This window comes from Cydia fagiglandana, chromosome 9 (genome assembly GCF_963556715.1).
Source record: "Cydia fagiglandana chromosome 9, ilCydFagi1.1, whole genome shotgun sequence".
In the NCBI taxonomy this organism is placed as follows: Eukaryota; Metazoa; Arthropoda; class Insecta; order Lepidoptera; family Tortricidae; genus Cydia; species Cydia fagiglandana.
The window spans coordinates 6,715,950-6,851,930 of NC_085940.1; the positions used below are offsets into that span (position 1 = coordinate 6,715,950).

A 135,981-nucleotide genomic window follows, 5' to 3' on the forward strand; every position below is an offset into this window, starting at 1 on the left:
GGCTTATGGCAAACCTCAAAATTGGGGCTGAACGGATGCACTTTTAGCTACCTGTAGCAAAGCGACGAAATCGCGGAGTGAGACACGCCTGGATGAGGTCACCGAGAGTATAATTGCATTTTCACGTCACCTATTCGAAAAATGGCTTTTTCTTCCCAGCTAAGAGGGATCAAAGTGGTACTTTTCTTCCCTGCTAGGAGGGATCAAAGTGACACTTTTCTGTTCTAGGACACAATTTTCTTTTCTTTTTTGCTTACAATTTTTTTAAGTTATATATATGTAATATTTTGGAACATACTCGTAACAATTTCTTAAAGCCCCCTCCAGACTATGCGCGTGAATCGCGGGCGAAGCCGCGAACGCGAGTGTGGAGTCGATTTCGCAGGTCTGCGTTCAGGACTCCACACTCTCGTTCGCGGCTTCGCCCGCGATTCACGTGCATAGTCTGGAGGGGGCTTTAATGAGTGATGTGAAAAGCAGTGTATCACACACGGTATCAAAATTCTTTCGTCTTGGGCGTTAACTTCAATCCCTCATTACACTCAAGATTAAATTTACGCCCTTGACGGTAATATATCATTTTGATCCCTTGTAACACAAACTACTATTACCTTTTTTCAGGACACTTTGTGGGGAGGATTGAGACACATGAGGAGTATGTGAACATTGTGGTATCGTTAACAGATGTCTCTGCTTTACAAAATTAAAACCTTCAACCGAATTTGTACCTTTTTAATATCGATGGAAGTCGGTTATTTTATTAAAGTCCCAAAGTATCTTCAAATCTCTGCACAAATTCCGTTTATACACTAGGGCCCAAAAATAAGTGCATTCCCGTTGCCAGGGAGGTTTTGTGATTATACTGACTGAGCAACTTTTACTACCGAGCAACCCAGAAATCGCAAAAAAAAAATTAAAATTTGCTCTCCCATAGAAAATGGACCAGGCAAAATGTATTGAAACAGACATTTTTTTTCGCGATTTCGGGGTTGGTCCTATAGGTAGGTATAGATTAGATTGGTCTAGGTCAAATCAGTAGAAAAAGGCGCGAAATTCAAATTTTTTATGATATGATATCCCTTCGCGGTGTACCCTTGTTTTGCCGACAAACTTTTCATCGAATATTATTTCATCGACAACGATTCATCGAAAGGTTAGTACTAGTAATATTGTTTCGCGTTATTTTGTTTCATATACTATTTATTTCAATTTTTCTTACTGCGTAGAAATACTATTCAACGAATATTACTTGATCGCTGATTCGTTTCAAATTATTTTAATTGGCACAACTACTAAACATTGCAATTCATTTGTTCGACGTATTGCTTTAATATATTTTTATATGTCGTACTACTCATTTATACATTTTTCTGGTGTAACAATTTTAGGTTTAGGTTAGGTTAGAACTGCGACCCCACACAGAAACGAACGGCTATCTAAGTCGGTTTAGGTTAGGTTAGAACTGCAACCCCACACAGAAACGAACGGCTTTAAAAGTAGGTTTAGGTTAGGTTAGAACTGCGACTCCACACAGAAACGAACGGCTTTCAAAGTGGGTTTAGGTTAGGTTAGAACTGCGACCCCACACAGAAACGAACGGCTTCAAAGTGGGTTTAGGTTAGGTTAGAACTGCGAGCCCACACAAAAACGAACGGCTTTCAAAGTAGGTTTATGTTAGGTTAGAACTGCGACCCCACACAAAAACGAACGGCTTTCAAAGTAGGTTTATGTTAGGTTAGAACTGCGACCCCACACAAAAACGAACGGCTTTTAAAGTAGGTTTAGGTTAGGTTAAAACTGCGACTCCACACAGACACGAACGGCTATCAAAGTAGGTTTAGGTTAGGTTAGAACTGCGACCCCACACAGAAACGAACGTCTTTCAAAGTAGGTTTAGGTTAGGTTAGAACTGCGACCCCACACACAAACGCACGGCTATCAAAGTCAAATATTACATTTTGAAATAATTTTATGTGTAATAAATTGTATTAAATGCAATCCAAAATGAAATAAGAAAACTCGTAAAGAAATACCACGATATAAACTATATACGAAATAACTCGAGTGCCAATTAAAAGTCCTAGATTTAAATTTACTAGTATCAATTCTTCGACGCAATGACTTGTCGATGAAATGAAAATACTTGAAACGTTGTCTTCGAAATAACATTCGATGAAATGTCTGTCGGCAATTCAAGGGTAAACCATCCCTTCGCGCCTACATTTTTCAAATTTGCCGCCTTTTTCGACTGACAACTTGACAAGGTCTGCTTGCTGCTTGACCAACTTTTTGGTAAAAGTTTCTCAGTATAATCCCAAAACCTCACTGGCAACGGGAATGCCGTTATTTTTTGGCACCCCGTGTTATAATATCAGATAATATTCATATTCAAAAGAACGGATGCCATTGTCAGATCTAAATTCAATTAGAAATTATGCGGATTTATATGCACGTGCCGTGCCGTGCGTGCGATGTCGTATAAAACGCCAAACTTCTTGTCATAAAGGATTTTAACTGTATTTATAAAATACTACGAAGTATTATTTATATTTACCTACGTACATTTCTGCACAATATTAACGTACAGATGTAGTTATTCATCGTATTTTCTCACGTTCTTATTTGTTATGCTACTTCAGTCAACCTCAGTACTTTTTGTACCGAGAATAACTGAAATAGCAAGACTCGTTTGTGCATTTCTCTGAAAATACTCTTTACTGATTACTAACCTACTTAGCCCCCCCCCCCCCCCCCACATCTGGCGTCTTTCGAGCGTCGTCTACAATTCTATGGCCGCTGCTCGACACAACGAAGACGCAGCGTCGACGCAACTGCGCAGCGACGTCATTTTCCATAGCGCTGACCAGACGCCGACAGACGCCGACGCTCGAAAGACGCTAGATGTGGGGGGGGCCTTATACCTAAGATGGACTAATTACCTACCTAACCCTTATACTATACCTACCTAAGAACTGATGTAAAAAAGTTATGATATAAACGCATTTGTAATTGTATTTGAAAATACGATGGAAATTAATTAGGTAGATATGGACTACATCTGTACTTACGCGATTATCACACTCGGAATGGACTCGCACACTCCGGTGTGTGAGCGAGACAGTGCTATATACATTGTAAGTAGCGATGTCCCCTCACATGCCGAAGTGGACTGCGGATCCGCATCCGATGCATTATAAAAACCTATTCATGCAGTAAATATCGGAATAAATTACCTACATTAGAGTAAATACTAACTATACTCTCTAAACGTGTATATTCTACTCTTATTAAATCTTTTCACCACACCAGCACGGAAAGGCTTACTTTGCACTTCAATAACTGATAGCAAAGTTGCATTTTATTGACATGTGAGGCAAAGTAATCAAATACAAATTTTGAGTTGTTTTCTTATGTTTGCTGGTTGAAATTTTACATTTAATATTTGCTTCGGGTTGGTGTGGTGAAAAATTTTGTGTTTCACTCGGGGGCAAATTTTGTTCAACCCTCGTGCTTTGAAACCCTTGCAACGCTCAAGATTCCATTTTTCGAACCACTCGCTACGCTCGTGGTTCAATTTTGGAATATTTAGCTTGCTCGGGTATCAATATCAGCACGAGTTACACACAATGTTTTTCATCACACTTGCGATACAAAAATTAAGTACCTATAAAGACAAAAAACTGTTAATTATGGCACTAGAAACTTCATAACTCCCTAGGGAGAACGCTTTTTCTATAACTCCCGCTAAGCCTGCGTGCAATTCCACATTTACTAAGCGAGTGTGATGAAAATAGCTATTGATTAAATCCGTAAAGTATTATTCTCCTTAACAAATTTATCAAGCCGCGGCTTATGTTTATAGCCCCCACTTGATCTCTGATAACACAGAGCTGTGTAAACACCCGCCGACAATATCCTCGTAAGACCCAAGGTCCTACCTAGTTATAGTACTTTCTGCATTTCTAATTCCATTAAGCCTCCTCCACACTCGTGCGCGAATCGCGGCGCGTAGCCGCGAACGTGAGTGTGGCGTCGATTTTCGCAGACAGCGAAATCGACTCCACACTCGCGTTCGCGGCTTTGCCCGCGATTCACGCGCATAGTCTGGAGGGGGCTTTAGAACAGAGGGGCTACCGCGAAAACCGAAATTCGCAAATTGCTCGGATTTTTCTCTGTCACTCTAATTACGCCGTCATTGGAGTAAAAGAGAAAGATCCCCGCAATTTACCTAGAGCTTAGCCTAGAGTCGTTTTTGCTTTGTTTCGTTCAATTTTGAAACAACGCAAAATCAACTCTCTTACACTTTAGGTTCAAATTTCAGTGGCAAATTTTCTATTTACACTCTGGCTATCTACACTTCGTTAACTGTTATGAGACCGTGGTCATAGGTCAATGAGCTAGAGATATTTTATTTACTCGCTTCTAGTACAAATCGACCTTTAGACCATGTGTACCTATTTATTTTTTCCGGGTTTAAACTGTATTTATGTGCCTAATTTCATCAAAATCCGCTCAGCCGTTTTTACATGATATTGTGTATGATATTAAGCAGTGCACGTAGGGTTGCCAGATCGAAAGGCGCTATTATCGGGAAACAATATCAATTTTTCGGGATTTTGGGCCTTAAGTCGGGAATGTATTTTTACATTCAAATTATAGTAATTGTATTAGAAACAACGATATTTTACATTATTGGCACTATATCAGCTCGCTCGTTCGACGACAGTTCGGAGCTTGAAATTATTGTATTATAACGTGAAGCTGTTTTTCGGGACAGTTTACACTTTGTCGGGAATCGGGAACACATGCTAAAAATCGAGAGAATCCCGCCAAATCCCGACCATCTGGCAACCGTAAGTGCACGGGACAATTTTTCGCACAACATAACTAAATTATCAATTTATAAATTGTTGTTTTTTTATAACGTGAAGCTGTTTTTCGGGACAGTTTTCACTTTGTCGGGAATCGGTAACACAAGCTAAAAATCGGGAGAACCCCGCCAATTCCCGAGCATCTGGCAACCCTAGTGGCACCGCGCCCGCTGCATGCCCGCTGTGTTCGGTCACAGAAGAAATAATAGTACTACCATACGGACAGGACACTTCCTACAAAACCGAAGTTTTGACAGCGGTTCACGGTCGAATCATGCTATCCCTTTCTAATATATGGCACTATCCCTTTAGGCTATTTAGGGTTGTCAAAATTCAAGTGATTATCTTATCTGTGGTCGTGCACGCAAAAGGAAGTCAAGTGGTGCCATTGGTGCCAACCCTAATAATTGCTCGGAGCAATGCTGAGCGGAACGGTGCCGAGTTCGACCGAAGTCAGGAGTGTCTCCCCACTGGTCCGGTCTAGGCGGATTACCTACAGTCCTACAGAATGATACAAAATTTCAACCCGTTGACAACGGGCCGTTGCACCTCTTGCTGCCAGGGGGCGGTGCCACACCGCTACGTGTGGTCTTGGCCTTATAGATTATGACCAAAAAATATAATACTCATTATGACCTACGAGGGGTGTTTAGTGCCATGCCTTATGGGAAACGGTCGCAGAGATAGTTCAGAGCCGGAAACCGCTACCAACTTTTAGTATGTTGTTAGGCATGGCATTGGGTCTCCAAAACTGCCGGGAGACGGCGGCGCCGGCCACCTACTTCAGCGGAATGACGTCATCAAAATGACTCCCGCTTCGTTGCGAATATTGCATACTGCACCCAAATTATGCATAGCACATACACGTGTGGGGTATTAAATGAAAGCCAATTAAATAAACTATATTTTATTCATACAAAGTGTATCAAAATATGCAACAGTTTAAGAGAAATTTACAAAATAATAAAAATTACGTAAAAAAATATTCGATTATTTGGGTTTTACAACCAAACCAAAAGTCGGACGATAAAGCAATGTACTACAACATTAAAGATGACGTCTCAAGCCATACACTGATATCAATAAAATCAAAATTGGACCAAATATGTGGAAATTATGCATCAAAATGTAGATATTCGCCCATACAAATGCATAAAAGTTAAAAAAATCAAAATTGGTCATTTTCAGGATAATCCACATAAGCTTCTAGTATGTTATTAGCAATATGACCTGGAGTCTAAAACTGCCGGGAGACCATCGCTGTTGTTCCTCAGTTACAAATAATGACGTCATATAAATAATCACTGCCGAATTTCGTAAAATGTAAATTATAGCTATACATGTAAGTTACATGTAACGAAAGGTTATTAAATGTATTATGATTCACCTAAACATTGTTTGTAAAAAAAATGTACGGTTTCAGAGCTAGAAACAACGAAATACCACTTTTTATGGAAAAAGTAGATATGTATCAATTTTATAGCTAAACTAAAACCGTCAAAAAAATTTTGCGTATAACATTTGAAAAACTTGTTATTCAACTATATATCACAATTTAAATTTTACATTTCCGACAAAAACTGTGGAAGTTGTGGAAAAAAAACTAAAGCGCCCCAACAATTCTACCTTAATGCGCTCATATTATGCAAAGAATAGTTCTATTTATCGAGTAATAAATGAATGAACATTACCTACATAAAATACATGAAAACGACATTTTCGAATGGAACCATAATTAAAAAAACAATAATTTACTTGATAAGTAAGCAAAATATTGTTTCTTTAAGTACCTAATCTCCTCCTTTCAAAGTCGGTTAAAATGTAGCTTTTGTGACCTGGGCTACAAAGACAAATAAATTGACACCTCATTTATCAAAATCAGTTCAGTAGTTTCATGCAAACGGTACCTACACATGCACGCATAGATAGCAAATTCTGCCGTAGTCGGACAAAAAATAAAAATTCAATAATTAGACCTTTACTATTATGGCCTGGCGTGGCTTGGCATCTAACGTTGAAACTCTCAGGCCGTAGATGTTAGCAGGCCTAGCGGGCGTCGCCTCGATGAGTTAGCAAGATGCCTTATGGAGGCTTCGAATGATCAGAGGGAGGATCAGAGGGAAAATTCTGCCAGCCTTCTCAGCTCAGCCTTGAAACCCTTGCACCACTCAATATTCCACTTTTATAAGAATACCCAACTGGCGCGAAGTGGCGCAGAATAGGGCAGAGTGACGCTCTTTTGTGCCAGAGGCCAAGATCCTCTTTGCTTTGGGTCACTGAGCCAGTGATGTATGTATGTACAAGGCTAATCGAGGCTTAAATATATAATAATGTATCGCATTAAGTGAACTGATAGGGCATTTACCTCGATAAGGCATTTTGTATTAGGCATGTGCCTACTTACTGGCATGTAACTTTACATTTCTCTAATAATGTAGCGTTAAGCCATGACAATAAGAGTCTATTTCATATTAATATTTACCGCAACTACAGCAGGAACTGCTATCTACGTATGTAATTATGTATTTTTTACATGAAACAACTGAACTGATTTTGATAAATGAGGTGTCAATTTATTTGTCTTTGTAGCCCAGGTCACAAAAGCCACTTTTAACCGATTTTGAAAGGAGGAGATTAGGTACTTAAAGAAACAGTATTTTGCTTACTTATCAACTAAATTATTATTTTTTTAATTAAGGTTCCATTTAAAAATGTCGTTTTCATGTATTTTATGTAATGTTCATTCATTTAATACTCGATAAATAGAACTATTCTTTGCATAATATGAGCGCATTAAGGTAGAATTGTTGGGGCGCTTTAGTTTTTTTTCCACAACTTCCACAGTTTTTGTCGGAAATGTAAAATTTAAATTGTGATATATAGTTGAATAACAAGTTTTTCAAATGTTATACGCAAAATTTTTTTGAAGGTTTTAGTTTAGCTATAAAATTGATACATATCTACTTTTTCCATAAAAAGTGGTATTTCGTTGCTTCTAGTTCTGAAACCGTACATTTTTTTTACAAACAATGTTTAGGTGAATCATAATACATTTAATAACCTTTCGTTACATGTAACTCACGTGTATGTGAGACTCGTGGTATAGCTATAATTTACATTTTACGAAATTCGGCAGTGATTATTTATATGACGTCATTATTTGTAACTGAGGAACAACAGAGATGGTCTCCCGGCAGTTTTAGACTCCAGGTCATATTGTTAATAACATACTAGAAGCTTATGCGGATTATCCTGAAAATGACCAATTTTGATTTTGTTAACTTTTATGCCTTTGTATGGGCGAATATCTACATTTTAATGCATAATTTCCACATATTTGGTCCAATTTTGATTTTATTGATATCAGTGTATGGCTTGAGACGTCATCTTTAATGTTGTAGTACATTGCTTTATCGTCCGACTTTTGGTTTGGTTGTAAAACCCAAATAATCGAATACTTTTTTACGTGATTTTTATTATTTTGTAAATTTCTCTTAAACTGTTGCATATTTTGATACACTTTGTATGAATAAAATATAGTTTATTTAATTAGCTTTCATTTAATACCCCACACGTGTATGTGCTATGCATAATTTGGGTGCAGTATGCAATATTCGCAACGAAGCGGGAGTCATTTTGATGACGTCATTCCGCTGAAGTAGATGGCCGGCTCCGCCGTCTCCCGGCAGTTTTGGAGACCCAATGCCATGCCCAACAACATACTAAAAGTTGGTAGCAGTTTCCGGCTCTGAACTATATTCCCATAAGGCATATGACTAGTTCAAAATATTCTCGGTATGAGAATGAAAACAAACAAGTACGAAAAGTTTGATATTTTTATTTTTCAATATACTCCCCCCCCTATGTTCATCCACTTAAAAGATCGATCAATATTTTTTTTTAATCCCTCATAAAAATATTTTTATTCTTTGGTGTAAAAATGCTCCTCCACTCCCGCCCTCAATGCTTCATCGTCAGAAAAAAAATTCCACGCAGATGCTTTTTAAGATTGGGGAACAAAAAGAAGTCGCTGGGGGCTAAGTCCGGACTATACCGTGGGTGAGTAGCAGTTTCAAACCCACATTCAACAATAGCTGCCTTGGCAATATGAGCAGTATGGACGGGGGCGTTGTCACGCAGAAGCAGAACACCTTTGGTTAACTTTCCTCGCCTCTTTTCTTTGATTGCATCCTTTAATTGACGTAGAATGTTAGTGTAGTACTGTCCTGTGATATTTACACCTTTTTCTTTATAATCGATTAATAATATTCCTTCACAATCCCAAAATATCGTGGCCATGACCTTGCCAGCTGAAGGGACGACCTTGAACTTCTTGGGATGAGCTAAACCCTTAATGTGCCACTGCATGGACTCTTGTTTACTCTCTGGATCATAATGATGAACCCAGGTTTCATCTCCAGTAACTATTCTTTGCAGCACCGCATCATCATTTTCACCGCACAGGTCAATAACATCGGAACAACACGCTACACGCATGTCTTTTTGAAGCTGAGTCAGCATTCGCGGAACCCATCTTGCACTTACTTTTGACATATTAAGATGGTCATGGATAATATCATGTACGATACCAATAGAAAGATTGGTTACTTGAGCGATAGATTTTACCTTCACTCGACCATCTTCCAATATAAGTTTTTCCACTTTATCAATATTTTCTTGTGAAGTAGCTACTACAGGCCGACCAGGTCTAGGGTCATCTTCAATACTCTCCCTTCCACGTTTAAATTCGCTTGACCACTTTTGAATGGTAGATAAAGAAGGAGCAGACTCACGGTAAACACAATCCATTTCCACTTTTATGGTTTTTTTAATTTTTACCCTGTTTTGTCGAGAATCTTATGACGCATTGATGTTCTAATTTAGTTAACATTGTCAATTCGCACGTGCTGTTCATGTTTGTTCAGCAATTGTAGAAAAACAAAAGCAGCCCATCGACACCCCATACTTTGATAAATTAGGAAAGCCCTTGTTACCAACATTGAGGCATAGAAATAATCTTATCGAATTAAAATGACTGCTGTTGCATTTTGGTGGCACATACCATACTTGCTTTTAACATAGACGTATTATACTTACTTTTCTTTAGGTTGGTATGATTGGTAGTAAAACGTCAAACGTCATTTGAATTGTCGTGAACGTCAAAATACGTGGTTATTTTTTATTGTAATTGGTAAAATAACTTTAGCTGTTATTTAAATGGGGGCCAAATCTTTAAGGAAATGTGAAGTTTGTAGTGGGTGTGTAAGAAGACTAACTACTGACGCATTTTTGGCCAAATTTCCAACTTGATCCGAACAGGTCGGTAAACTGATGTTTGTATGCAATATTTTCATTTTTTACTTTGAGTCGTTAACAGTTACTAATTTAATTAGTTTTAGTCGTGTACAATCCATGATTAAAACGAAAATATTTTGTGAATAAAGTATTTTTAAGTAAAAAACTAAGTAACCTATGACACGAATAGTGTACGACCAATTTTATCGATAATCTCTTTATTTCAGATGTCGATTATGGGCAAAGCTGAGGAAAAGGAAATGAGGATTTGGCGTATTTATTTACCTATTCAAAAGCTGAATGGAAACAAGTTCATTTGTGGAAATCATTCTCCATCCAGTGCCTTCAATAAAAAGGGACCAGATTAAAAAAGAATGCGCGCGAATTCAGCATATTGTAATATGCCTACTTGAATAATAAACTATGTTATTTTTATCATGTAAAATAAAATTGTTTATATATATATATAATGTTCTTTTATTTTATTAACAGGTAGTACAGTAGGTAAATACAGCAGCACGTATCGCACATTTATCGATATCGATAAACAGTAGGTACTGGAAGTGTCGAGCCCTAGCGTTGTTTTTTTTGTGTTGGTAGTATTGTGTGGTTTTTCTTTTTTTAACAATTATGGCCTGGATGCGAGATCTTTAAGCCTGTATTTGGTGTGTTGGGATATGTACGTTCATAATTCGGTTCGAGGATTGTTCGAGAGTGCCGACTCTTAAAACGTAGTGATTATATGCTCTTTGAACAAAAGAACGTCTCGGTTCGAATTATACTTTTTTTTAATGTCAATGAATAAACCTTAGCGGCCAGTAACGAAAGAAATTTAAGAAGAGGTTGTAAGATATCAATACCGAGAATATTTTGAACGCCCCTCGTATCAAATCAGGAGGTGCGGACCAATTGCGGACGCAAAAAAATTTTTTAACGCCTATTTAACCTATTTTTCACGCTAAAGCGTCCGCGTTAGGGGGATTTTTTTAATTTCAAGTACTCTGCTGTATCATAAACTTGATGATTAAATTTTGTACGCGACGCGTGGACGCTTAGGTATAGATGAATTATTGACGCTAATTTAATTTCTGATCAAATGGTTAATTTGATTGTCCCGTCTGGACGCCCAGTTTGTAGGTTACATTGAGGTTATGCGCCCTCCAGACTATGCGCGTGAATCGCGGGCGAAGCCGCGAACGCGAGTGTGGAGTCTAGTTCGCTGATATGCGAAATCGACTCCAGACTCGCGTTCGCGGCTTCGCGCCGCGATTCGCGCGCGAGTGTGGAGCGGGCTTTAGAGGGATCACGATGTCGCTGTAGGCCTAGCACATGATTGGCACGACAGTATACCGCGGCGAGATAGACTACCCGTCTTTTTCTCTGTTAATTATTCGCACATCATATGCGATTGGTTTGTTATTGAGTTGCTAATATGGTTGCTAGCCTACGTCACTTTCGTTTGATATATAGAGAAAAGAGATAGAAAAAGCGCATCGCGCTATCAAACCATATATCTAATGCCAAAATCCTCTAAGTGAATTGCGGCCAGCCTTACACACTATCGATACGTGCGCTGCACCGCACCAAGGTTGCGGTGTGATGCGGTAATCTGTTACGGGTTCACACTCAGAGCGTTTGGGTGTCATGTAAAAACGCACGACAGTAACGTTGTATTATGTCAAACTCCAACTCACGTCATTGTCAAACAGGTCAAACTTGTCATTGTCAAAGTTGTTATTAGTCAGTCGGAGGCGTACAAAAAAATAAATTACAGATATTTGTTTTTTGACTAAAAATAATGTCTTTTAACACAAAAGACATCGTGCTATCAGAGTCCCGGCCACGGACGCTGCTTCTACAAAAACATTCCGACTACTTGGCGGGGTACGGACTTAATAAAGATGACTTCGAATATTGCATGACTGAGTATCTTCGCATGTCGGGGATATATTGGACTGTAACAGCAATGGACCTGATGGGGCAGTCTTTCAGGTACTATTTTGTATAGTTTTAGATCTTCACCTACCACGAAGTTAGAAAAAATAGTCCGAAAATTCTTACTATGGTTGCCTTTGGAATGATAAGCAATGATGAAATAATCTATTATCCTGACCAACTAGCACTAGTTTTTTGCACATATTGTTGCATGGTAATCCCTTAACTAATGTAAAATAGAATAAAGTGCCTCTCTTTGGAAGCAGTGCACAAAACATCAAACAACAGACAGCGCTATTTCTTCTAGACTATAATTATATATTTTACGAGAAATATACAGAAATTCTGGCATTAGAGAGTTGTTCTAGTTATTTAGTTTCCATTAGTGCAGCGGTCGGCAGCCTTTTAACAACCAAGGGTCACATAGCAGTAAACGAAGTGGATGCGGGGCGCACTTTGTTAATATTTATGACTTTATAGGACATTGTCATATATCAATATTACATACAAAATAGGCCCGCGGGCCACTGGTTGTTGACAACTGCATTAGTGCAACAAGTTATACATGCTTAGAATTAAATTTCTCATGCTTTAGTAAGTCAAATGACATCAAGAAGCATGCGGGACCAAATTGAATAGGGACGGCAAGGGATAGAGAGCTGTGGAGAGAGCTGGGGGAGGCCTATGCCAAGAACGCAGACTGAAATAATTAAAAAAGCAATGATGTTAAAATTATTTATTAAACTTAATAAGGAAAAATATTTAAACTAATTGATATAATTGAAATGTGAATTTATTTCAATGTAATAGGTAATGAAATGTAATTTTTTGGTCAATAAAGGCTATTCTATTCTATGTAAGTGAAATTACTCACGTGAATCAATTGTTCCCTCAAAACATCAGTCTTAAGATCTGTCCAAAGATTTGCATTAATTTGTTGATTTGATGTGCATCTTTTTGTATACAAGCCCCTCCTTCTCAACAATGCAGTTAGAAAGAGACATAGTCCAACTTATGCCAAGATACTGTTGTAGAGAACTTGTGCTAAAGCCACTGTACCTTGAAATTTGTTGCTACACAGATACCAATACATTTTCTGTCAACTAACAAATGTATCTATTCTACCCTCAGCAAATATCTACCCTATTACCTTTTTTTAATACCGAAATTGCATAACCTGACAGATGGATTAACCAGAGTTTGGAGTTAAGTGACTCATTTCTGATATGTGATTCCAGGATGCCCAGAGAAGAGATAATTGAATTCATCACATCATGCCAGGACAGTGAAAGCGGGGGCATCTCTGCCAGCATAGGACATGACCCACACTTGTTGTACACATTGAGTGCAGTACAGGTAAAATACATAGAGGAATAATATATAGGATCAACTACGATTGAACACAATGCATCTTGTATTTAGTCAGATGAGACATAATGTATTTTGTTGTGTAAAGTTTACGTCAGCATCTTTTTGACCAGAAGTGTGGTCAATCCTTTAATCATGACAATTGTTCACTTGTCATTAATATGTAAGTAAAAAATATTCACCATTGTAACTAATGGAGGCTGTTTGGAAAGAGAAGAGTCATGGACTGTATTGAGCCCCATACATTCCTCAACTCTTCTCTTTCCGCACAGACTAGTTAATGTGTATTTGTGACTCTATGAAGATGGCATTTGCAAATGTGCTGAAATAATAGGCATTAGAATTCAGAATGAATATACTGCATATTACCCAAGTATCTCTTTTTTATACATTTTTTTTCTCAACTTTAATCTGCAATCGGCTGTTCTAGCCATAATCAGATGGGTTTTTCTTTTTTTTTTGAAGTTGCTCTTTAGGGTGGTGTTCCACTGAGCACCATCACCAGTTTACGTGGGGACTTATTGTCTCTGGTCTATTTTTATACATATAAATCACAATGTTAAATAGCTTACGAGTATATCATATCATATGATTCACTGTTTGGTTTTGCTGAGTTTAGTATTTTTTTTTTTATATTACTTTATAAATACATATAATATGTGTTTTTTTTATCTTACAGATACTTGCGTTATATGACAGAGTAGATGCAATTGATGTGGAAGGAGTAGTTAGATACATCAAGTCTATGCAGCAAGAGGATGGCAGCTTCTTTGGTAAGTTGGTTACTGCTGACATTTGCTTTGTTTTTAATACAACCAAGTAACCTTCCCACTTGTCAATTTCAAAACATCATCATCTTCCTCGCGATTTCCCCGCACTGTGCCACAGCTCATGGGAGCCTGGGCTCCGCTTGGCAACTAATCCCAAGAATTGGCGTATCTAGTTTTTACGAAAGCGACAGCCATCTGACCTTCCAACCCAGAGGGTAAACTAGGCTAAGGATGTTTTCCTTCACCGAAAAGCGACTGGTAAATATCAAATGATATTTCGTACATAAGTTCCGAAAAACTCATTGGTACGTGCCAGAGTTCGGAACTGGCGTCCTCCAGATTGAAAGTCGCACGCTCTTACCCCTAGGCCACCAGAGCTCCTAATTAAATTTCAAAACATACCTTTTTAAATATGATTTTTCTGTTAATTTTATGTCATATCTACTCAATATCTCTGCTTTGTTGTTCCCTTATTACTGAAGATTGTGACCACTTGGTTTTGCAGCTCATGTTGATTTGTCTCCATCGGTCTTGATCTCCCGTAGCCCTCGACACTTGATAGAGTTTGCCTGAGGTAACCTTTTAACTTGATCAGAATATCAAATATGTGATACTGAGTAAGAATTGTATGCCTGTGTCACAGAATAAATAATAGTACTAGGTACAGAAGACTCGCTCTCTAACAAAACGCTTCTGTTACGACCAGGACAGATATGACCGCTATACGCTATACGTACTTGTAGCTACTTGTTGCGACGCGACGAAATCGCGGAGTGAGCCACGTCTGCCTGTGTATGATTTTAGGAATTGTAGAAGAGCCCTCTCTCATGATGTAGATGATTAGCTCTTAAGCGTAGACTCGTCGACATGTTCATTTTGCCAATCCTCACTTACGGTGCTCAAACGTGGTCTCTTACCGAGTTACAAAAGACCAAACTGAAGGTTTGCTAAAGAGCGATGGAGCGCAACATGCTTGGGGTGAGAAGGATTGACCGGATCCGGATAAGAGGAGATGGCGGGACGACCTGGACACATTTCTCAGCAACTGGACAGATGCTGCACTTAAACGTGGATTGGAGGTCTAGGGGGGAGGCCTTTGCCCAGCAGTGGGACACCTTATAGGCTTTATAAAAAAAAAAATGAGCCCTGCATGCCGAGGTTGATATTTTTATGTATTTTTAGGAGACAAATGGGGCGAGGTGGACACGCGGTTCACGTTCTGCGCGGTGATGTGCCTGTCCCTCCTTAAGCGATTAGACGCCGTCGACGTGGACCGAGCAGTCGAGTTCGTGCTGAGCTGCATGAACTTTGATGGGGGCTTCGGTTCCAAGCCTGGCTCTGAAAGTCACGCAGGTAACTGTACCTACATACTCGTACTCTGGCATAGGGTAAATCGTCAACTACTCGGTGGCCACTGTTTAATAAATGGCCACCTTAAATTAAAAATGATTTTTATTCACCTATAAACAGAATTCACTCGGGGTGGTCGGTTATTGACACCTTATACTCAAATTAATTCTCTTTATAGGTGAATAGAATTCTATTTTAGTATAAGGTGGTCAGTTATTATTTAATAGTGGCCAGTAATTGACGATTTACCCTATATACTTATTTTTGGATTGAAAACGATTCACTATGCAAAGGCTTTGCAATCCTATTGGATTGATTGCAATGTAATATTGACGTATATATCTAAAGACTGACCTTACGGGCACTGAAAATGGTACTAGTTCACGGTGTCACTCACAGTGTAACGCAACTAGTTTCGACCAATCGCGCGCGAAATGCGAACTCATCAATCAATCACGTTGTAGCGGTTTCACACCGTTGTACTGGTCCCTGTCATGCCTCATTATAATTGCCAGTAAAGCCAGTCCCTTTCTATGTCAATGCAATATAATTTCTCTTTCAGCAGTTTACGATTATTTTAAATGTCCCAGGTCTAATCTACTGCTGCGTGGGCACCCTATCCATCTGCCGGCGGCTGGACGCGCTGCGCGCCGACGAGCTCGCGTGGTGGCTGTGCGAGCGCCAGCTGCCCAGCGGGGGGCTCAACGGCCGGCCCGAGAAGCTCCCGGACCTCTGTTACTCGTGGTAACTGCATCTCTCTCTATTATGCGTGGTTATGTAAAAGGAAACATTCGCTGGGGTCCTTAGCGGCTCAGACCCGAGAAGCTTTCCGAGCTATGCTCTCTTATACATAGGTAAAAAATGTAAACAGTGGCTTAAAAATTTATATATATAAATAATTGTGTTACAATCAGCATCAAATCATGGTCAAGCAATTCTTGTCAGTAGAAAAAGGCGCGAATTCCAATTTTTCTATGAGACGATATCGTATACGTTTTTCAAATTTGCCGCCTTTTTCTACTGACAAGATCTGCTTGACCAACTTTATATGAAAAATTTTGGTAGAGTCAGCATTAAATAGTAGATAGTGGCCAAAGTGGCCAAATGTATCGGTACACGTCCGTATTACAAGGGTGTTATTTATTTCAGGTGGGTAATGTCATCCCTAACAATGCTAAACCGGATACACTGGGTCGACAAGAAAGCCCTAGAAGAATTCATCCTCGCCTGCCAGGACGCCGAGACTGGTGGCTTTAGTGACAGGCCTGGGGACATCACGGACCCGTTCCACACCCTCTTTGGTCTAACAGGACTGTCGCTGCTTGGCAACCCTGGCATCAAAGCTGTCAACCCTACGTACTGCCTACCTCAAGAAATCATAGATAGGTTAAGATTAGAACCGCAAGTTTTACATATTTAGTGTAAAAGTATTAATAAAATATTTATTGTTTATGCATGGATTTGTATATTGGACGAAGAGTAATAAATGATTTTTATATCATGCCGTTTTTGCAAGAAATTTCTATATTGTGCTTTTCTTATAATAAGGCAAGTTACATGAACTAGTCGCACTTTTACTTTGCTCCCATCGCGCGAACAACATACCTTCGCTGGCACATGTTATTTTACAGTCTGTCTTTATACCGTTGTTTCTACGACAAATCTGCATAAGAGTGGCTCAATACACACGCTACAGCAGCCCACGCAGTGCAAGTGTTATTTTAAACTTCATACTTCTATGAAATCATGACGTATAAATAACACTTGCACAGCATGGGCTATCGAAATCGCTGCAGACTTTTCTTTGTCTAACTCGCTCCGTGTGCAAGCGTTTTCACTTACCTTTTTTTTTTAGTGGTTACACAGTTTGGTCGACACAGTGACCAGCGACTACTTATCAAAGAATATAATACTCACTAGGAGCTACTTATGGTGTGAAGAGATTGGTGTCGTGGCCGAAAGGGCCGCGGCTCCATATTTTCACTTATCATCTTCAGCTTAGCAAAAAAAAGAGTAGAAATTAATAAAGTGGCAACACTGTAGTGTCGTCCCGTTTCCATATATTGGTTTGAAAAGCAGCTTAGCAAAAAAAAGAGTAGAAATTAATAAAGTGGCAACACTGTAGTGTCGTCCCGTTTCCATATATTGGTTTGAAAAGGACGACACTACAGTGTTACCACTTATTAATTTCTACTCTTTTTCCAAGCTGTAATAAAATGAACGCTGCTATAAAGTGACAACTTACCTCCTGACATTGACAAGTTTGACAGCTCAAGTTAAGGTTATAAAATGTATTTGAAAGTTTGTAAACATTACATAAAAGTATATTATAATATTGATTCAGTAGTTTTAAGCATATGAGATTCAAGCTAAAATGAATAACTTCCTGTTTTTGATAATCAGTGTGTGCGTTAACTCATTTACGCTGTTTATTTTCATTGTATATTATGGAAATTTGCTCGGTTCCTATAATGACAAAATTAATCAAGAATACGACTATATTATTGGTAAGATGACTCTAGATTTCATAAAAAAATATCATTCAGTCAATTATATACCATCAACATTCATATTGAAGCTGACATTATATGTTATACTTTAATATAACCCTATGCAAATTTACAGTTTTTTTATATATATTTTAGTTGGATCGGGCACAGCCGGTTCCTTGATAGCACACAGATTGGCCACGGAAACCAATTTCACGTTCATTGTGTTGGAGGCAGGAGGCCAAGGCAACCTACTGTTTGAGATACCGGTGTTGGGCCCTTTGATACATGGCTCACCATATGATTGGCAGTATGAGACAGTGCCACAAGATAATGCTTGTCTGGCTATGACAAATAGGGTATGTAATTATTACAAATAAAGAACTATTTAGAATTTTTTTTTTAACAATAAGTAGGACTGCCAAATTTTATGGAATTTCAAATCACGTTATGATAAAAGATTTTTAAGTTCCAAGGTTAAGAAAAAAACATTATAGCGTTATGCTTTAGTGCTACTAATTTTATATGATAAAGTTGTTGCCTGATAATGTTGGGATGTTTTTAGAAATGCAAGCTCATTCAAGGAAAAATAGTTGGAGGCTCTTCAAAGCTCAACAACATGGTGCATGTGAGGGGAAACGTGTCACATTATGTCAATTGGTTTCATCAGGAACACAGTGAAGAGTATATAAAGGAACAGTTTGAATATGTTGAGAAACAGTTCCTTCACATAGACAATGTGTTATACAAGAGTGAACTAGCTGATGCCGTAATAAATGCTGCCATAGAATTAGGATATGAAACAAATAATGGAAAATTTACAAATAGTAGACTAAGTCAATACAAAGGTAAGAGATGGGCCATGTCTGATAATGTAGACAGTAAACATATAGTCACAAATGCTTTAGTTAGTAAAATTTTGATTAAACAAAATGTAGCTCATGGTGTGAAAGTATTGAAGTTTGGAAAAGAGATTGAATGTTATGCCAGAAAAGGAGTCATTGTTTCAGCTGGTACTTATAACAGTCCCAAACTCTTGCAATTATCTGGGATTGGACCCAAAAGTTTATTAAACTTGTTAGATATACCAATAGTACAAGAATTGCCAGTGGGTGAAAACTTACAAGAGCATGTAGCTACAGGTCTTGATTTACTCTTATTCAATAATTCTTTAAGAGTTAATGCTTTAAATGTTATGAACCTTATGAATGTTTATGAGTACTTTATTAATGGCCAGGGGCCCTTTACGTCCCCTGGTTGTGAAGCTGTAGGTTTCTTGTCAACTAAAGGCGAAAAAGAATCTGACTTGCAATTTATGGTCTTGCCAGTAGGAATAGCGTCAGACGGAGGCAGTCATTTGATGAAATTATTAGGGTTAAAGGATGAAGTATGGGATAGTTATTTTACAAAGTTATTTGACAAACATACAGCAACTATTTTACCTTTAGTTTTACATCCAAAGAGCAAAGGCAAGGTTTACATTAACAGTAGAGATCCTAATACACCTCCGCTTATTGATCCAAAGTATTTTGAGGAAAATGACGATCTAAATGTTTTGAAGAATGGTGTGAAGAAAGTGTTACAGTTTATAAAAACACAGGCAATTCAGGATATAGGTGGATTTGTCAATACTTTACCTTTCCCAGGGTGTGAGACATATATTTTATTTTCTGATGACTATTTGGATTGTTATATAAGGCATTTAACTTTGACTAGCTACCACCCTGTAGGTACATGTTCCATGGGTCTTTCTAGCTCGAATTCTGTAATTGATACTTCATTTAGAGTGCATGGTGTAAGAAGGCTGTATGTGGTAGATGGTTCAGTGTTACCAACATTACCCAGTGGCAATATTAATGCTGCTATTGCTATGATGGCAAGCTTGTTTTTTGATAAAAATATAAAAAGTAAAAACAATTATCTATGTTACAGAGGTGATATAATTGATGAATATATCTATGCTATTTGTTTACATGCAAATCTGTGATAGTAAATAATAATGCAAATACGTTTTGAAACTTTATTTTGAAGTATTAAGGACACTTCTAACATGAAATATTTGATATTACATGACCTTTTGAGCCAAAATTTCAAAACAACCATTTCAAATCTCAGGTAAGACATCCAACTACAAAAGTATTACAATATCTAAGACCAGTGATCGCCAATTTATCTGAAACATCAGTTAAAAACTTGAGACCAATTGTGAGAAACCCCCAGACCCCAGAGGCCCGTTTCTCAAAAGCTTGTAACTTACAAGCGGAAGTCAGTTTTTGACAGCTTTTGTTAGAAAGGGACTTCCACTTGTATTACAAGTTACAAACTTTTGAGAAACGGGCGCCAGGTCTTGATGACATGCCATGTCAGCTATATAAAATATTTTTATTGTTTGACAATTCACTAAGACATCTAAGAATTATTACTATACTAAAACACATACTTAGTAAAACAAATTATTCATATCCCAATGACTAGATACAAATTATCTCTACGTATAAAATTCTGCTTTTTATCCAGTTAATCCAGTTATGCAAGATTAGCCAACAGCAAAACAATCTACTCAAAAATATGATCTATTTCAATGGCAATAGAGTCTTGTGTCAAGATATTTTTGTTACTATCTGTAAAGTACATATTTTTGCATATAACTGCACCTACAAACCTATTTTGTTACATATGTAGGTATTTAAAATAAAGTTGGTTTAAGCCCATTAATCCACAAGTTTTAGAGCTTATTTTTAAAGTATAAATGTGGAGTATGAATTTCTCAAATAAAAAGTTTTTACCTTCTTTTTTAAAAGATTTATCATGAGATTTATAATTTATAAACATTGACTTAAATATTACATCGTAAAGACGGGCCTTACGGGCACTACAAAGTGAGCCAGTTAGTTGGTGCGCGAATCTCATTTGTGCACATATTCAGTGCACATGCGCGCTCGGAATTATATGAACAGGCAAATGTCTACTTTTGAAATCATTGTTTATAAAGAGCAGTCACAAGCAAGCTAAGTTTTCGATCTTGTAAATACTTTTTTTTTATCTTAAATAATAGGTAGCAATCATAATACTGAATAGACCAAATCTTTAGTACCTAATTCACAATATCCTGTCATTCCTTACTCATCTCTTACTAAACTATTAACATGCAAAACTTACATTCAAGTATGTAATACATAATAACTAGGTATAGGCACAAAAATCTACATTATAAGTGCAAGAACACACATATGGACGGAAAGGTGTAGGTACCTAAGTTAAATATGTAGGTATATTTTATTATTGATTTACAATGTTTAAAATAGATGTAATAAAAACTGGCATCTAATTACAGCTACAAAATTAACTGCACATTGGTATTGGTACCTAGACTATCTCGCAGGTACATAAATTAAGTGTACAAAGAATCTGGCTTGTGTAGTGTGTGGCTGTATTTCCTATGTTATATTTTGCCGCCATTTTTTTTAACCAGACTACAAAGGCAGCTGTCCAACTTGCGCCGATCAGCTATTAGCACGAGCGACTTTTGTTGACTGTTTTCTGTCACAAAAGCGACCAATTCACGTGGATCCTGGACGTCTACCTACACGTGCCACAAAATATCTGAATTAGTCGATTACACGCCGCCGGTCGGACAGCTACCTAAAGCGGAAACCAACTACAGCACTCTTGGCACGCACGTATATACAAAGAATACTCTTCCCCCCCCCCCCCCGCATTACCGTAGGTCCGTAGGTACATACGTGACCTTACACCACTGCGGCGCATAATATGTCGGCGCTAAATAGTTCATAATTTCCACGGACATCAGATCTGTAACGTGTGCTGCAGTAGGGTTTTCACATTGACGTATAATATGTAAGGACTGACCTTACAGGCAATAAGAATGGGGCATGGGGCAAGTAGGTACAGCGGTGTGACACCGCTACAACGCAATTGGTTGATGAGTTCGCTTCACGCGCGCGATTGGTCGCAACGCAACTAAATGCGTTAGACTGCACGATTGGTTCGAATTCGTGAGTGTCACCGCTGATTTAGTACCATTTTTAGTGCCCGTAAGGCCCGTCCTAATTCGATATTACTTATACGTCAATGGTTTTTCACATTTGATGTCTTGTGTACCTACAATAAATCTTAACCAAAAATGTAAGAAATATAACGTGTCATATTTTATTAGGGACATCATCCACCAAAAGTACTAAAACCAAACGTGCTCTTAGCGCTCTTATTACTCGATTCACTCGTCTCATCTCTGGTGGATGCTCGCCCTAAATTTTCTTAGATCCCTTTGGAACCTTTTTTTCTTTTGTCTGTGTTTCTTTCATGAATTCACGACAATAGCAATATACATCAATTGAAATTTTATTTGAGCACAACAACTCTTACTAAATAAAATAAACATACAATCATAATTTTCTTTGAAATATTATCATTTTATTATCTTAAGATCCTAAAATCATATTGCAAATTGAAGACAAAATCTAATTAAAATATTGCTGCTTATACTTATTTTAAAATACATTTGTAAATAAATTTAATATGTGAGACTGTATACATAGTGCTGAGCAAGCTATATACGCATATTGCGTCTTATAATACTGGACGGATTCCTGATAGGCGTAATTACCCCGTTCCCTCCACTTATCTCTTAAATATGGCCGATGTGTTATTCATGCTAATGATATGATAATCGTAGCTGAATTGGTAACGATGTCGCAATAAGCCACATGTGACCGGACCGGGCGAGCCGCGTTCGACGTATTGCCTTTCTGTCGCACTTGTAAATTCGTGATGTAAGTGTGACAGGGAGGCAACATCCGCCGTCGTCGAAAACGATGAGGAGGACTATGTAATTTCCATTTTCGAGAACTCACGGCCAATTAAGAGTAAGTGTAGAGACATTACCTTTTACCTTTTTAATACTAATTATTACATCTTATATCTAATATCTAGTTTAAATTGTACATCATAATACTGAGCGGTAAATTGTCGCAAATATTGCCATAATTTTTAACTCAAAAATCAAAACCTACGAATGCTCATAGCTTCTTATAAAACGATTGACAAATGGGCTATTTTGCGAACAAACATTTCTTAAAATAAGACCCCGCCTGTAATTTATAAAATACGTAAACATAACCAGATTTATTTTGTCTTTAACACTACTAAATTTTCAGAGTACAATAAGGTAGGTAAGTAATTGTTATATTTTCAGAAAATAGCAATTCACATTCTACCTTTATTTTTAACAGAAACTGTTATAATATAGGTAATACCAAAATAAGCGATTGGTGGCTACAGTTGTTTTATTCTTGATTTTTCCGTTTGTCAGGTTAAAGATACTAAATACGTATGACACTTGGCAACCCTTCTTCCTAAGGGCTTAAAGCGTACCGAAAGGGGATCATAATAACGAATAGATGACGTAGGAAGTCGGAGGCTGTAGTAAACAGATTTAATGAGTTTACTCAATAAAACCCGTAGCATCCCACTCCTTCTACGCCGTAGGCTCTACGACGTAGCGAGTGAGCAATGTGAGATAAACGAGGCATTAGGTACCAAAATTGAGGATGCTGGTGCTAGTAATTTTGGCCTTAATTAAAATGCCGCGTAATCAATTTGACAATATGATACCGATATAATATTACTTGTCCACTACTAAACTGAGATGGTTATTAAGTAAAATACAAAGAAAAATTGTATACTAAAAAAAATGAATCCCAAAACTAACCAATTTTTAGGTACTAGAAAAGCACCCAGTTACTGTTTTGCTGTGCTGTTAAGTGGTTCTGGTTGGTACCTAGGTATGGGTACAGTGGAGCTGCGAAATTGCATTGAGAAATTATAAATGGATTTATTGATAAAATCACCATGCACTTTGCACACTGGTACCTACCGATATATAATGTTGGTATCATATTTTTTATAATCTGTTTAACACGGAAGTTCCTACGAAAATTTTACACGGATGTGTTCAACAGTTGACTATCTATACCCTAAACACCTGAAATAACTCGCATCTGTGTCTGATAATGGTTAATTTAATGCCGATTGTTCAAATCTCAGACATGGTACGGTCAGCCTAGAAAGTGATCTACCACTTTACGACTCTATCAATCAGATGAGAGAGTCGAAAAGTGGTAGACCACTTTCTTGGCTGACTGTACATATTAGTTCTTCAGAGAACTGTGCCTATTCATTTTGTTTACAAAATTATTGAGGCATGTATAGCAAAAAGTTTAAAACGTTGTTCTAATAAGTATATTCATAACCTAGTTTCGTAACATAATTAATGAAAATATTATACCCATGTTTGAAAATACTGAGCGTTTCGTTACAGACCTTTGAGCATACTAATACTTTGTATTGCAATAGTCACAATTAAATAACTGTTATACTTTATTATTATTGGACGGCATTATGCATCATTTGAGCTTAAAAGTTACACCTATTTCTAAAAGTTTGCGTAAAACTATTTTTTGTGCTTTATTGCATTTTTACAAGCGTAAACAACCTTTTTTACATTAACAGAAAATTTAATTATTACATTAACACACATTTTAAGGACAATAAAAAACAGAAGAGAGTATGATATCTCATTATATCGCCTAAATACAAACGTCTCTCTCTACCCTATGATTATACATCTACTACTATTTCGCTTTATTTCTTTGTCTCTGACTAGAAGACCTTAATCTACTTCGATACCATGTAAAGTACTAGTATAAATTGGGACATATGTATTCACATTTACTGCCTCGTTAAAGCATAAAAACCAACACCCTTTACCACTACCACCAGTTTTAACTTTGACGTATTCCCTAACGTCTAAGTAACTTACTTTCTATGCATCTCGCTCGTACTCGCATAGCAAGCGAGATGTATAGAAAGTAATTTACGTAGACGCGAGCTAATATGTCAATGTCAAAACTGATGGCAGCCATACTATAAAACTGTGGGTCACCTATTTCGATGGGTGGCTAACTATTTCAGTGAAACTTAAAAAGATGGTTCACCTCCCATCTGGTAAAGCCTCCGCGACTTGACAAGTTAACACTGAAGATCTACATAAGCAACTCGAAGGCACAAACATCAAATCCCACAGAAATCACATTAATTGTTTTTTTCCTATTATTACTACCTATATATCATAGTAGTTAATCGCGAAAACGTTGTTTAAGAAATGGTTTCGTTGATTCTATAACCATAATTTAAATAATACTGTTGTTCCATCTGTCATCCAAAAGAGAGCTGGTTTTCTTTGTAATTTCTTAGCTCCGTTTTGCGTAATTACCACCATGGAGCGCAGACTAAGTGAAATCTCGAAAGACCCTTGTTTTCCCATCAGTATTACCTTACCTTTACTTGAAGCAAGAGTCGAGATAGTTGTCCAGCATGTCCAATTGCAAATCGTTCCAATCCATCGGATTGAGGAGCAGAGAGCTCAAATCGTCTTCCTGTATCAACGGTGGAGGCGCCACTGGTTCCACGATCACATTCGCTCCGACATGACTGTCCAACGTTATTTCAGGCAACGGTAGACTAATAAACTCAGGCAAATGTAAGCTCACAGCATTTCCCATATCGGTCGCTATCCCTTGAACTACTTGTGGTATGTTCGCGACAGCTGTCCGGTCTTCATTTGTTTCTGTATTGATACTGTCCGCCTTCTTCTTCTTATGTGACCTGTTGGAGATACGCTGGGTCCCCTTGAGGTGTCCCAGGTCTAGTTTCCAAAAGCCGCCTTTCCCGGGCTCCTGTTTCGAACGGGCGACTTTGACGAATACTTTGTTTAGTGACAGGTTGTGCCTTATTGAGTTCTGTAAGTAAGAGAAACAATGCTTAAAAATATGTAATAAAATAAAAAGACCGAAAGTCTAACATTCTCATTACTTAAGTTATATAAGGGGTCATCCATTAACTACATCACACAAAATTTAGATTTTGTCAAAATTTAGACCGTGACGTAATATGTGGACGAACCCTAATAAGGACAATGGTAATTTATGACCTGAACTGAACATAAATACTGGGTATTATATAATTTACAATTGCCATTTGTTTGGAACTGGGCATAAATTATGAACGCAATAAATTATAACATATTAATAATATCATTTGGGAATGAATCCCATATCACATCAGTAAGCCACTCGAAAAAAATCCGCGGCTGACATATACCTACCTTGATATTACCAATTATGCGTAATCTAATCGCATGCCGATTTAACGTTTATTAAATAGGGGGCTCCCGGCCCGATAACACCGGGATAGTTACACAACTTCTTATCTAACTTTGAGCCTAGAAAATTCGCTAATTAAAAGAATATATCGTCGGGTGACAAGCAAAAGTCACAAACTAAAACCATTGAAATTATTGGACAATAAACCGTGTTACAAGTGTAGTGCATTGTTACTTTAATTTTTTGATAGTACTTAGTGACTTTTGCTTGTCACCCGACGATATGTACATAGTACTTATGACTCAAATACTTAGAAACACTTCGAAACTTTTGTTGATTGATGCTATAATTGTTATTTATTTAACGAAGGAACAACGTGGTTGTTTACCCCTCGTTATAGCGGCAACAGAAATACATCATCTGTGAAAATCTCAACTGTCTATAGCTATCACGGTTCATGTGATATAGCCTGGTGACAGACAGACAGATGGACGGGCGACGGATAGACAGACGGATAGCGGAGTCTTAGTAATAGTGTCCCGTTTTTACCCTTTGGGTACGGAACCCTAATAATTGTACCTACACCAATATCAACCGAGTAATATTAAAGTCAACCGAGCAGATGCATCTACATATAGGCTAAATTAAGTTTTCAGTAGTTAGAAATAAGTACGACTAACAGGTAAGGATAGAAGCAGATTAATTATTATAGGCTATAGCGCATTTTCGGCTGTCGATGTCGGTCGGACAAACGGCTCTTAATATGCATCCCCTGTTCTTAACTTGTTTGATCTATTCATGCTTTCGTCTCTGAAGTTAATTCACTCACCTGCCAAGTGGGATCAGCATTCCTATAATATTTAAAATTCTCCTTTATCCACGAGTATATGGCAGACAGCGTCATCTTATCATCATTGTACCGCATGGCCATGCAAATGAGCGTACTGTACGAATACGGCGGTTTCTTCTCGCTATTGCTCTGATATTCCTCCCTGTTTTCCATAAAATCTCTTTGACACTTTGCTATAGTCTGGTTAAACTTCTGTAGTCTCGTGGTCTGAGGTGTCTTAATTGGAGGACTCGGAGACACAGGCGGTATTGGGAACTGTGGAATCGCCATGATATTCGTAATATTCTGCAGCCATGTCAGATTAGTCAAATCTGTTTCCTGTTCATCATCAACTACTATTTTCTCCGGTTTCCTCGCATTCTTTGTTTGTACTTCTTCTTTTACTGGTTCTAAATCCACATTTTGCGCGTAGGTTTCTGGTTGTTCGTAAACGTATTCTATCTCCACGGTGTGCGAGGACTCGGGGACGGAGTGGTCGACGGAGAAGTAGCCGCATTGGTCCCCGGCCTCCCCGTACAGTTGCAGGACAGAAGTGTCCAGCATCTCGCCCGACGCCGGCGACAGACCCGAGGTTATGTGCATGGTCGCTTCACATCACTGGAACAGCAAAAACCGATGAGTCATTGTCGATGAATCATTGACGACATTAATAAGTAATTCTTTTCAATGTTAGCTTTTATGACGGCGCGTAATATTAGGAAATACAAAAACAACTGCTGCGGCACCAAATTCATTAATGTGTCTTAATAAAATTGGATTCTAAAGTGCTTGCGTTGAAATTAAAAACTATTTTTGGAAATTAAACCGCGTGAACTGGTTGCACTTCGTAAATACCGGTGGAAAAATCACTTCTGACGCATCGCAACGTTTTTGAAATCAGAACAAACCGTTAGAACTTTTGAATTTAGAACAGATTTGCTGGGCAGCGGTAATGGTGGTATAACCTGCCAGTGCGTGGTGGTCAGCGGATCGATACGTGACGTGGAGGCGGTCAGCGCACGTTCGCGCGGCCGGCGGCGCGGTGGATTGTGGTGGTAGTATGGGCAGGTGCGCTCCCCCATTGTACCGCGAACAGGTGTTCGTACGATCGATATTTTTCCGCTTTGAAGAACGAGGGTGTAAGGGTGATTCTATGGACTCGGAAGCCTCCACTATTAGACGGATGTATCACAATGCAAGCATTTTTGTTTAAAATGAGTGGGTTGGATTGTCTCTAACTTGCAGTTTTTTCCGGATAGTAGGATAGGTATCCTACTTACTTATAGCCAAGTGTATTTTTATTCCATTCTTGTGGTACAAAATTTTAGGGCTAGGTACCTACATAGATTTCTTATCTTCTGAGTAATTTTTGTTAACATTTTTTATTATAAAACACCACACAACGAAAGACAAGAGATAAAGTAGTACCTACCAACCTATTAGGTAGGTACACAAAATGGCATTAATAACTTGGTTTACTTAATAGTCTGTAGACATACCCCGGCGCCCGCATAAGGCGCAATTTGTCACCACTCACGGCTATCGTCTTATCACCGAGACCGTGCGGGCTTCCTCCAACTTTTAATGGTTCAACTACGCATAATGCGAGCCTTTAAGTGCAGACGTTGTTTGATAATGCCGTATCAGGACCGTTTTTGCGCCGGTAGCGTTGTTCGCATTTTCAGTGGTGAGATGGAGAAGACTAATAAGATGGAAGTCGTGTAGGGATTTCTAGAAGTTTCTATTACCTTCCAATTCAAACGAAATTTGAGGGTAGGTAGCTCATCACCTTACTATAAATGGATTTAGTTCTAGTCTGGTAATCAGCATCAACTCGTTAGGCATGCGTGATGTGACAATTTTTTAGGAGATCAGCCGGTCTAGCCAAGGTTACAATCGCTATCGCTTCGACAACGAAAAGCTTTATGTCTCTCTATCACTCTTCCATATTAGTGCGACAGTGACAGTTGCATTTCGATCGCTACGGAGCGTAAGCGATTGGCATCTTGGCTACGTGGCCAGTTTCGTATAACAACTTCGCCTCAGTGAATGCAATTTTGTGAATATGAATAGAGTATCAATCTAGGTCCCACTCTAATAAAGTGCTAAAGCACTCAACATGGTAAGCGATCAGCAAGGGTACCCCAAAGTAAACAAGGTCTTGACGTCAAGGGTTGAATGCACTCGTTAGGGAAAGTAGGCAGTGGTTATAACGGGGTCGTCGCCTCGTCCTGCGTCCGCGAACTGAAATGGCCCTAATTTATATGTAATTCGGCAGCCTTGGCAGTTTTCTTTGTCCGTGTGAAAGAAAAAGGTTTCTTTGACGACGAGCCGACACATGGCAGGAAATCATTTAAATCCATTTACATATTTTTTCACACTAAAAAATCAAATACAATCTATTGTCCAAGTTGTGGGTACATTTTTATGTTGCACCCTTTTCAGGGTCCATGTATAAATGTAAGTTCCTATTTATAATATACCTGGTATTCAAATAAAGATATCTATATCTACAAACATGCCTTAGTAGGTAGGTACACTAGGTACAGTCACCTGCAATAATATATTAATCTTCGAAGGCGCAAAAATGTGACACGCTCTTATGGCTCTACAAATAAGATCGTGTCAGATATTTTTTCGGCCTTCGTTGTGTAACATATTATTGCAGGTGACTGTACCATTTCGTATCATTGAAGGAGACGTGCATAAGTGCAATTCACGGGGAGCATATTGTCAATATTCGGGACTGGCGCGGGCGGCACCGTTCCGCTCGCCGCGCAAGGGTGGAACGAGCGGGAACTGTGTGACAGGTGATATTCTAATCGCTAGGGCGAGACGAGACGGACGGTCAAGTACGAACCACTTGACACCGCCCATGACGTCATCGAGACGTTAGTCTTTATATTTTTATTATTCGGATACTTTCAAATAATTTCCGAATATCCTACTTTTGCACAAACTTGGCAGTAAGAATGCATACATAATTTGATTCCTATCCCTATCCGTATAGGATCCATAGGTACTTGACATAAAGCGTAGTTAGACTCTAGTTCAAGTATTGCGCAACCACAAACTGTCACTACTAAAAATCTAAGGACGAATTATTATGTACTTACGTACCTTTTGTTCAATATGTGTTGGACCGCGACAGACTGGTTAACTTTAAAAATGGCGCCAGCAGCTGTCACCCCATAACCGGATGTCAAATTTTCCGATGAAACTTCTAAGACCGACCTCTTCGGTTCTAATCACAATAATTAATTAAGCTCCGAGTCAGCTCTTTAATTGATTGTCAATTAATTACGGAAGTCTTGCGTGCCATGTGACATATTGACGTGTTTGACAGTTTATGCCAATGTCATAAATAATTCCAGCCAGCATTAAGTATATTCGAAGAGGTTGGATATTAAGTAAAAAAAAGAATTTTCTGTTACATAGGGCGTCACTTAGGGCGAAACTTGACATCTTAGTCTGTTCGAGATCCTGAAAACGGTGAAAAATAGAGATAATAGGAGCATTCCACGGGCTGTCCCGTACAAACGAATTTTATTTCCTGTGTTACGACTTTTTTTCGGCATTTAAAGTAGCCAATTATTTTTCTGTGCATAATTTTGACCATTTGTCATAGAAAAGGAAACTCTTGTACCTGCAAATCTTCAGAAAATCGCGTTTGTACGGGACAAATGGTAGACAATTTCATGGAATGCTCCAATACTCCTACAAATACGCGTCCTAGAAAAATGTATTCGAAGTGTGTACTAGCACACAAAAAATATCAAGTTATAAACAAAAAAGGGGGGAAAAAGTAGTAAATTTTTATTTCCCCAATATCTCAAAAAGTATTAATATTTAAGGAACCAAAATTAATGTTATAAAAGTAGAGGATATTTTTAATAAATCATTCCATACTTATCTCCATTATTTATACTTTTTATTCAACACTGAACACAGTTCTCCGCGCCTCATTTTCGGGAAAAGCACATGGAGTGAAAAAGCGATTACGTAACATTAAATATAATTTTAAAGGTATTAAATATTCATTGAAAATTAAATAAATATATGGTGTAATAAGTATTTAAAAAATGTACTAGGTACTTGTAGAAATTTATCTTAAAGTTACTTTTTCAACAAGTTTGGCAATTATTAATTAACAATTTTTTTCTTTATTGAAAACGAAAATAGTACATTATTGCAGAGGCCGGGAAAGGGCAATTCGTGGATGAGTTTCGATTTTGTCGGACGACGCGAAGCGGAGTCCGACAAAGAAGACGAATCCACGAATTGCTATTCCTGCCGAGGCATATATAGTGCTTTTCTCCAAACATGCGAGGAAATAAGCTAAAATAATTATTATTTAAGCATCAAGCATCACTCAAATCAAACCTTCACATCCAAAATGTCAAAAACAATTTCCCTCTTTAATAAATTTTTAAAAGTTAAGGCACAAACTTATTCTGCCATTCAGTACCATTCAATATTCGTTCATTCAATATAATTGCGCAATATAGTTTGTCAAACCAACTTTTCAGTCAGTAAGAACCAGGAAAACTACACCCATCCTTTTCTTTTGGGTGCTAGTACTAGTGTAAGACAAAGATAGTATGATTCTCTTTGTCTATGTTTGAAATGAGAAAGTCCTTTGACAAACTATGTAAGCTTTATGAACACGGATGAGATTTAAAAAAAATATAAAAATAATCTTTGATTTTATTAAGCAGTATTCGCACGATCATACACGTGAAATGATAGCTGATCGGGTCGTGTAGAAGCGGCTTGCGGCAATAATAATTGGCTGTTTGCGTTTTTTATTATTAAAAAGTAAAAAACACTACAGTAATAAGTTATTACTGTAGTGTTTTTACCCGACTGCGCGACGCAAAGGAGGGTAATGTGTTTATCAGCCTATATATGTATGTATGTATGTATGTATGTATGTATGTATGTATGTATGTTTGTTCCTATGTGGCACTCCAGAGCCCAAACGCGTGAACCGATTTTGATAATTCTTACGTCAATCGAACCGTCTTACTCTTGCGTGTGTCACTAAACACGTGACAGTAATCAAAATTCAATATGGCGACAACCAGACGCCAAAATTGAAAAAAAAAAAAGTTTACGAAATATGTCGAGTGGGGTATCACTGAATAGGTGTTTAAAAATCAGTTATAGGTTTCTTTCACAGTTTTTCATTTAGAGTGACCATTTAAAATCTATAACGTTATAAAGTTATAGTAATTCTGTTCAGTATTAATACTGCACTGCGCGACGCAAAGGAGGCCAATGTGACTATGTGACTACTGACTATCCTATAATAAAAATAAAAATATTATAATCAAGCCTATATGTACGTACGTATTTATTTAAGTATAAGTACTAGCTGTGCCCGCGGCTCCGCCCGCGTGGAATTCGGTCTGTGTCAGTAAGCGACTTATTTCTAATAGCCTAATTTCTCTCCCTCTCCCCTGAAGGCGGAACTTGAAGTAAAGTTGACAGATGGATATGCTAGAGGACTGTAGTCCAGATAAAATATTTTACAATTAGGTACCACTAAATAAAACTACACTCCAAAATCAATAGTTTTTTTCACCCTTATTCAAATTTTACACGTGATTTAAACGACAGAGTAGTAGATGTACCTATATCGGAGGATACAGTAAGGTATACGCGCGCGAGCGAAAGCAAAGCGGCCTGCCTGGCTAGAGCGCCACCCACTCACCGTGGTCTTCTTCAGGATCTTCCTGAGGAAGATCACGTGCCCCTTGTAACCTCAATGCGTTGCGAGACTTTTGCGAATGATTCGATTTTTTTCGGGAAGGCATGGTAATGCGTATAAAATGCGAGTCCCAAATCCTTTCACTCCGCAAACGACCAGTGCCAGATTAAGATATTTGATGCCCTAAGCATTTCTAGACCATGATGCCCCCTCTCCCTAGGGTCATCGAGATTACATTGAATTTTTTTAGTAATTTGAGTGACGTTCATTGCCGCATTACAGCTGAGAATGGAAATCAGTCACATAATTTTATCACGAAAATTGACAGTGCTGCAGCAGTAACGTTACAACAGAGTAAAGCTGCTGCAGTCGCCACCCGAATGTCACCTTTATTATATGTTATAATGTAATTTTTCTATATATAAAACGCAATTTGATAGACAGTTGTACATTTTTACTTTTAGTCCCAACCAGGCGCGAATCCAGGATTTCATACAGAGAAGGGATGGGACAGTTTTCTATCAGCCTAGCTTCGCATGGGGCTCGATATTTAAGGGTCTCAGCGAGGTTGTTTTCATATAGAAAAGATGCAAGAAAGCAGAGCTTGGAATTGACCAAGTGAATGTGAAGTGTGAGCAAGGCAGAAGGCCCAGCTGCGAAAGAGGAAAGCTTGGATTTGGATCCATGCCCAAGTGTAATTAAGGCAGAGCGTGTTGATATGTGTGTTTATTTTACCACTACGTAACTATGTAAACTCATTTTTAGTTTTCTTGATTACTTAATTTTTACTCAGTTTCCCAAAAGATGGCACTGTGCAATGAGGGGCAATTAATTTACTGTCGTTTAATTTTGTTGTATTATTAATTTATTAAATCAACAGGGGGGCACCAAAATGCCAGGTTGAAAAAGGTGAACAAATTTTAAAATTAGGGACAGACACATCGTCTTTACCACACGATTTTTTTAGCTGTCCAAAAGCTAATTTGCAAAAATAATGGCGCGTAATTCTTTAAGAAACAATCGGTAGCAGTAGAAGAGTCGTGATTACATGCATAGATTCGATTTCAACCCACTCTTTTGCGGTTCGGCGTTAGGTTTTATGCGAGGCCTTCTGCCTTACGGCAAAGTTGATCTTCTGCCTTAATTACATTTGGGCGTGGATCCAAATCCAAGCTTTCCTCTTTCGCAGCCGGGCCTACTGCCTTTCTCACACTTCGTCAATTCAATTCCAAGCTCTGCTTTCTTGCATATTTTATGCATGAAAACAACCTCGCTGAGACCCTTAAATATCGAGCCCTATGCGAAGCTAGGCTGATAGAAAACTGTCCCATCCCTTCTCTGTATGAAATCCTGGATTCGCGCCTGGTTGGGACTAAAAGTAAAATTGCGTTTTTATATCGAAAAATTTTCGCGCTCGCTTCGCTCGCGTTTTCAATAACTATATAAGGTATGATAAAGGTGACATTCGGGTGGCGACTGCAGCAACATTACTCTGTTGCAACGTTACTGCTGCAGTACTGTCAACTTCCGTGATAAAATGATGTGACTGATTTCCATACTAAAAGTAAAAATGTACAACTGTCTATCATATTGCGTTTTTATATCGAAAAATTTCCGCGCTCGCTTCGCTCGCGTTTCTATTACTTTCTAAGCTATGATAAAGGTGACATTCGGGTGGCGACTGCAACAGCATTAGGTACTCTGTTGCAACATTACTGCTGCGGCACTGTCAATTTTCGTGATAAAATGATGTTCGACTGATTTCCATTCTCAGCTGTAATGCGGCAATGAACTTCTGTCAATTTACCAAAAAATCAATGTAATCTTGATGACCCTAGGGAGAGGGGGCACCTAGAAATGCTTAGGGCATCAAAATATCTTAACCCCTGGAACGCCAGTGTCAAAAATTTGCTACTGAATTAATAACCAAATTACTAATTTTATTACAGTCCAAATTGTCTGGGACGGATACGGGACAAGGCAGTTGAGGGGTTAATCCGGCACTGATTGTTAAAAATTGTGTAATATACGGAACCCTTGGAACGCGAGTCCGACTCGCACTTGGCCGGTTTTTACATTTATAATATACTAACTAAAAAGTGTTAAATAAAAAAAAGATAATTTAGAAAATAAAAAAACCCGACTGCAAAAAAGCTATCTTTAGAAAAAAATAAAAAAAAAAACTGAAAAGCAAAAAACAAGTTCAGTAGTCGAGAACATTGAATCAGTTTCATGATTAACATTTCGTATGTCAATTTTGGACCTTGGAGTTTAAAAATAATGTCCAAATCGCTTGTGACGGATCCGGAACGAGGCATACGAATCGTTATGACACAGATAAAACAAACTATACATTCTTATACGAAACAGCAACTTCAACAGTCGGGACCCATTAAAAGTCTAGGCTGCGGCACTAATGTTGACGAAAATAATGGGTCCCGACTGTTGAAGTTGCTGTTTCGTATAAGAATGTATAGTTTGTTTTATCTGTGTCATAACGATTCGTATGCCTCGTTCCGGATCCGTCACAAGCGATTTGGACATTATTTTTAAACTCCAAGGTCCAAAATTGACATACGAAATGTTAATCATGAAACTGATTCAATGTTCTCGACTACTGAACTTGTTTTTTGCTTTTCAGTTTTTTTTTTTATTTTTTTCTAAAGATAGCTTTTTTGCAGTCGGGTTTTTTTATTTTCTAATTACTTCCCGTCCGCTAGAACAGGACAGCGATAGTTTGATGTTTTTTAGTTAGAGTTTGACATTAACGAAGAACTTCCCGTACTATTTTTGCTACAGTAAGGTGTACATTTCCGAGCATATTGGAGAAAAAAATTATAAATAAGTATCGTAAAATTATGTCCCTCTTAAGAGCTTAAGAGTCGATATTGGCGGAACCCCTATCTAAACATGCGAAGTTCGTGTACCATTTCTTTGATATCTAGCAACACTGTAATGTAGAGTAATGTAATGTAGAGGCCCAACGGAGCCGACATGTCCCATAGATAAAGGCTCCTTCTAAATACGTAGATAAAAAAAAAAAGAAAAGAGCCCTTCTCATATAGATGCCAAACAGACGACGCCACGGGCACAGTTAGTTTATCCATAGTTGTGATCCAAATCTCGAAATCACTAATTCGCCAAGCATTTGACTCGCAAATAGTGAATACTTATAGTCGATAGTCAGCCCAAGAAAAGTCTGCAGCGGATTTGATGCACGCGGTGCAAATGTTATTTATACCTACGTCATAATTTCATACAGTTTGACATATAAACAACACTTGCACTGCGTGGGCTATTAAATCCGCTGCAGACTTTTCTTGGTCTGACTCTACCTATTACGCAGTGAGGCCGGAGGAGGGTGTAAAGAGCGGGAAAAATGTGAAGAACCGCAACCGGGCTGCGCAATTGGAGGGATGTTTACGAAATCAACAATTGACTATAGGCAAAGGTAGATATAGGTAAGTATTGATTATAGGGGGAGATTTTGATATTTCTAAGTGTCTGCATGTACCGATGTTTAATTTGTTTACATTTCCTCGCTGAATGCCATCAACGATCCTCCGAAATGAATTGTCCTACAGCGCGGTTTCATAAAGTAGATTCATTTATTACTCAGGTATATATGTATAGGTATACCTAGTTACCTATATTAGACCTAGGTCTAGTCTATCTAAAGGCTACCTAGCTTTTGTTATCGGGGGCCTAGCCAAGATGATAATCGTTTCGCCGTAGCGAGTGAAACACCTTTTTCTCTCTCTCTATTATGACATTGCCGTACTTAATTAAGTTATGAAATTACAATGTCTTGTCTATTGGATCGTGAAATAGCTACTTAAAAAGCCCACTGTTACGGAACCAAATAAAATACCTACTGCCAAAGGTTTTTGAAGTACTCACACATGCAGTGTTGGCATCAATCTGAACTAAATCAATCCGGATTGATCAATCGAATTGACGCGTCAATCCGAATTGATCAATCCGGATTGATCAATTCGAATTGAATCAATTCTGATTGACGCGTCAATCCGATTGAATCAATTTGAATTAACGCATCAATCCTCAATTCGGATTAAATCAATTCTCAATCTAGATTAACCATAGTCCCTAAGATTACTTTTCAAAGGTGTAAGTTTTTGGGACTTACTTACTGGACTTAAATTCGATATCTGAGGTTCCCAGAGGTTCAAAAACATGTTCCTGATGTCAGTATTGATTTATTTTATTTATTTTACTTATTTTATTTATTTTATTTATTTTATTTATTTTATTTATTTTATTTATTTTATTTATTTTATTTATTTTATTTATTTTATTTATTTTATTTATTTTATTTATTTTATTTATTTTATTTATTTTATTTATTTTATTTATTTTATTTATTTTATTTATTTTATTTATTTTATTTATTTTATTTATTTTATTTATTTTATTTATTTTATTTATTTTATTTATTTTATTTATTTTATTTATTTTATTTATTTTATTTATTTTATTTATTTTATTTATTTTATTTATTTTATTTATTTTATTTATTTTATTTATTTTATTTATTTTATTTATTTTATTTATTTTATTTATTTTATTTATTTTATTTATTTTATTTATTTTATTTATTTTATTTATTTTATTTATTTTATTTATTTTATTTATTTTATTTATTTTATTTATTTTATTTATTTTATTTATTTTATTTATTTTATTTATTTTATTTATTTTATTTATTTTATTTATTTTATTTACTTTATTTATTTTATTTATTTTATTTACATTATTTATTTCTTTTACTTTATTTATTTTAATTATTTTATTTATAATATAATAAGAACACACCACACAGGTAGATATAAAGATAAACAGAGGAACGGCAAAAAAACTTGTTTATGCTGGAGGCTGTTTTCACCTTAGATATCGATTTTGAATGCAAGCAGTCACTTTCAAAAAATGTCACTAAAATGTCCCGAAAGAGGACACCTTTCAATATTGCAGTCGAAAAGATGTTTAGAAACCTCTGGCTACCTCAGATATCGATTTTAAACGCAATCGGGTAATTTCTAGAAATGTCCCAAAAAAGGGCATCTCTCAATATTTCCCTCGGAAACAAGTTTCGAAACCTTTGGGCACCTCAGATATCGATTTTGAACGCTATCGGTTAATTTCAAGGAAAGTCCCGAAAATGTTCCTAAAAGGACATCCTTCATAATGCCGTCAGAAACATGTTTCGGAACCTTTGGTAAACTCGGACACCGCTTCGGAACGCATTTGGTCAGTTTCAAAAAATGGCCTAAATAAAAAGGACATTAGGTGTACATACAGTAGACAGTAATCGTCAATCCGAATTGACGATTGAGGATTGAGGATTGACCGGTCAATTCGAATTAACGATTAGTAATCGTCAATCTTCAATCAGTAGATTTAGAATTAGTTTCGTCAATCGTCAATCGTCAATTCGAATTGATCGGTCAATCCTCAATCGTCAATCGTCAATTCGAATTGATATTTTGCCAACACTGCACACATGTCGCACCACCTGTCTAGCTAGTCTAGCGGATCATTGGGGTAGCAATTTGTATTGTTTTATTGGCCAGAGGGGTTCGGGGTCTGATGTTTGCCTACCTTAAGCGTACACACTTAAGGGTGATTTTCTTCCCCTAGTTTTATGTCCTACTTAATGTCATTTATCAAATGGTTTATAAAGGTAAGGTGCATGTTAGATTTTCGGGCCTTGGAATTATAGGACAATCCATGTAGAAATAATAAACTGATAAGAAAAACAAATATAATTTTATATAATAAAAAATATATTTAAAAATATCAAATGCGAACTTTTTACTTACTCTACAAAAAATATATCGTTATAAAATTCGTATTACACGTTATGGCAAAAATTCTGACTCGAGCGACCAAATTTTCTATTAGAAACTACTAAAACTGTAAACAAATCCCTTAAAACAAGCTTTTGTCCGCGCGCATCTTCTTAAATATATTCCAAACTTCCGTCCATTATACCAACAGTTGATTTTCGGAATAAAAAGTATCCAACGATAAATTTTAATTATTATCATCTGGGTTTAAATTTAATTGTTTAGATGTAATGTACGCATTGTAATGTTGAATTAAATATAAGATTGTCTACATTTTTAGTTATTTCCATAGGACTGATTTACATAGCTGCTTTTCCGTGCCCTTAAAGGCCTGTGCACACCGCCAGTGTGTGCGTGACGTGCACATGCGCGTGCGGCGTTGTAGTATAGGTATAGATCCTTATAAGAGACGGCACACCGCTTGCGTGACGTGTGCGTGTGCGGCTCCAACCTTTTAGCGCACGTCACACACACGCAAGCCGGTGTCCACAGGCCTTTGGTTCCAAAGTTCAGTCTAGGGTAAATGCTCCAGTAGCCAGCTGGCGCTGTTGATCAGTTGGTCCATCTCGTGCGGCAGCGACGATAGCGAGTGGTTATCATCGTACATGTACACTCTGGGGGGAAATAATTATAAATCAGAATTAACAGCAATTCAACTATATTTTTAATTTCCTCGAGGATTTTTTAGTAGCTTTGAACGAGTGCAAAAGCTGACTATACTAAAAAGGCTGACACTAAGTCCTATGGCGTTATTCATAAACGCGTCTCTGCCCTGAATAAGGTATGAGTCGTTTGTCTGTATCTGTCATTTTGACTTATGTATGTATAAGAAAAGGGTTAACCCATAATTTAACTAGATCAGGCCCGTAAAGCTTTATGAATAAGGGGGTGAAAAAACAAAAAAAAATTCACCTGGTCTCAACCCCATTAGCCTTCAGCCTCCTAGCCATCTCGAGCCCCTGATAATGCGGGACCCTCTTGTCCCCCTTCCCCAACATGAAAGCCGTGGGGGCCTTCACTTTATGTACGTGGACCAGCGGCGAACAGCGCCTCATGGTTAGCAGTTCGTCTTCCGAGGGCTGCCCTTTCTCTGTGAAGGGAAAGCCGGCTTCTACTGCACACCTGGATAAAAAAAAACATACAACCGAATTGATAACCTCCTCCTTTTGAGATTTGGAAGTCGGAACCATTTAAATATTTATTATATTCTGTTTTTAGTATTTGTTGTTTTCTTGTTTTAGCGGCAACAAAAATACATCATCTGTGAAAATTTCAGCTGCCTAGCTATCACGGTTTATGAGATACAGCCTGGTGACAGACATACAGACGGACAGTGGAGTTTTAGTAATAGGGTCCCGTTTTTACCCTTTGGGTACGGAACCCTAAATAGGGGGTTATAGTTCGTGTCATCCACGATGACGCGCAGATTAGTCAAATCTAACCTTTAATAATGTGACATTACGAGTCAAGGCACGCGTCTTCGTAAATGACACGATATATAACAAGTCGAATTAAAAAAAATTGAATGCGGTTAGGCTTTGTAAACAATTTAAATGTAGCCTTCCAAATTAAAATCTACCTTATGTAGTTGTAATAAGGTATTAATTTATACGGGAAATCACAAATATAGCCTATGGTACACCGACAAATGAAACGAATCTAACGATACTTCATAAGTACAAAGTATTTGTCAAATGTAAAATTCAGTAAAAATCGTGTGATATTCACTTTCGGTTTATTTTTAAACAGTTACTCGTCCTTGTAGGTAAACTATTCATTATACAAAATATCCACTATAGATCCTACCAACTGCGCCAAATTATATGAATACACACATAGCCACAAAATTGCATGGCCACTTTTATGAATGAATCATTCATAATGTGGCAATGCAATTTTGCAGCTCACTGCAAATACCTACATCAAAGAGAATAGAGTTAGGGGTCACAAAACCGTGCGTATTTTAGAAAACCGGTTTTTCGGGTTTTGTGAAACAGCAAAACCGGGTTTCCGGTTTTTTCGGTGATTTCGATTTTACGTATAATTTGTAAAATAAGCAAGTATTTTTAGGATCAATGGATATTAATTCTTCTACAACATATACACAATACCAGCTGGGGATATAGGAAATCTGACGCCAACGGGGAGGCGATCATGGACTGGGCAGATAGGAACAACACTGTTTTAGCCGTTTCTAACAAAAGCAAAGGGACATTCAAATCAGCTCGATGGAGAAGTGACCACAACCCGGACCTAGTCTTCACAACGAGAGCAATAAGCGAGAGCCTCAGTCGCCTCCGAGCGGTACATGCTAGCGGATTTTCGACACTCTCAATACCGCCTAGTATTAATTGTCATAGGTCTGAAAATAGCGACAGTTGAGTTGTATTATCGTGCCTAACACCACCTCGCGGAAGTTTGTTTATGCTGATGACCTGGCCCTTTGTATGTGACATAAAAAGACAACTTGGAAATGCGACAAAATACCCTGGAGAAGGACCTGGATCTAGATTAGATGACTATTTCTCTCGGTGGCGTTTGGGCCCCAGTACTTCCATGACCGAGGTGTCCTGCTTTCACCTGTGTAACAAACTGGCCAACAAAGAGTTGAGAGTAAAATTCAGGGGCAATCTTCTCCGACACAACTTCCTTCCTAAATATCTTCGAAGCATCCTGGATTGTAGCTTCAACTTCAAGGAGCACGTAAGCATCCTATCTGCAAAACTGCGCAAATAGATATAACGTTGGAGACTAAAAAGCTGTTTATTTATACAATTAGTGCGTATAATGTATTTTTTTTTTACTTATATAAAACTATAAAATCGAAAAACTCGTAAAAGCCGGTTTTATCAAAGTGGAAACCCGGTTTTTGCAATTGGCTGTAAACCCGGTTTAACCGGTTTTTTCGATTTCGGTGAAACCGGGTTTGTGACGCCTAAATAGAGCGCATGAGACGGATTGACAAAGTAAATTATGTAGCCACTGTAAATTTACTGCTATCTTTCGACAGACTATAAAACTGTTAGAACGCTACATTTGACTTTGATCCTTATTCTTTCACTGATATGTGTTAACTTATTTAATATTAATATTAACGCCATCTACTCGACTATAGGCCAAAGGTATGGTGCAATCTTTTCGAGCGATGGCGCCATAACATTCAGCCTACTCTCGAGATGGCAGTAAATGTACTGTAGCTACATAATTTACCATGACAGTAACTCTCTGTTTCAAATTCTCCTTGCTTACATTATTTTAAACACACCCACCGTCACTCACCCATCAGAATTATCAGCATAATGCCCCTTCGTGGCCATGTCTATCAAAGGATTCCTCATCACCACACTCCTAAACATCTCCGGCCACCGCCCAGCCAAATGGGCCACCAGGAATCCCCCATAGCTCCCTCCGAGCAGAGAAACGTTGTCTATGTTCCTTTCTAGCACTTCGGAGAGAGCAAGAAAGCAGTCGTCGACGTCGATTCGACCGGCGTTGGATAGTAAGCAGCGGACGCTCGCGTCTCCGTGAGCGGTCGAACCTCGGTAGTTTATGCGGAGTGAGGCAAAACCTAGGGAATATGGATATAATAGTCGCTTTCCTATGGAATATGGACATTGCCTTCATGTTGTCCTTTTCTGATAAGACTTCTCGTTTGAATGAGTATGTTGGGTTGTGTATAATTTTTTTCTCAGAACAAATTGAAACATCTGTGAACAATATCGTAAGACCGATGGAACAATAATGTTAGTGGCAATGGGAATGGAAAAGTAGACGCACTGGCAAACAAATTAAAAACAGTTTTAACTCCAGAAAACGAGCGAGCCTATACCTAACCTATTTCACTCACGAAGACAACGCCGACTTTAGCCTGACAAATAGCACTGTATTTTCAAACCATACCTAATAAACTCACCAGTCTTACATCGACATCTATATTACCGAGTTCCGACTAACGATGGCATAGTACGTCGCCATACTCTCCGTATACTGTCTACTCAGATGCGCCACCAAAAACCATGCATGCCAACCACCGGCTTACGGCTAGGAAATTTTCTTAGCATCCCCCTTTAACTTTATAATGGTGTCATCCATGGCAAACTTACAACTGCTTATTGAGCAGATTAATTTACAAAGAGCTGAATGTCGCTTTATCTACGCAGCATTGATTATATCTGAAAGAATTATTTATTAGTGACAATGGCCTATGAACTCACCAGTCAGGTATATCACTAGAGTTGAACATGCTAGCGACATCTATAACCGGGTTCCGACTAACAACAGCGTAGTAAGTCTCCGGATACTGCCCACTCAAATGCGCCACTAGGAACCCCCCATGCGAACCACCCGCTAAACATATTTTCTTAGCGTCGACGTTGAACTTAGTAATGGCGTCTTCCGTGGCTAACTTACAGTAGATTACTACAAGCTCAGTGTCACTTTATGTGAGGCAGTACATAAACTTAAATGAATGCAGCATAGATAATATCACAGCTGAAAGAATTATTTGTAAAGGTGACAATGGCCTATGAACTCACCAGTCAGGTATATCACTATAGTTGAACATGCTAGCGACATCTATAACCGGGTTCCGACTAACAACAGCGTAGTAAGTCTCCGGATACTGCCCACTCAGATGCGCCACTAGGCACCCTCCATGCGAACCACCAGCTAAGCATATTTTCTTAGCGTCGACGTTGAACTTAGTAATGGCGTCGTCTGTGGCTAACTTACAGTAGATTACTACAACCTCAGTGTCACTTTATGTGAGACAGTACATAAACTTAAATGAACGCAGCATTGATAATATCACAGCTGAATGAATTATTTGTAAAGGCGACAATGGCCTATGAACTCACCAGTCAGGTATATCACTAGAGTTGAACATGCTAGCGACATCTATAACCGGGTTCCGACTAACAACAGGATAGTAAGTCTCCGAGGATACTGCCCACTCAGATGCGCCACTAGGAACCCCCCATGCGAACCACCAGCTAAGCATATTTTCTTAGCGTCGACGTTGAACTTAGTAATGGCGTCGTCCATGGCTAACTTACAGTTAATTATTGAGCAGATTACTACAAGCTCAGTGTCACTTTATGTGAGACAGTACATAAACTTAAATGAACGCAACATTGATAATATCACACCTGAAAGAATTATTTGTAAAGGCGACAATGGCCTATGAACTCACCAGTCAGGTATATCACTATAGTTGAACATGCTAGCGACATCTATAACCGGGTTTCGACTGACAACAACATAGTAAGTCTCCGGATACTGCCCACTCAGATGCGCCACTAGGAACCCCCCATGCGAACCACCAGCTAAGCATATTTTCTTAGCGTCGACGTTGAACTTAGTAATGGCGTCGTCTGTGGCCAGCTTGCAGTCAAGTACGTCGGCTGTTCCGACACGTTTGGGCAGGAAGGTCACGCTCTGTTCGCCGGAACCCACGGAGCCGCGGTAGTTTATCAGGAGCACCGCGAATCCTGGAACAGGGTATATGCATTGTAATAGTGCATCAGATTTGGACAAATTGTAGGATTCATGGGTTTTGGCTTTTATTTATAAAATTAACCAACATTTCTTATACATGCGTTGTGAAGAAATACATAAAATAAGTATTTAAACTCGAAAACATAAAAGCGTGCATATACCCTATTTGGATAAGCGACACAACACAATAAGTGGCCTATTATTTAATTTATAACCGAAACAGAAAAACAACCAATAGCAGATTAAATAGGAAAAATAAATTATTGCATAATGCTTCGTTACCGAAACGAAAGTCTTATCAGAAAAGGACAAGATTTAAAATAAGTTTAGATTCCGCTTTAGTTAAATCTGATGATGATGATTTTTCACTGTTAACTTAGACGGGCTATGGGTCCAAATAAAAAAAATACAAAGTATAACGACTAAAGAGTATTCAAGCAATTTCGAATCAGGTTAATTTAAAAAGTACTGGATATTTTGTGGTGATGATAGGGTTAGACCAAGAAAAGTCTGCAGCGAATTTGATAGCCCTGCAAGTGTTATTCATACGTCATAATTTCATAGACGTTTGACGTTTAAAATAACACTTAATACGTGGGCTATCAAAATCGCTGCAGACTTCACGGTCTGACTCTAACAACTTACCCAACATGTTGAAGAGGGCCGCCTCCAACGAGTACGAATTAACGTAGCCGGAGTGCGGTCCGCCGTGGGGCCACACTATCAATGGCAGTTTGTCGGAGGACTTCGGAGCGAGGTACAGCGAGGTAAATGTCTCTGCACGGAAATAGTTATTTTGAAAAACCGGGAAAGTGCGAGTCGGACTCGCGCACGAAGGGTTCCGTACCATAATGCAAAAAAAGGCAAAAAAAAAGGGTCACCCATCCAAGTACTGACCCCGCCCGACGGTGCTTAACTTCGGTCAAAAATCACGTTTGTTGTATGGGAGCCCCACTTAAATCATTATTTTATTCTGTTTTTACATCAACAGAAATACATCATCTGTGAAAATTTCAACTGTCTAGCTATCACGGTTCGTGAGATACAGCCTGGTGACAGACGGACGGACGGACGGACAGCAGTCTTAGTAATAGGGTCCCGTTTTACCCTTTGGGTACGGAACCCTAATTAGGGCCAGTACAGACAAACTGCAACCCGACTGCAAATTGTATGGGAACTGCACGTCAATGTTGCAGTAGGCATGCAGTCGGAGTGCAGTTCCCGTACAAATTGCAGTCGGGTTACAGTTTGTCATTGAACCTGCGGTGCGGACATGTCGGTCATTGGCGTACAAAAATTAAAGAAAATTATAAAAGTACGGGTAGACAACAGATGGTCCTATCGCTAATGAGCTGTCTCTTCCATATAACTTTTCAGTGGGTAGTTGAAAATGTGAAATAGAAATTTGCAATAAAAACAATGAAAAGTTAACAGCACCTCTAGCACATCTTGCATCCGCGACTTAGACCGCGACTCGAGTCGCCATTCCCGCGGCTGTCAAATCTGTCGATTTCCGTAGCATAACTTGTACCCGCGACTGCAACAGCCGCGTAGAGAACTCAAAGTCGCGGCGCGACTCGTCAGTGTTACCCGGCGAAATCAAAGTCTAAACAAATCGATATTTGCAAGTGGTAACACTGAATCGGAAACCAGGGATGCGCTAAATCATTCGTTCTTTGGTGGTAAAAAATCTAGTTTTTTGTCGATGGTTAAGTTTTTCTTGTCAAAGTCAAGGAACTTTCAAATTTAATTAAATGTAATTACGGGAAAAAATATGAAAAAAATGTAAGTAATAGAGCCTTATATGCTTAATATTGATAATATTCCTTAAAATATATATTGTATAAAAAATTCTGTTTAATAAACCTTTTAAATAAAATATTTTTGTAAGTAACTATAATTAATGGAATTGCTATTATTGGTTTTGTTCTCATATTCCTGTTGTAAATTGTGGTTTTTTTTTCAGAATAAGTTCAGCATTATTCTAGACACGATTGATATGATAGCACCCAAAGGGAAATATTGTTAACAGGAACGTGCCAACGGGACCCGAAGTGGAGAGTCAGGAAAAGAAACACACTAGGCAAGCTTGTAGGTCGCAAACGCGGAGCTGTCCCCTTTTCTAAATTAACTAAGATGTGAGAAGCGCTTTAGCTTTAAGAACACCACCGACGAAGTGAACTATTAATAATAACCCTAATGGTTATGGCGTACCTATCTAAGCTGCCGCAGTAACTCTCAAATAAGTTTCATATAGTTTTTCTTGTGCCAATAATGGATGGCATGTGTGACAAATTGATATGAAAAGCTTATTTCATAGTCCTCGATGAAGTCATGACCATATTTTATTGTTTTGTTTACAAACCAATTTTCTTTCCAGGGTGATATTTAATTGTCCTACGCCGCATGTCGAAAAAAAAGGAAGAGAGAAAATACATACTTTTCAAGGGTAATAAAGAAGATTCTTACAATTTCTCTATTGTGGTTCTACATGTTAATATATATTAGGTATTTTTTATATATTTAGTCGAATATTGCAAGAATATATAGGGCAAAGCAATATACTATTAATTTAAATATTGTTTTTTTTCTCTCCTGTATTTTTACCTGAAAAGAAACAAAAATAAAGTAGGTAGGTACCTAGAACTCCATGATTAGCTCCCCAAGGCCCACTTCATACCTAATGCTGACAGCAACGTATCAGGCCCTGTCAAACATGAAGTGAAACATCTAGAACATGGGTATGATCTAGAGGAGTTTCAATATGGTAGACCATAAATGATAACCGTACCTATGCTACGCAGACTACGACATGAGCGTAACGACTCCTTCAAAATATTGTTGGTCGGCTCGGTCCAGTCACGTCACGGTATGGTGTTGGCAGGGGATGGAATGGTTTAGTGGATGATGACTGATAATATTTCATACAAAGCATGATTTTGAGCCGGAAATGATCCTGTTATAGCCACGTATTACATCATTCTGTTACAGTACGATGCAGCGGGCACAGGCCACATGTAGGTATGTTTTGTTGAAGTCGAGGAAGGTTGCAAACGGTAACTAAATATATAGTAAGAGATTGTTGAAATTAGACATCTAACCGTGATCCTAAATATGACTACTAAGACTATGGCTTACTTAATAAGTTGGATAGTTTGTTTTGAACATTTGTACCTACCCACCTCATCGGCTTCGTTTATGTACAAGCAAGCGGGCTCCGTTGTTAGGTTGATGAAAGTTTTGTGTAAGGAAGTCTTAGGATTACTTTTACAAACATACGAACCTGAATTGAAATTTAAAAATCCTACATATGTACCTAATTACTTAATTGAGTACCTACAAGCTAGCTGTTTGAAATTAAAGTTGTAAACATGGTGGGTGATGTGCTGTGGTACTTGTAGGTATCACCGTGCATAATCGATATAAGATTGCGTAAAGCGCATTTAGTGATTGTTCCATACTTCCTTATTCCTTAGGGCAATAATAATAAACTTGTTTTTAAGTTATAATTATCATGAGTTTAGTTAAAAAAGTACAAGCAAACCACCCGCGAGAGCGAGTCGCGTTATAAAGTCGCGTAGACTTCGACTCGCGGATTGACATAAAGACGAGAGAATATTTTGTCTCAAAATAGGCAGTTGTGCTACGGATTTTAGTTCAAAGTCGCGATCGTTGTCATTTTCTGACAGTGACACCTGATCGCGAGTTTGTCGCGGCTCTCGCGCGTGAGTTGTGCTGCCAACACGCGACAAGCCGCCAAGTCGCGCCGATCTGTCACTTCTCGCGCCTGTCGCGGCCAGTTGTGCTAGAGGTGCAGGTATGTAAGGACTGATTTAGACGGCGCGCGTACTCGCATGCGATTTTAGTTACATTGCGGACTGTTGGTTACGTCCAATTCGACCGACCGATCAAAACCCGCAATGTAATGAAACTCGCATGCAAGTTCTCGCATCGTCTAAATGGGCTCTGATCTGAGGGTACTTACTGACAGCATCATCCGTGTTCTCGTGCTTATGGCTCAGGTAGTGTATGGTGGAGCTGGCCAGGGATTCTGGGATCTTCACCGCTTCGCTTACGACATTCCATTTTATCTCCCCTTCCATCCCAGCGGCTGGCAATTTGCCCACGTATAACTGCAAGCATATGGCATTGTGAAAAGGTGCGAGTGTGATAAATATACAAAATAAGGAAGGCTTTATTGGGCCCTCCAGGGAAACGACTTAAAATCGTTGAGATAGCTCAATTTGTTCGAAGGTATAACTTTCTGTCATTTTCCCAAAAAAAAATAAGGTAGTTAACGTTGATCTAAAATGCCCGGTTGCGAGTTTATACCAAATTAGACAGCGAAAATGCGTGATAACCACCTGTCTTATACATGGACCAGCTAGTAGATAATAATAAAAAATATTATAGAACATTCCATGCCTATCGTGTGCGGCGCGTTATCGAAAAAAAAATCGAAGGTTGATACCAGGCTGTAGCCAGCCGCGCGCGTTAGTTGAGGACTTTGGCGGTTTGGTAAATTTAATATTTAATTTTGACTATCTTTGCTGACTCTATTATACTCGTATCTCGTCACAGGGAACTGAGGGGTTAAGTAAAAAGTCGTTTACCTGAGCCGGTGTCAGCATATCGGAGAAAGAAGCAAGGATAACATCATTCTTGACATCCAGCACAGAGAGAGAACCTTGGCGGGAGTTGGGGCAGGATATCTCAGCTATCTTGCCGTTTTCTGAATTAAAAAAAAATGGTTGCTTAATAAATATTACACCAAAGAGTGAAGTAAGTTGTAATATATTACACTATCACACTTTTGTATACCTATCAATTTCAAAATGGGCACAAGGAATAACTAAATCCGTAAAGTAGAGTCAAATATTGTAGCAGGAAATTGGACACTTAAAGTAGATTGGTGATTCGTTTTGTGATAACAGTAAAATAATTATGAGGCTAACTATGCTTTCATATCATTCTTTTTTCTCACAAGGCCCATTTTCCTTTATTTTCTCTATACCTTACAAACTATTAAATAAAAACCGAACAAGTGCGAGTCGGACTCGCCCACCGAGGGTTCCGTACTTTTTAGTATTTGTTGTTATAGCGGCAAAAGAAATACATACATCATCTGTGAAAATTTCAACTGTCTAGTTCGTGAGATACAGCCAGGCCCCAATTTCACCAGGGTGACAGGTGCGACAATTGTAAAACATCACTGTTGCTGACGTCACAGGCATCCATGGGCTACGGTTATCGCTTACCATCGGGCGGGCCATATTCCTGTTTGCCACCATCATTGAATTATTAAAAAAAAGTTTATTATATCGGAAAAAAACAGATATTTCTCTTGCTAAGTTTATGACAATTGTCACACAAGAAACACTACAATTGTAACAAAATTCCGACATATAACTCATTTCCTGTCAAGATTCACCGACAATTCTATATACAAATATATCGACTAGAAAAAATAATTCTTGTTTCACAACATAATTGTAATATACAATTGTAGCAAAATGCCTGTCATATTTGTAAGTATTTCTATAGAAAATATTTTATAAAATTGTAATATGTCACCTGTCGCTTGACAATTGTCACTGACAATTGTAGCCATGGTGAAATTGGAGCCTGGTGACAGACGGACAGACGGACGGACGGACGGACGGACAGCGGAGTCTTAGTAATAGGGTCCCGTTTTACCTTTTGGGTACGGAACCCTAAAAACCCTCAAAATACCAACTCACCAATATCAACAGTATAGGTTTTCACGTCACACACGCTGGGCGTGCTAAGCACGATCCTGGAACCGTCTTTGGTGAAGCAGTTCTTGGGAAGGCCCTGATTGTACAACCCGTGGAACGGCTTGCCATGAGCCGTGGCGATTTCCGTTTGTACTATGTCTATTATTGGTGATACTTCGCTCTGAAACAAATACAATATTTAATTTAGAATATCATAGTGCCTATCGGCCCAATTCTAGATCTATTAACTGACGTATCTTAAAGTTCGAATAGGGCAGTATGTGACCTGTGACCACGACTCCGCCATTTTCAAATTTTTCAAAAACAAAATCTTTAAAAAATCCACATAATTATCGAACATACTCAAAAATTGTACGAGAATCGGTTAAAAAATTTGACCAATGCTATGCGATGCAAAATATACGACGCAGCGACAATAAAATATTTTAGGTATCCAAGCTGAAACGGAGACCTTTGCTTAGCTCAGTCACCATGTATCTAGGTCTAGGGTCTAATCTAGGATCTTGCCTGGCCTTTCCTCTTGATGACCAAAGCGTGGCAAGCGTGGTGCGGGCCGTCGGCCGCGCGCTGTAGCCAGACCAAGTCGCCGTTTGGCCTGACACGTGGGGAGCGCACCGCCTTATTCTCCGCTGACAGTTTAGCTGTATACAAAGTGGAATATCAATTAGTACATTATTGTCGAGGCTCGGAAGTAGCTACTTGCAGGCTGAGGATTCGTTTTAAACGGACGACCTTGGGAGTCCGTTTAATTGAATCCGGAGCCAGCAAGTAGCCTTCCAGCCGAGTCGTATATAGTGCTTTTCTCAAAAATGGTGCAAGAAATATAAATATCATAGAAATATTTTACAAAAGCAACGTTCTTACGTATATATTTTCACAGAAAAAAGCCCTTGCCGCCTTTTTATTTTTTTAATAAAAAAATAGAAGTGAATTTTTCTGCCGAAAATACGCCAACCTATTTGAGACAGCTAAATAGTCGCGGTACTAATCATCTATTTGGCTGTTTAATGGGCCTGTGCCTTCATTTGATATGGCCATTTCAACTTTTAAAAAGTTTGGAACACGACAAATAATGGAATTTGTATGCAACATTGCAGTCCCAAAATCGAGACTGCAATGTTTTTAACATTTTAATTTTTGACTGACCATAAACTATGCGCTTCGCGACCTATTTTTTAGACGGCAAAGTCGACTTTGCCATCCATTTTTGAGAAAAAACTATTTTTTCTACTCGGGTACTTTTATCTGTCATTTACATAGTCACTAACGAACATATAAGGGCATACATTATTAATACTCCTTAAAAGTCTATAGTCTATTGCCCAAAAAAGCACTTGTGTCGTTTTAGAGACATTACGATACGGTAAGCTAGTGCAGGGTAGCAGGTGCCACATACTGGTACATTGCTACCAACGTGACAAACGATTGAATGCATACGGTTTTTATTAAAAAAGAAACAAATTTGTACTGAGTTCATTGCTACCAACATAATAAAAAATACTTTTATACCCTACAGCACCACGACCCTGGTGCGGTGCGGTAGTGTGTAACGGCTTTAAAAAAAACATAACATAACCATAGACATTACTCGTTTGTTTCTTGTTTTCCGCCTTTCCCGGTAATTTCTTGTTCTTTGAGTACTTTGCGTTACTATTTGTTTTGCGTTCATAAAAAGTGTTGAAAATGGACAAAGAGGACTACATTGTTTCTACACTGGAAGAAATATCCGCTGCAGCACAAGCAGCGACCGAAAATTTGTTGCCTAAGTACTAAATCTCAGCACCTATACGACAAATATTATGAGAAGTGCATTGCGTGGAGATTGGAGCACAAAACTTCGTCATTCTCTGAAAAAGTCTTTGGTGTATTTTCAAAGACTAATTGGAAGCACCGGATCAGATCTATCTTTTAAGCAAGGTTGGTATATGTTATAAAAAATTTTGATACACATTTTTAGGGTACACAGTACAACGAGCTATATTTACGTACATTTTATATTTTTGCATTGAAACTGAATATTATTTAATTCTCCTTTTTCTTGTTACAGGTTGCAGTAATATTTGGTATTATGGGTGCTTGTCGCAGACAAGAGCTACATACATACCTACTATCCAAAATTTACATTGACATTTTCATAAATAAAATTTTGTTTATAATTTTTTGTATTTTATTTAATGTTGCCTACTCATAGAAAAAGCATTGTATGCAACGTTGTATAAGTAGTCAAAAAATGCTCATGGCGTATTTATTAACAATGTTCGCCTTCGGCTCACATTGTTACCCACGCCACTCACATTTTTTGACCCCTCTTATAAAACTGTTGCATAAAATACTATATTACCCTAATAAGTAAATGAAATTAGGCATTTAATAACAATACTTCCGTGAGACACAGACGTATTAAATATATTAAGAACGCTTTTTTTATATCAAGAGCGTTTTTCGACTTAAAATACGTGAGTGACCCGTTCTTAATTAGGCATTTAGTAATCTATCTATCTATCTTCTATACATATAATAAAGCTGTAGAGGGTAGAAAGTCTGTACATGGAAGATATTTGAAAAAAAATTGGCTGGGGATACTTAGAATCGATAACAGAACACATTCCAACAGTTTTTAGAATTTTTGTCTGTTTATCTGTTTGTCTGTTTATTTGAACGCGCATCACGTGAAAACGGCTGAACGGATTTTGATGCAAACTTTACTAATCTATCGAGAAAATCTCCGGCCAGGTTATAGGCTATAAAAATTCAACCCTTAAAAAGGGGGGTAGCCACAACACTCGCTTGATTCAAGTTTGCCCCTGAATCTTATGGCGCTACTTAGGAAGGAGGGGCAAACTTTTTTCAAATATGTGCTACCACAATTGAGTACCCTGGTAAACTAACAGATGGCGCTGAATTTAATACGTAGTGACATGAATAGCCACCGAGGAAGGTTATTGCCAAATTAACTCTAAGTTTAGATGAGTGGGTACGGACATCAACAAATTTAATTGAATAATTATGCACTATTGCACTTATACTTATTGCACAGTGTCATCTTTTTCACGACTACCCAAAAAAAAGTGAGAGAGAGTGTATTGTGTTTTCAGCGTTCGTGATTGTATGTAGGTATATATTTAATTATCTGGGTTTCACTCTCTCTCACTCTTTTGCGGTTCGGCGTTAGGTCTTATGCGAGGCCTTCTGCGTTACGGCAAAGTTGATCTTCTGCCTTAATTACACTTGGGCGTGGATCCAAATCCAAGCTTTCCTCTTTTGCAGCTGGGCCTACTGCCTTGCTCACACTTCGCCAATTCAATTCTCTTGGTCAATTCCAAGCTCTGCTTTCTTGCATCTTTTATGCATGAAAACAACCTCGCTGAAATCCTTAAATATCGAGCCCTATGCGAAGCTAGGCTGATAGAAAACTGTCCCATCCCTTCTTTGTATGAAATCCTGGATTCGCGCCTGGTTGGGACTAAAAGTAAAATTGCGTTTTTTATATCGAAAAATTTTCGCGCTCGCTTCGCTCGCGTTTTTAATATCTTTCTGAGGTATGATAAAGGTGATTCGGGTGGCGACTGCAGCAGCATTCATTACTCTGTTGCAACGTTACTGTCAATTTTCGTCATAAAATGATGTGACCGATTTCCATACTAAAAGTAAAAATGTACAACTGTCTATCATATTTCTGTTCTGTTTATATTATTATATCGAAAAATTTATGCGCTCGCTTCGCTCGCGTTTTCAATCACTTTCTAAGATATGATAAAGGTGACGTTCGGGTGGCGACTACAGCAGCATTACTCTGTTACAATGTTACTGCTGCAGCACTGTCAATTTTCGTGATAAAATTATGTGACTGATTTCCATACTAAAAGTAAAAATGTACAACTGTCTATCAAATTGCGTTTTTATATCGAAAAATTTTCGCGCTCGCTTCGCTCGCGTTTTCAATTACATTCTAACCTAAGATATGATAAAGGTGACATTCGGGTGGCGACTGCAGCAGCATTAGGTACTCTGTTGCAACATTACTGCTGCGGCACTGTCAATTATCGAGATAAAATAATGTGACTGATTTCCATTCTCAGCTGTAATGCGGCAATGAACTTCACTCAATTTACCAAAAAAAATAATGTAATCTTAATGACCCTAGGGAAAGGGGGCACCATGGTCTAGAAATGCTTAGGGCATTAAAATATCTTAATCCGGCCCTGCTTCGGACTTAACCCGACGTACGTGTCGCGCTGTACGCGTTCCAAAGCCGGGCGCCTTCGACTTTCTCATACTAAAAGAGACGTACGTGACACGCTGCATGGTTACCAAAGCCGGGCGCCTTCGGCGCCCTCATACTCAAAGAGTCGGGCGTAGACCGATGTACTTGACACACTGTGCGTGTTCCAAAGCCGGGCGCCGAAGGCGCCCTCATACTCAAAGCGTCGGGAGTAGACCGACGTACGTGCTTACACGCTGTACGCATTCCAAAGCCGGGCGCCTCCGGCGCCCTCATACTCAGAGCGTCGGGCGTAACGTACGCGTTTCAAAGCTGGGCGTCTTCGGCGCCCTCATACTAAAAGAGTCGGGCGTAGACCGACGTACGTGACACGCTGTACGCTTGCCAAAGTTGGGCGCCGAAGGCGCCCTCATACTAAAAGTGTCGGGCGTAGACCGACGTACGTAATACGCTGTACGCGTTCCAAAGCCGGGCGCCTCCCTCATACTCAAAGCGTCGGGCGTAACCTGACGTTCGTGACACGCTGTACGCTTGCCAAAGTTGGGAGCCGAAGGCAGAGGCACCCTCATACCCAAAGCATCGGGCTAAGCCCGACGCACGTGGCGCGCTGTAGGCGGTCCAAGGCGGCTAGGCGACTTCGACTTTTTCATACTAAAAGAGTTGGGCGTAGTCGGACTACTATAAATCGCGCTCTAAAAAGTATGAAACAATTATTTTAAGAAATTATCATGCAGGAAATTATAAATGTTATAATTTTTTTATTAAAAAAATACAGCGTAATGTAATTTACTATTTTTTATATATTTAGCAGCTTACTGACACAAACCGAATTCCACGCGGGCGGAGCCGCGGGCACAGCTAGTAAAATAATAAATACCTTTACAAATATTGATACGGGCAACGAATCGTTATAGCTTTGGCTGCTCTAGTCAACCGTCTGCCTTATTACGTAGGCAATATGGTTCTATTAAAACTATCAAGCCAAACGGAGAAAGATAGTAAATTTTCGTCATCCTTTACACCTTCAGTAAAATACGCTAGTAAAGTTAGTACCACATAGTACTTGACTGTATTCAAAATAAATTATTTCACACCATGCAGCTCCAGAAAATTATTAGATACATAGATAGCAGTTACTTTTAAACACAATATCTATTTAATAAATCGGATAGAAATATAAAAAGTAGGTGAGTTATCAGTGACGCAACTGTATAATGTTTCATATAAATTCCATATTAGCAAATCGATTTGATTTGCCAGTTATAAAAAAGAAACTGATTTGACTAGTAGGAGAATACCCTATTATCGATACTTACTGAGCTGGCCATCCAAGGTCAAGTCGAAGATGAAGCTGGGTCGGTTGGTGCAGAAGATGAGGCCGAGACGCCGAGGCTCCGTCTCCCAAGCCACGCCCACTACGCTCTTGCCATCAGGCGCGAAGCGTACCTTCAAACGTAACACATTTATAAATATTGTTTTGGTTGAGGAAGTAAGGAGGGCAACGGCAGGCGTGGCTCACTCCGCGATTTCGTCGCTTTGCAATTTGCAACATGTAGCTACAAGTACATCCGTTCCACACCAATTTTGGTGGCTAGCGATTAGCCGCGCGTGGCGCTGTAGCCACCTAGCGGCCATATCTGTCCTGATCGTAACAGACGCGTTTTGTTAGAGAGTGAGTCTTCTGTACCTAGTAGACGTGCGCGCCGCCGCGGCGCGCCGCCGCCATAAGGAGTCAGCGCGCCGCCGCCGCCGCCGATAGTTTAAAATTCGCGCCGAGACAAAGTCCGCAAGAGTACAAATTTAAAATCAATGGTCATAAAGCGCGTGCGACGTGCCTATTAGCTTTAGCATTCCGACTGTTCCGTTTTTATTTACATTCATTGCTTGATTTATTTTAACCCTTAAATCGATAAAGTCCACTATAATGGACATCCCAAGAAAAAAAATTCTGCACCAAATATTAAAGCATAGCGTTACTTTCCTCGAATGATTGAATGATATGTTTGTCCCTTTGAATGATATGTTATTTTTAAGTATGAGTATATAAGAAAATATTGCGAACCAGTGTGAACATAAACATAATTTTTTTGACAAAGTCCTACAGGGGGCCGATTTTTGAAATTCGACCACTCGATTTCGTGTATTTTGTTAATTAATATCTCCACCACTAGGCATTTAAATTCTACTAATAGAATTGAAATCGAGTGGTTAATACCAATAGATTCCAAATTTCGATTGCACGTATTTCAAAAAATTTCATTTCGTCGTTTTCCACCGATTTTCGAGTGACGAAATCGAGTGATCGAAATTCAAAAATCGGCCCCCAGAACGCAGAACTTGCAAGGAAGCATCCGACAGACTGACATTTTACCCATATTTCATTATTTTTTTTATATGACAGTATTAAGCAGCGTTAAAATAAAACATGTAATAGGTTACTAACTGGTCTGTTTATTACGTGGCAATATGATTTACATAAAAATGTTTTTTGTTTATGGGTAAAACAAGTGTAAAAAGTGTAATGTCCAGTATTTTGCCCGTTGTAATTGACAACACGGCACTTTTGCTACGTCCAATATGTTAGACGTTGCCAAGTACGCGAAGAGAAAAATTAATAAAGTTTCTGGTATGTTAGGTGTTTCAACCCATTTAAAAAAGTCATTACTTGCCGTATTACGTAATGAACCAAATAGATAAAAAAATATTTTTATGGATTTTTTCCCTGTGGATGTGGTGTGTGTGTGTGTGTGTGCTTGTTTGTTTCCTGTTTGTGTGTGGATTTGTTTTCATCAAGAGACATACCCGATTTCATTTGAGAAATTTGTTAGGAAAATTTTGATAAGTGCATGCATTATTGTAAAAACCATTGCTTAGATGTTATTGCTTCCTAGGATAACCCACTGTTTGATTTAATGTTAAATAAATGACGTCAATGACTGGTAAAATTTTACCACATACGAACTATAAAGTTATTCCAAAAATATAAAAATAATAGGTTTACTTCAATTCATTACATAAGTTGGCATTATCAGTAAGTGTATTTCTAATTAAAAAATGCAATTATTCTATATTTATTAAAAAAAAACATGAATTGGACTAAAAAAAACCTTATGCACGTAAAGAAGGTAGTCTATACTCGGCAACGTCCAAAATACTGGACGTCTTTTCATTACGCGGCGTATATTTTTATTTACACCGATCCTGGCAACGTCCAACATACTGAAATATGTTTTTTTCATGATATTTCTACAATAAACCAAAAAAAACGACGTAACACAGTCTTTTTGAGATTTTTCCCGTGTTGATTTAAGAGTAAATCTTGGTTTCTCATTATACGTATATTGAAAAATTGAAAATCCCACGCCGCCGGCGTTACGCCGCCGCCGTGGATTTTTTCGTGGCGCGCCGCCGCCCGATTTTTTTCGACCGGCGCGCACGTCTAGTACCTAGTACTATTATTTATTCTGTGGCAACGGTGGAATTGCAGTAATTTTCAGGATAGAAAGTAGACACTTAACTATCTAGCATTTAGAGGATGGCCGACACTACCAAGATTTTAATTATTGAATACTAAGAAAGCTTGGAAGGGCGCCACTGTGACCGGTTGGCCTAGAAGTTGTTAATGTTTGACATCTACTCGTAGTTAGGTTGAAATAACCTTCAACCTTGGTTGCTTTTGCTTTCCGATGAAGGAAAACATCATGATGATATTGCTGATACATGTGTGTGAATGTGAAATCCCCAATTCGCATCGCATAGAGCCAGTGTTCACTCTCTTGTACAAGGAGGCTGATGTAGAAGAATGTCCGTGCCCAGAAGGGAGATCTCTTTATCACACTGTATGTAGGCTGATGATGAAACTTCAAAATATTAAAACAAAATTCAACATTCTGTTACCTGTCCTGGACAATAGCTTTCAGGCAGCCCCTCCAGTACGCTGAAGGCTTCAGACTCGATCTTACACACCACGACCACGGAGAGGTGCTTGCCGACCAACTGCTCGCCCCAGTCTTGTCTGTACACATACTCTTCACCCTGAAAAACAGACCACAACGTTGTTATCTAATATTTACTCTTATAAACTCGGAGAATGTATAAATATAACTGCTGTTACCTAATCTTTGTATACAATAGAGTTTTTATTAATTACTTACTAGACTAGCATCATCTTTGCCCAGCCTTTCTTTCGATACAGTTGTAGTACAACCTTAATAGTAAATACATACCTAGCATATTTATGAATTACCGAAGTACTTATACCTTTTTCGGTGCAGGATCGCCTCCACCAGATTTAGATGCATCTTCTGCTTTACTCCTCTTGATATAAGGCTCAGATTTCTTCAACTTCCTTTCAGCAACGTAAACTACCGCTGTTTCATCCTGGGACCAATCCAAGCCACCAAATTCGGCTGGAAAACAACATCAATAGTATAGGTAAAGCGAATCAAATCAACCACAAACAATTATTCAAGACAAATCAAATCAACCACAAACAATTATTATTAACCACAATTATTTTGGCATGTGATGAGTTTGGTAGTAGGTCACGCTATCTGGTTCTGATAAATATTACTTATCAAAATTTTGTGGTCATGAAAAAACACACTCAAAATTGCAAGTCACTTGATAAAACTGATATATAGTTGGTCAAACCAATTTGCCAGTCAGTAAGAACCAAAAAAAGTATACTCATCCTTTTCTTTTGGGTGCTAGTACTAGTGTAACAGTGGACGTCTTTCGGCCGGGATGATGATGATGATGACTAGTGTAAGACAAAGATTGTATGATTCTTTCTGTCTAAGATTGAAATGAGACAGTCCTTTAACAAACTATAAAAATAGATATCGTCAGGGAACACTATTCACTTCTCCACTGAGAGTTTTCTTAGTCCGATGGCATTTGCTTTCGTAAAAACTATTGATTTAAGTACATAACAATTCATGAGATTTTAGCCATGGACTTTAGACTTCGTTAGCGAGCCGTGGCAAAAAGCGAGGACAGAGCTAAGAAGATTATGATTTAACATTAAAACTTACAGTCAGCATAAACATCTCCATGTATATCCAACGCGGTGAGATCAATACAGTTAGTCAGACCCGCGTTTAGCCTCCAAATCTCTAAGTATTGCTTCTTAGTGTCCTTGTTGTCTTTTTCCTCGCGGATCACTGCTTTGAAAGTCTCTTTTGGTGACACAGCCGATAGAAGCCTGTCAATTAAGAAATAAGATAGGGTCATTCCACTGCAAGTGTTATGCATGTCACCATTTTATTGCATGGCATCCTTTTATTTATGATATTTTTCGTTATCCTTGGTGAAATGACCCTATACACAATTATGTTTTTATGCATTTTCTATGACAATAGGTTGCCATCAAGGAATGGTTAAGTTAGGAAAAAATATATGTATATGTATAAGTCATATTGTGATTATAATTACCATAAGTTAATATTTCATGCATCATGCATAATACTTATAAAACAATATTCCTACCTACAGTACCTACATACAATGCAAACAATAGTGCCACATTTAGTCTCAACAAATAATATCTATTTACAACTGCTTATAATGAGTTTTATCTCCATGTAATATTTGCACAATGAATAGTAAATGTAAGCTATTGCCAAGCAGCTTGTTCTGTGTAGACCCACTTAATAGACTATAACTATAAATTAATTACCTTACACGCAATGAATTTTAAATGCCTAAGTCTATACTCTGTATCTTTTCTGTATCTTTAGGTATTTAAATAAAAGAAAACAAAATCTATCCTCAACTGTCTTAAGGAGCCATTTGAGGGTAGATGAAAACATTACATGATCAAATAGGTAATGTAGGTTAAAGTCAGGTCGTTCAGTGACTGATCCAGCCGGCTTTGTATTTGGTTGGTTAACCAATAAATGTTATATCTACCCGAAATTTTAAAAATTATTTGTTTACTTTTATTTAAATACCATGAGATACAAACTATAGTAAAATGATACTTACTCATTACTTATATCAACTCCATAATCAGTTCTAGATATAACATTCAGATTATCGTCCAGCACATAGTTGTACAGATATTTGCTGTTCTTGCCTTTGTCGATGTTTCGCACGGACTGCACACTCGTGATCTTATTGGCTGCATTATTCAATCTCCCTCCAGTAATGGTAGGGATTTTAGACAATGTTTTGTATGCATTTACTATTGTATCAATCTGAAAATTAAATATTAAGCTACATATTATACACATATCATATAAGGCTGGGTGTAATAAAACTAGAATTAATTATATTGGGAGATATGTAATGTATAAATAAATATCTCCATTATAATGTGTAAATATCTCCAAAGAGAATATAAGCATAAGTGTTATAATGCTTGGGAACAGAGGAAGTATTGTTTAAACTGTCATATAAACAAGGTAAGAGTCTCCTCGGAATTAGAAGATAAGGATGGTACTTGCTGCTATAAAAACTAGTAATAATAGTTATGTTAAATTGTATGTAAAATTGTGTGTAAAATTTAAAGTTAAATAACTAAAACCATACCTACTTGCACACATACACACTTAAATCAGGCTAGGACAAGGTTTGTACATAGGGCAGAGAGGAGCAAATAAAATGATGCTTATTAAGAAAATGATTGTGGCCTACTCTACAGTGAAGATTTATAAATATATTATTAAAATGCACAACGGGACTTAATCGCGTATCTTAAAACTTAAATAAGCGATTAAGTCCAGTTTTGCAATTTAATAATGTTTGATAATCGTGAAAGTTTCAAAAAATATGTTGCTAGGTTATGTTTACCCAAGAGAACAAAGTATTTATGAAGTTGTCGTCGCACCTAATATCAATTAAGAAATGTATTAGTAAAGCGCTGAACATTAGTACCCTTCAATTATTATATTTACATACAGAATATGGTTCAAAATTTCAGATATTTCGTTTACTTAACTATTGGATAAATTCAATTGGAACTAAGAGATCGTTACTTACCTGGGAAGACATTTTCAACATCACACGACCACTGAAGGTATAAATAAATACTGTATGTGATATTGATAATGATAAAACTTGCTTTGTAATTAAATTTGTAACAAAGTACGGAAAGTCAGCTGTGCACCGAGCTGCCCGCCGGCTGTCAAAACAATGACAACAAATAGAACGCAACCACGCAACACAAGAATTAAATAGTATGCTTGTTTTCGACACGAACAAAACGCTGCACTGCACGCGCGATATTTCGATTTGCCTCGGTTATATGCCATGACCCATGAAGTTATGAATGTTGTGATGAATGTACATTGGTGGCAATTTAAATTTGATTTAAATTGTTTAATAAAATATATTGTTAGGTATGTTGTTAGGTATACTCTGTCAAGCAATTTCTGTCAGTAAATGTAAGCGCAAAGGGTTATCAAGCCATATAAAATTAGATATTCGCGCCTATTTAGACTGACTTACTTGTTTGACCGGCTATAGTCTGTTCGGAAAGAGAAGAGTCGTGGAATGTATTGGGCCCCATACATTCCGCGACTCTTCTCTTTCCGAACAGGCTCTAACAGTTATTATTTTAACCATTTTACTATAATTAGGTAGAATAATTCGCGTCCTTTGAAAGATATTGTTTTGTTAATTCACGTTTTTGCAAAACGCGAGATCTCAATTAGAAGCGAGTTACTACTTAGAGGTCTAAGGTCTACCAATTAACTCAAAACGGTTGGTAAAGAAGTTGTGCGAAGATTTTCCAGAAGAAGATACCTAGCTTAAGTTTTAAGACTTACTTAATTACTATAGTTATTTATTACATTTCTGCATTTTCTACGTCAGTAGGTATTGTACTTAACAAACCAGCTCCACGCAGCTAAGCTTCAACCAGTCCGTTGCTAAATGCTAACGATAATAACTTCTAATAAACACCTCAGTTAAACGGGAGACCAATAGTTTACATTTTTTTAGCGAATACAGTATCTCGTAATCTAATAGCTGGTTTAATGGAGTTTAGCTGTAGATATATATAACTATAGGATATATGTATACACACAATACACACACCTACAGGAAGTATACCTTCGCGAGCACGGCAACGCGTCGCCGCGCCGCGCCGCTCGATACGCGCGGCGCGCGCGTACCGCGCGTCGCCCCTCGCCCCATTGCCACAATACCAGCCCTCCAAACAACACCCTGCTGCTTCCCGGTGAAAATTACCAATAATTAGAATAATTACCTGCTATAATTTGTACAGTTCAGTCCATTCCAGTGTCTTTATTCGAGTCAAGAAGATAGCCGTAAGAGGTAGGTAAGTTGCAGTTGAAGAATATTTGGAATTGAAAGTCGTACCTGTAAAACTATAATAGTTACCATTTATCAAATGAACTAGCTAATCAGTAACCTAACCATGGATCCCTAGCTAATTATCTAAACATTTTAATATAATTAACGAAAAAAAAAACATTTTGTATTCCCGCGCTATTGCGTTTCTTAATTTTTTTTTGTCCTAGGACAGGCTTAAGCTCTAAGCCATACTTTGCCTTGATTGTTTTTTTAAATACTTGACAGCGGTTTTTTCTTTTCAGCCAGCACATGAACGATGAATGAGTTGGATTTGATCAAGGAGGTCGAGAAACGGCCCATTTTGTACGACAAATCAGTCAGTGGGTTCAATAAAACGAAACTGAGGGATGATGCATGGAAAGAAGTCCAAGAGGCACTCAATGTGTCAGGTACCTTCTTTTGAACAATTTATTAGGTATTTTTAAAACTTTTTTCTCCATGTATAGTCAGCCAAATTATTAGCTTAGCATAAATAAGTACTTACCAGTTACCTACCTATGTATGGTGTGTGCGACGCGCCAAATAAATTCACGTAGGCAAGCTGTGCTAACTTGGCTTTCCTTTTTTCATGAGTTTTCATGAGCTGTAGGAATAGTACCTAGGTCCTACGTTACTTAACCACCGGAAAGTTAGGCAAACCGGGGGAAATTAAGTTCCATGAACGGCCCGCCACTGCTACGTATAGTTACAAACTTACAAGTATTCTTTGGTTATAAGTATTTCGCTAAACCTGAACCTTAAACCGCCAAACCTTTTCCATTTTGAAAATTGACAAATAAATCAAATAGGTAGGTTATTAATTAAGACCAGCAAGTTATTGAAAATCGGTCTTTTATCTGCAGCTGAAGCAGAGTGTAAGAAGCGCTGGCGATCCCTCCGCGACTCTTTCATCAAACTGCAGAGGACTCACGGAGGCAGGACTCGGTGGCCGTACCATCAGGCCATGAGATTCCTTCTGCCGCACTTGGACCCCGCCCACAGCAGGTACTAAATATCCAAACGTTTTTATTATAGCAATTTACACACATTACGGCCACTTAAGTCCCCTTAAACGGACCCGGTGGCCAAATCACCACACCATGGGGTTCCTGCTGCCGCAATAGACCCTTTGTATAGGTACCTGGTAATAGTCCAAAGCTGGCCTTTCTCCGATAGTATTTCTGCGGACCCGAAGGCTGAAACACCAATGGCCAATGTCAGCCAGTCACTCCTAGAAAATCGATCGAAGCAAAGCAAGCCAAAGCCTTAAAATATTATTAAGAACTATCTTGTAATAGTACGCATACTTATTAGTAAAAAATCGTCGTATTACTAATTATTCATATCACAATTACAGCTCATCAAAAAAAGAGGAAGACTCAGACACGGAAGAAGAGCGCCGCCCCCAACAGTCTCTCCCCGACCTCTCCTTCCAAGACAAGTTCGAGTATGATGAGGAGCAGCCAGCACCCAAGAAGGCCCGCCTCAACTCTTCAGAGGAAGAACCACAGAGAACTGACCCAGACGAACTATTCCTCTTCAGCTGCGCGCCTATCTTGAAGAGATTAAACTCAAAACAGAACGCGGCAGCGCGCTTGAAGATCTTACAAGTTCTGTATGAGGCAGAATTTGGATGTCAAGTGGAAATGCCGTACGTCACGACAACAGAAAATGGGTTGGGGATTATTGATGGTGTTGAATAATTTGCAGGGTTTTAAATTAATATAAACTTAAACATAAGAACTCGGTAATCTTAATACAGAAACTTCAATACCTAACGTTTGTGGCATACCGCAAGTCAGTTAAACTGTAAAACTACCTAGGCGCATAGTTCTTTTGATACAGAGATTTTTGTACGTTCGCATTTTGACGACCACTTACCAAAGTACTTGTAAAGTTTGCGTCAACTAAATTGTTTAATGGCGAAAATTCTTAAATGACAGCTGAATTAAACTTAAGTATAAAGTGACTATAATTAACTATTAACCTTGGTTTTTTTAACAGTCCCTGTCCCTGTCTTAACTCCTCAACAGATGAACCACCAAGAACTGATTCTATATAATGACTTATTCCTCTCTCTTTAGATATAATACACCGATTTCAAATACCGACCAAAAATAAACGGCAAGAAAGATAATGTATTGTTTGCTCATCTAACTTCAAAAGACATTCAAAATATTAAATTATCACACTTGCTCAATCGGATGTCAATTTTCAGAATTTTGAAAGACCGGCCATGGGCCATGCTCATTGTAGGATTCCGTTACCTATCCGTCGCATTACGCTACGTCTTACGTAGGCGAACAACGCGCGAACGCGGCGCGGCGCGGCGAAATCAATCCTTTGATGCCCATAGAAGTGTCCTACGTAAGCGATCTCGTTGCGAACGCGGTGCGGCGCGATTTGCACGCGAATGTCAGGCGGTGCGGCGCGGCGCGGCGCGGCGGCGGCCGCTTTCGCCGCGCCGCGCCGCGCCGCGTTCGCGCGTTGTTCGCCTACGTAAGACGTAGTGTTAGGCTGCCTTGAACAGACTATTACTAATTAGGTATCATATATATAACAAGCGAATTCCCTAGGGGCGTATTCACCCTAGGGCCAAGGAGGCCATGGCCCGGGCCGACAGGCTGCAAGGGGCTTCAAAACAGGGTTTGTTTCCTTATATGAGATACATTATCAGCAATAAATAGGGCGGCGAATCTAACTGGCCCGGGGCGCCAAAGTTTGAAACTATCCGTGTATCCATAAATATCCTTATCCGCTTTGAAAGATCTATATCCAACGACACCATAACGACACCTTATGGTTGAAACGAAAAAAAATATCCCCACTTTTCGTGTACTTATCCTAAATTTCTTTCATAGATTTGAATTCACCAGTTTGGCGGCGTGATTGATTTATATAATTATCCCAAATTGCAGCATTCTTTCTAGCACTAACAGACAGATAAGCCGCGGAAACACAGACGAACTAGGTGCCCCTGTTCTCCAGAGTGGTAGGTACGTATAATTATGTTTAGTTTGCGAATCACACGCTAGATGGCGTTGTTCTATCTAATGAAACTTATCTAGTACTTAGTTTTTCTTGGGATATTGACCCCAAATTATGCAGTTTTCTTTACTAATTAAGAATATATTAAGTTTTACCCTAGTTAAACTGAGGTATTCATCACTTATGGACTATCTGTATTGAACTATTTGAATTACACCACAGTGTACGGGTAATTAGATCCATATTGCCTTGGCCACGGTTCCACTTGCCATTAGTGCTTATGTGCGGAAATAGTTACGAGTAACATATTCTGTTATCGGATCGGACAGTTTATTATTGTTCAATGAATATGTTATTGTATATATAAACGGGTAATTTCCTGGTCATTAATAGGACGTATGAGAATATCACATGGGCTTATACCCGTAATAGAAGAGTTTATATTGTGTATTACGTTTTTGCTTAGGTACTTAAAAAATATAATTCAATAATAATAATTGCTCGGAGCAATGCTGAATGTGCGAAACTCCTGACTTCGTCGGCCAAACTCGGCTCCGCTCGGCTCAGCATTGCTCCGAGCAATTATTAGGGTTGGCACCACTTGACTTCCTTTTGCGTGCACGACCACAGATAAGATAATCACTTGAATTTTGACAACCCTAAATAGCCGAAAGGGGTAGTGCCATACATTAGAAAGGGATAGCATAATTCGACCCTGAACCGCTGTCAAACTTCGGTTTTGTAGGAAGTTTCCTTTCTGTACGACAGTACTATTATTTATTCCGTGGGTCTGTGACAAAGGTGCGGAAAGAGAAGAGTCATAGAATGTATTGGTTCCCCCACGACTCTTCTCTTTTCGCAGATACCTACTCAATATAGTGTGATCGCAAGGCACGAACACGTCTATAGTTCGTTTTTTTTAGCATTAGAAATTAGGTAAACAATCTTGATGTGTATTTTAATTGAAAAACACATTTTAAAAATAAGTTACGGCAAATATGTAACAATTATGAATCTAATACAATCATTTATATTCTTCTGCTTTCATAAGTACTAGTTTTTGAATTTTAAAAAGCGTTTTTCAATTAAAAGACATGTCAAGATAGCTTACCTTCTTGCAAGTTCTTTCTAATGCTAAAAAAAACGAACTGTAGATCCAGAAAAAGACATGTCATTGAAATTATTCATCGTGTGTGTGTGCTTTAATTACTTCCACGGTATAACCTACTTCCGGTCATATCAACTGCACTTTCAAAACAAGTCAATGACATACGATTACGAAGGGCTAAAACATTGTGATAGGTACGTATTTAATGTATTCCTTTTAAATAATTGTTGTTTTTTTTCGTTGTAAATTGTTTGTTATAAAATCAGGCGTGGCTCACTCCGCAATTTCGTAGCTTTGTTACAGGTAGCTAAAAGTACATCCGTTCGACCCCAATTTTGGGGTTTGCCATAAGCCGCGCGTGGCGCTGTCGCCACCTAGCGGCCATATCTGTGCTGATCGTGACTGACGCGTTTTGTTAGAGAGTGAGTCTTCTGTACCTAGTACTATTATTTATTCTGTGATAAAATTAATGAATGAAAGCAGGTGGGCGGGACAGAATTCCGTAAATTATTTCTTAGTAGGTAGGTATACTATTATTACTATTATTAGCTACATTTAATTTATATTTATAGGTACTCTAGCCACCCACACGACAACACTTGCCAAGACAAATGCAATATTTAATGTCTCAAAATAAAGATTAATAGAATAGAATGGAATAGTAAACCATTTAATAGGCTTCTGGGCGGCTAGCGGCTGCTTGAGGATAAGTTTATAAGTAATGACAGAGATATAGGTATATAATTCCGTATAAGATAAATAAAGTCTAAGAAAAAAACGTGCCTCGGAAATCAAGAAAAAGTCATTCTCGAATAGATGGCGCACACATCTTTGGCCTATTCTCGGCTAGATGGCGTTGACTGACTTGCCGTTTGATATTTAACAATTTTAACACATATCAGTGAAAGAACATGGGTCAGTATGGAACAATAAAAATTAAAAATCATTTAATCCGTAAACATATTTTTATTAATTTATACATTTTCAATTTTATATTAAGTTTTAATCGTGTGTCGATAGGTGCAGTAAATGTACCGTGACTACAAAATTTACTTTGGAAATAGCCCTCTATACTATCTGTTCTCTTAGGTAATGACAATGACATCATTTATAAGACCCCGTGCATGAACTGTTGGGGGCAGCATACGAGCCGAGCCGTCAGATTTTTGGCGCGAGGCGTAAATATGTCGTTTATGCTTCCGATGTAGCCCACAAGATGGCAGAACCTACTTTGCACAAGGAAACGTACCGACGAGAATGGTAGATGGTAGCACTTGCTTTGGCAATATACATTGTGCACATATGTTTCCGATTCAGGCCACAAGATGGTAGACCCTCCAACGCGCACGACCCCTATCATTATCATCTCCTCCTAGCCGTTTTCGGCTACAGCGACTGCTAAGCCACAGCTGAGAGCGTCGCTGGTGCGCTTTCAGGTGACTGACGTAGCCAATCTTTGCAGCAAATGTGCGGCCACATTCGCTGCAGGTCAGCACCCCTCCGACGTAATTATACATGATGGCCACAGGTGGTCTGGCCTTTAGCTCGTCACGCTTAACGTCGGGCTCTGTGCGTCACCTGGCTTCAAATTCACGCACCTGCGTCTGCACAATATGCCTCCACTGTGGACGGTCACGAGCTAGTGTCTCCCATGTTGATAGCTCTATATGAGCTCTTATCTTCATATGCCGCTTCAACACATCTTTGAACCGCAGAAACTGTCCGCCTTGCTTTCGCTTACCAGTTTGCAGTTCGCTGTAGAAGATGCGTTTCGGGACTCGGTCATGGGGCAAGCAGGAGACGACCCCTATATCGACAAAACAGAATGATGCAATTAATAGTAGGTATGTAGCCTCAATGTAGGTAACCCAATTACTACAAACAACTCATTACAAAAGGTTACAAATGTAACAACTGATGAGCTTTCTCCAAATCTGTTAATGAAATTAGTCGACCTCGCTTCGACCCTTACAATTATACCTTCAAATAATTCTAACACTGTGTGTATTCTAACTACAACCTTATTTCAAAGTAATAAAGCGTATAATAAAATGAAAATTGCAAATGCAGCGGTAAAAACAAGGTTGTGCAGAAATGCATTTGAATACAATCATACGGTTCGTGACAGTAAGCTTTGAATGGAATTAGTTGGGTCTCACATTGTCTTCTCGCAAGTATAAATATTGATTCTTACACAATTAGTGGTATGGTAATCTAATGATAGAAGGAAATAGGTAACTAAGTATAATTATACAAATAATCGTGTGGACCGCGAAACCACTTTACGTAGGTAATTAAGGTGGTCGATAAGTAAATAGGTAATAACATAATTTTTAAGAAAAAAAAACCGACTTCTATGGGGGCCGGTGAACGATTATTGTAGATGGTATACTATGTAGAAAAGGAGGTAAAACCACCCACTTTTCTACTAGCATTTCGCTTCTGTAAGGGTCGTAGTTCTAGCCTAACCTAACCCACTTCTCTGATAGCAGTTCGGTTCTGTGAGGATCGCAGTTCAAACCTAACCTAACCCACTTAACAGCGCATGCGGTGCGGTGTACGGGGGTTTAAGCGGGAGGGGCTAGTAAGATTGGCATCATCATACTTATATACTTACGCATTTTATGGTAGGTAACCATAGTGGTTTATTTAGTTAAGGTATCATAGTGGTTTTCCGGGTCAAGGTCCGGGTCCGAGTCCAGGTCCGGGTCCGGGTCCGAACCGGATCCGGGTATGAGTCCGGTTCTGGGTCCGAGTCCGAGTCCCAGTCCAAGTCAAAATCGAAATTCGTAATCACCAAATGTGTACTATGCGTTGTTGAAGAGTTCTATTCTGGTCATCATCAGCAGTTCCATTTCATCAAATGCGACAGATTTTAATGTAAATGCTTGATTTTATGATAAAAATACAAAAAAATCTATGCGTATGCCTTTAATATTTGAGGAGTTCCCTCGATTCCTTATGGATCCCATCATCAGAACTCGAGCTTGACAAAAATGGGGCTTGAAAACTTAACTTGCTTAAGAAACATAACGAAGAGGAAAAATCGCCAAACGTGAACTATGCGTCGTTGAAGAGTTCTGTTCTGATCATCATCAGCAGTTCCACTTCATCAAATGCGACAGTTTTTAATGAAAATGCTTAGTTTTCTGATGTAAATACAAAAATCTCTATACTTACGCATGCCTTTAATATTTGAGGAGTTCCCTCGATTCCTTATGGATCCCATCATCAGAACTCGAGCTTGACAAAAATGTGCATTAAAAACTTAACTTGCTTAACAAACATAACGAAGAGGATAAATCGCGAAACGTGAACTATGCGTCGTTGAAGAGTTCTGTTCTGATCATCATCAGCAGTTCCACTTCATCAAATGCGACAGTTTTTAATGAAAATGCTTGATTTTTTGATGTAATTACAAAAATCTCTATACGCATGCCTTTAAGATTTGAGGAGTTCTCTCGATTCCTCATGGATCCCATCATCAGAACTCGTGCTTGAAAAAATGTAGCTAAAAACTGAACTTGCTTAACAAACATAACGAAGAGGACAAATCGCCAACCGTGAACTATGCGTCGTTGAGGAGTTCCGTTCTGATCATCATCAGCAGTTCCACTTCATCAAATGTCACTTTTTTGGATGTATATGCTTGATTTGATGATAAAAACCCAAAAATCACTATATTCAGCCTTTAACATTTGAGGAGTTCCCTCGATTCCTCATGCAACCCATCATCAGAACTGGGTTTTGACAGAAACGGGACCAATCTGTATGCATATACATTCAATCAAAAAAAGAATTTTCAAAATCGGTCCTGTAATGACGGAGATATGGAGTATAGTCTGGCTACTGAAATTTTACCTAAATTATTGGCGGGAAATTCAAAAAATCTTGGGCTGGTCACACTTTGTGTAGTAGGAATTATAGTTTTGATACTAGACAATATCTTTGATATTCTGTGCACAAATAAGGTACCTAAGGAAATAAGCTAAATAAACGTTTAAGTGCACTCAAAGTCAGCTCACATAATTTCTACCACTATTTAAAGTACAGTCAACGACAAACACACATGTTTACGTTCCAATATTTAGATTTTATAGATATTTTTCAGAACTTTTAATTTATCCGTTTCTTTATACACTTGTCCTATTTATGAGATTCAGGCATTAATAAATTCACGTACTTAATCAAAGTAATCGGCAAATGTTAGAACTAGTACTTAAAGTATCAAAATATTTATAGAGCACCAACCTCGTATTTTGTTTACATTTGGTTAGAAGTTGTAAACATTGCACTTTTTCATTATACAACGCTACACGTCGACTTTGCACATTGTCGTAATTATTTACGAGCTTAAATAATAGTTTGTGAACCTCACTCAGCATAGAAATTATTAATATTATTTAAAATAAACCCCATAAAAACCGCAAACAATTTGAATGAATGACATAAATCGACAACTGACTTTTAGCTTTTTTTCAAATCATAGACAATTGGTGATACAACAACGAAATATCTGTCAACAATTTTTGGCTAGCCAGACTCTAACAAACATAAAAAAAAATAAAAAAAAAAACAAAATAAAAAAAATAAAAAAAAACATACAACCGAATTGATAACCTCCTCCTTTGGGATTTGGAAGTCGGTTAAAAATATAACTCGAGATTAGAGAGAAAAGCCCAGTCCAGACAGGACAATTTTTGTATAAATTGGAAATTGACGCCAATTTCATTTCTGATCAAATCGGTCGATTTGATCATTCCGTCTAGTTTAGACTACCGACAGTTACTAACAAGAAAGGGTACCCAACTATCCGACTCCGATTTGGAGAAAATGGCCTTCAAAGTACTGAAAATTTACCAAACATTCTAATTTCTGAGAAAAACTTTTTTCAAAAAAATTGATAATTAATTACTGGTTTCGTCATACATATGTTGGAGAACATGAATAAAGAATGGGGGGGAAATCGAAAGCAACATAACATAGTTCGCCTTATTATTAAATCTAAAACAATACCTACTTAGATTACCTACACAATATATTTGTGGAATAGATTATGGAAGCCGATAAACCTATGATAGAGACTAGTCTCGGGTTGCGAAATGTAAGTCGAGCACCTACAGGTGCATTACTTGCAAATCGGCCAGAGATCCGTATCCGAAGCGAACCTTAATAAATGTCAACATAAAACTGGAAATAAAACACCAACGAAATAAAAAAAAGTCAGTTTTTTATTAAAAAAAATTACCGAAGCAAGTTCCTCAAGATTTTTATTTTCTATCTATTTAAACTCGCATCACTCGTGACTCTATTTCTAGAATCTTTCGCTTGTTCGGGACTCAAAGATAGCACCCGCAGCTCACAGCAGGAAATCACTTCATTTGCTTTCTTACCTACCTATCAGCCGCTGACGTCCACTACTGGACATAGGCCTCCCCCAAAGCACAAATTATATAATGGTCACGTAGTTTACGGACATACCCGGGTCCTCATCACATACTACCTACTTATAACTATTTTTTATTTAAGACAATTTGGACATATCTAGAAATTTCAAATGAAAAAAGCAATAGGTCATACAAAATTTGTTGTAGAACCCTCCATTTTATGCAGGTACATTGCGCAATTGCACATGTTGTTCACATAATTATTACAATTACGTGACAATCACACACATCGCAACACGAACACGTGAGTTGTAAATATGTAATACTATTATCCATTCATTAATTAATACTAGACTATTTCGTTATTTGTCTAATTGTTTATGGATATTATTGCAATATCTGCAACTTCGCATTCTGAGCGCACGTGTTTTTATTTGCAAGGTGTATACGGGTGCATATATGTCGTAGTCAGATCGTATAATCCGCCGTATTACATTACGGCTAGCCGTTTTCAAAAACAGGGGCGTTTTGAAATGCGGCGGTTCGACGATTAGCCGGATTGTCACTGCGATACGTTCTTCAATAAGGCGGCCCACGTTTAGCCGCATCGTACATTGTAGAGTGACCAGTTCTTTCGGTCGCCTACGTAACCGGAGTTTGACAATGTTTGCAATTTAATTTATTTCTACCATGGTCCCACCGCACTACATGTGTTTCTTTTCCAAAACATTTCCTTCACAACTTAAATAGACGGAGCCCCGCAAGCGGGGCTCCTATTTCTGGGCGGTTTGCCCTTCGGGCATCTGAAGTTACCTAACGAACCTAACCTAATTACCTACCTACGCTTTTTTCCCCAAAGTGTAATGTTTTCACGGACGTCTCACTCAAGGCCTGTTCACTTCCTAAGAAAGTTATGTCCCCAAATAATTGCGCATGTGTGCGCCTTAAGCTTCTATGTGTGGTTGGCCTCCGGGAAAAAGTTGCGAGTAATAAAAATAAAAACATTTTTCTACAGCAACATTGCTCCCAACTCTGATTTAAATTATCACGAATTTTTTACAATATTAATCATAAAACGGGACTTAAAACGCTTAAAACTTAATTACATGCGATTAAGTTTTATAATGAATATTTGCTTCCAACTGTCTTTATCAATGTTCATAAAATATATGGAGGGTAGGTACGTCTACCCACCATAATAAAAAATATATTTGTCAATGACTCTGTCCAACTGCTGTGGTTAAAGTTCATAACGAAAATTTTATTTATTAACTCTTTAAATAATACATACAACGTGTACCGCTACGTACCACTTAAGACTGTAAGTCTGTACCTACATGGATTACAGCAATGCACATAGAAAATGTGCTAAATGCGGAGCAACGGCTGTTGAAGCAGCCAGAGTGAAATTTACAACTTTAGTGGGTTCAGAAGGAACCGAGTCATAACGCATCTGGAAAGCGTATTAATTAACCGTGAAGAAATGTATGAATACAAGTTGGAAATCTGTGTAAAATGCCGCGTGTGTAAAGTGTAGTGTATCTGTGTGTAAAGTGTAATAGGTAGGCATGCCTAATGTTATTTGTATAAAAGGTACTGAAAACTTTGTGAATGCGCTTTATTAATGTCTATTTTTTTATTAAGTTGCCAGTTTTCAGTGTATATTTTTATATGTAAAACATTTTTTAATAAATAATATATATAATGTTAAACATAAACAACTTAAACATAAACATGCCTTTTATTTAATCAATTGATAATACCACAAACAAGGGGTAATATTTGCATCTTGCATATATTTCGTGATATGAAGATAACAAATATGTTTATCAACAAAATTACTACCTACCAATACCCGCCAGGCTAAACCGGTTGTCAACTTTAGTTCCATTGGTACACAAAGACGGCGCCACTAGTATAAACGTATAAACGGTTGGGGACATTTTTTTTGTATGGAGTTACCGTTCTTCTCCTAGTGAGTATTATATTCTTTGGTCTCACTTAATCAATAGGTAGGTAGGTTAGGTTCGTTAGGTAGCTTCAGATGCCCGAAGGGCAAACCGCTCAGAAATAGGAGCCCCGCGAAGCGGGGCTCCGTCTAGTTAAGTTGCGAAGGAATTTTTTTTTTGAAAAGAAACAGTCCGTTAAACTCCAGATTTGATGGACACCCCAGCGTTCGTCAGGCAGCGCCACGAGTGTTAAAAATGGGAACTAAAAACTGTCAAAGCGGCGGCTAATGACTCGCTGTATTACATCACGGCTAGCCGTGTTGAAGAACGTATGGCGCCTAGAGATGGGCGCCAGCGGGTAAATACCGGGAAAATACCCAAAACTACCCAATCTACCCGATATTTACCCGTATCTACCCAAATTGTTGGGTATTTAAAATTTGTTGGTATAATTGAAGAAATTCATTATATAACTAAGATATATCAATATTATTATCGTATAAATATGAAAATAAGTTAAAATAAAGTATACAAATCACAATCTCACAACTTTTTTGTACACAATTAATTTTTTTTCGTGAATTTTTTTTTATACCTATACACCTACTATTTTTTAGTTGTTGTCATATTTTTGGTTTTGATATTTCTACATTTTATTTTATTTATCGTTTAATACAGTAATTTTTTCGTTAGGTATATGGCCAAATTTTATTTACTATAACCAGTTTGGATGAAATTTTGTGTGTATCTAAATTGTTTGATCTCAACCAGATCCCGAAAATGAGGATTCGAGAGCCACATAAATCCGCCACTTTACCGAAAACTTGCCAGAAATCAGCACTGACGAAATCGAGATGCTCCTCAGGCAGCTTAAAAATGGAAGAGCCCCAGGCGAGGGCGGCGTTACGAGCTTCTGAAAGCGGGAGGTAACCCTGCACTGAAGGAGCTCCAGAACATCTTTAACGCCGTTCTTTTCGATGGGAGAACCCCAGAGGTGTGGAGTAGGAGTGTAGTCGTGCTGTTCTTCAAAAAGGGAAATAAGGCCCTATTGAAGAACTACCGACCCATTTCGCTCCTAAGCCACATCTACAAGCTGTTTTCGAGGGTCATCACGAACCGCCTAGCACGAAGACTCGGCGAATTTCAGCCACCGGAGCAGGCCGGATTTCGAGGAGGATACGGCACCATAGACCACATCTTCATAGTGCGGCAGATTATACAGAAGACTGAAGAGTATAATCGGCCCCTGTGCTTAGCATTTGTGGACTATGAGAAAGCCTTTGACTCCATTGAAGTCTGGGCTGTTCTGGATTCCCTGCAGCGATGCCAAGTCGACTGGTGATATATCCAAGTGTTGAGATGTCTGCACAACGCAGCTACCATGGCCGTCCAAGTCCAAAACCAGCAGACTAAGCCTATCCCCATGCATCGTGGTGTGAGACAAGGGGATGTGATTTCCCCCAAATTGTTCACAAATGCATTGGAGGATATGTTTAAAACGCTCGACTGGAAGGGACATGGTATTAACATTAATGGCGAATACATCTCACACTTGCGATTTGCGGACGACATCGTCACCATGGCTGAGACGTTGCAGGATTTAGAGCATATGCTGACCGGTCTAGCTGATTCTTCTCAACGCATAGGTCTCCGGATGAATTTGGACAAAACAAAAGTTATGTTCAACAAATGTGTTGCTCCGGGACCTATTTCAGTACAAGGGGCTGTTCTCGAGGTTGTTCAGGAATACGTCTACCTCGGGCAAATACTGCAGTTAGGAAGGAATAACTTCGAGAAAGAGTCGAATAGAAGGATACAGCTGGGCTGGGCATCATATGGGAAGCTGCGTTGAGTCTTCACGTCGTCAATCCCACAGAGTCTGAAGACAAAAGTCTTCAATCAGTGCATCCTACCCGTGATGACATACGGAGTCGAAACGTGGACACTCACGGTAGGGTCAGTCCATAAATTCAAAGTCGCTCAGCGAGCAATGGAAAGGGCTATGCTCGGAGTCTCTCTGAGGGATCGTATTCGAAATGAAGTCATCTGTCAGAGAACTAAAGTCGTCGACATAGCCCACCGGATTAGCAAGCTGAAGTGGCAGTGGGCCGCTCATATTAGCCGTATAACCGATAACCGTTGGGGTAGACGAGTTCTCGAGTGGAGACCGCGCATCGGCAAACGTAGAGTAGGACGCCCTCAGACTAGATGGAGCGATGATCTTCGCAAGGCGGCCAGCAAGAGCTGGATCAAAGTTGCCGCAAATCGTGCTCAATGGCGTGCAATAGGAGAGGCCTATGTCTAACAGTGGACGAGAGTAGGCTGATGATGATGATGATGATGATGATGAAAACACAAATTGACCCAGTATAGGTGGCACTGCTATCGGTATATATATAGCCAATAGTGTTTTCAAACAATCCAGGTACCGGTTGAAATATATACACAAAATTTCATCCAAATCGGTTTCAGTCAGTAATTTAATATTAGGTGATATACCGACAGCACCGCCACCTACCGGGTCCAACAGTTTTTCAAACCATCCAGATACCCGTTGAAATATACATATATAATAGTCATATACACAAAATTTCACCCAAATCGGTTTCAGTAAATCGAATTTGGCCATATACCGATAGTAGCGCCATCTACCGGGTATAATTGTTTTTCCCAACCCTTCAGGATCCCATTGAAATATACACACAAAATTTTATCGTTATCGTTCCAGCCGTTTAGGAGGAGTAGGGTGACAAACACACGTATTGTAGAACGTATATTTAAGATATTAAGCATTTGTCAATTTTCTTAGTCAATACAAATATTATACGTTTTATAATAACTACATGAGTATCAAAAAAACTGTTATTTGCAATATCTCCATTCAATTTACTACTCCGTTTCCAACTTTTATTTATACCCACTCATTTGGGTAGAAAAGGTAAATACCGGGTAGATTGGGTAAATACCCGATAAATACCCGATATCTACCCCGGGTATTTACCCGCCGCCCATCTCATTGGCGCCGAATACATTCCGGCGGATTCTCATTCAGCCGCATTCAATACGGCTAATCGTTAAACCGCCGCATTTCAAAACGCCCCTGTTTTTGAAAACGGCTAGCCGTAATGTAATACGGCGGATTATACGATCCGACTGCGACATATGTCTATATATATATATATATATATACTTCCGAATGCCGGATGATTCTGAAAATGAACTCTCATCATCATCATCATTTCAGCCTTTATACGTCCCACTGCTGAGCACAGGCCTCCTCTCATGCGCGAGAGGGCTTGGGCTATTATATATATAGTCCCCACGCTAGCCCAATACGGATTGGGGACTTCCCAATGCGGATTGGAAAATGAACTCTGATATAATAGAATTATGGTTATTTTCGGAAACTTACACACTTATTAAGTTTTAAATATTAAAATTACGGTAAAAACATATTTCTCACCCAAAAGTAGGCCCGGTTCTTAAGCTTGCCTACCTACTTTAATAATTTGATAGCTAAATCAATAAGTCAACTAAACTCAAATGTGACATTCCTCTAGTCATCGATATCTAAGTAAACCATGAAGGTCTAACACTCTCCCTCGTTAATAGATTCAAAGTCAGGTTAGAGATTGAGACGTGTTGGTGCTTTTCTATTTCTTGTACTCCGGCGTAGCACGGGCTCTGTAGAGTTCTCAACCGTATCTGGCAATGTAGTTGCCTGTGTCTCATCTAGGGTTGGAGGTTCTGGTGCTACATCCATGGGTATAGGTAAGGTTCCTACGTCAGACACACCGCTTTGCCTAGTACTTGGGCTCGGTACATTCTGTGCATCATTAACCCGTTCTGGGGGTGCAGTTGTTTCCACATACGGTTGACTTGGTGTAGGCTCTGTGATAGGTGAACTTGGCCTGGGTAAATAGACGTATGGAACATCACCGCTACATGACGTCTTTTTAATTTGATCTGTATGTCTCTGATGTAATTTTCCTTCTACTTCGACTTCGTAGTGAAGTTTCCCTTTTCTTTCCGTAATTGTTCCAAATTTCCACTTGTTGTCGTCGTACATTCTTATTTGAACTCTATCACCTCTTCTGAATTCCTTTTTCACAATCTTGTCGTCATTATCATTTTTCATCCTTATCTCTGGTACTCTCTTGACTAAGTCTATCCTTGTCCGATATAATCTTTTAAACATCATTTCTGCTGGGCTCAAACCCGTAGCACTGTTTGGTGTTTTCCTGTACATCATTAGAAATCTATATAGCTTGTCTTGTAATGTACCCTCTTCATTTGCCATTGCTTTCAGCTTTCTCTTTACTGTCTGTACATATCTTTCGGCTTGGCCATTCGTCGAAGGATGAAAAGGAGCAGTAAATTTAGCCTGGATTCCATTTGATTTAAGAAATCTTTGCATTTCTTCTGACCGGAACTGTCTGCCGTTGTCTGAAACTTGCGTAATTGGTAGTCCAAATGTTGTATATAGCTTTTTAAGAATATTTATTGTTGCTGTTGATGTAATTGAATTTGTTGGTGTTACTTCTAACCACTTTGTATACGCATCCACAACAATAAGAAAGTAATGGTTCATAAACGGTCCGGCATAGTCTATGTGTACTCGGCTCCATGGCTCTTTCGGATATTCCCAAGTATGTACTGGTACTTTGGTTGGATTCTTCTGCATCAAACAACATACTTTGCATTTCTTTACCGTATTTTCAATGTCCGTATCAATATGTTTCCACCAAATGTAGCTTCTGGCTAAAGCTTTCATTTTAACAATACCTGTATGGGCCGTATGAAGTTCTTCTAATATTTGTGGTTGTAGCTTCTTAGGTATGACAATTCTTATTCCATAGAAAATGCATCCGTTTTGCAGTGAGAATTCATGAAGTCGATTAGGGTCGTCTCTACCCGACTGTATGTCCATGTAAAGCTTTTGTAGCTCTGAGTCCTTCATTGTAGCGTCTTTTATTTCTTGTAAGGTTATTGGCATCTCTGATATTTGATTTAAGTAAAACGCGTCATCATCTGTAAGTGTATCTTTTGCTGTATCTGTAGGATTAGGTAGTCTTGAAAAATAATCGGCATTTGCATGTTCAGTCGTCTTTCTCAGCTTTATATTATAATCAAAACCTGCTAAAAAATTTGCATAGTGTACTAGTCTGATCGCAGTAGTAGCAGGTGCCGCTTTTTCAGGGTGTAGTATTCGTGCTAATGGTTGATTGTCGATGATCAATGTAATTTTTCGTCCATAGCAGTATTGGAAAAATTTCTTAAGTCCCCATATCAGTGCTGCCGCCTCTTTATCTAGCTGACTGTACCCTTTTTCTGCTTTAGATAGAGATCTTGACGCAAAAGCGATAGGTCGTTCCGTCTTGTCTGGCATAATGTGTGATAAAACCGCTCCAAATCCTGTAGGTGATGCATCTGTGGCAAGTGTCACTTGTAAATTTGCATGAAATGGTATTAATACTTTATCCCCGCATATCTCTTCCTTCAATTCATTAAAAATCTTATCACATTCTTTTGACCATACAAACTTGGTATCTTTTTGCAACAGCTTGTAAAGTGGATTTAGTTTTGAAGCAAGATTGGGAATGAATTGTTGGTAGTAATTAATCATCCCCAAAAAAGTACGGAGCGATGATACGTCTGTAGGTCGTGTACTATTTTTAATGTCGTTTACCTTATCTTGCATTGGATGAAGGCCTTTTTCATTTATCGTGTGTCCCAAGTATGTAATTGACTTTTGGAAAAATTGACATTTCTTTTTATTTACATGTAATCCGCATTCCTGTAATTTTTGGAATACCGCCTCGATTCTCTGTAGTAGTTCCGTATATGTGCGTCCTTGTATGGCAATGTCATCGAAAAAACAGGCTGTACCTTTCATTCCTTGCAGGGTTTGGTCCATGTATCGTTGCCAGATGTTCGGCGCTATTTTAACCCCAAACATTAACCTCTTCACCTTGTAGGTGCCTTTGCATGTACTAATAGCTTGCATTGCGGCTGTTTCTTCATTCGTCGTCATATGTAAATACGCCTGATTAATGTCTAGCGTGCAAAAGTATTTCCCGCCGCTAAGTTTCGAAAATACCTCTTCTATTCTAGGGATCGGATAGTTGTCATCTTCCAGGTTTTTATTTAATGTAGCTCTAAAGTCTGCGCATAAGCGTACCTTCCCAGTTGGTTTTATCACCGGAACTACTGGTGTGCCCCACTGAGAATACGTTACTTTTTCTATTATCCCTTCTTCTTCTAATCGGTCTATTTCGGCTTCAACCTTGTCTTTAAGAGCAAATGGTACTGGACGTGGCTTCAGAAATATAGGTATAGTACCATCTTTTAACTTAAACGCAACTTTAAAGTTTTTAATTTCTCCCACTTTTTCCGAAAATAGCTCTTCATGATCTTGTAATAATTTGTTCAGTTTATCTTTAAATTCTTTCTCTGTAACATCTTCTTCCGTAATTGTTTTTATGTCAAAATCTATATTTAACGCTCTCAACCATTCTCTTCCAACGACTGTGTCTACGTCATCATTGATTACGAATATTCTTCCAACAATCTCTTTATTTTTGTATAGGATTTTGACTTTGCATATTCCAATAGGTTCCATTATTTGTTTGTTGTATGCACGTAGCTTTATATGTGTATTTTGTAGTTTCACGTTTTTAAAATTCTTTTCAAAGTATTCTTTAGAGCATGTAGTAACTGCAGCTCCCGTATCCATTTCAATAGTGTGCATTTTTCCATTTATCTGAAGTGTAATGTTGAATTTGTCTGTAGATGAGTTATTATGTATTTTCTTTATTTCGTATATTTCTTCTTCACTTTCGTAGTATGATAGGTCACTATCCATATGAAGTTGTTTTTGTTCTTGGAAACAGACTGACTGTACATGTCCCTTGGTGTAACATTTCTTGCAGTATAATTTATTTCTCAGTTTACATTGATTAGCTTTGTGGTTTTCTTTTCCGCATCGGAAGCAAGTGATGTTATCCTTCGTATTATTATTTCCGTTGTATGTATTTTTATTTTCATTTTGTGTATTCGCATCTCTTTTATATGTATTTCTGTTTTCATTGTATGTACTTGTATTACCATTGTATGTACTGTTTCTGTATCTATTCTTTATTGATATTTTGTTTATGTTAGGCTCTATTTCTTGTCCCATTTCTTTCGTTTCAGATTTGGATGTTTCTATAGCCAAGGCAATCTTGATTATGTCATCAAACTTTGTATCAGGAGATTCTTGTAGCAGTTTTTCTTTAATTTCAGAGCTTCGTAGTCCGCGTATGAATTGGACACGTAGGTGTGTGTCAAATGTTGTTTTGTTGCAATTGTGGCAGATGAAATTGCATTTACCTCCTATTTCTTTGAGTCCGGCTACATAATTGGCAATACTTTCACCTTCATGCTGTAATCTCAGGCAAAACTTGTGTTGTTGTGCTACTTCACCGGGTTCGGGTGCAATTTGATTTTTCAATATCTTTACTAGATCGTCGTAAGACTTTGATTCAGGTGTATTCGGCGCTGTTATATTTTTCAACACTTGGTAGTATTTCGGCCCGATGCAGTTTAAGAAAATTTGTAACTTTATATTTGCATCCGTAACGCCTTTAAGAGTAATGTAATTTTGTAGCCGTTGTAAATAACTATCGAATGTTTCGTGTAATTCATCGTAAGGTTGGAGTGTAATTCCGCTTACTGGTTTTGTATTTGCGCTTTGGTTAAGCAATGCGTTTTGCAAAATTATTTGTTGGCTTTGCATACCTTTCATGGTTTCCATCATCTCGGCGAGCACTTCTGCTAGCTTTTCCATTGTAAAGGAATTAGTCAACTAGCTGTAGTTTGAGGTACCGCGGATATAACTTCGCGTGGAATTATTGTATTTTTATTTTATTCGATCATAACTCGTCGCCATTCTGTTGTATCTCTAATTACATTAAATAATAATATAGAAATATATACGTGCTTTATTTGATAGCTAAATCAATAAGTCAACTAAACTCAAATGTGACATTCCTCTAGTCATCGATATCTAAGTAAACCATGAAGGTCTAACACTTTTAATAAGTGTCGATAGGTTCATATTTGTGTCCATATTTGCTAGTACAGTGCCAACAAACTGCCCTGCAGTTTGGCAGAAGAAAAACTTTTGTAAAATAGGGTTTATTTCATCTGAATAAATGATTTTTTATTTATTTACCTGCACTAATATGTGACAAAACAAAGGCGGTAAAAATATATGATGCGCTCTTATTGCATTACAAATAAGACCGTGTCATATATTTTTGCCGCCTTGGCTGTGTAACATATATGGTGACTGTACCATAGATAAAACTGCAAATAATGATGGGCTTTTTTTAGTTCAGGTACTTTTTAGGTCCCCTGATTACAATCTGTTCGGAAAGAGAAGATAGAGAGAGTACCTATTGGGCAAAGAATATAATACTCACTAGGATATTGGGCCCCATACATTCCACAACGCTACTTTTTCCGCACAGACTCTACCCATGTGGTTAGTGGAATCACTGGAAACTCCCTGTTGATAAAGTTATCAATTATCACATTGTTGGTTTCATTGAGTGGGTTGATGTCTTGTGTTATCAACTACCTACCTATAATAATTGCGTCAGTGAAACAATATCCGACAGAACGTAATTGTAATATTAGGTACAGTCGCCATCAGATATATCGGAGCATCCAATGTGTTCACAATGTCTGAACACGCACTCTAACGCCTTAACAATAGAGGCGCGCGTGCTCAGATATTTGTGAGTAACTTGGCCGCTCCGATATATCTGATGGCGACTGTACCTAGTAGGCGGGGTGTTCAAAGTGATGTTTACACGCACGATCTAAAGAATTTGTTAAAAAAGTTGTACTCGTAAAGTTGTGCCTAGACCATTTTGATCACAGCGCTCGTTGCATCGCATCGCCTTTACCCAACCTGTCAAACTTTGATGATGATGTAAATGTGAAGTACCGCGGCAAAAGGTACCTTATGGCGGCTGGCCCTTACGTCGCATAGCGCCGCAATAATATTGGAGCGGCGTTAATAATAGCGTAAGTAAGCGCCAACCGCCATAAGGTACCTATACCTTGGGACGTCACAAATGACTAGCTACAGTTACCACACGAGATTGTTATGCTATTTAGAGTTCTTGCTAAATTGGAAATTCTATAGCGTTAGTATTGAACAACCAATTTAGCTAGGACCCTGAATGGCGCAACAATCGCGGAGCGTGATGGTAAGTACAACATTTTGAAGTTTTTGAACCACGACTTTCATAGGCGTACGTAGCATTTTTTAGGGGTGGGGCAGAAGTAGGGGAGGCTGATGGGTACATTGTAACAGAGTACGGTTGAAACAGAAATTCTTAGCTTAGATCAGGGCGGGGCAACTGCCCCACCGTGGGTACGCCTATGACGACTTTAGTGATTCGATCTCTACCAGAATAAGTTTTCTGCGAGTAAGTTATGTTAGGTACTCCTGATTATGGTCAATCGAGGTCAATTGTACCCACAGTGAGCTTCGAAACTGCATGAAGACATTATGAATGAATTCATGGATAAATTCGCCATGCACATTTACGGCTGATGGTACAATACAGGTATATATGAGGCGGATGCAGTATAGCGGGTAATGATTAAAGGCCTCCAGCCATTCTGCTACGGCCACTGGCATTCTGTTGGTCCCCGCTTCTGTGCGGTGCCTTCATGGTATAAAACCTTTATACAAGGTTGGGCGGTTTATGCCTGACCTGACGCCTGAGGCACCCTCTAAAAAATCCGAACAAAGCCAAATATATATAAATAAAGGAGAATTAGACACTTTTGTTTAATCTACAGTCAGATAGGGAAGTTGTACCTACGGGAGGAATGTATCTCTATAAGAATCCCTCCTCTCTTTCCCTTTCGCTTTCCCGGCTGCATCTTAACGAAATACCCTGAGAGAGCGTCAATGAAAAACAACTTGTTAGTTTCAAAGGTTATCACATAAATTCTAAGAAAAGTTTGGAAGAATGTGAGCCGGGATTTGAACTATCATGCTTTCTACTCGTATCTACTTGTTAACCTCATGCACACATTAAGCGCTATCAATATTACTCATGCTAAAATGTTAAGTATTAAAATAGTTACCTAAATCGTATTTGCTATTTAATTGTTTAAGACATTAACGTTAAAAGCAGTTAAGTTACCGACCAATTGAGTTGGGAGGAAAATAATAAAACTCTGAGTAGGTTAATCACGTTGCTCAGTTCTTTAATTACCTACTTATAATTAAGTACAACAACTAGGTACACGCGATCCACAGCGACTGTATATCACATTACATTCACTACTATAAATAGTTACAAATAGGCATGTATAAATAATATGTATCACTTCCTTCCGCGTTCAACGATAATTTATATCTCAACCATTTAAATAATTCGTACTATCAATTCCTCTTTGTTCTTTATTTCATTTCAGTAATTTATTTATCTAAGTTAAAGGCCATTGATCATATACGCGATTCTGATATGATATAATTGTATTTAGTATTTACAAAGTTACATATGAAGTTATAAAGTCCAATTTACACTTGCCGCACGTACGGTAGTGAAGTTCCCGCACTTTCATCAAGCAACTCGTCTCTGTAATTTGCTAATAATTCTAAAATTACCCCATTCGTCCACCCAAAACCATCCTGCACCCCATATTCCCCACCATCCCCTGGATATCCCGGCTGGACCGCACTATATTTCTCAAACATCTTGGTGTACCTGTTGTACCCTAAGTAGTTCGAGCGGATCCAAAGCCTGGCTTGTTCTTTCGCTAACTTTCGAGCTTCTTCGTGACCGCTTTTGTCAAGCCCTCCTATAAGTATGCTTTGCATTGGAGCCCATGCGTTTGGATAGTCCCACTGCTCGCCAGAATGGAGAAGAGATGATGGGATTCCTCCAGGAAAATCGAGCCCTCCGGATGAATGCAAATACCTTACTAAACGCGCAGCGTATTTTGGAGCATCTTCTTTCTCCACCGCTCCCGCCCACAAAGGCGTAGCACAGCTTGGATAAAAATGTTTCCTTCTTGCTCTGGCCATAGAATCGTAGTCATACCATGTCCCGTCGGAAGTATCCCACAGCACATTCTCAATCGACCTTCTCCAGTATTTAGCGAGGCTGTACCACTTTTGCGCCTCTCGGCGGTCGTTGAGCAGGACTCTCAAGTCACCAGCGAGTTGAAGAGCCCCAGCAAAGATAGAGTTTAGGTCGACCGGCAGAATGCGCGAGGCATGAACATCAGTCAGGTTTCCGACGGGATCTGAGCTAGCAGTCACGAACCAGCGAGTGGAAAAATCCCAACCACTTTCAGCCGCGCTCCTCATCTCTTTATAAAATTGCTGGCGCAAATCCTCTGAGTGTAAAAACTGGGAAGTAGTATAGTCTTCGTAATACGACTCTGGTCGCGGGCCTTTGGCATCCTCATCGGAATAGTATCGAAGGAGCACATATTGGTCGCCGTTTATTTCCACTGTCACTTTCTTTGTATTCAACCAGTATTGTAATTCATTTTCAACAGTACGGATATGACGCTTCAACCACGCGAGATCTTCCGAAACAGCATAGTAATCTGCAACCATAGCCGTAAGTAGAGGGGGCTGGCTTCTACCTAAGTAATAGATGCGACTGCCGTTTGGAATGTACCCAAACTTGTCAACTAAATACAGAAGATTTTCTACCATACCTCTGGCAGTTTCTGCCATATCACTAAGTAGAAGTCCACGCACGATCCAGTAAGAGTCCCAGTAGTATAACTCCTTAAAACGACCTCCAGGTGCGATGAATCCATTAGGAACTGAGATTAAGCTGTACCGGTCAGGATGCTGATGAACAACAGGTTTTACTTTCCGTCCCAATGTCGCCCAAATGGCAATCACATTTTTAGCAAACACTTTAAGTTTCGGATCTATTATTCTATCTAGTATAGGCGGCGATGGGTTGAAGTCAGGAGGCATCCAATTTTCCAGTTCGTTTCCTGGCTCGAAATGCTTTCCGACGAACTTAGTAAGCTGTTCACGCGAAGGGTTCCGATGTGTGTCGTGCATCAGCTGAGCAAAATCTGCCAACGTGTCGTTCGTAGAAAACAATAGCTTCATGTCAACGAAAGTTTTTGAGTCCGGGAAAATCCTGGCGAGCTGGATGCGGTGTAGCATTTCGCCGGTGCAGTAGATGGAAGAGTTGCAGGAAGGGACGAACGCCTGCGAGTAGGCATTGAGCAAGCCCAGTACTGGGTATAGCGGCAGCCGTAGCGTAAGCATTTTTATTTATTTTTTACGCGCGGTAAACATAACGTACGAGCGGCGAGCGTGTGTCGACGGGCGCGGGACGACTGGCTTCCGGGCCGCGACCGCTCCTAACCGGCCGAGAGCCATGACCGACTCGATCACTTCTCGCTAATCCCTGGAATCCACCATCCCGTCTGACGTAACGAAGAACTGGAGCACTTTCACTGACGATTTTATGTAATTAGGTCGCATTTTAGAAGATAGCGCGTGTACTATCTCCACGACGGAGACTGTCAAACTGACGTAAAGTCATAACAAACTCGATCACTCCGTCTAACCTCGTCCTTCGCATAGTATATTTATACTACGTATCTTATTGTTCGTCAGCCCGGCAATTTAAATTAAACTTTATGGTAAGAAGTTCAATAGTCGAATATCTAACCATATGATTAAGCCTTATATTTATAAATTTACGGATAATATGATGAGATGAACGCACTACGTTTTGTTTTATCGCACTACACTATACTTGCACTACACTGTGTTATTATTTAGTGACGTTTGCTCAAAGCCTGAACATCGAGTAACTTTACAAATTTATATATATTTGCACTTAACAAATTCGCTATTATCTAACGAAAAAGAGCGTGGTTCGAATGTCGTGACTATTTTTAAGTTTGCTATTGATAGTGTAATGATTGCGTCACGCACTAGTACGTTATCAGCTGATTGATATTGGATTGATTAATTTTCCGTGTTTATATTTCATGGATACAACGAATAGCTAGTCAACTTGTTCCTGCAATACTAATAAGTACGTAGCTTAATGCTTCTTGGCATTTAGATTCAGATTGAGTTTTATGAAGGGTAAATGTATTTTACTTAGACTCCAATAAAATTATATTGCAGATTCACGTAATTATATAAGCACCTGGCCTTGGTTATTTATTGGGGACACACCTAAGTACAGAATGAAGCAAACAATTACTGCGAGAATCACAAGACTTACCTCGGCAAACAAAAATATATGTATAGTCCTATATAAGAAATTGTTAACCCCAATGTTGTTCAACCTGTGGGTCTCTACCTACCCTCTGGGCAGTTTTAAAGCCTTAATAAAGAAGAAAAACCCTAAAAAACGCGATAGAATACTTAGGGTGTCGAAAACTTTGTGAAAATTTGTATGGTGGATGGTACGAAACGAAACGGCTTACACTTGTCCAAATGTTTATGCTTATATGTCTGAGGTCATGGGGTAAGACAGGCTGCCGAAACTCTATATCCTTAATACAACATCCTACAATAAAGTGTTTAAATAAAAAATCTTCAAATGAATATTGCTCCAAAAGTTGTACTAGGCGTTTGATGTTATTCTATAACACCGACAAAAACTAAGGTTAATCGATACAGTTTAAACGGCGGATCACAGGCCTAACTACGCCTTTAAATTCAAGTTCCTCAAATATGAAACCAGTATGACCTCTGCGACCTCGCAAATCTCTATGACTACCACCTTTAAAAAATCCCGATAGATACTGAATTGACAAAAATCATCTAGAATCTGCACACCGAATTTTACGAGAATCGGTTAAGAAATTCGACCTGTGTACCTAAGTACCTATAGGAACCAATCGGACAGACATATGAAACCATTTTTTCACAAGCTTTAACGGAGACATTTGCGTTCGCTCAGTCAATGAACAAAATTCACGACAGTGGTAATATAAAATAAATAAAAAACAATGTAAAGACACAGCCTTTTATTTTCAAACACTATTTAAAGATTAATTAATAATCACACATCACACCCCGAGGTTTTGTGTGCCTTAATGATTTCGTGAATTTATTATCTACTTAGGTAGTTTATTGTAAAATACCTGGTTATCAAAAATAATATCAAACTATTAAGAGCCCTTCAACGTGCACACTAGCGCCACAGCTAAATAATCGTGATTATTTAAATTTGACGAAAGATATTGAAAAAAGGGGGCCGCTATGTATTGTATTGTATATTTAAGTACCTTTTGAATACATCAGACTAGTTTTTATGTTGCTGGATTCGTCAATCTATGCGTCCAAAGTAAAACGGCCGTTTTTGTTTTGAGTTCCTAGATCGACGAAACCAGCAACATAAAAACTAGTTCGATGTATTCAAAAGGTACTTAAATACACAATAGAGTACGTAGCGGCCCCCTTTTTTCAATATCTTTCGTTAAATTTAAATAATCACGATTATTTAGCTGTGGCGCTAGTGTGCACGTTGAGGGGATCTTAATTAAAAAAAGGCAGTAAGCTACAAATGTGCTTAGAAATGTTAAAAAGTTACTGTTTTGAAAGTGTTTACCTATTATTTGGCTAATTAAAAACATTCCTGCACCCAAAACCCCGGGGTATGTTAATAATAATATTCTTACAACTAATACAATAATAAAATATACTGCTTTCAAAATTTATACAACGAATAAAACATACATATAGCTATTTAGTTTACGTAGGATATGGTAGGAACAGTTAATACATCTATAAATAAAAATATCAGAATAAGTAATTATTTTACATACAGTAGGTAACATAAGACTTGAGTCAATTTTTTATACCATTGTAATAAATACCTGATTGTACATTAAAAACTGACTAATATCGAATTCTAATTCTACGAAAAAAAAAATATCGTCCAGCAAAAAGTACAAGCTAAAGAAAAAACCTTTCCTATCCTGTTACAAAAAAATTGGACCACAAAAAAAATTGATTTAAAATGTAAATGGTGTATCCATTTACATTTTAGAAGTTTAAAATAGTGCTAAAATAGATTATTTGCATATTTTCGACGTATTTGTAAGTAGCGCAAGTAGGATAGAATATTTATAATAATATTTTAATAAATTGCTCTTAATTAAACGTTTGGAAACCGTTTTCGTATACCTATCTACTTTAATTAATAACGATTTATGTCAACTTTTATGAAATACAAGTATTCGTATGTAACGTACCGAATTACTTAAGTAAATGCCTTATAACAAAAAATAACAAGAAATGCTTAATAAATGTTATTATCACATTATTTTGTTAACACCTTATCTATTCAAAAACATATAGGTTCATAGTACACCATAGATATTAAATACGAAACTACATGGTACCTACTTACTGAAAATCTTGTAACGTATAGTATGTACTTTAGAAAACTATATTAATCATTTAAGTAATCGTTTTATTTTATTATACTTACCTACAAGTAAGCGTATGTTGAGGTAACTTCACGTAAATTAGGATTTTAATTTAAGGTCCTATCTATAAAAAAATATACAGTTTTTGTTTTCAATATTGTAATACTACTATTATATCACTGATTATTCTGATCAAAACTTTTGAAGTTTTGTCCATAGGCTTTTAGCCTAATCTTGAAATATACTTGGTCAAGCAAATTTTGTCAGTAGAAAAAGGCGGCAAATTTAAAAAAATGTAGGCGCGAAGGATTATCGTCTCATAGAAAATTTTATTTCGCGCCTTTTTCTACTGACAAGATTTGCTTGACCAAGTATAACATTCAAGATTAGTACAAATAAATAAATACCTGATACAAAAAAAATCTTAGTATACCCACCGATAATGCAATGCCTAATCATAGTTAAAATGCTGCTTCTATTTTGCGATGCATTTTTTATATTCATAAAAAAACGCACTTCAGATGTGTGACTATTGAAATCGATTGCACATGGTAGATTAAATTCTGCTCTAAAATATATCCTTTCAATCTACTGTTAGTCATCTTATCCATTGACCGTCCGACGATAGCATAGTATCCGAAAAAAATATGCTCTTAACCGTCCGCGGGAACCTTACTATCCAAAGGGGTGGAAGTAAGAATTGATTTCAAAGCCATCTAACGGAATATTTCGGCATTATTTACTAATTCTCTTGATGCGACAACGTAGCCTAACTAAACAGTAAGCTCTAAAAAAATTTTGATAGCAGTGTAGTTATAATTTTTGTAGAAAGTTGTGAATGCGCTGCGCGGGGCGTGATCCCCTAAAAAAACCCGGACGGTTGACAGGAAAACAGTCTCGCGGGCCGGACGGTTGAGTGGTTATAGTTCATTTTCATCAACTCTGGCTGGCAATCTCCGAGAAACGGTCGTCAGCGGGGTCCAGACCCAAAAAAGCGGAATCGTCAGCAGTTAAAATGCTGCCATATTTGTTCAAGAATTCCAGCACAACACCGTTGGACCATCCGAATCCTTCCTGCACTTTATACTCCCCACCTCCTCCAAATTTCCCTGGAGTTTCCGCGTCATATTTCTCAAACATCTGCTTATTTTCATTGAATCCCTGTAAACACGCGCGTACCCAGGTCTGAGCTACTTGGAAGGCCGTTCTCCTCGATTGCTGATTTCCGGAGGCCTCAAGTGCGTTAACAACGATACTGATGAGAGGCGGCCACGCGTTAGGGAAGTCCCACTGCTGACCACTTTGGATCAACGAAGTGGGAATACCTCCAGGGAAGTCCAGTCCATGAGACAACTTCAAATACTTTAAAACACGGGCCGATTTCTGCCTAACTCGGCTTTTCTCGACAGCTCCCATCCAAAGCGGAGACAGGTTACTAGGATAGAAGTACTTTCTAAACTTATTGTCAAGTATATCGTAGTCGTACCAGATACCATCTTGATCGTCCCATAAAGTTTGCTCGATTGAATTCCTTAATTGCCTGGCGCGGTAAGCATATTCAGCGGCCTTGACAAGGTTTCCTAGATACAATTGGAATGTCGCTACATTTTGAAGAGCATTGGCATATATAGAGTTCAAGTCCACGGGGATAATGTCTCTCGTATGGATGTTTTGGAGGCGCCCCGTATTATCCCCTTTATCGTCGATAAACCAACGGGAAGAGAAGTCCCACCCGCTTTCGGCAGCGCTCTTGATATCGCTGTAGAATTCCTGCTGTCGGGCCGGATCACTACTTAAATTATGGGCAGCCTCATAATCTTCGTAGTAGGATTCTGGCCGAGGGCCTTCACTCGGGGCAAAATACCTAAGCAAAGTGTGAGACCGGCCGTTCTTCTGGAATGTCACGAATTGCGTCTGCCTCCAATATTCCAATTCTTTCTCCAGGTGTCCAATATTGTCCATTAAGAATTTTATGTCTTTCGTTTCTCTATAGTACAGAGAGACCATGGCTGTGAGAAGAGGTGGCTGACTGCGCTCATTATAGTATACTCGGCTTCCGTTAGGAATGTGACCCAACTTTGTCAACAGCTCAATAAGATTCTCGATCATTCCCCGAGCAGTATCCCGCATTCCACAAATGAGGAGACCTTCAATGATCCAATATGTGTCCCAGTAGTATATCTCCTTGAATCTCCCGCCAGGTATGATAAATCCGTGCGAAATCGGAATGAGACTGTGGTGGTCTGGTTTTTCAAATACAACGGGCTTTACTTTTCTACCCAGAGTCGGCCAAATATCATTGATATTTTTGGCAAACGTCCTGAGTTTTTCGTCGCGGATTCTAGTGAGGAAACCGGGATTCTTAGAATAATCCGGCGGAGACCACTCCTCGAGTTCATCTTCGCTATCGAAGTGTTCTTCAACGAACGTTTTAACCTGTTCTCTGGAGGGGTCGTTTGTCTCGTTTAAAAGCTTGTCGAATGCTGCGAGGATGGTATCTGGATCATGTTTCATTGGGAGATCAACGAAAGTCTTGGAGTCTTCATAGACGCGCTTCATCATCACATGATGGAGGAGGTCGCTATGGCAGTACACTTTGCTGTCACAGCTTGGCGGCAAGTCCGCAGCAAGGGCTGTAACGGCCGCAACTGCTATTAGGAGAACACGCCACATCTGTAAAAAAAAAGAAAAACTGTGAATTAAAATACTAAGCAGTTGGACACTTATAATCGGTTTTCTATGTTAAATAAGCAATTAATGTAGGCAATGAATTAGATACAGTTAGAATAATTATGTTGGAAGTCTTAATGATTCAAACTTTTATTAAAATTACTAATTGGTCTCAAAGATTTTCACAGAATTAATAGTAGGAGATCCCACATATATGGTCGACCTTCACCAATCTGTCTGACGGATGAAACTATGAAAATATGAAAGAAAATATGTTCCAGAACATAAATAAATTGGGTTGCCTAAAGAAATATGGTCAAGGCTATTTTTAATAATTTTTCGAAAAAAAACTTTTTACGGCAAATTTCACCGATTTGTCTCACGAACGAAATAAGTTTAAATGGAAAGTATGCAACTTGTACAACATAAATCAACTAGGTTGCCTATCTTTTTCCGGTCACTATTATGTGGTTGCCGTGTTTAAAGAGGTGAGTTTATATCGATAATTGCACTCATCTGTCTGACGCTTGAATTATACATCAAAATGATGGTAATTTTATTGCAAATACAATGGTATAGGGTTGCCTTGGTAGTTTGCGCTTGTTTAAAAACGATTACAAAATCAAATGTGGGAAAATGACAACCACAAATGGTTTACGGAATTAAAATGTACATACTATTATAAGATAAAGTAATCACCATAATCGTTCATGTCACTCAACGACGTTGGAAATTGGAAGTGTAGGTATGCTTAAGAACAGAGTTCTGTTTATTTTATACCTATAGATTTTCAATCGTGTAAGCTCTCAAACCGGTATTAAGTAAGTACCAGGCATTTTCCCGTCCCCTACTTTGAATTACGTTCGATAGGATCTAATATTTTTATAGAATAAAAGCTGCGTTCAGGCGATATGGGTACAAGATACAACAACTCACGACAGTATTGTCAACGACGGACGCCTTTGAGGTTAATTGAAATGCTTATTTAATTTACATATGCTCTGACATAATATATATCATAGACTCTGTAATAATATATATCATTAGCCTAAATTACCATTGTAGTAAAATTAAAACCCGTCAAGAAACACTGTAAGTTTGTATACAAAAAGGTAAACAAAATTGACCGTGACCCAACCACCTAGTGATATCATTGATATGTTGTTAGCGTGCATCTTTTTTCTTTTTTCGCCCGCCTTGACCTGTTTGCCGTTTTTTTTTTGTTTTAGCCAAAATGCTAATTAACCCGTTCGGTCGTATTCGGAATTTAAATATTGGTAGGTTTATTTGGTGATTTTTAAAAGATTACTACTTTATGTTTATTTCTTCAATATCTATGTATTGTACATTACATGGGTACATTATGCATCGAAAAATGAAGGACATTTATTTATTACTCTATTCAAATTCGTTATCGCGTGGCAAATTGGCTGAAAGTAATGAAGCAACATTATGCATACCTAATGTTGTTTCATTCAGAGCAATGTTATTGGAACAATATGTTTATTTTTAAACTCAAGCTTACATAAGCCATTTTGTAATTGAGTATCTATATCCCCGTAAACATGAATGACCAATAGTACGTATCAATTAATCTAATGGTAATGACAGAATCAAGATTGGTAGGCGCCATCTCTTGCGACACGTTGGAAAAGAGATTCATACTGCTTCCTTTCATTTACAACCCTACCTATCGTAGAAGCATAAGATTCAATTTCCCAGAGTCAGCAGTATGAAGAGTTGTTGTTGCAGTTTAAATCAGGCGGCTTCCTAGACATTTGGAAAGGTGACTTTCGCAAGATCGCATCACCCTAAATACTGATATTTGAATTTGAACTTTATTTAATATTCCAAAAGATTATTTTTAGAGTTGCACGATTCGCTAATGTAGATTGTCTACAACCTATACTATAAGTTTTTAAATGTTTATTTATATCTGAAGTATTGGTAACATTATTTGTTATATAAAATGCACCAGTTCGGATATTTTGCGTAAGCCTAACGCCGAATGACCCTAATCTGTTATCACGTCTATGTCATGAGGTTAAGTAATATTATGGCGATTAGTCTACTATTAGGCTTCTAGTATAGTAGAGATATATTTAAATCAATCTTCCTCAGATTACGGCGTTTACTGTACAAGCGGTATTCTGACGTCTAGTTCCCTGAAACCGATATTAGATTTTTAAATGATAATATTATATTACTATACCTATTCTTGTGCTACATATCCAACTCTTTATAAGCCGAAAGCTGCAATGAGTTAATAAAAAGTCTTGCATCGGCTTTTGTAGAGCTGCTGCAAATTCTATTATTTCATGACAACTTTTTTTATAATTATTCCTCGTAGATAATTCATGACGGCCTACTTAGATAACAATAATGAAGCAGCCTCAATAAAGCAGCCCGAGTAAAGACCTCGCTCATCTACCAATGCCAGGGTCGCTTCACAAGATCCAGTATAAGTCTGACACCTGATTAGACATGCTAGCTAGGAAGCCACGGATCAAGTTATGCTAGCTCAGTCGAGTCGCTGCGTGAGTTAATTAAGTCCCAGTGATTAGACGACAATTTGAATATTTTACCACCATAAATCGTTTAAGGTCGAATATGATGTTCCAGGTCATTGTAACTTAACAGATTAAATGGATTTAAAGATATTTTTATTTACTATACACAACTACTTAATGTCTTCAATTCTTCATTCGTCTACTTTTTGATTCCAGTGGGTAACCCTGGAATGTGTGATCTTGGTGTTTTTTACAGCGTGCCGTATAGCATTCTATGGCACCAATCTTCGAAAAAGAATTTCTCTCCCATAGGAAACATCGACATCTGAACTTGCCAAAACATTTTTTGTCCCATAACAAAAGTAGCTCAGTTTAGGGAGTAGACTTGAACCCTGTAAGTCCCATAATGGACGGCACACTGTATATTTTCTTTTTACTTTACGGTGCACAATAAAGTTATTTACCTACTTACCTACTTCAAGGCCTTAAATTCTTTAAACAATGGAATCAATAAAATTATAGACGATGACGTAAGGCTCAATTGAGGCTTTACCACTGAGCAGAAAAGAGTTGTTACGGATTTCGTGTTTTGCATTCAAGCGTTTTAAAAAGCAATCAAAATTTACATTTCACCACTATCGGGTCGGGTAGTAATAAACAAACATAATCTTCTTCTTCCTATCCTTATCCCATTTACTTGGGGTCGGCTCTCCTTATATGGCGTCGCCAGGAGCGTTTGTCCTGGGTCGTCTCTGGTGGTATTCTTTTTTCTTTAAGGTTCTTTTTTACAAGACCTATCCATGTTGTCTTGGGCCTCCCGCGACCGCCTAAGGCTTCTCACTCATCTCTAGCAAATTGTTGTAATAAACAAACAGAATCAGAATAATATATTGTATCATTAGTATCAGATGGTTAAGAGGTGGTTAAGAGAGACTTTTTACTCGCGCCGGTTTTTCCGTTTGGTTTTGCGTAAAAAACCACGGCCAGACCCACTCGAGCGCAACCGATCGTGTTTTGGATCCGATTGCTTGTCGTTTTTCAGATTATGGGAGCATTATAAAATACTATCGGATTTTATTTAATATTAATAACTATGTAGGTACTAAATACACATTTTCCCCAATATCTTTGCTTTCTTTGGGTCTTTATTGCCACTTAATCTTTCTTAGTCGTTTAGTACGTCTCTTAATACGATTGCTTATTTCTAGAAAAGCATTAAGTGATTTATACTCATCATTTTATTTTGGAGAAATTTTATCTGATTTTTTTTGTCCGTCCGTTTTATGGAGAAAACGCCATAAATTGAAGAAATTATTACCGTGAAAAAAAGAAAATGCTATCAGAGTGTGAAGAGTGAAAATTTATTTGCAATTTTTCCCAATGCGAGTAGAACCCATTGAACTAAATGAAGTAATTAATACTCGAAATGAAAACGAATAGGAAATAAGGAATTCGATTAGATATAGGAATATATTAGGGGAAAAATGGGTAGGTACGCGTAAGTACACTGCCTATACTCGTAGTTCTTTTTTTTAGCATTAGAAAGAAGGTAAGGGATCTTGACATGTCCTCCCACTTATGAAAGCAAAAGAATATCGTATTAGATTCATAAGTGTTACATATTTGCCGTAATTTATTTTTAAAACGTGTTTTCCAATTAAGATTGTTTACCTTATTTCTAATACTCAAAAAACGAACTACGGCTAATTTAATATAATCTATTTCATCTTGTTTCTTGTTTATCAATTGATAAAGTTTCTAAAACACTTTTTATAGTGTTACGTAAAAATGTTAGAGTCGAGTTTTTATCGACAGTGAAGTTCATTGAAATCTAGAAAGCATTCAGTTAATTCTAGCATGCTAAACCAAAATGTCGTATCTTTTAGTGAAATACAGTTTTTAGTTACGGCAGTGGAATTCACAACACAAAAATAAAATTGGTAAAAGCGGGACACTTTTTGCAAAATCTGCCACGATCCGCAAAAAGCAAATAATAGCTCTTAAGTAACAATTTTCGGGCCTCATCTTACATAGTACCAGGTGTTTATTACAAATAATGCCTTAACTGTTTGACTTGTAACGTCAGTAGGTATACGTAAAATATTTTGCGACATTTTTACAATTATTTAGTTAAAATATATTTTTGGTACTAACTGTTTTAACAATTAATATTTCATTTATAAAATGATTTATGAAAGTTTTTTTTTCTTCCTCGCAAGTGTGTTGAAAAACGTCGTATGAAACGCGTGTGCATTGGTCATTTTACACACATCGGCTTTCTTAATAACAATAAGTTTGGTTTTGCGAGCCACATAAGGGCATTTCATAATCCGGATAAAAATTGTTGATGGAGTCGCCATTGCCGGATACGGCAAGGAAGAAGCAATAATAACAATAGTATATAGCCTCGTGTGTAATGAGCAACGTAGCACATTTGCAACACAACGTACTATTATGAGCATTTTTAAGTCAACCCTCGTAACATTAAACGACTCAGCGTCATTCGCTTCATATATGTATAACAATGGTATCATAAGCACCTATTGTATTATTATTAAATTGCTTTTCAATTACGTCCCTTAAGTGATGGATGAGAGGAAATGGAGATAATTTTATACGAAAATAAGTAAAACTCATACATTTTATTAGTCTTCGGAGTTCGGAGACCCTCACTTCAGCATGGACAAAAATGCTTCGTAAGAAAGGGGCAAAAGATAAAAACTAATTGACGCTTGTAAAGATTTTGAATAAGCCTGGTTTCCGGGTAAATCTGTTCGATCCTCAGCAAATATCTATCCTATTTTGTATGTTGGCGTAAGCGCCAACCGCCATAAGGTACCTTTACCCGTGGGCCGTCACAGTTTTACTCAGCTGTGCAGAAATTTAGTTTAATTTAAATTAATGTAGCGATATTATAACTAACTAACTAATTCTAACCGATCTCTAAGCCAAATTTACTATTACTATTTGTCACGAAATGTAAATACATAGGTAAGTCAATTGTTGTTCCATTTAGAACTACTCGACAGATAATTCGCCCGTGCTAACAATGATAAGCCTCAAGCAAACTCCATTGATAGTGATAATGCTCTCGAGATAGCTGTCAAGTACATATTGAAGGCCTGATGTTATTCACAAGAAACAGTGAAAAATGGAATAAACAACTTCTTATCGGCGATCGAATCGCAATCGGTAGATAACCTCTCAATTGCATATATTTAAGTGGCCCACTGATTAACAGTCCGGCCGCACGGTATCGGTCTGTCAGTTATAACAAAAATTTGGCAATTCCGAACAACTGACAGGCCGATACCGTCCGGCGGACTGTTCATCAGTGGGCCTCTTTAGATATGAAACCGATTCCGCCGTGATAGTGGCAGTGGGCTAAGATATATAACATCCGCAAAGAGACGATGATTTCTCCGACTTGGTCACTTTTTCTTTGGAACCTAGTAATTTTGATAGGTATTTTTAATTTTTAGTTTTAGTTATTTTAATTGTAGTTAGTTTTAGTTTTATATTCCTATTTATATCTTATAGTAATTTATGTAATTTAATATTTTGTCAGTGCAATAAAGATTATTCTTATTTTTAGTACCTATATAATATGTACATACATATATTTCAGTTTATGACGTAGTATTGTTATCCTAGGGCCCTGGCAGCACATAGTTTTCACATTCTGTAATGTACCTAACATTTATAAGTAATGTGGCCATAAAAAGTGTTGTTTTGTAGTGCGTTCACAACTGTTCAGACTGTCTACATCTTTAAGTAATCACATGTATACTTAATATCATTGATATTTATAATGTAAGGATTGTATTTTATATTTTTTGGTGATTTATTTTTATTGCTTGTAAACGTATTGTGTGTGTTGACGTGTAAAAGTGCCCTTGTGGCCTTTTTGGTAAATTAAATGTTTGAGTTTATGTAATCCATACCTTAGGTGCTATACGAATCTTTAAGGAGCCCACGGATTACCAGTTCGCCGGATGAAATCAGCCTGTCAGTTGTTCGGGACCGTCACCTTTGCGATTAACTGACAGTGACAGGCTGATATCGTCCGGCGAACTAGTAAACTGGACCCCTATTCGACAAGCGACGTTTGACGTATCGTGTTGATCTCCCGTTGATGTGGGAAAAATCATAAGTTCTCGAATACGTACAATGTCAAAATTTGACATTAACAATCCACAGTTAGGGTGACAAGCAAACCAAACCGAACCACGCTTAGTTTAGAGTTGAGTTTTGGTTGTACCAAATGATATTTTCCACCGTTGATGGAATCAACACTCAGTATGCAATAAAATCAACTGTTGATTTGACGTGGATGCGAAATCTGACAGTTGTACGTGTCGAATTTGGCCTCTGTGGGCCTCTTTAGAGTGGTGCATTCTATTTCAGCCTAGAGAACCCCATTCCTATAACATCTTGTTATATTGAATAAATGATTATGGCTGTCTGATCTGATCTGTATATCCTCATCAAAATCGTAGCAATTATTTGTAAAATATCCACTTTAATTGTATCACTTTGCTGAGATAACTATGTATCATATCATCATATCATCAACACTGGTATCCGTGCAATTATTGTATTGTACTGTATAATAAATAAGATTTTCCCGTTGCAGGAATTAAATAATTCATATCTGGATGTAGACTCCTTTTAAGTATTGTTATAAGTCGTTTTTCAATCAGTTAAGGCAAAGATTTAAATTTAGATATTTAGAGCTTCCTGTCACTTCCTTCACTCTAAAAAGGAACATAAAGTCAACTACGTAATTTTAATGCAAAGGCGCTTTTTTGAGGAAAACCGCAATGCCTATGAGCCTATGACGCAAGCAGTTCACTTGTACGAGTATGACACAAGTGCATTAGGCATAAGTATGACAGAGACCGGCCCTATAACTAGTTATGTTACTACCTGAAATACTAAGGTGTTTATTAAAATATTCAAATACTTATTGCGGAGGCAATCTCATCAAATTTCTTGAACTTTTTTAAACAATCCACATAGGTACGTATGCGACTCCGCAGTAGCTTAGATGAAAATACTAATCTACATTACTAAAATACCAAATCTAATTCTGTATCCCGTTTATTAAATTTGTACCTACATATTAACCGGAAATTTTAAGGAAAAAATATTTTCCTTATGGCCTTCACGTAAAGCACATTTAAATCTAAGTTGTTTTTTTATATAGTAGCTAATTATTGGCACTTTAAAAGATTATTTAGTTACGAAAATTACAAAATTACAATTAATATATATATATATATATTAATTACTAAAATGACAAAATTACAAATAATATATGTATATAATATAAGGATATACTCGTACCTATATATTAAATTGTAAAATTGTCAATTTCGAAACTAAATAATCTTTTAAAGTGGCAATAGTTACTGGACAATAATAATTTAGATTTAAATGTGCTTTACGTGAAGGCCACAAGGAAAATACTTTTCCTCAAAATTTCCGGTTAATCCCCTTATCTAATATAATATCATTGATATTTGTCTACCTTTATCTTTAAGCAGGCGAGAAATGTTCATATTTTAAAGATAAATTATAACCATTACTATCAATTATGGTATGAGGGAGTAGGTGGAGTGGAGTTGTCGTAGAGGGTGAAATAGCCCTAGATGCCTACCTCTAGGGAAAAAACCGGGAAAGTGCGAGTCGGACTCGCGCACGAAGGGTTCCGTACCATAATGCAAAAAAAAAACAAAAACAAAAACGGTCACCCATCCAAGTACTGACCACTCCCGACGTTGCTTAACTTTGGTCAAAAATCACGTTTGTTGTATGAGAGCCCCATTTAAATCTTTATTTTATTCTGTTTTTAGTATTTGTTGTTATAGCGGCAACAGAAATACATCGTCTGTGAAAATTTCAACTGTCTAGCTATCACGGTTCGTGAGATACAGCCTGGTGACAGACGGGCGGACGGACGGACGGACGGACGGACGGACAGCGAAGTCTTAGTAATAGGGTCCCGTTTTACCCTTTGGGTACGGAACCCTAAAAAAATCAAGTAAATACTTAACGTGGAACTTTCTTAATAATCAGATAGGTAAGCATGTTCAGTGAACCTTCAAAGAACTTTTTTAAACCACCAAGCCTCTTAGGGCCACTTGCACCATCCCACTAACCCGGGGTCAACCGGTAAAACCTGGAGTTACCATGGTTACCAGTACAATTTACGCTATTTACGCAATTTAGCCTAAAAAAAGTGTTGTTTTATAAGTGTATCTCATGTAAGTGAATTTTGTAAATTCTTAATGAGATAATAAATGTCTTAAACCATGTTCCGCGGCCGGCTCCCTGACACTGCGGGGTTGCGTAATGCATCGCAGCCATAATGTGATTTGTAGTGTTTAGTTTTAAAATATATTTTTATAATATGTATGCTAGTTTTAAGGTATTTATGTATGGGCCACTAGTTGCCTGAAATAAAGATTTTCATTTCATTTCATAAACCATTTCACGGTTTAAAACTGCTCAACTCCGAGTTAGTGGGATAGTGCAAATAGCGCTTAGGAGTTAGAGAGATTAGCGATATTAGTTTATTTACCGTAAATATACTCGTAAACCGATCAGTATTTCAACAACCTACTATTTTATATTATTTAAATCGCAAAGTACCTACCAGGATTATTATTTTGAAGTCCCAGTACTTTACTTGGCTCAAAATACTGGGAAATTTCGGTTCTTTCGGTTCTGGTATTTCCCGGGAGCAAATCCTACAATTTTAGTCTAAGCGAAAAATTCATCTGATATTAGCTCTACTACATTCTTTGAATTCTAATTCGGAATATGTAAATAATGATATTGTGAAAGAAATTCTACTAGGTAATATTATAAACGCGAAATACATATTGTCATACTTTTTTGACGAAACCTAAAGGGGGCCACTGATTAACAGTCCGCCGGACGGTATCGGCCTGTCAGTTAGAACAAAATTTTGACAGTTCCGAACAACTGACAGGCCGATACCGTCCGGCGGACTGTTAATCAGTGGGCCCCTTAAGGTGGGTGCGCTTTCCGTAATGTGACGAAGCCTGCGCTGTGGATATGATGGTAAGTACATTTTTTTTTATTAACGCGAAAGTATCTCTGACTGCATGTTACAGCTTCACACTTAAATGGCTTAACCGGTTTAAATGAAATTTGATGTGGAGATATAATTTGAGGCCCGCGGTTTTCCCCCTTTCTATGTCCTTATATGTAGAATGGTTTTTCAGACGATTTTGCGGGTAGAAGCTGGTCTGCTCGATTCGAACTTTAAGATACGTCAAATATTACGGCTGGATACAATATGGATTAGATGTGTCAAAAGAAACTTTTCTTCAAACTAAAATGTCACTGTTGACACTATCTAGCAATCCATATCTAGCAATCCGTACCGTAATAGATTTAGACTAAGGAAAGTCTGCAGCGATTTTGATAGCTCACGATAGTCCACGTCATAATTTCATAGAAGTTTGGTTTTCAAAATAACTCTTGCACTGCGTGGGCTATAAAAATCACGGTAGTCTTTTCTTGATCTAACTTTATTTTTGACGTATCTTAGAGTTCGAATCGGGCCGAGTATTCCTTAATTACGCTTTAGTTTGTGTGCGTACAAAATTGCCATTTGATGTGCATTGTTTTCGCTTCGCAGCCCGTCATGACCGTCATGTTATAAACGCGTAGTGAATTGACATTTGCTTACTATTCTAGTATTCTAACTAGTCTTGGCCTTCGGCGATTTATGCTAAACACAGGACTTTAGTCAGGATGTAAAAAAAAACTTGGCCTATCAGTGATGCTAAAAATAAACGATTTTTAGTGCCTCTTTTTTTAATGGTAATTTTAAATATTAGTTTTGTATAAATATTTTTCTCTGTCTATATTTTTAGTGACAGTAAATTGCGTTGCCAACTATAAATTAAACCTGTCTAACCTCTTGTGATAAAAATAAGACCAATATGTCACCTTGATCGAGTCACATCCATGATTCCACATGTAATACACTGACCCACATCGGCCATATATTTTTATTATTACCATTGACTTATATATTACTGCGTGAAGACGGATCTTACGGGCACTAAGAATGGTGCCAGTTCAGCGGTGTCATTTTGCAGTGCGCGTGATGCGAACTCATGAACCAATCGCGTTGTAGCATTCCACCCAGGCACACCAACGAGAATTTTCGCTCGAAATTATACGAACGGGGCCTATCTTTACTTTCGAAATCATTGATTATTTCTATTAGAAAAGATCTTATCCCCTTATTAATGAACGTGCTATAATCATCGTTTGTTTGTCTTAATCTGACATTTAGATTTATATATATGTAAGACAGGGATAAAACGAAAATTAACCAATTGAGGCTTGTAGCACGTTTATGAATAAGGGGGTAGTCAGCATTCTGTCTCCATTCGGCGGCTAGCCTACAGTAACGTGTTCCTCCGCGCACCTCAATGGATCTCTAATATGCCTGGCAATATTAATTGCCCAGTCACGAATAATAGATTAGCTACTTTATGACGTTAAATACACTCGGTAACAAATAAACTAATCCATTAGCAGACCCGAGGCCACGGGATTAAGGAGCTGTTGTCGTCCTAAAGTCGTCAGGAAATGTTTTTTGTTTTTTTATTGCTCCATATTTTTTTGCATAGTTCTAAAAGTTAGGAAATATCCGTGGTCGTGCACTTAAGTAGCATGTTCTAATTTTGCTATAATTCTTACTATTTTTTCCCGAACGGCGCGATTCTGGAAATGAATTAGAGATTAATTAGATACGATATAGTAAAGATATGTGTCGTCCCACGGGTAAAGGTACCTTATGGCGGTTGGCGCTTACGCTATTATTAACGCCGCTCCAATATCATTGCGACGCTATGCGACGTAAGCGCCGGCCACCATAAGGTACCTTTTTCCGTGAAACGTCACATATCTTCACTATTTCATATCCAGTGACTCCCTAATTCATTTCCCGAATCGCAGCGCCAGCCGCTATAAGGTACCTTTTGGAGTGGAATGACACATATTTTTACTATTTCATATCTAGTGAGTGTCTAATTCATTTCCCGAATCGAGCCGGAACTGTAGTTTCTGATTTAAAAAATTATATTGTTAAATATTTATTTCCATAGGAAAGCTTAACTTAAGTATCTACTAAGCTTTCGTATACATTTTAAATGAAGAATATTCGTATTATGTGTAAGATAATAACTATAATAAGACAAACAAGCCGAAAATTAGAATTTACATTTAAACCACAGAAAATAGTGAAAAGAACGCTCAATAACACACATTTATTTATACAACTGCTAACCGAAGAGTGTATTTTCAAAAGGGCCTATATCTCTATGAAACCCATACAAAAATAAACCGCTTTGAAAAGAAACTCCTCAACTGAAATAAATGTTAATTTCAGTAATGTAAATTAGCTTAATACTAACAATGCCACCTGATTCCGAATGGTAAAAACAAGGAAAACATTGAAAAACACTTCATTTGAATTATTTTGATACCTACATAACTAGAGTATAGGTACACATCAAATATTAAAGAAAAGTCAAATATTAAATCTGTCTGAGAACCATCTTTTCAAACCAACTCAAATTGGTCAATCCGTTTGGGAGCTACGACTTATTATTTATTATCTTACCTTGTGTTCAACTAATAACACCCCTCTTTGCATCTGAGTTAAAAATGAATTCGGTTGACATTGGTCGGATTAACCTTTACAATAACAATAATACAAATTTTAAATCCAATAAAGGTAAGTACCTACTTACTTAACTCAAAAAAGGTTAAAAAACAATACGGAGGAAAACTTAAGTATATGAATTTTGATGTAGGTCAAAACGCTCAAAACCTTGAACCATTCCACTAACCCGGGGTTAACCGGTTAAACCATTAAGCCAGTGTAAAATTGTACTGATAACAATGGTAACTTCAAGCTTAACCGGTTAACCCCGGTGCAAGTGGCTCTTAGATAGCTAAATGTAGTAAAACGAGTGTGACAGCCAAGTTCAGAAATCAAATCAATTTTCAATATTATTAAAACAAAAAACCGTAAATATAATTCAGATTCAGATTATATTCCGTAAGTGTAACTATCCAGGTAGGTAGTTAGATAGTCTTTTAATAAGTGTCACAACTAATGCGAAACATTAATAGAAGACGGACGGATCAAGCAATTATAAATCTTATGCGTGTATGTTATAAAAACGATTATGGCACAAATATCTTCGTGATTATCTTACCGAAGTTGATTACGACCACAAGACTGCAAAAAGCGTTGTTGAAACAATTAGTTCGAGAATCCAGTACTTATAGGCAACCTTACCGCAACATTATAATAGCACGACAAATGTATCTAGGCGGATAATTAGTTTATCGAAAACATAAAGCATTCTATTTCTGCCTCTCGTTATGTCAAAAAACCTTTAATTACCGGTTTAAAGCTTTTTGGTCATTTTGTCAAATGTATGAAGGAAAATTTATGTTTAGAGGACGTTTTTAGACAACAGTCAAAAAATGTTATTTTAAGTAACAATTTAACAGGTATTTTTTTAATAAAAAAGTAAATTTAAATCAATCAATAACATACATACATATACATAATATTCTACATATGATTATGAAAGTATATTACAAATGTAGAGTGTCTTATCTATTTGTAATCCAAGCATTAACGCAAACATTAATCAAATTAATAAATTTACTACATTTTTATACAGTACAAACACTAAAAGCACCATAAGCACAATTTTATTACCTAAGTAAAAAATAAATAAACACACTAATAATTATAATAAATAAACAAATAAAACACCTTACCTTGCACTAATTCCCCACAATGTATCCACAAGCACTATCTTATCGATTGTAAAGTCGTTATCATTCGATGTTTGACTCGACACGCGCGCTCGCGCCGCCCGTGTCCTCTCAACTGACTTGGCTGTACACTCGCTGTAGCGGCGTAGGCGCATCCTTTTATATACGCGATGATAAAAAGCTGACGTGAGCTTCAGCCTGAAACTCCCACTTGAATTGAAACTTCAGTGGTTGATGGGTGTAGATATAAGTAGGTAGGTAGGTGCAGGTAGATACTACTGTAGACGGGAGAGTCTACAGTAGTACCTACTAAAGAAACAGTACTTAGTTTGAATAATAATTGTAATTTAGTCATTTTTTCTGAAAAATACAGATAGTAAATTACTTTAATTCACATAAAATATCATATTAATGTTACAACGCATTATATAATTTATAGGTTTTACACTTAGGTACTAAATTAAATTGATTGGCCTGTTACTGCAGGATGGCCTGCAGATTGGCCTGTTGACAACCCAATCATCCTTTGTACCAATTTTGAACTAAAGCCTACAGCGCATACAATTTTCTTTTGGGCTTTAAATAAAGGCATTGGTATCACAATCAGCAGCATTACCCCAGTGTATAATTCCGTATATGAGATTAGAAGATACGTAAGCGTGATAAGCTGACTGCTTCAAAATCGACATTGAGATTCTGGTTTATTTTTTACACAGATTACGTATGTGCCCTCTTCACCGTACTTTACTATAGTCTGTCAAGCCATTTACGTCAGTAGAAAAAAGCGGCATATTAAAAAAAAATGCGCGAAGGATTTTATCGTCCCATAGAAAATTTGAATCGCGCGCCTTTTTCTACTGGCAAAGTTGTTGGACCGGCTTTGTCTATTTGGATGCCAATTTAAATTCATTTACGTATTCTATATTTTGTTCTTTATATTTGTCCACACCATCATCCGAGGACCTTGACTTTTGGAGATGAAATTGCATGCATTTTGTTTTTTTTTCTAAATCTATTGCTAAATTGTTTTCACCTATCCAGTCTATAACAGTTTTGAACAAATTATTCATAGTATTTTCATATCGCCCGATTCGAACTTGAAGATACCTACATCAGTTAAAAAATCTAGAAACGATATGGATTAGATATTATGTCAGTGTCAAATGTGACGTTTCTTCAAACAAAAACGTAACTTTTGACACTGACACATTGAATCCATATCGTTTCTAGATCTAATAATTAATTTATCTTTAACTTCGAGCCGGGTAGATAGCCCTTATTTTTGTCACCTTTTATTATCATTGCCGAATCGTCCACAAACAAGCTCATTTAATTTTGGTCATTTATAAGTTTTATAACTGAAGATGAAAATAAGATGTCAATAGCCCGGATTAGTTCACTTTTATTGTTATTCTCTCTGTGTTTCTTGTGTCTTTAGATTACAATACAACAGCGGTAAGTATTTTTACTTTAAATTACGTTAATTCAGTTTTGTTATACATTTCGAGGACTGATCTGGTAAATCCAATTGACTCTACTTCTTCTAGACATGTAAAAATAATGTAAAAAATTAGGATGCCATATGCAAATAAGAACGAATAGTTTAAAAATATAGCTATTTAACATAACAATTACAAATTGTTTATTTCAGGGGACATTGATCTAAATGAATCAATACATACATATTTATTTTCATGACACTTACTCTAAAAATACCTTATTTCTTGCAGGTGAACTGAAAGACAGAGGCCCATATTGTTCCCCTGAGAGTGATGGACTGTGAAAAAAAAAGCTATAGCTCCTTAGGGAGATATGCTTTTTTATATTATATCAGTAATTTATACGAACCATTATCGAATTGTTAAAACAGAATAGGCATCACGGTATCAATAGGCATCCATACGCTCGTAGAATCCAGGGTAATAATCCCACCTTGACCAGAGTTGATCATCGTAATTTTTTTCATTGTAATTGGCATCTGTATATATGTAAAATCTTATACTTTTAAAAAAATCTTCTATATTTATTTATATATTTCGGGGATCTCGGAATAACGATTTCGATGAAATTTGCTATATGGGGGTTTTCATGGGCGAAAACTCGATCTAGATATGTAGGTCTTATCTCTGGGAAAACTCGCATTTTTGAGTTTTTATATGTTTTCCGAGCAAAGCTCGGCCTCTCAGATATTTTATACCCAAATCTCAATCCAGTTGAGTTTATGGAATCTTTCGCTTACTCGGGTATCAATATTAGCACCAGGAGTTACACACCACGTTTACTCTCTTGTAAGGGACGCATTTATGCGTTAGAGAGAGCAAGTAATATTGCTATTTCTTTCTACCGTTTGGCTGCGTCCCTTGGAGTGGCCGGCGCTGGCCCATCCTGTAGAGGAGCCCTATAACAAATACTATTGTTCGGTTTCGCTTTCTTCACTATTTTTACTTCGCTATCAAGCAGATACGACTGCGAGCGATACTACACATTTTAATAGGCATAAAAGGAAAACTTCATCGCTTCCGGCACTTGAACCCGCGACCACTGAAACATTGACACTATTGACAGTAAGCTTTAGTTTTATAAATACATTTCCTAGTACAATATCGGAATTTCATAATATTCCTAGGAAATGTAAACGTTTTCCAGGATGTGTGCATTTATAAAATCTTTGAAACATACTTGGAAGGTAAAATGTCCTAGGGTCGAAACGTAACACTTTCAAGTAGGTACTTAATTTAAAGCCGCTTAATAGATCAACAATTAACCACTTTCAGAGCATGAGTAATGGAAAATAATATTGAGCAATGGTTGTTATTACATACATGTTATTCTCCGTAGGTTTCGTTTTCAGCTGTCAGTTAATCTTTGTAACGATACTGACCCTGGTTTAAAGTCCCGAAAAACCTAGTTAGTAATCTAATAATCTTGAAGCAAATAAGGAAACGGCGAGGTAAACTTGACGTTTTAGATAAAAATAAGGATACTAAACTCGGATACTAAAATTCTGTCGAATCAAAACCACTCGGAGGCTGATTCTGTCTCAACAATTTGATATTGCTTTTATCTTATTTTGACACGATCATGAATAAGTGTGCCAATCAAACTTAACGGCACATGTGATTGTTGCACGTAAGATGCCTGACGACACGATTCAAAATAAAACGAAAACTAAGGTTTAATAATATATACATAATTATATATGGAGTATATATGGAAACTAAGGTTTTCATTTCAAAGTTGATCTACGAGGGGCCTGGATTGATATCCTCCTTCTTTTTCTCAATTCGGTTAAAAACTGGAAGATCTTGTTGTTATTGTTATTAAACTAGGTATACAACATGTTTATTATTAGATTAAAAAATAGTAGTGCCTACGCAGCTATGTTTTGACGACCGGTCTGGCCTAGTGGGTAGTGACTAGTGACCCTGCCTGTGAAGCCGATGGTTCCGGGTTCGAATGGGTTCGGGTTTGGGTAAGGGCATTTATTTGTGTGATGACACAGATATTTGTTCCTGAGTCATGGTTGTTTTCTATGTATTTAAGTATGTATTTATATATTATATAATATATCGTTGTCTAAGTATCATATTTCATATTTCATTTATTGCATAGTCATGAACATAAATTACATAATAAGATGTTACAGTCAAGTTGGCCAATTCATGACACCCTGTTAGGGCACACAATATTTAACTTACTAGCTAATACCTATTAAACATTTCATTATAATATATCTACCGTATAATTAGCGTGTATAAGAAAAAAAAAAGTCCAATAAATTTAACATTGTAAAAGTCAACAAAAGATAAATTAAATAACATAGCACACATTAAGTTTTAGCAATAGTCAAAGTAATATAATAACATTTCATGCAATAATTTAAAATTCAATGTCACAATAAATAAGGTTAATTATAATAATAAAATAAGAATTATAAATTATCATTAAAAAAGTCAGTAACACAATAATAACATTTATCCAGTAATAAGTTTTTTAATTTATTTTTAAAGATCGCATTTTGAGGTTCTTGCTTAATCGAGTCAGGAATTTTATTAGTTATTAGGATACATTTGTAATGTGGACCATTTTTACACATTTGTAAGTTCGTTTTGGGTAACAGCAATTTATTCCTGTACTGTGCTCTAGTTGTTTGCTTATCCTGTTTTAGTTCAAATAAATGAGGGTTTTCGCGAACAAAAAGAGCAGCTTGCAATATATAGATGCAGGGCAGTGTTAAAAGTTTGTAACGAACAAAGTACGGACGGCAGCTATCTGGTATACGCACATTCGCCAAAATTCGAATACACTTTTTCTGCATTATAAAAAGCTGTTCGGCCTCGACACTATCACCCCAAAGGACTACGGCGTACCGAAGCCATGCGTAGGCATATGCGTAATATGCAGATAATGCACACTCGTAATTTGTGTTCTTTTTTAGTATGCTTAGGGCATATACAAATTTTGACATTTTCGTTTTTATGTTTTGTATGTGGGTCTTCCAATTCATACCGGAATCTATGGTTATACCTAACAAATTGAATTCCGCGACCTCTTCTATATTACATGTGGCAGTGTCTAAACTTAGTTCCAATGGCTTTTTTTGTGTGGGCTTAAATTGTATGATTTTGGTCTTTTTCAAGTTAATTTCCAAGTTATGTTCACCGAGCCATTTCTGTACGGAACTAAAAATGTTCTGAAGTTGTGATGTACATTCGGAGCTGTTATTGCAACTAAACAATAGAGAGACGTCGTCAGCAAACATAACGCAGGTTGTGTCTGTGTTGAGTATTTTTGGCAGGTCATTAATATATGCCAGAAATAGTAGGCATCCACAAACGCTTCCTTGGGGTATTGAACAAGTAGTATGACGCAAATTTGACGTCACGGTCTTTAATTCCTCGCGGTCCTCATCGAAGTGGTCTAATTGTACGCATTGCTTACGATTTCCGAGGTACGATTTGAACCAGTTATATGCAGTGCCGCGTATACCCATCCCGTACAATTTACATAGTAAGATTTCGTGTGATACTTTTTCATACGCTTTTGTCATATCCAGTAAAAGTCCTATACTATATGTTTTATTGTCTATATGACCTAAGATGTTATGTATATATTGATAAACCGCTAGTGTTGTTGAGTGGTTTTTCCTAAATCCGTATTGATTTTTATCTAAGATGTTGAACTTTTCGAAAAACTTGTAGACTCGATTTATCATACATTTTTCGAATATTTTTGACGCAGTTGGTAAGAGTGCGATAGGTCGATATTGGTTTGGATTGGTTACGTCACCGTTTTTAAATATAGGTTTAATAATGGATATTTTAAGTAAGTCCGGGAATATTCCTTCATTAAATGATTGGTTTATCAGTTTTGTCAGTGGCTGTGCTAGCTCTAATGCACACAGTTTTATAAGAACGGGCGGTATTTCATCGACACCAAAACTATTTTTATTTTTAAGCTGCCTTATAATTTTTATGGTTTCGGTTTCGGTCACCGGTTGTATGAATATTGAGTTAGTGGCGGGGGTATGCACACGGCGCGCGCGCGCCGTTATCGCTCCGGCTCTAAAGTCCGTCTCGCCTACCGACGCGAAGTGTTCATTAAATATGTGAGCTACTTTTTCTGGCGCTGTTACGATCGTATCGGCTAATTTTAATGACATATTTTTATACGCGCGATCCTTTTGCCTCCCTGTCATACTATTTATTACGGCCCACATTGTTTTCATTTTATTTTTGGACTTTTTCATTTTATTTATATAACCAATTTTCCTTGACACTTTAATAGATTTTTTAAGGATGTTTTCGTATATTTTGTAATGCTTTCGGATTATTTCGTTATTACTTTTGTTAACTATGACTTTAAGTTGCCTTTTATGTCGGCACGACAAGCGTAAGCCTTTTGTAAGCCAAGATTTTACGCGGTTAGGCATTATTAATTTTAAGCGTTTCTTTGGTATATGTTTATTTAAAAGCTGTTGCAATTTGGTACTAAATAAATTAAAATTAATGTTTGTATCATTTTTATCAGAAATTATCTCATTCCAATTTATACTGGCTAATGCCTGTTTAAACGACGACATATTTTTTTCATTAAATATTCTTTTTGTTGTGAAGCATACGTTTTGGTGTTGTGCTTTCCGTGCGGTTTGACTCTGGACCTTATACAACACGCTGTTATGGTCCGATATGCCATGGTTCGCCACTTCAACGGTATGATCTTTAGAGTTCGTAAATACAAGATCTATACATGATCGTGAGTTATTCGATTCTCGTGTAGGCTTATTGACTATTTGCAGTAAATTATAGCTTAACATTAGATCAGAAAGTCTTTTCGCAAACATAGAATTTGAGGATATATTAATATTAAAATCGCCAACAATAAGTACATTATTTTTTTGTTCTTTTTGCTTAATTCTAGAGAGTATCTGATTTAAACAGTCAAAGAATGTGTTAATGTCTCTATCTGGTCGGTAAATATTTATAATTAACATATTTTGTTCGGGGATTTCTATACCGCAGCACTCGACTATACACTCGCGTGACATGTTAGAAATATCCGGTCGCTCCACGCAATTTATATGTTTTTGTGTCAGTATAGCCACGCCGCCTCCTTGGTGGTGTTGACGGTAATAAGCTGCTGCAAAATTGTATCCGTCCACTGCTAACAGATCTTTCTGGTTATCTGAGATCCAAGTCTCTGATAAGCAGGCTACTTGGATATTTTTTTCATGTAAGAATGATTCTATGATGTAGACTTTATTTTTTAGGCTCTGAGTGTTCTGGATGAGAATTTTAAATTCTTGTATGAAAGGAATGATTTTCGTCCGTAATGCTTGGTGTTGTAGGTGTTGCTGGTAAGTTAGGTTGCAACTTTGATGAAACTTTCCCTTCATTGTCTATTATTATTTGAACTGTATCTGTAGCCGAGTTATTGGACTGGTTGATAGTCGATTGGACGCTCTCTTCGTTTCGTGTCGCTTCTTTCCCGTTTATGTAAAGTCTATTGTTTCTTATTATGGCATAGTTTCCAGCTCGGCGTGCCTTTATGAGTTCGTCTTTAAGGATTTTTCGTTGTTCTAGGGATTTGCTGTCCAGGAACATCGATACTGAATATCCCGTGCTTTTAAATAGGTGGGTGTTATCAAGAACATACGTAGCCATTCGCTTGCTTAGAAGCTCTATCTGTATAGGGCGACGGAATCCTCTCTTTCCAATTCTAGACACTCCTTCAATGAAGCCATTTATATTTATATTAAGTATGTCATAAAACATATTGTCGATACGCTGGCACAAGTCCGCTTCAGTTTCGTACATATGCTCTTCTAGCCCGAATAAAACAATTTTTTTAGTGTTGTCTGGGGTTGCTTTATTTATCTGCGGGTCCTGAATTTCTTGAAACCGTTGCTTCAACTCGCTTATTTCATGTTGCAGTTTTTGGTTTTCGTTTTGTAGGTTCAATATAACTTTGTTTGTTTTGTCTAGTTCAGCTTTCAGAGATTGTTGGGTTGCGGTGACGTTTTTTATATCTGTTGAGAATTCTTGTTTTAATTGATGCACTATATTCGTTATTTCGGAGTTTATTGTTTTTCTCATTTCGGTAACAATGGCCCGGTTATTTTGTTCTAGCAAACTACTTATTTGTTCCAGTGTGACTGGTTGGATTTGTACAGTGGTCTGGGTACCGGAAGTACTAAGCGTATATCTGTTCTCGACGGTATTTCCACTGAATGTTGTGCTCTCCTCAAAGTTTAAGATGTCGTCTACTGACATTGTGGTGTCGTTTAGTAGTGCTGATCTGTGTCTTACTGGTGTATTGTCATTTTTCCTGCGTGTGATTCCAATATGTGTGTTACAAGTGGGGCAACGCCAAGCGTGTTGCAGCTCATGTACGTTTTCCCTGTAATAAGCCGAAGTCATATTTACGCACCTGTAGTGATACGGCTCCTTACAAGCTATGCATATTAGCAGCTCTGATTGGTGGTTTATTTGTTCATGGCAAACTAGGCACTCCATTATAACAGAGATAAGTATATCTGTAGCTCTTCGTCAAGATATTGGGTCCGATTCTCGGGTGTATTTTCACTGATGTCCTTTGCTCTTGTGTTTAAGTCCGCTTCAATCGTATGTCAGCGCCTGCGCTGCGCGCGCAGCGCTAAGCCAGCGGCGCGAACAGGTTACTGGTGACGTGACTCATCGCTGTTCGACTCGTAGTATTGTTTAAAAGACGTTAGGCTGTGATATTTAAAATGTTTTTGCTCATAACTTTTAAACTACACCATATATTTTGATATTGTCTTTTGCACTGCATTCCTTATTTCACTGGCTTTAAAACAATGTAAACAAAGCTGTGGTCCCGATGCTTTTATGCACTAATATAATTTAAAATCAAGAGGAGCAAGAATAACGCGGCTGCCTTGTAGACCAGCGGTGGAACAAAAATGGGTTTTGATAACATTAAAGTTTTTTCTTTTTTGATATGTTATTGTAAGCATGTTAAATAACATTCATGTAAAAAGTTAGAAAATTCTAGGTGGAGCGTTCGGCCATATTTAAATATTTCAATTTTTGCTAAATAACTATGTAAATATAAAATTAAAGTTACAAAAAACTTTAACATATTCAATAACACTTTAATTTATTCACAATATTCGGTTTTTAGAAATCTGGAACAGCTGCTTTCTGGTGAACGTAAAAACACGAATTATTATGTAAATACAGAATTAGAGTAGCTGATATTGCAAAATTACGATATTACCTATCAACTTAGTATACATGTAAAAAGTTAGAAATGTAGACAATGTGCTTGTCTAGATATTGATTTCTGGTTAAGCAGTATAGCCAATATTGAATTAAAGTTTGTAGAGTTAATACTACACGGTCATAATAAAGATCTTACTTCTCACACAAAAGATTAGAAATATAAAATCACGGCGACACTAAATACTGATACGTAAGTATGCATTCCGAGCTTATATTAAGTTACATTTCAAACGCGGCGTTTTCGCGCGCCGCGCTGTGCGCCGGGGCAGGAGGCAGCGATCGACGGTCGCGGGCTAGCGGTTAGCGCGGTGACCTTAAAAATACGCAAAGCGTTTATAAAATTATTATCAATGGTAAACAGTTATTTTACACAGTACACTAATGGAAACTTACCTTTCCTTATTTATTTCTATATGTACTAGGGATTGCCCGCGGTTTCGTTTACGTAGAATTCGTTATCGTGTTAAGTATAGAAATAATAGATACATTTGAAAATTATTTTAGGTGCATTGTCATACAGATAACTACCCTTGTTAAAGTATTCTTCAAATTCAATACACAGGTGTCATTTCAATATAATTTTGCGTAATTTGGCGCTTTTAGGTTATAAATGACTAGCGACATATATTTTTTAAGAGCGATCATCTCCGATAATATTTACTTTATCATAAAATCAATTTCAAACTAACAATATTTATCATTTTAAAGTCAATATTACTAACCAACTGATCCAATTTACCTACGGAAACAACTCAAAATTTGCATCAAATTAAATGCCACTTTTCTTATCCGTTTGGAACAATCAAGGGGGCCTTTACGAGCTGATGTGATGAAAATTTTATTTAACCTTCGTCCCTCGAAACCTTCACTACGCTCAAGGTTCAATTTTACGAACCACTCGCTACGCTCGTGCTTCAATTTTAGAATGTTTGAATTTGTGAATGTACTTCCTGCCTCGCACAGCCAAACTGTGGAATGAACTGTCCGATACGACCTTCAAACCTTAAAAGACCCCCATCTTAAACGCGCGTCGGCAACGCGCTTGCAACCCTTCTGGTGTTGCGGGTGTCCATGGGCGGCGGTAATCGCTAACCACCAGGTGATCCGTCTGCTCGTTTGCCTTCTATTTAATAAAAAAAAATGTTTCGCTTGTTTGGGTATCAATATTAGCACGAGCGGTTAATCAACAACTTTTCCCCTTGTAAAACAAATAAGGTAGGTGAAGTGCAGGCATATGAGGCCCGGCGGGTAACAAGGCCCAGCATTCAAAAATAACAGTTGCTCCCTATTATTCCCAATTATTCTGAATTTGTACTTGTTGCTAAGAAGGCCCACTGTCAGTGCAGGTAAAAAGGTCCAGTCCCGGGCCTTATTGAACGTATGAGATGAAATATTAGATTAAAATATTTTAAGATAATTTTGAATATTTTTAATCTCTTATTAATAAGGTCGATTTGAAGAAACTTCTATAAAATTATGACTTATAAATAACACTTGCACTGCGTGGGCTGTCAAAATTGCTGCAGACTTTTCTTGGTCTAACTCTAATAATTTATCACTTGCTTTATTGACCTAAAGACGTTTATAGAATCAAAAAGTCTAATAACATTGAGGCACTTATACTTTTTAAAGGCAGTAACTATTTACAAGTGACTTTTTTTGTTAATACATAGGTAGGTATTTACGATAGAAGTGCGAAAAATAGATATTTTGCAACGAGTGACAAATTTTAACACACGGCCAAAGGGAGTGTTTTAATGTGCTTATTATAGCACCGGTGTCGTAATGTAGCACCAGATGTACTGTCAAAATTATGTTAAAAGATAATACTTATTTGATACGAATAAATATTTATACTGTAAAAAATTATCCCACCAAACACATTTTCATGTAAATTGTTGCTAAGACGAAACCATAAGACTCGCACTGTCAAAAAGTTGTCAGATCTCTTGTCGAGCCAAGCTTCAAACTCTACAAGCCCTAACTTCACTAACTCTACACCTTAGTCAAAATATGTGGCTTGGCTGTTTCGCTACCGCCACATGGGCATAAGGTGAAAAATTTATTAAATTCATTATTTTTAGGGTTCCGTACCTCAAAAGGAAAAATACTGAACCTTTATAGGATCACTCGTGTGTCTGGCTGTCCGTCTGTCACAGCCTATTTGCTCCGTAACTACTGCACCAATAAGTTGAAATTTGGTATACACATGTAAGTCTATAACCCAAGAACATACATGTAAAGTAAATAATAGAAATTCAAATAAAGGGGTCACTTTTGAGATGAATGATAAATAGAAGAAAAAAACACTATATCTTGTTATATATCAAATTAAGGGGCTCATTGTGAGAACCTCAGATATTTTTTTTAATAATTTTAAAATAAATAGTTTAGAAGTTATTTAAGAAAATACGCAAAAAATTACCATTCCCCCCCCCCCTTATCTCCGAAACTACTGGGTCTAAAATTATGAAAAAAATACACATATTAGCTCTTTTCCTATAGATGCCAGAAAAACCTATTAGAAATGTGCAGTCAAGCGTGAGTCGGACTTAAGTACCTAGTTTTCCGATCCCTACGGGTTTTTTAAAGACATTTTACTCACTTTTCTCTAAAAAAAAAATATATTGTTAAAATTGTGTAATGTACGGAACCCTTGGAACGCGAGTCCGACTCGCATTTGGGCGGTTTTTGTATTATACTTACAATAGTTCTTGTAGAAACGAAACGACCAAGCCACATACTTTTGGTGTAGAGCTAGTAAAGTTAGAGGGCTTGTAGAGTTAGAAGCTTGGCAAGAGATCTGATAACTTTTTGACAGTGGTTTCGTTTGGGCAACATTTTACATCAAAATGTTTTTAGTGGGATTTCACTTCTTTTTGTAAGATGCTTATGACAATCTTCCATGCCCTACTTTAAAGGGTTGGGGGTGATTTACTATTAAAAATCCTGAAATAAGTATCTGGGGGCATCTGTTACACAATGTACTTCTTACTGATTCCCTATATAAACCCTTCACCCCATAAGGGTAAACTTTGGGGTTGAAATCTGCCTTCACCCCGTAAGGGTAAACTTTGAGGTTGAAATCTATTCTATATCCTTCCCCATAACAATACCTATCTACATACCAAATTTCAACTAAATCGGTTCAGCGATTATTGATTCCCCATACAAAATTAAACCCCCTCTTCATCCCCTTAGGGATAAAAAATTAATTTCAAGTTTTTGAATTTATTTGTTGTTTGTGTACTAAAACTATCTTACATACCAAATTTCAGCTTCTTAGAGGACTTCAGGAAGTACCCGGTATTGATGATCATCAAGTGAGTGAGTCAGTGACGAAATCGAAGTTTTTAGATATGAATAAAATCTAAAGTATAAGAGCTATGCAATTGATATGCTTAATAAGTCCGAGAACTTTGTTTATCTGGTATAATCCAACCCCAAGTTATGAGGGTTCCAAAACACGACGAAGCGCTTCGAGAAAAGGTAGATAGTGCCCTTATGCTTTGCTCGTCTTGGCAGGGGCACTGCCGTGCCCCCAGATGTTAAAAGATGATACTACTGTAACTAATAAAGATTTATGTTTAGTTACCTACTATTTTCGCGTAAACTAGACAATTTTTATATCTTTAGTTATTAAGGCCCAAAATAATTATTTTCACTTATTATAAATAAATCCTCCTGTTATGAAGTATCAAATATTGTTATTTGTATATGTATAACTCTTAAGTTAAAAACAATAAAATCTGTTATTACCTACTGTCGAAATTATTATTTTTTGCGGGATTAAGTAATACACTGCTAGTGTTCAATAAGGCCCATAATAGGACTTTTAAGGTATATTTTCCAAGAGTATCGTAATATTTTTATAACTATTTTGGTATAATGAGATAGTAATAAATGAGAAACCTATTTGAGTGAGTTTTTCATACTTCATATCCTGTTTATTAAAAAAAACCATTTTAATTTAAGGTAGGCTCTATCTATATAGGCATATACGGCCCACACGGAATATACAATAAGGTAAGTGGCCTCACTTACCTTATTGTATATTCAGGATGTATACCGTGTAATATTGAGCAGTTGGTTTATAATATACATATTATGATATTGACCTTGAATAGGACAGGACATGACAATAGGAACCAGAAATAGGTATAGTTGGTCAAACCATTTGTCAGTAAATAAAAACAAAAAACTATATTCATCCTTTTCTTTTGGGTGCTAGTACTAGTGTAAGTCAAAGATAGTATGATGATTCTCTCTGTCTATGTTTGAAATGAGACATTCCTTTGACAAACTATGTATAGTAAAAAATAGTTGTGAATATCTTGTACATTTTTATTACAATATTAGTCAAGATAATGAAATATAGCTGGTCAAGCAAATCTTGTCACAAAAAAAAGGCGCGAAACACAAATTTTCTATGGGACGATATCCCTTCGCGCCTACATTTTTCAAATTTGCCGCCTCTTTCTACTGCCAAGATCTGATTGACCAGCTGTAGGTATTTTTACGTAATAAGATATTTTAATTTCACGTAATGTCCGCATCTAATTTAAATATGTGCACGGTAAACAAACAAATGAATGATAAGAAAAGACAGACAGTGTTACTGAGCGGGAGGTGGGGCGAGGGGCGAAGTATAGGTAGGCTATGATAGGCTCTCGAGCGCCGCGCCGGCGACTGACGGACCAGCGCGGCGTATGTATGAATTTCGCGCCTTTTTAACTAGATTTTACTATTACAATGCAAGCTACACGCAGAAATTTCTTACTTTCCATAATATGGCTGCGTATATTATTTTATAGTAATAGACTTATTTTTACAGACTCTAATTCAGTATTGGATCTTATAGGACAAAAAACGCATATTAATTCTAGAGCATATATCTTATTCTTCTAGCTTTTTAGCGTGCCTATTAACTTAAAAAATGAGATATGTTGTTGTGGATTTATTAAACTTTAATTCAATATCGACAAAATAATAAGCTAATTTGTAGTTTGACAAAGAAGCACGTTAAAAAAATTTCTAATAATTTTACATTATAAAGCGTCATACATATTATAAACAATGGAACTTAAACATTGCACTTTAATTCAATATTAAAAAATCATTACTAAAAATATATAAATACCTAATTTATATCTAACGCTCGTTCTAACTTTTCATCATATATTGCAAATATGCTTAAAAATATGTCCCATATCAGATAAGTATCACTTTTTCAACTTTAGAATTATCAAAACTTATAGTGCAAAAATCCGGTCCCACTATTGAGCTATTGCGCGAGCGGTAGCGGACGAGCTTACCCATAACACAAGCCTTCTTGAGCTTACTGTGGGACTTAGTCAATCTGTGTGATAATGTTTAATATTAATTAATATTACTATTAAAAATATATATAATTATTTAAGGGACATGTATGTCATTTTTTATTTGAAAGCTTGCCAATACCTAATGTTTTACAATTATGTACCCTTTTTTCAAAGGCATAAAGTGATTAAACATTTTTACTGACGACTATACACTAAAGTTTGAAATAAATGGATCCTATGGAAGCTGATTAAATGTAAATTCTTAATTAAATTGTTTTTCTTGAGCTCAGATCCCGCGGTGTAGCCAAAAAACAGATTTTAAGTATAAATTTAGCTGACTTTTTGTTCTAAACGAGTCTTGGTTTATTGGTTACAAAAAGCTATTGCGTATAAGCGTTGATAAGTCCACGATTTCCAATTTAAGACCTATACTTTTTGCTTTTATAATTTATTTTGCTGATTGATAAATGAGATATATTATAATTTATAATAAAGTAAAACATGCGTCAAAAAGTTAATGTAAGATAAATATGTAAATTAAATGTTTTTATTTTATTGCCATACAATTTTCGTGTAAAAAGTACTACATATATTAAGGATAAGGACCCACAAAAACCAGGGTGGAGTCAGTGTAAGTTTATAGTAGATTGTTAACCAAGGGTGGAAAGGCACCCATTTCTGTCGAGGTAGTTTGGCGCTCGAACGCAGTGAGAGCGCCAATAGTCCGAGACAGAAATGGTGCCTTTCACCCGAGTTAAACACTCTACTTTTCATATCGAATGCGAGGAAACCAAACAAGACAAGGCAATTTCGCAACATCAGTAATGGAAGTACCTAATAGATCTACGGCCATGATTTATTTTCCTTAGGACTTACTTGCAATCGGAGACTTTACAGGTGTAATTAATAACCCCTAGCGAAAATCATTTAGATTGCAATATTTACGAAAACACACATTTTTTAACAAACTGCAGTAATTTTTAAATGATTTGTTCATTATAGTATGAAAATCAGCGGGATTGCCTCTTACTTTTTAATTTTATACTTTTTCGTTCTAAAAGCCGCAACAGACTACCGGACCGCACCGCGACCTTGGTGCGCCGCACCACGTAATAATATAATAAAAGTATTTGAAATATTAAATAACAATTTAATTAATAATATAAGTAATTTTTTTCTTGTATTTTATTTTATTTTCATGAATATAGTGCTAAATATCTTTAAAAATCAATTTAATATCGTACAAACGTTTAATTGTGGCTGTATAAGATTCTGCCTTTGCCCATTTACGCAAGTGTAAGGTTTAAAAAAATATTTTTGGTGTATTCCTTTTGGTTCCCGCCTTATGAAATCGAGTAAATAGAATTCAACGAAATAAATCAAGAATAATTTGTTTTTAACAATTCACTTATATCATTTTTTATAAAAAAAGGATCAACGTGGGATTAATAAAATTAAACAATTACCAATTGTTCCAGGCGAGGAAATAGACACTATTTTTCCATTTTGTTTCCACCCAGTTGTTCGTGGGACGGGGACGCAGAGGAGTACACCACTTTTCTGCACTAGAGCATAAACGTATCACTTTCTGCGCACCTTTTAGAACAACAACGACCCACTTTCAGAGCATGAGATATGAAAAATATATTTAGCCAAATTACTAGAGTTAGACCAAGAAGAGTGTGCAACGATTTTTGTGCTATTTTCAAGTATTATTTTCAACGTCAAACTTCTATGAAATTTTGATGTATAAAATAACACTTGCACTGCGTATGCTATCAAAATAGATCCAGATTTTTCTTGATCTAACCCTATACCTACACGACCGTTGTTGTATTCATGAGTTTCATGACCAAATTGACCAATAAAATTACAGTAACTAGATCTACAAATAATTGTGTCAAAATATTTTTAGTAATGTTAACATCCAGAGAGGTAAAAAAATGAAGAAACGTTTGTATGAACACTGAACAGGCGATATAGCACGGGTCCTCCACTTGTTGATACAGACATTTAAAAAAATTGGTACAAATATTAAATATTCCTCCTTTACTTTTAGAAGTCGGTCAAAGTACTACATAGTTACTGAAAAAAAACATTAAACAGGATGTCTTGTACAGTCACCTGCAATAATATGTTACTCTTCGAAGGCCGCAAAAATATGTGACACGCTCTTATGGCTCAACATATAAGATCGTGTCAGATATTTTTGCGGCCTCCGTTGTATAACATATTATTGCAGGTGACTGTACATATGCCTATCATCTATCCATGTCATGATGTAGCTCATTAGTAATAATAATTCCTGTGTCAGCTAGTTGTGCCTGCATATGAGTATGTGACGTATTGTGACGTGTTACCTTGGCCAGTCAAAGATACCAAATGTCGGTACCTATCTGAAGTATTAGTCAGGGAAATACAGGCAGAACCACGTACACAGGATAAACCCAAATGCCAGCAACAGAGTGCGTAGTTGCTGCCTAAATATTCAGTGTATCTCATTAAAAGTGACGCACCCATAGAACGCGATAGCATCAGTGTTGTATCAAAATATTTTCAATAATACTAATATCTAGAGAGGAAAATGAGGACTACTTTTGTATGAAAGCAAAATTTTGCAAGGGTCCTCCACTTTCCACCGAGATCAAGTTTGGTGTTGAGAATCATTGAGCGTGAGAGATGAATTGATTGGCTATACAAAGAATAGAATAAGGTCGAAACATTTTCTTTCTTTTCAGTATTATAGGTACCATCAACACCCCAGATTCCAAATAGCATAGGGCACAAGCCTCATCTCATTATACAAGAGGGTTTGGGCTATGGTTCCCACACTAATCCAGTATTTTTTATTGCAAACTAATAGCTATTGTCGCTATTGAACCAACTCTAATCCGACGAAAAGTGCCAAGACCAAAATGAAGTGCACTATCACTAATAGCCCAAAGAGACCTCCTTGTAACATTTGCAACTGGTTCAGAATTGGGGCATCTGTAACGCGCAAATTCTCAATGGCAAAACCATTTCGTTTTATCTCTATTGCATTAATTGGAAGGCATTCCACGAGGCGTACATTCTGATAATGTGACAGTGCTATTTCTATTAATTGGCCTTGGTTCGAAAGTCGGGTGATAGTGTTATCGAAAACCTAACCCAGTTTAAGTGTAGAAAAACAATCGGCTTAGAATAATTATGTAGGTGACAGTACCTACTTAGGTATGTACATTCCTAAGGAACTGCGTCCTACCTGAATTGGGTGTTATTGAACATACAACGTATGTATGCCAAGGTGTTCATAAATATCTATAGTTCGTTTTTTTTAGCATTAGAAAGAACTTGCAAGAAGGTAAAAGCGATCTTGACATGTGTTTTAATTGAAAAACGCTTTTTATTAAAAATCAAAAACTATTACTTATGAAAGCAGAAGAATATAAATGATCGTATTAGGTTCATAATTGTTACATATTTGCCGTAACTTATTTTTAAAATGTGTTTTTCAACTAAAAGATACATCAAGATTGTTTACCTTATTTCTAATGCTAAAAAAACGAACTATAAGCAAAGCCTCTATTATCAATACGTTAATGTGCATGTTCAGGTATTTTTGAGCACCTTTACCCCAGTATATCTGATGGCGACTGTAACGACTGTAAGGGCCGGCACAGATGGACGACAACCCGACTGCAATTTGTATGGTAACTGCACCTCGACGTTGCGGTTGGCGTGCAGTTCCCATACAAATCGCAGTCGAGTTGCAGTCCGTCTATATCGGCCCTAAGTATAGTGCCAGGTAACTAGAGATCCTTTGGTTGAAAGTGTTGAAAGTACGATAAAGTTAAAATAAGTAAAAGCGTCCTATTTATTTTCGTATGAGAAAGTCATGTTATAAGTATTTAAAGTAATTTCAATACCTAATTATCAAATAACATTAACCGTGATTTTAGGCCAACTATACAAACCTGTAATTACAAAGCATTTCCTTACACTTCAGCTAATGATAAAACCAGTAAATAATGTCAACCTTGACTTCCATGAGGGCTCGTATTTCTTCTCAAAGAGATAAGTTCTCGTTAGTGTCCGACCGAAGGTTCGGTTTCGGTTTCGGTTTCGGCCAGTTTCGGCCAAAAAATCATGTTTCGGCTGTAGTTTCGGTTTCGGCCAAAAAACGGCCGAACCTTTCGGCCGGGCCGAAACTTACGAAATGGTACTTCGGAATAAGACCAAAAGTTGGGGAATAAGTAGGACAACAATATTAATACCTACATATTATACTGATTCATGTATAGGTACAGAAATTAACTGGTTTATTTATTATAAAACACAATTCCACTAATGAGGGCGCCACTGGACGGTCGACGCAGTCTTAAGAGGCTATCAATACCTATAACGCACACACTGTCTAATTGTTTCGGAGTAAATGAGTGATTTTACCTCAATTTACTATTGGTTTGTGTTCCACATGTCCTCTACTTCAGCTTAGCCTTTGGCCTCGCTGCGCCATGCTCGGCCTCCGTTCTCGCTTTTTAATACAATGGACATTGGTTGGAGTCTGTGCTCAACTACTTATCCTGAAGCCTGAAGCACGGCTTTGTTTTCGCATGAAAGTTCGCCTCACTGGGGCACTTCGGACTTTTAGGCCCAGGTGAAGATTGGTACGTACCCGGCCTTGCGATATTGTCAACAAAAAATTTCGCGCTCTCGTTTTTGGTTGGTTTTTTGGTTGACATGTTAACTTGACTGGTGAATGAATAGAGTTAGACCAAGAAAATTCTGCAATGATTTTGATAGCATACGCAGTGCAACTAGTGCAAATGTTATTTATACGTCATAATTTCATAGAAGTTTTGACGTTTAAAATAACACTTGCACTGCGTGTGTTATCACAAAATCTTTGCAGAATTATCTTGGTCTTAAAAAACTGCTGGAAAAGGTCTCAAGGATATTTGGTTTTGACAGCCCCATAATATGAGTAAGTATAAAAGGGGTTTTATGACATTTTTTCAACGATTTTAACAAGTCTACAAAAGTTTCGGTTTCGGTTTCGGTTTCGGCCGAAACTAGAGCCAAAGCCGAACATTCGGTTTCGGTTTCGGCAAATAAACATGTTTCGGTCGGACACTAGTTCTCGTTACGAGTGTGTCAAGTGCGCCCGTAGCAAGTATTTTTAGAAATGACGTCAATTATTTTTGGTAGAAAACTAAACGGCTTAATATCTTAAATGATCAACAAATAATTTTTTGGTTCAAAAGTTTTACAGTTTTTTAACTTTCGTAACGATTATTTATTTCCGCCACCCCTTTTCACTTTGTTGGCACAACCCCAAAGTTTTTCAGCTTAAACTAACACTAACGATCACTGAACTAAGCCACGGATCTACATACGGACGGACAGACAGTTGACCTCAGAACCCTAAAACCCTAAGCAAAATTCTATTGACTATTATATCCGCTGACTATTACAACAAAAGAGTCCGATGTAAAATAATGGCGTTCATTTAGTTTTAGTCACTACTATGAATTATGGACATCCCTTAGATGACCTTGCTTTACCTATTTTCATAATTATTTCATGGTGTTTCTCGCTGTAAACTGTTTACGCTCATCATTTCTGAATAGGTGACATAAGACATAATAATACATAATAATGGGACATTTAGGTGTTTCTACGAGGGACTTCCCTTCCTTGAGCAATACGTAGCAATTTGTTTAAATGTCCATGGACGATTGTGTATTGTTTACTAAATGAATGCGACGTTTACGAACACGGTGTTATTTATGGCATAGGCAAAAGAATATACAGACGCGTCTGAGAACGCGTTAGATAGAGTAAAATATTCAAATCAAATCAAATCAAATATCATTTATTATCAGGCATCTAAGGCCCATATACATACCTTACAAACTAACATACATACAATAGTAAAATCTTACAAGCTAAAAAGTTTTTCGGCTACACGGCGGTTTTCAGACGGTTATATTGTACACGTATATGCATATTATAGAGGCAAAATTGCTGGTGTGCCTAAAAATGTATCATAGGGTAGTAACTAGACTGCTGTGAGGGCGTACTCTGGGGTACCAAGTGGCCGAAGGCCGTCTGGTCGCCCTAGGTACCGCTGGAGAGACGTAGTGCAGAAAGACCTTAGCGAACTCCGCGCCGTCGACTGGACAGAAACGGCTTTGGACAGAGTAGCATGGCGGTCTTTGGTGTCGGAGGCCAAGATCCACTTCGGGTCGTTGCGCCACCGCAGTAAGTAAGTAAGGGTAACTAGAGTGGCCATCGCTGGACAATCCAGGTAATCAATCCAGTCCAGATTATACCGTAATCCTGCTTCCCGGACTAAGTAGCATTTATCTGCCAAAATCCTTAGGAACCTTGCGACCGTTCCACAACCTAATAAAAGTAAAAAGTGTATAAAAGTGGAAAGCGGTACGAAAAAGCAACAGAGCAAGTCTCTTTCAAACGAAATTTACGGGACTTATTTGGTAAACTATATCATCATTACGCCCGTTTTGAATACCAATGATAAGGAAATCGATTTCTTACAAATATTTCCGGAACTTTGCGCTTACTGCCAGAGAGCAAATTACAATGCTCGTACGTGCGACCTCGGGCGTTCCGCGCCGGGAGGAAAAACTATTCTTCAGATGAGAGAATGTGTCATTTATGGGAAGTATAGTGTACTGATTCATTGATAAAGTCAGTAGCACGATATTTATAGGTAAGATGTTTAAGAGCAGATATGTCTGGTAGTATATATAGTAGGTAGGTATCAGACAAATACATCTGGCAGGACAAGGAATTGTCATCTCAATTAATTCAATTATCTATTTATTTATTATTTAATTTATCTGGGAGACCGAGTTTTGCTCGGAAAACATATAAAAACTCAAAAGTGCGCGTTTTCTCAGAGATATTAAGACCTAGCTAGATCCATAGTCTAATAAAACATGGTCTTCCCAGAGTGACACAAGCCTACGTCACAATAACATGGCTGCTATACAGGGTGACTTCTGGGTCGTGATCCAGAACCACTTTTTCTGACTCTGTAAATGATCCATATTATCATATGGTAATATTTGATAAAAAGATAATTACTTTAATTATTCTTATTTTTCAAGTAAAATTAATGATAATATTAAGTAATTATGGTCAACCTTTGACTTTTGACATACGCTGTATGGAAAGCGACAAGACGTCACATTGAGTAGGGTCACCAAATTGTATGCAAAAATATATTTTACCTACTTGTCATCTGGAAAATAATCATCATTATTGGTGATAAACAATAATTAACAACATCATTAGGCTCATCTTTGGATTCTGTATGATGTCTGGCTCTCTTGCTCCACGACCCCGAAATCACCCTGTATATAGCGCTATCGCATATTATCATATAGCGCTGTCGCATGATGACGTAGGCTTGTGTCAGTCAGGTGACCTAGAAAAGACGGGAAGAGAGTACCAGGCGGAGTATATTATTATACCATGGCTAGATCGATTTATCGCCCCCCAAATCCCCCATATAGAAAATTTCATCAAAATCGTTAGTCGTTTCTGACATCCCCGAAATATATATAGAAATAAACCAAAATTGCTCGTTTAAAGGTATTGGATAGATTAAGCAGACACGTCTGCTGACAATTCTATTATATGAATAGTACAATTTAACGTTTCCCGGGCGAGACAGATATTTTTCCATATTTTTTTTATTTCAACACTAAATATTTTTCATCTGAGTCATCTCGTTCGAAGCTGAACTGGATATGTACCTAACTGAAGACCACATTGCTAGGTACTTGGGTTCTACTCAGTAGGTAGTAGAAATTAAATTCTTGATGGTAACTAAACTTTTTCTTCTTGGTTATTGGTGGAATCAAAATAAAAAAAGTGAATCCGTGAAAAGATCGACATTGCTGAGCAGCAATAACGCCCGTAAAGTGCATTGTCCGAATGTCCGCTTACCAATTACCAATAATTAGACGGATTGTACCTACGCTAGTATAAGAAAAACCGGGCAAGTGCGAGTCGGACTCGCGCACGAAGGGTTCCGTACCATAATGCAAAAAAAAAAACGGAAAAAAATGCAAAAAGAAAACGGTCACCCATCCAAGTACTGACCACGCCCGACGTTGCTTAACTTTGGTCAAAAATCACGTTTGCTGTATGGGAGCCCCACTTAAATCTTTATTTTATTCTGTTTTTAGTATTTGTTGTTATAGCGGCAACAGAAATACATCATCTGTGAAAATTTCAACTGTCTAGCTATCACGGTTCGTGAGATACAGCCTGGTGACAGACAGACGGACAGACGGACGGACGGACGGACGGACGGACAGCAAAGTCTTAGTAATAGGGTCCCGTTTTACCCTTTGGGCACGGAACCCTAAAAATATATATAATCTTATCCTCTTAGGAGTAGGTAAGGTATACAAAATAACAAAAATCAAATAACATAAGACGCTAATAAAAACCAGTGGGTGTAATGAGATGAGATGACTTTCGATCTTTGTATGCATGCAATACATTGGTAATAAACTGGAAGATTTAGTGCAAACACCAACCTTCCACTTTTCCTCAAACCAAGGGTTATCACTAAAAGTAAATGCTTTCCGAAATTTTGAGGAAGGTTGATCTTATTACACGTACCTATTTATTCGTTTTGGCACATTCTGCAAAATGAGATTTTGCTCACTGCGCAAAATGCGATTTTGCTCACTGATTGAGACAAAATGAGTGAGCAAAATCGCATTTTGCTCACTGAGTGAGACAAAATGTCATTCAAGTGACCTTTATAGTCAAATGTCATTTCAACATGCGGGGTCTAATACAAGTTCGATATACTTGGGTTCTATTATCTCTGTCCCTCTAGGTATGTTCTCACTGCTTAGGGTGAAAATTTTTGTGTACTACACGAGATCAAAGTTATTTACATCTCGTGCACTTTTGAATCCCTTACTACGCTCAAGATTCTAAATTAGATTCATTCGTGAATCTATTATAGAATCTTTCGCTTGCACAGGACTCAAAATAAGCACTCGAAGAAAGATCAAACTTTGATCTCTTGTTGTACAAATTACTATTGTTACCTACCTACCTCATCGCAGAATGTAAATAAGAGAAGCCTACTTCTATCTCTTTCTCTCTTCCTAGCTATCTATCCCACGTGGTGGTGGAGTCAGCCAACTTCTATGTTTTAATATAAGTTAGATATTATCTTATATCAGTTATATCATAAAACATCTCCTGAAATACCTTAAATACCTTCATCCTTCCCCGCGTTATCCCTGCATTTTGCCACGGCTCGTGGGAGCCTGGGGTCCGCTTGACAACTAATCCCGAGAATTGACGTAGGCACTAGTTTTAACGAAAGCGACTGCCATCTGACCTTCCAACCCAGAGGGTAAACTAGACCTTTTTAGGATTAGTCGCGTTTCCTCACGATGTTTTCCTTCACCTTCCTTCACCTATTAGATTAATAGCTTCAAGATAATATTTGCATGCTTAACCAGCAAAATATGTTTCTGTACTTACGGGAATATATTTCCAATAACACCTTGTTATACCATATTTTATGCAAATAAAGAATTTTCATTTTCATTTCATTTTGTCATTTTCACCGAAAAGCGACTGGTAAATATCAAATGATATTTCGTACTTATGTTCCGAAAAACTCAATGGTACGAGTCGGGGTTTGAACCCGCGACCTCCGGATTGAAAGTCGCACGCTCTTAGGTACCGCTAGGCCACCAGCACTTCCAAATACCTTAAATACCTAAAATTACATACATAATAATAAACAAGCACATGTAGTCATTCATTAGGCTTGCTGAATAGGAAAACGTCTGAGCTGATAAAGCTGTACATGTACAGGGGAAATCACGATCGAGAAACTTTATACTATTATCATCCTCATCTCTGACATTATTTAGGTATGTAATGTCACTCTTATTGGTACCTGGTATTTCTATAGAACAATAACAATATAAGAAATATGAATATGTCCTCATAAGTCTTAACAAAATTTTAAACGAATCAAAGTAATCTAATGCAAATTTTGAGTTGCTTTCTTACTTATGTTTGCTAGTAACATTGACTTTTAAATGATGATTTTGGATGGCAAATATTTAAAACATTCATTTGGATTTGATTTGGCTTGATTTTGTTTGATATTTTACATTTAATATTTGCTTCGGGTTGGTGTGGTGAAAAATGTTGTATGTTTCACTCTGGAGCAAATTTTGTTTAACCCTCGCGCTTTAAAACCCTTGCAACGCTCAAGGTTCAATTTTTCGAACCACTCGCTACGCTCGTGGTTCAATCGTGGAATTTTTCGCTTGCTCGGGTATCAATATTAGCACGAGCGGTTAAACAACAACTTTGCCCCCTTGTAAAATAAATAACTATTTTCCAATGACTACACGCATAGATGCACAGATTTCCTAAAATAGTGATACCTACGCTAAAAGCCTAGGTGTGGAAAAGAAGAGTCAAATACCTACACCTCTGGCGTTGAATGGTGGTCCCAGGGTCTTAATCTATTATGTTATTATATTCATCGTAATATTTCTATTACTTATATCGAGTTTACTTTAGCCATTAAAGTGAATCTCAGATTTTAATTATTGTAGGTATCTTAATAGGTTTAGTAAGATAAATATACCTACTTTGGCCCATCGGCGGAAAGTCGCCAGCCTGTCGGTATTCTACAGGTTGCACTTCGGGGAGTGTGCCCAAGAGCTACACGAGCTCATTCCACCGTCCCCATTCTACCATCGGACTTTTAGACGCACGGCCGGTTTCCATCCTTACTTGGTAGATATTCCGCCAATTCGCACTAAGCGCTTTGCTTCTACTTTCCTTATGCGCACTGCCAAGGAATGGAATTCCTTGCCGGCGTCTATATTTCCGTGCTCTTATAACCCGGCAACCTTCAAATCAAGAGTGAACAGGCACCTTCTGGGCGAGCTCGCTCCATCGTAGGCCACGTCTACGCCTCGGCTAGTCTGTGGCCATGAGTAAACCCATGCATAATAAAAAAAAAAAAAACATATAGTTAGTTTTTTAGGGTTCCGTACCCAAAGGGTAAAACGGGACCCTATTACTAAGACTTCGCTGTCCGTCCGTCCGTCCGTCCGTCCGTCCGTCCGTCTGTCACCAGGCTGTATCTCACGAACCGTGATAGCTAGACAGTTGAAATTTTCACAGATGATGTATTTCTGTTGCCGCTATAACAACAAATACTAAAAACAGAATAAAATAAAGATTTAAATGGGGCTCCCATACAACAAACGTGATTTTTGACCAAAGTTAAGCAACGTCGGGAGGGGTCAGTACTTGGATGGGTGACCGTTTTCTTTTTGCTTTTTTTTGTTTTTTTTTTGCATTATGGTACGGAACCCTTCGTGCGCGAGTCCGACTCGCACTTGCCCGGTTTTTTAGCATTACAAAGAACTTCATAGAAGGTAAGCGATCTTGACATGACTTTTAATTGAAAAACGCTTTTTAAAAATCAGTAACTATTAGGTACTTATGAAAGCAGAAGAATATAAATGATTGTATTAGATTCATAATTGTTAGTTACATATTTGCCGTAATTTATTTTTAAAATGGGGTTTTCAATTAAGGTGGTTCGCCTAGGTTACTCAAAACTTAACTCTCGCTAGATGGCACCACTTTTGCAAAATTTCAGATTTTATTTTTTTGTGAAATGGTCTTGGTATTTGTATACTTAAAAGTATGTTTCGCGCACTCTTTAAGTAAATATTGAACTATTAAAATAAACATTGACTACTTCATTGTGCAAAAACCACCTTTTTAATTCGACGGAGTGTTGCTGTCACGCTTTTTCCTACTATTACTCACACATGCAAACAGTGTTTCCGTGATCCTTGTAGTAGACAATTTCACACAACGTAAGTATGTTGCAATAGCGTAACGGTATGTTCGTGGAAATACGTGCAAGAGGATTGGGGTTCAAGACTGGTGCGAGTAGGTAATTTCTTTTTGTTTCTCCTTTGTGTTATCTTACCTTTAAACGAGCAATTATTAGATATATAATTATTTATTTATATATTTGGATGGTATCAGAAACGGCTCTAACGATTTCGATGAAATTTTCTATAAGGCGTTTGATCTCTTAGCTAGGTCTATGAGAAAACGCGCATTTTTGAGTTTTTATGATTTGTAAGCTTTGGTCGGTCTCCCAGATATTCAATCTCCGCTTGGCAACTAATCCCAGAATTGGCATGCGCACTAGTTTTTACGAAAGCGACTGCCCTGACCTTCCAACCCAGAGAGTAAACTTATTTGGATTAGTCCGGTTTCCTCACATTGTTTTCTTTCACCGAAAAATAGGTATCGGTGTATAAATAGGTAGGTATCAAATGCTATTTCGTACAAAAGTTCGAAAAATCATTGGTACGAGCCGGGGTTAGAACCCGCGACCTCCGAATTGCTTTCCGCTAGGCCAGCAGCGCTTCCCCCACATACTCAGTGTTATCAGGTTTTTTAAAAATCAAAAACGATTACTTATGAAAGCAGAAGAATATAAATGATCGTATTAGATTTATAATTGTTACATATTTGCCGTAACTTATTTTTAAAATGTGTTTTTCAATTAAAAGACACGTCAAGATTGTTTACCTTATTTCTAATGCTAAAAAAAACAAACTATAGTAATAATTGTATTTTTCATTCATAGACAAAATCCATTATTTTTAACCACAGGAAATTTTATACACTTCTTTTTAGGGTTCCGTACCCAAAGGGTAAAACGGGACCCTATTACTAAGACTTCGCTGTCCGTCCGTCCGTCCGCCCGTCTGTCACCAGGGGGCCGATTTTTGAATTTCGATCACTCGATTTCGTCACTCGAAAATCGGTGGAAAACGGCGAAATGCTAATTTTTGAAATACGAGCGATCGAATTTTGGAATCTAGTGGTATTGACCACTCGATTTCAATTCTATTAGTAGAATTTAAACGCCTAGTAGTGGAGATATCATTTAACAAAATACACGAAATCGAGTGGTCGAATTTCAAAAATCGGCCCCCAGGCTGTATCTCACGAACCGTATAAGCTAGACAGTTGAAATTTTCACAGATGATGTATTTCTGTTGCCGCTATAACAACAAATACTAAAAACAGAATAAAATAAAGATTTGAATGGGGCTCCCATACAACAAACGTGATTTTTGACCAAAGTTAAGCAACGTCGGGAGTGGTCAGTACTTGGATGGGTGACCGTTTTTTTTGCTTTTTTTGTTTTTTTTTTTACATTATGGCACGGAACCCTTCGTGCGCGAGTCCGACTCGCACTTGCCCGGTTTTTATTGCAGTGAGGATGTCCTGATTGTAAAAATCAGAGAGATTAGGAAGAGTATAATTTCTAATTATCTTTGTAAAAATAAAAGAATACGTGTAGCCCATACTTAATAATCGATTTATGATAATAAGAAAAATTAAATAAAAATAAAAAAACAATACGAAATTTAGGTGTAACAAAAATACAAAAAGTTATGTTCCAGCATACAATGACTGGGGATCGAACCGGGAATCTTCCGTTTGCAAGCAAAAAAGCGACTGTTTGCATAACACGCCATGATAGTTCTTAGCTAAGCTGACGAACTTCTCGCTTAGGTCAATTAACTACCTGTCAAATATCAGTGTCAACAAAATTGCACTAAACATGACGGCACTCCAAATTCGAGCCGTGGTCAGCCCGGCAACGTCGGAAATGGTATGGCAACGTCGCAAATGTATCTGTACACGACATTTGTGACACACACATACGTAAAATTGATGAAAAATTAACTATGATTTTTGCATGATTTCTGTATGAAACATTGTTTTCCTGTTAATTTCGCGCAAACGAATATTCGAAAGAAGATAAATGCGGAAATATTTGTGTACTAATAGTGTGTAGTTACTTAATGAGCTTTGATTGAATTTTGTATGAAAAGCGAACCACCTTAAAATACACATCAAGATTGTTTACCTTATTTCTAATGCTAAAAAAACGAACTATAATAAACAGTAATAATTTTTTATTTGTATATCTTAGTGGCGCACTTTTGAAAGGATTTCCATGGAAGACCAGCGTAGAGGTATCCAAAAGATACTTTGAAACGAAGCTGAGTGGAAACCTTTTCAGTGACGTTGTGAAGTGTTTTATATGTCAATTATTAGTTAAGTTGTTTTTGTTTATACGTCCTGAATACATTTTTATCTTATCTTATCTCTTACATTGGTTCTCAAATCCCTAGGTATAATAATTATAAATATTGAGTGCCTTTTAATCATAAGTACCTACCTAGTGATATGTACCAAGAGTGAGGTATACCTAATTTGAACGCCATTGTCATTTTGCGAATACGCAAAATAACAATACCACATCACCCACACATTTGTAGTAAGTGTAGTGTAGGCACCAATGTAATTTTCAATACTGTATCAACAATTTTGTGTACTGCTACCTTGTAGTACCTACACTTTGAACGGATTATTTCTGACCAACTCGATGGTTTTCGATATTTTAGGTATCATTACAAATTATTAGGTAGGTATTATTTAGGTACCTATACAGATGGCTTATCACCCAAATCTTTATACCTACAATAAAAATGCAATGTCACCCCAATAAAGATATTTTAAATTAAAGGAAACATTGAAAAACGTACCTACACTTCCAGCAGGACTCAAACCTGCGACCATTGGAACACCGTTCGTTCCCCCCAGTACCTAAAGGTTAAACATACCAACGGAATTGGTTCTAACGCTACGTCTTACGTAGGCGAACAACGCGCGAACGCGGCGCGGCGCGGCGCGGCGAAATCAAGCCTTTGATGCCCATAGAAGTGTCCTACGTAAGCGATCTCGTTGCGAACGCGGTGCGGCGCGATTTGCACGCGAATGTCAGGCGGCGCGGCGCGGCGCGGCGCGGCGGCGGCCGCTTTCGCCGCGCCGCGCCGCGCCGCGTTCGCGCGTTGTTCGCCTACGTAAGACGTAGCGTAAGGACTTAATCCAGGAACCTCTCGATGCTGTTTTTCTTTGATTACAATCGAAACTACATCGATACTTGAAATGGAAAATTACTAAAGTCGGAGAAAGGTGTTTAGCTCTTCTGCTAAAGTGGATACTCGACGTGCCATTACATATAGTTTGTAGGAATACCTACGAACGTACGTAAGTAAACAATAAAACCGTCGTATCGTAAACAATAGGAAGAGTCTACACAGGCCGCGTAGCCAACATGCCAATAGCTTATTACGCTCCGTAGCGATCGAAACGGCACTAATATGGAAGATAGAGTTGCGGCTCGATTCGGAAAATGAATTAGATTTCTACTAGACTTCAACAAGTTACGATACGGATAATTTAAAGATATTTGTAAGATAGATATGTCAAATTTGACGATTCCACGATTCTGGAGGTCCTCTTGAACGATTTCGACAAGTTATGACTTAGATATCAAAGTTACATCTAGTCGATATCTAATGTAGATCTAGTTGATCTCTATATCGTCTCAAGATCTTGTGATTATCTCGAAATCCGAATAGGCCTGATAGAGAGGCAAAAAGCGTTTCATTGATTTGATTGTCACCTTGGCTAGGCCGGCTGGTTCTTTTTGACAAGCTCGGTAAGCGTCGTGACTATGTCTTGACACACCCACCAAGTACCTACCTAACTACAATTCTTACTTCTTATTGTTTACTAATGATATCATCCAATAAAATAACAGGTTTAATATTTTTAGTCATAACGCGTGCTTAATGAAAACGACGCAAATCTTCTATGTTGCGGTTAGAGATAGAGATTATTTAATAAACTCATTAACTCATCACCATCAGCCCTGAGACTCACTATTCTACAGGCCACTTGGTTCTAAGTGTAAGTATTCTCAAAATTTATTACAAAGAAGCATAACAGTGAACGCATATATTTAGTATGGAAACCGCCTTTAGGAACATTACCGTTCAAATTCTCGGGCCAAATTAGCACACACACACAACTACGCCTACATTCAAATAGGACGACGCGTTTACAGAGCCTGTAATCAAAGCTGGTAAACAAAATAAGAGTCATCTTTATTACTCTAATGGTACATAGCTAAGTGTAGATGAAATGCATATAATGTCAATAACTACCAATCAGCGACATTAATCCGCTAATAACCTTCTTGCTGTACGTACTGGCCGCTTAGAGTTCGCGGTTCATATTTGATTAGAATATGACTTGGACAGGGATAGGTTTATGCCGGCTTCCCTTTATCTTGCATAATATCGATTGTCCGAAATACACTTCGCATAGCAGGTTTCGCAGAAACATTTTTAACCGAATGATACTTTTGCATAATTGTATAATTAGCATAACTGTCATGTCGCATAACATTCATTTGGCAGAATTTTGAATAGCAGGATACTACTATCGTCGATTTTACATACGCAGAATTGTATGTAGCATAAATTACATTCCACCGAATTTCTTATGGCATATTGCTCATATTGTAGACTTGAATTTCGCAGAATGTTATGCAGCAGAA

The 135,981-nt window shown here is 37.6% G+C and overlaps 6 protein-coding genes across 10 annotated transcripts; 3 read left to right on the top strand and 3 right to left on the bottom strand.

Moving 5' to 3' along the window:
• The first annotated feature begins 11,901 nt into the window (after positions 1–11,901).
• On the top strand, positions 11,902–17,090 carry LOC134667139 (geranylgeranyl transferase type-2 subunit beta). Its single transcript, XM_063524427.1, has 6 exons — positions 11,902–12,158; positions 13,340–13,457; positions 14,149–14,242; positions 15,422–15,592; positions 16,180–16,333; positions 16,739–17,090. The coding sequence occupies exons 1-6, from the start codon at positions 11,965–11,967 to the stop codon at positions 17,007–17,009; spliced, it is 1,002 nt and encodes a 333-aa protein (XP_063380497.1). The 5' UTR covers positions 11,902–11,964; the 3' UTR covers positions 17,010–17,090.
• Positions 17,091–17,857: 767 nt separating this feature from the next.
• On the top strand, positions 17,858–20,089 carry LOC134667140 (ecdysone oxidase-like). The gene is made up of 3 exons (XM_063524429.1): positions 17,858–18,096; positions 18,235–18,437; positions 18,644–20,089. The coding sequence occupies exons 1-3, from the start codon at positions 17,964–17,966 to the stop codon at positions 20,063–20,065; spliced, it is 1,758 nt and encodes a 585-aa protein (XP_063380499.1). The 5' UTR covers positions 17,858–17,963; the 3' UTR covers positions 20,066–20,089.
• LOC134667141 (forkhead box protein J1-A-like) lies at positions 20,085–28,296 on the bottom strand. 3 transcript variants are annotated; one of them, XM_063524431.1, is made up of 3 exons: positions 28,056–28,296; positions 27,091–27,708; positions 20,085–25,898 (listed from the first exon to the last, which is right to left on the bottom strand). In XM_063524431.1, the coding sequence occupies exons 2-3, from the start codon at positions 27,691–27,693 to the stop codon at positions 25,440–25,442; spliced, it is 1,062 nt and encodes a 353-aa protein (XP_063380501.1). In that variant the 5' UTR covers positions 27,694–27,708; positions 28,056–28,296; the 3' UTR covers positions 20,085–25,439. The 3 variants fall into 3 exon arrangements, with proteins under 3 accessions (XP_063380501.1, XP_063380502.1, XP_063380500.1); XM_063524432.1 differs by having other exon boundaries at positions 27,999–28,296; XM_063524430.1 differs by having other exon boundaries at positions 27,091–28,296.
• Positions 28,297–38,572: 10,276 nt separating this feature from the next.
• LOC134667148 (acylamino-acid-releasing enzyme-like) lies at positions 38,573–61,256 on the bottom strand. Of its 2 annotated transcripts, XM_063524445.1 has the most exons (14): positions 61,129–61,256; positions 60,133–60,344; positions 59,181–59,350; positions 58,405–58,553; positions 58,042–58,179; positions 55,461–55,590; positions 50,430–50,563; positions 49,905–50,082; positions 48,777–48,895; positions 48,149–48,296; positions 44,809–44,940; positions 41,947–42,235; positions 39,580–39,789; positions 38,573–39,281 (listed from the first exon to the last, which is right to left on the bottom strand). In XM_063524445.1, the coding sequence occupies exons 1-14, from the start codon at positions 61,147–61,149 to the stop codon at positions 39,182–39,184; spliced, it is 2,130 nt and encodes a 709-aa protein (XP_063380515.1). In that variant the 5' UTR covers positions 61,150–61,256; the 3' UTR covers positions 38,573–39,181. The 2 variants fall into 2 exon arrangements, with proteins under 2 accessions (XP_063380515.1, XP_063380516.1); XM_063524446.1 differs by lacking the exons at positions 38,573–39,281; positions 39,580–39,789; positions 41,947–42,235 and adding an exon at positions 43,840–44,156.
• A 931-nt stretch (positions 61,257–62,187) lies between these two features.
• Positions 62,188–64,409, top strand: LOC134667608 (transcription factor Adf-1-like). Of its 2 annotated transcripts, none has more exons than XM_063525039.1 (4): positions 62,188–62,431; positions 62,709–62,855; positions 63,309–63,450; positions 63,803–64,409. In XM_063525039.1, the coding sequence occupies exons 2-4, from the start codon at positions 62,723–62,725 to the stop codon at positions 64,146–64,148; spliced, it is 621 nt and encodes a 206-aa protein (XP_063381109.1). In that variant the 5' UTR covers positions 62,188–62,431; positions 62,709–62,722; the 3' UTR covers positions 64,149–64,409. The 2 variants fall into 2 exon arrangements, with proteins under 2 accessions (XP_063381109.1, XP_063381110.1); XM_063525040.1 differs by having other exon boundaries at positions 62,188–62,427.
• Positions 64,410–84,434: 20,025 nt separating this feature from the next.
• On the bottom strand, positions 84,435–105,493 carry LOC134667749 (uncharacterized). Its single transcript, XM_063525167.1, has 3 exons — positions 105,362–105,493; positions 90,269–92,000; positions 84,435–86,195 (listed from the first exon to the last, which is right to left on the bottom strand). Exons 2-3 carry the CDS (start codon positions 91,998–92,000, stop codon positions 84,469–84,471), a joined length of 3,459 nt encoding a protein of 1,152 aa, XP_063381237.1. The 5' UTR covers positions 105,362–105,493; the 3' UTR covers positions 84,435–84,468.
• Positions 105,494–135,981: the final 30,488 nt, after the last annotated feature.

What these genes read in the sequence shown, in the direction of transcription:
- LOC134667148 (XM_063524445.1), bottom strand. Translation starts at nt 61,149, where the DNA reads ATGTTGAAAATGTCTTCCCAG. An exon ending in TCATCAAGAGGAAAGGCCAG is followed by an intron (nt 50,083 to 50,429) that starts GCAAGATCCTAG and finishes TATTTGTTTCAG; the next exon opens with AGCGAAGTATCACCAATAAT. An exon ending in GGCCCTCTTCAACATGTTGG is followed by an intron (nt 42,236 to 44,808) that starts GTAAGTTGTTAG and finishes CATATTCCCTAG; the next exon opens with GTTTTGCCTCACTCCGCATA.
- LOC134667749 (XM_063525167.1), bottom strand. Translation starts at nt 92,000, where the DNA reads ATGTGGCGTGTTCTCCTAATAGCAGTTGCGGCCGTTACAGCCCTTGCT. An exon ending in CTCGGAGATTGCCAGCCAGA is followed by an intron (nt 86,196 to 90,268) that starts GTTGATGAAAAT and finishes AAAAATAAATAA; the next exon opens with AAATGCTTACGCTACGGCTG.
- LOC134667139 (XM_063524427.1), top strand. Translation starts at nt 11,965, where the DNA reads ATGTCTTTTAACACAAAAGACATCGTGCTATCAGAGTCCCGGCCACGG. An exon ending in ACACATTGAGTGCAGTACAG is followed by an intron (nt 13,458 to 14,148) that starts GTAAAATACATA and finishes TTTATCTTACAG; the next exon opens with ATACTTGCGTTATATGACAG. An exon ending in CCGGACCTCTGTTACTCGTG is followed by an intron (nt 16,334 to 16,738) that starts GTAACTGCATCT and finishes TATTTATTTCAG; the next exon opens with GTGGGTAATGTCATCCCTAA.
- LOC134667140 (XM_063524429.1), top strand. Translation starts at nt 17,964, where the DNA reads ATGAATAACTTCCTGTTTTTGATAATCAGTGTGTGCGTTAACTCATTT. An exon ending in AGAATACGACTATATTATTG is followed by an intron (nt 18,097 to 18,234) that starts GTAAGATGACTC and finishes TATATATTTTAG; the next exon opens with TTGGATCGGGCACAGCCGGT. An exon ending in GTCTGGCTATGACAAATAGG is followed by an intron (nt 18,438 to 18,643) that starts GTATGTAATTAT and finishes GGATGTTTTTAG; the next exon opens with AAATGCAAGCTCATTCAAGG.
- LOC134667141 (XM_063524431.1), bottom strand. Translation starts at nt 27,693, where the DNA reads ATGCACATAACCTCGGGTCTGTCGCCGGCGTCGGGCGAGATGCTGGAC. An exon ending in ATGCTGATCCCACTTGGCAG is followed by an intron (nt 25,899 to 27,090) that starts GTGAGTGAATTA and finishes TCTTACTTACAG; the next exon opens with AACTCAATAAGGCACAACCT.
- LOC134667608 (XM_063525039.1), top strand. Translation starts at nt 62,723, where the DNA reads ATGAATGAGTTGGATTTGATCAAGGAGGTCGAGAAACGGCCCATTTTG. An exon ending in AGAGGCACTCAATGTGTCAG is followed by an intron (nt 62,856 to 63,308) that starts GTACCTTCTTTT and finishes TTTTATCTGCAG; the next exon opens with CTGAAGCAGAGTGTAAGAAG. An exon ending in TTGGACCCCGCCCACAGCAG is followed by an intron (nt 63,451 to 63,802) that starts GTACTAAATATC and finishes TCACAATTACAG; the next exon opens with CTCATCAAAAAAAGAGGAAG.